We start from the raw sequence: 124739 nt of genomic DNA on the forward strand, positions 1-124739 counted from the left end.
TTCTGACAACATCTATTGTAATGATCTATAACAAATATGGATGCATAAACAAGAAGTACTCATGGATCATCACGAAGCGTTAGGATGCGTATGGTCTTCGAAGTCAAGCATCGTCGGCAATGGTTGATACTTGGATGGGTGACCGTTTTTTCGGGTACAGAGATTAAACATGCTTTAACAGGTACAACTGTCGCTGAAACATGTATAGTCTTCTTCCTCTTACAAAATTATCGTAGAAATAATTTGAACTTTTAATTTTTTGTTAAAGTTTTTTTTCAATTCTCAAAAACTGTTAAAAATACTTACAAGGGAACCTTGCGAACCCGAAAATTCAGATTTTAATAAAATTTGGCACAAATGTAAAGGGAGTAAATACATGAATTTAGAAATTATAAGTTGGTGCTTATAAACGGTTTAAAGGGTTGAAACCACCCTTCAAAAATTTAGAGTTTTTGCCTTTTCTCGATATATTTCGTAAACTAAACAAAATATTAAAAAATGTTTCATACAAAAGTTTTACAGTATGAGTACCTCTATTTAACTATGCTATTTATAATATTTAAAAAAAAATTTTTTTTTCAAATTGTTTTTCTTTGCAAAAAAATGTTTTTGGGAAAAAATAGACTAGTTAAATAGAAGTATTCATGCCGTAAAACTTTTGTATGAAACATTTTTTAATATTTTGTTTAATTTACGAAATATATCGAAAAAAACGCAAAAATGTCTCAACTTTGAAGCATGCTTTCACCCCTTCAAGCTGGTTTTGAACCAAAATAAAACATTTCTAAATTAATGTATTTACCCCCTCTACATTTATGCCACGTTTCATTAAAATCAGAAAATTTTCTGTTTGGGCTTTGGAGTGAAACGGTTTGGAGTGAAACTATCCTTCAAAGATTGAGATATTGATATATTTATTACTGTGTCCGTTTGGTCTGTGTCCGTTTGTTACTGTGTCCGTTTCACTCAGCCTGCTGTGACCGTTTATTACTGTGCGCATCTGGGACGCTCCCGATAATATTTGCTTCATAAGGAAAATCTACAGTTTATACAATAATCATGTCGCCCCCTAAAAAAAACTTTCAGGAATAACATCGTGCAATTACCCTTACGGAAAAAACACTCTAATTTTGAGAGTTTACACTCAAAATTGAGTGTTAATACTCGATTTTGGGAGTTTACTCCGAAATTTAAGTGTATACACTCAAATCTTGAGTATTTATACTAAAGATTTAGTGTTTATACTCGTACATTGAGTGTGTACACCCAATGATTGAGTGTTCATACCAAAGTTTGGATTTAAATACTGAATATTTGAAAGTATACTCTCAACATTTGAATATGACACTCAATAAATGAGTGTATACTTCCAACATAAAATGTGAACACTGAAACGTTGGGGATGTACATTCAACATCTATCGGTTGAAGGTATACACTTAATATTGAGTGTGCACTCTCAAACATTGGATTAGAAAATGTTAAATAACAACAAAAGCAAGAAAAGCAAGTTCAACCAAGATTAAAATTAATCTGCATTGGTAGAAATGGACATAAAACGAATATCTAAAATAAACATTCAACTATGAAGTGTTTAGCAGGCTTTGAGTATTAATTTGAGTATTACTTTCAACTTGGATGTTTGCCATCTAATTAAGTGTTAATTTCAGTGTTATTCTTAAATTTAGGATTAACATTGGAATTAACACTCTATTAGATGGCGAACATTCAAGTTGAGAGTAATAACATTCTAATTAAAAGTAAATTAAAGAGCGAACACTCAAGTTGAGTGTTTACACTAAATTGAGTGTTTACCCCTTGTCCCAAATTATACTCAACTTGAGTATTTTTTAAAGTGTTATTTTCAATGTTTTTTTCGTAAGAGTTTAAACCGTTTATAAGCACCAACTTGTAATTTCTAAATTCATGTATTTACCCCCTCTACATTTATGCCACGTTTCATTAAAATCAGAATTTTCGGGTTCGCGAGGTTCCCTTGTTAGAAATATTTAAAAATTTTCTAAATTAATCGGAATTTTTTATTTTTTAAATTTTTCTGAAAAACGTTTCGATTCTTATAAAAAATCGATACATTTATCAAAAATCCTTAAAAAAATCTAAAAAATCTGACAAAAAGTGGTCATTGTTCGCTATTCCTGAGGATGTTCTGAGGAAATCTTATGGTATCCTCAGGACGTCCGATGGACTGTCCTCAGGATGTCCGATGGACTGTCCTCAGAACGTCCTAAGAACTAAAAAGTGGCGCTTGTTTGCTATTTCTCAGGATGTCCTGAGGACGTCCCGGGATAAAATCAGGACGTCCTCAGGATATTCACGAACTCCGTCCTGGACGTCCGTGTGCTATCTGGGAAATTTAGGTGTATACGCTCAAATCTTGAGTATTTACACTAAAGATTGAGTGTTTATACTCGAACATTGAGTGTGTACACCCAATGATTGAGTGTTCATACTAAACTTTGGATTTAAATATTGAATATTTGAAAGTATACTCTCAACATTTGGATATGACACTCAATAAATGAGTGTATACTTCCAACATAAAGTGTGAACACTGAAACGTTGGGGATGTACACTCAACATCTATCGGTTGAAGGTATACTTAATATTGAGTGTGCACTCTCAAACATTGGATTAGAAAATGTTAAATAAAAACAAAAGCAAGAAAAGCAAGTTCAACCGAAACATTCAACTATAGTGTTCAGCTGGCTTTGAGTATTAATTTAAGTATTACTTTCAACTTGGATGTTTGCCATCTAATTGAGTGTTAATTTCAGTGTTATTCTTAAATTTAGGATTAACATTGAAATTAACACTCAATTAGATGGCGAACATTCAAGTTGAGAGTAATAACACTCTGATTAAAAATAAATTAAAGAGCGAACACTCAAGTTGAGTGTTTATACTCAATTGAGTGTTTACCCCTTGTCCCAAATTATACTCAACTTGAGTATTTTTTTAAGTGTTATTTTTAATGTTTTTTCCGTAAGAGCATCAAAGGCTTCGATCCTAGCTTGCTGGCGTAATATTTTTGCGTAAGCTACCTGCTGCGGGAAGGATTAAGGCGCGCCCGTCCCGCCCCAGCTTCATCGAACGCGCTTGGACCTTTCTCGCTATATCTCCGACAATTTTCAAGGAATCACTTTAAAACTTGTAGGGGATATTCTCGAGACCTTATATTTTACAAATATGCAAAAAACAAAAAATACTTTTTTTCAAAATTGCTAGGTGTATGTAGCCTCTTAATTACAAGGGAAACATCAAATTACAGTAAATAAAAACAGAATTAATATATATTTTTAAATAATTTATATTTATTTACTAAAATATATTTTATTTTTCAATCAAATTGTAACTTATAATTTAAACAAAAAGCGAATTATACATATATAAACTTTATAAAATAAAAATAAAAGCATTTACATGTTTTAAGCAGATTAAAACAAATTATAAAATTATTTAAATAAAATAAATTAAAATTTTTTTAAAAAACTTAACCTTATTTGCAGTTCTAAGAATTAATGTTTTTATAAACTTAGTATTATAAACACAATACGCACGCGCGCGCAAGTGTGTGTGTGTATGTGTAAGAAGAATGATTAAAAGTTTATATATGTATATAAAAGTTTTTAAAATTAGTTTTAATTTGTAGTCAACACAAACCACTTACTGATTTATTTGAGATGCTATCGTATTCTTTGCGCAACGTACACTCGCAAACAATAACATCTCTGGCTACACTAACTGCGCTAGTTCAGAGTGTCTTTTTTCCCCAATACGAAAACATATGAAAAGTGAAAGATACACTCAGAAATTTCTCGGAATTAGTGTAGTTAGTACAGCCAGGCATTTCTGTTCGCATATATGCAGCAAATAGTAATTTTTTCAACAAAAACAATTTTTCAAAAATAAATCCGGTTTTTTCTGGTTTTTTCCAGCAATTTGAAAAAAGCAATTTTTTTTTAACTATAATCATCAGTTAAAAATGTTCACTCACATCAATAATAAATGACTTTATCTGGAGGAGATATTTTATTTTTAAGATGTAAATGAGTATATTTCATTCTTTTCACTACCTACGCTGTGTGACGCTATGTGGGTTTTCTCGTGAACAAAATACACTTTCTTATGAATAAAAGGAACTCGCTTATGAATAAAGCGCTGAAGAAAGTAAGATTTCGCCATCGACATATAATACTAGACTGAAATATCCCAGTCTATAAAAAAGATTGAAATGAGATAAAAGGAATGTCTTTTCATTTGTCTTTTCACATTGAAAAGAAAAAAATACTCTGAACTAATGCAGTTTATTGCTAATCTACTGTAGTTTTTGCAGACAGCTCTACCTCATATATTTGTTGTCAATTTGCCGTCGTTTCTGCAGACAGATCTACTTCGGTTTTGTAAATTTATTGTAAATTCTGCACAGAGATCTCTTGAATATTTGGTGTAAATCTGTTATCGGCTGCAAGTGACAAACATGCTGTCAATTTGTTGTTTCAATCTGATATCTCACTGTTAATGGCAATTGTGTTGCAGTATTGCAATCAATTTTATCTTATAATATAATATCAACTTTTGGTTGCAATTGGAGGAGTAGGCCCTGGATTTGGTAACCTCACGCTGTAGAAAATTGTTTTCCTATTGTTAGCAATTTGGAAGCAAATTGATTAGTTGGATATGTAACAAGTAACCAGCTAACCAAACCTGCAAAAGCAGATTCCCACAGCAAATCCACAGCTTACTGTGTCCGCACCAAGCTCGCGTTCCGCAGACAGAGACCGCATTCGACAGATCTGTTGCTTTTCTGCCGCCAATATGCTGTCAAATTTTGTCCAGCAGATTCCGTCTACAAAACACAAGCCCAATGCGGACACAGTAGGCCATGGATCCGCTGTGTGGGACTCTGCTTTTGCAGATTTGGTTATCTGAGTACTTTTATGTACAGGGTGTACCCAGAATAACTGCATGTGAAGTGTACCAGAAGATTCTTGATGTTAAATGAAGCAACTTTTGTCTTTACTAGAACTTAAATGATAGTTTTTAAATGAGAACTGTTTCTACGCAGTTAACATATGAGTTTGGCTGCGAGCCAGGAGTGGTACGCTGCGCGCGCGCCCTGATGTGCAATATTATGCAAATCATATCGGTTAATTTTTTTCATCTCACTAAAAATTTTGTTACGCAACAATAAGTTAAATTAAAATAAATCATTATTTTGAATAAAACTATTATGTTATGAAATATTTTCTCATCGATGTTACTGAAAGAAAAATATGGTACAGCGTTTTATTTTTTAATATTACAGAAATGGAACATTCAGTTTATTGAAATTTTATTAAAATTTTATTAATCTTCTTTCTCTTAATATCATAGTTCTATCAAAGTATTTTATCAAGGAAATAGATGTATAAAATATATAAATATTATATTGTATGTATTATAGTATTATACAATAGTAATATCATAGTTTTACCTTAGCATAGATACTTATTATTTATATTTGACATATAATTCAACAATTTTTCTCCTATTATCTATAACATGTTTATACCTCCAGTCAAATGTACAATCCTATTTTTGTACTTCTTAGAAATATCTTGCTCTATCTGTAATTAGATACAATCAAAAAATAACAAAATTTATTATTTCAAAATATAGCATTGCAAAAACTAAATGATAATTGAATAAAAATGACGTACCTCTGCTTGCAATTCCTTAGTTCTCTGTATAATAAGTTTTAATAGTAGGCGCAACTTATCGGTTTGATTCTGTATGTCATCTTGTTTCTGTCGCATGAGTTCTTGTTGTGTTAACATTTTATTTATCAGATTTAATTTTTGTTTTAAAGCAGTAGCCACTACATCCACGTACCTGCAATAAAATTGTACATAAAATTTAAAAATCTATTTTAAAAATATACACTACTACTCAAAAGTATCAGCACTAGAAACTTTTTGCATGTCATGAAAAGTATCGCGATAAAAACAAATCGTAGAAAAATTTCAAAAATGTACTTAGAAAAAAAAACAGAGTTTAGAATCTGTCTTTTAATTTCATCTCACTATTACTTTATTCTTAAATTTTATTTTTAAAAATTGAAAATTAATATTTCTTCTATATTTTTTAACTTAGAAACGCTGTAACTTATTAAAACATTATTATCCACAAACCATGTAACATTACTGTAATATTGTAAATATCGAAAATGGTACAAAAATATTTTATTAACATTTTAATTTTAACTTTGCGTGAAATGAAACATTTCAAAAATGTACTTGCAATATTTTTTATAATATACGTTTCTAAAATTTTTTAGAAACAAAAAAGTTTGCTTTCATATTTGAATTTTCTGTAATATTACAATAAAAATGTAAAAAATATATTATTTTAGAAATACATTTAAAACATTATAAATAAAAGTAATATTACATTTACATTACACAAATAATATTTCTATAACATATTAAACGCAATAATATACCCACATGGCATGTAACATTGTTAAAATATTGCAACGTTCGGAAATGGTATAGAAATATTTCATTAACATTTTAATTGTAACTTTACATCCGAAATATTTCAAAAATGTATTCGCTCCATGTTTTTATAAAATTGCGAATACAATATTCTAAAATCCTTTAAAAACAAAAAATTTGCTTTCATATTTAGATGTATCTGTAATATTACAAAAGAAAAGTGGCAAATATAATATTTTAAAAGTATTTTTAAGACATTATAAAAGTAACATTATATTTACATTGCACAAATAATATTTCCATAAAATATTAAACGCAATATTGTATTTAAAATATTTCTAATGTATTTCTGAAAGATTGCATAAGTAATAAAAAATTAAATTACACTTAAAATAGATACCATACGAAATTTTATTGTATTTGATATTTTTTTTATCAACTAATATTTTTATAAGATGTTCTATACTTTTGTCAAAACATTACATATATATCTTCGATAGATATTAGTGACCTGTTTCGAAAATAATTGCAACGCGTTTTCCAACTTAAAACTTAATTTTTTGCGTCCCAATCAATTTTAACCAACTTCATCACAAAAAAGAGCAAAAATAGATATTATTATAAATTATTCTATTTATTATTTCGTGAAAATCAATAAAAAACTGTAAATTTATATTTATTTATAAATCTATTATTTAACTATACATGTTTCATCTTTCTGACATCTATTGAACTGATTTATAACAAATATATATCTGTAAACATAAAGTACTCATCATGGATCATCACAAATTGTTAGTTCGCGTACGATCTTCGAGGTCAAGCAACGACGGCTAACAATTGGATAGGTAACTATTTTTCCAATTGTAGAAATTAAGCTATAATAGATGCAACTATAGTTCGGGTGGTCACGATATGTGTAATACACCATTGCGATGAAAGATTTGTGCAATGTGGGTATAAGCTAGACGAGACATGTACCCAAAATATTTTCTAAAATGTTTCTGTAATATTTACATGAATATGTTTTAGAAATATTATTGAAATATTGCAGAAATCTTTTAGCAAGGTTGCATTTGAAATAATCATGGACATTAAAACATTGTAGAAATGTGTTACAGAAACAGTCATGAAATATTTCTGTGATATTGTTGTAGAAGTGTAATATTTCAAATAAAATGTTTTAGAAATATTACATGCCGAGTGGGATATTTAAAATATTTTTGAAAACTTTAAAAGATTGTATTTTTTTATAATTGCTTAGAAAAGAATAAACTTTAAGAATCTGATTTAATATTAGCAAGATTTTAACGAAAAACTTGTGCAAAATGATAACAAACTTTTACTTTTTTCAATTAAAAAACACATGTTTGGTTTTTATGCGATACAAAAGGTTCGCATTTAAGGGGATACTAAACTGCTCTGTTTTATCATTAATTTTCGGACACCGAAATCTTTTTATTGATTGCACGGAATTGAAAATCCTTCTCCAAAATTAAAGTACAGATAATAACGCGGTGCGCTGCGATCGATTTCATACGAAAAACGAAAGAAAGTTAGAAAATTATAGTTTTGTTATCGACTTCTGTAGTCGACTCGTGAAAACATTGGCTGCGTATAAAAGTTTTAGACTTTGTACGTATAAAATAAGCATGGAGCGCACTTGGCATTTCAGCAAAGAACAATACTGTGCTTTTAGAATGAGCCTAGAAACCTTAGAAAAAAAGTTTTCGGTGTTTAAGAGGATCCTATCTGTTTTATCGTCAGAATTGTACAATTTGTTCCAATGTACAACTTTTTATTGCACTTACAGAATTAAAAATTCTCTACAATTAATTCTGGAAAAGGATTTCTAAATCTATAAAAGAAATACATACAAAATTTTGTTAATAACGTGCCCAAATGACTCTACATTATTGACCTCGATCAAGTTTGACAAGCAGTTTAGCATCCTCTTAAGGCGATGCTGGACTGCCTCTCAAACTTGATCGAGGTCGATAAGTAGAGTCATTCATGCACATCATTAATAAGATTTCGTATATATCTCTTTTATAAATTTAGAAATTCTTTTCCAGAATTAAAGTACACATATTAATATCCATCTGTAAATTGGACTTTATATCGAAGACAAAAAATATTTTTTTTTATTGCTCTACTTATCGACTTTTTACGCGTATATAACCTAAATTTTCGTTTTACAATTTCGTCGCAATTAGGCACTAAAATCTAATTTTCGAAACTCGACACTGTTTGTTCTCGTCGTCTACTAGTCTGTGAATACGAATTTCGTAGGTACAAACTGTAGATCTTTTATATTAAGCAAACATTGTTATGTGACAGCAAATTAACAATTTTTTCTCGTTTTTGGAGGAAATTCCACTCCACAGACTGATAGCAATGCGTATTCTTTTATTCTGGAGAAGGATTTCCAAATCTATAAAAGAAATAAAAAAATATTGTTAAACAAAAATTACTATCTTTTTGTTAGTAAAACAGACAACTTCAGCATCCCCTTAACAAATCAAACTTTCGCGTAGAGATTCTCAAAGTAGAGTCTTTGCTCTTTAATTTAAAAAAAAGTACATGTAATTTGGATGATTTTTCGCAAAGTTGCATCACTTTGAAGATTGCCTAAAAATCGATCAAAAATTTTGTTTCGTTTTTTTTGCGCCAGTGTAGGTAATAAAAAATTGAATCGTAATAAAATAGCTACTGTATAAAACTTCATTATATTTGATATTTTTGTTATTAACTAATATTTTTAAATAATATTGTTACGCCCCTGCCTGTTTGATCGGTCAGCTGTTCTGACCGATCGATATATTGATTTTTCCAAGAGGAGCGTTGTCAACTGTTGTTGGCTTGACAACGCGAATTAAAACTACGACCCAGCTAGCCATTTGCTGCCAAATTGTCAGCAGACTGCTAAAAATTTCTTGCGGAATCAGGCTACCAAAACCATGGCCTACTGTGTCCTCGAGTGCGCTCTAATTGCAAGCAAAAATTATTATCAAATCCTGATATCAAATTGGGTGCAACACCAGAGCAGACCTGTCACTAACAATACAATGACAAATTACCGCAGCAAATTGAGAACAGATGTTGCAACGTAAACTCACAGCAGATTTGCGCCAAATATGCAACAGATCTGTATTCATAAATAACGACAGATTGGCGACAGATTTGTCAAATCTTTCCATTTCTTCTTTCATCACAGTTATAATTTTATTTGAGAATCGATGTAAGCAATCTCCTAGGAAGATTTATTAATTCAGGAGTAGGAACAGATTAAATACCCACCAAACACCAAGTTACATGTAACGTACTTGTTAGTTGTAATTTCCCACTAAACAATGTAATTGTAATATAACACGTCTGTTATATTGCAATTATATTATTGAGTGGGAAATTACAACTAACAAGCACGTTACATGTAACTTTGTGTTTGCTGGGTAATTTATCCAACTCTCTCCTTAGCATCTAATATTTCCTATAGGAGGGCCTCAATTGACCTATCTATTTTCTCCCTTTAATTATATCGTAGGTGTATCATCTATTCTAGGTGCAATTAATTTCATTAAATTTCTTTGTAGTTAAATCTCATTCCAAAAAAATGAAAATACTACCAATTCTGTATCATAAAAGTATAATGTGGCGGTCCTCCGCCACATCGGACTCTTCCGCAGGCGCAGCGAAGGAAGATAATTTTTGCTTACCTTCGCGCTGCGAGTGGTCTTTATGTAGCGAGTTGACTGCATTTTACTCCCGAGAAAATAAGCCGCCTATCGACGGTGCCGCACTTTTTATTGCCAATTTGACATTTCGACAGATCTGTTGCATTTCTAGTATCAATCTGTCGCGTATTTTGACACACAAATGTTGTTGCATTTCTACAGGCAATTTGCTGACATTGTTTGCACTTTGGTGTTTGTCGTCAATTTGTTATCAATACTTTCAATAAATCTGCTCGCAGTTCCCTATTATTTTGTCATGTATTCTGATGACAGACGTTGCTAAATATTTGCTGAATATCTGCTAATAGTGTTTGCAATGACAAGATATGTTTCTCATTTGTCGCCTTTTTGGCAACAGAATTTGTTGCCAACATTTGTCACAGCAGAAATGGTTATAGGGGGAGTTAAATCTCGGTCTCGCGCTCGAGCAGATGTATATTGCCTGTCTCAGAATAGAACCGCTTGTTTACTAAGAGAGAGAGTGCTTCATTCATTTCCACGCTCGCGCGTAACAATGTTTTATAAGATTTTCAACATTTTTGTCTATACAAATGTATCTTTGACAGATTTAACAGGTGTGGTGACCTTGAAAATAAATGTAACGTGTTTTTTTTAAACTGTTGTGAGTGCATCACACTCACATATGGCATGTCGCAAGCGATAGAAGGTGTCGCATGACACCTCGCGCGCGGCCATCACCCGGCCTACATACCGGGCGTCGCGCCGGGAAATACACCCGGTTGCCCAAGACATAACACCCAAAATCATCTGATTTTGGGGTGGAATCCGCGTAGCCAGCAATTGCTGGCTAAGGAAGTACCCTGTCCAAAGGCCTGTGACCGCGGAAGTACCTTCCCCGGTCATACGCCCAAAAACGGTGTATATATACACCGAGTGACAGACAACGAGCGGGCTTTGCTACACATCATACAGCGACGAGCGTATGCCGCTCCGTCCTCTATATTTCATAAGTCACTGGTTAATGTATCAAGTGTAACCGAGACAGTAAATATATATATATATATATATATATTGTCACGACTTTTCCTGACCGGGAAAGCCGCGAGCAAAAAGCAGCGAGACCGATAGGGTAACCGGTACCCCCGATGCCGTGCTTGTCGCGCTCGGATCTCGGCCACGCGTTATCACGAAAAATTGTTGGGCGCCAGACGCGCTCGACGACGCGTCAATTCGCGAAAATCGTTACGCCAAGGTGTCCTCGATCCTCGCGCGACAATCTCGACCAGCTCTGCCTAACGGTAGAGGGGCGGGGTGAATCGTAAGGGAGCAGGCGAATGCGGTAACACGAAGTGGCGGACGACACACCAGAAAATTAGGCTCTGAATTTAACAAATAACGATCTTTATTAAAAATTAATAATCGGACGAAAACAATAATATCGCGGGACGCGGCATGCGGCGCTCCGACAATGCGGCGCCCCGGCGCGAGGCAAACCAAACAGAAACGCGAACGATACGCGGGAAGCTCCCGCGGTAGGCACGCGGCCGACAAGGACAGACGATGGAATCTCCCGCGCACAATGAATTTCGGACGTTCGAACGTGCCGACACTCCCGGCAACTAGAGAACGCGACCACGTGTCTCGCGGGGGTCACACAATAATCGCCGGCCGCTACCGCACTACACACCGTCGCGAAACCGGAAGTCCCGTCCACCCGCTACTCGCGACGCGATACTCGCTCGCGCGAGGGCTTTGCGGCGCGCCCGGTCGAGGGGAATCTCCGACGGAACCCACGCGTCTTCACGATCGTCCTCCCCGTGGCTCGGCGCCTCGGCGTCCCGCCCGCTTGCATCCGATATATTCCCAATCAATGACACGAACGTATGACCGCCCTGCGGTCCACGCGAGTCACGCACCAACACAAAAGCGGATGCAGAACGGGCCCGGGAACACCTCGCCGGCCGGCAACCGCTTACAGTAACTTCTCTGGACAGGCCACCTCACCGATAATGTCCTGGCGACGTCCTCCCTCGTCTCCAGGCTCGTCCCTTTCGTTTGGTTGCAGCCTCGCACTAGCCACACCGATAATTTCGATAAGGGACACGACACGCAACTTCACGGTAGGGCCGCTCGCACGCAAAAGCGGGGTGGATCGCGGTCGATCCCGGATCGACGCCGCGACCCCCCGTCCAGTCATGCGCATTGTTTCCGCGCCGCGACCCAATTGCTGCAAGGCACGCAGTCCTGCGTACGCAGGGACGTGCGCGCCGTAATCCTTCCGGGGGCCTCGCAGGCCCCCGCGAAATTCTCTTTCTCCCGCTGGGCCACTTCCCGAGCCGGGGCAGCGCACGCGGGGACCCCCGTTCCTCGTGAGAGGGCTCGACGCCTTCCTCGATGCGTTTTATCCCATCCGGGCTCCTCCACAGCCCTTCGGGACGTTCCGTCGTGGTGTTGGCGGGCACCGCCGCTCTAGGCTCCGGCCGTGGCCCCCCCAGGGCCACGCCGAATCCCCGTGCGGGCCGCGTGCTCGTCTCTCCCGGGCACCGGTGGCGTCCTTCCTCCTTCCCCGCATCGTCGTCGCTCTCTCTCCTCCTCTCTCTCGCTCTCTCTCGTCGCATTCCATCGGAAGACGGCCGCCGCGCAAAGAAATCAAAAATATAAGAAATTAATGCTACGCTCGCTAGGTCTGTCGCGGTTCCCCATGGAGATCCCCTCTCGCCTCTCGCCTATTTTCCCCGTACGGCGCGAAATCGCAGCCTGTGACGGGGGAGGAACGCTGCTACTCGTGGCAGCTGAGCTACCACGTCACAATATATATATATATATATATATATATATATATATATATATATATATATACTGTGATATTACAACTGGCTACAATCTCTCCAAGACCTGACCCGAGGAGTCACGACAGCGATCCCAAATTACCTGTGACCCCTTTATCTAAGAAGGGCCACAACAAAACTTAATTTTTTCGTGTTTTCATCATGTGACATAATTTTAATTAGCTTTGTGACAAAAACAAAGCAAAAACAGATGTTTTTATAAATGTCGTGTGGGATAGATAATTACTCTTATTAGAAACATTTGAATATAAGACAAAAGATAAAAAAACATTTTAATTATAAAAGAAGAAACAAAAAACATTTGTTTCTTCCAACAAAAAGAGCTTCCGGAAATGTAACCGTCCTTATATACCCCTAGTTCTGGTGATAGGGATGGGAGTGAGAGGAGGGGACGGTTATTCGTCCAATAGTAACACAGTTCATTGGTCTACTATTGGCCAACAGTTGACCAGAGAAGAACGGTTACAATCCAAGAGAGCTCAGTATCGGAGTTCCTAGCCCTGATGATGCAAACTGCAACGTTTGCGAAACGTCGGCGCAACGCTATATCAGGATGCGGCATGTATCCGGAAGCTCTTTCTATTGGAAGCAACGTCAATGGCCGTGAAAGCTTTAAGTCTAAAACATTTATGTTTGTTTTTGTAAAATTATATCTAAATTAATTATATAGTTTAAAACATTTTTTTTTAAGAAGATCAAAAATATTTAATAAATGGGCAACATGTGTATAATAGTATTGTATGATTATTAATTACTTATTAAATTTAAAATGCTTATAATTTTAATATATCTTTGGGCGTTTTCCAACAAGTAATACAGAAGGACACAATGTAACACAGTGAATAATTTCCTTGTTTAATATTGACAAACAATATATGTGATACTGTGTGCTCTGTGTTGCTTGCTGAAAAAAAGCTCATTATTTTTTATAAAAAAAAAATTTTTCAAAGTAATTGGATTGACAATCAGTTTATGTATATAAATATACAGAAAATACATTATTTGTTTATTTATATATTGTTATATGCAGTATTTTGAAAATAAAGACATAATATAATATATAATCTGAAAAAACTAATGGCATTTTGTGATCGGAACTGGGTTAAGCCATCTTAAGTTCTTTTCCAGTTTTCCTTTAGAACTGGCCAATCACAGTTACACAGTTATTTAATATAGCATAATGTGATTGGTCAATCCTTGAAAAAAAGGGAACCCTGAGATGGGTTAACCCAGCTGCGGTCAAAAACAAAATAATTCATTTTTTCTTTTTTAACATTATATGCGCGTATGCACTGTAACTTTTAAATAATAAAATATTTCCAAATTTAACACAAAAGCGATATAAATTTGATATAAATATAAATATAATAAACTTATGTAAACGAGTGAGGCCCGATTGCGCACATAAGCGATTGGACACAGATCCGATTGCACACGACCCGTTTGCACACGGACTCGATTGGACACAGACTCGATTGCACACCGACCCGATTGCACACGGACCCGATTGCGCACTGACCTGTTTGCACACGGAAGTGATTGCGCACCGACCCGTTTGCACACGGACCCGATTGCGCACCAACCCGATTGCACACGACCTGATTGCACACGGACCCGATTGGACACGGACTCGATTGGACACAGACCCGATTGGACACGGACTCGATTGCACACAGTCTCGATTGCACACCGTCTTGATCGGACACAGTCCCGATTGAACACGAACTCGATTGGACACAGATCCGATTGCACACGACCTGTTTGCACACGGACCCGATTGCACACGGACCCGATTGCACAGGGACCCGATTGCACACCGACCCGATTGCGCACCGACCCGATTGCACACAGACCCAATTGCACACGATACGATTCCGCATCGCAGAATAATGCAAAAAAACAACTTGTGTGGATAGCACAGCATAAAATTTTTATATTTTACAAATTTATTTTTTAAAAACATTTTTTAAATTATATAATTGTTTTCATAAATGATTTAGAAATTATTATTAACAATATATAAAATATATTTTTAAAATGTACTAAAAAATATTCATGGTATATAAGCCCAAAATATTTTTGTATTTTTGTATAATAGCATAAATATTTATTTTTAATATTTTCATAAATATTTATCATAATTATTTTATACTTGGCAAACTCAGACATAAAAATACGTACAAAATATTTATTATAATATTTTTCTTTCTTATACATATTTTATAGTCGCAAACCTATGTGGTGCAAAAAACGCTTTGTGCAGACACATACGCACGCACGCACACACACACACGGGAGGGGTGCAAGGGGGGCTTCGCCCCCCTCCCACACCCACTCCGTCCAAGTCGCTAACCCATGTACTATCTGAAATGCAGAATCGTATCGTGTGCAATCGGGTTCGTGTGCAAACGGGTCGGTGCGCAATCGGGTCCGTGTGCAATCGGGTCCGTGTGCAATCAGGTCCGTGTGCAATCGGGTCGGTGCGCAATCGGGTCATGTGCAATCGAGTCGATACGCAATCGGGTCGGTGCGCAATCGGGTCCGTGTGCAATTGAGACCATGTCCAATCGAGTCCGTGTCTAATCGGGACTGTGTCTGATCGGGACAGTGTGCAATCGAGACTGTGTCCAATCAAGTCCGTGTCCAATCGGGTCTGTGTCCAATCGAGTCCGTGTGCAAACGGGTCGTGTGCAATCGGATCGTGTGCGATCGGGTCGGTGCGCAATCGGGTTTGTGTGCAATCGGGTCCGTGTGCAAACGGGTCGGTGCGCAATCGGGTCCGTGTGCAATCGGGTCGGTGTGTAATCGGGTCCGTGTGCAATCGGGTCTGTGTCCAATCGGGTCTGTGTCCAATCGGGAAATACTACTGTGTCCAATCACTTATGTGCGCAATCGGGACAGTCCCTATGTTATGTAAACAGTTTACGAGGAATCGGCTTCGCTTGACTATGTATTTGGTGAGAAACCGTGTTTTCCTCGCATTACCTGTCTATTGCACTTGTTATTGTTCGTTATATTTGCCTATTGTACCTATTGTGAATTTGTCTCGTGAGGGGCTGAGTCACCGTGAGCGGAATTTCTGTCCCGCTACGAGAATTAAGACAAGTTCGAAGAAGACGTTTCGATTCTCGGGATTGGTCCGTGTCGAATAATCGGGAATCCCGGAAAGCTATATAACTGGAAATGCGAGCGAAGACTGTGTACGATTGAAAAATAGAAACGAGTACGACAATTAGTGTAACATTGATCGCTCTAGGGGCGGATTTTTCTCTTGTCTTTCTATTGAACTTTCCCGTTAACACTTATGATAAAAAATGTTAATTTGTATATTTTTTATTCATATTATTTCTCATTTATTATATATTTTTTAAGATATAATAGTAAATAAATGTTCATATTTCATTATTTACTACTAATACTTCAAATAAATATCTTATAATTTTTAATTTGTCATTTCTTATATTAAATATTTTATTACATAAATATTTAATAACAAAAATAATAATTATCTATAGTAAAATTAGATACTAATAATGTTTTTATTACTTTAAGGATCATTTTACATAATTTTAAAAATAAACTATTTATTAATTAGAAAACTTCATTAATTAATTATACCTTGGATAATGTTTGATGTTATGCAAGTGCTGGACATCGCTATGCAATATGTCAGAGAGAATAACTTGAACGTTATCCAACATACTTTGAGTGGTCTCTATAGTAGAAAGTTGTAAAATAGACGAAGCATCCTGCATCTGGCTAAAGCTAAGTAGATTGTTCTTATCATCGCCTTTAAATTCGTATAGACGTAATTTCATAAATGCCTCTAGCTAAAAAAAAATATATATTTAAATGAAAATGTAAAGTAACAAGTTTCTCACAAAAGTATATATAAAGTGTTCCGCGAGGAAATCAACAAACTTTTCTTTTATATTATTTCATAATAATTTATTTTATTAAGTGAATGTTGTTCTCCTAATTATATTTGTTTAAAATGTTCTTCTTTTCTATTTGCAAACTACTCGTACTGTAGAACGTCATTAATTAATTTATCTATGTTCAATGAAATTTTTAACAAATAATACAATTCAGAAAATAATAATCACCTAATAAAATTATAAAATAAATTAGATATTAAACTATGTAAATAACACGAGAAGTAAGAAAAAGTGTTATTTCTAGATCGAAGTGGAGAAATCTTGTAAAATTTTCAGATAAATTTTATATTTTGTTTATTTTTTAAACTGTATTCCTATGTGGTTATGAGACAATCATAAACTGAAATATCTCAGATTAAATTAATCATCAAAAACAATATTATAAACATTTCAAAAAATTGTAAAGAACTTATTGCAAAAAGTATTACCCCAAGATTCAAATCTGGAATTCCTTTATTGTTCTTTAATGGATGTCATATCAATTCATCTACCGGAGATGCACATACTTACACACGCGATAATAATATAATAAAATTCATTATTAAAAATTTTAAATATCTATTATTTTTTGTCCTTATTACAATTTCAGGTATGTAAATATGAAACCGGAATTTTTGTATAGAAAATATACATTTATTGTATGAAAATGATAAAAAAATATTTTATTCGAAGTATTGCCCATCGCTAGGTATACATTTTTCCTATCTCTCTGACAATTTGTAGATGCCACGCCAAAAAAACCGTTTCTCTTTTGAGGCAAACTAGTCATCGAGCCATTTTCGTACATTTTCGTAAAATGTGAAGCGCTGCTCAGCAGGTGCGTGTCCCATCGATGCAAATAATATACAATAAGTAATAATCAGATGGAGCCAAGTCTAGTAAGTAAGCCGCATACAAAAGTATTTCCCAACCAAACGCCTCGATCGTTTCCTTGACTGGTTTTGCTATATGTGATGGTGCATTATCATGAAGCAAAATCACTTTGTGTTGTCTTTTTTAATATTCTGGTTGTTTTTCACGCAAAGCTTGATTCAAATCAATCATTTGTTGTCGATAGCGTTCAGTATTAACGATTTCGCCAGGTTTTAGCAGCTCATAATAGAACACATCCAATAAACACAGAACATTAATTGTCTTCCGTCCATAGCGATTTGGCCTTGCAGTCGATGTGGATGGTTTGCCTGGAGTTACCCATGATCTTTTACGCTTAAAATATATCCGGCGACTTTTCATCACCAGTCACAATTTGATGAAGAAATGACTTTCTTTTGTAGCTGGCGAGCAGCATTTCGCAAGTGGTTTTTCGGTTTTTCTGCTGTCTTTCATTTAGTTCATGTGGAACCCATTTCTCCATCTTTTGGATCTTTTCCATGGCTTTCAAACGTATGGAAACGGCTTCTCGTGTCACATTTAATTGATCCGCGAGTTGTTGCGTTTGAGCGTTATCCTCATCCAACAATGCTTGCAATTCGCCGTCTTCAAACTTTTTCGGTGGTCTTCCACTTTCTTCGTTTCTCACGTCAATAATGATAGTTCAAGAAAATTATTTACGTAACATTTATTTAATGTCTATTTTTAATATTTATTTTATATTAAAAAAGTATTTAAAATAATATTTTAAAAAATATATATTTAATATTGATTTAATATTTATGTTTCAATCATTAATTAATTAAAATAATGATTTAGTACAAATATTTATATAACATTTAATGCGGGGGAGTCCCACTTGCCTGCAATTCCAATTGCCTACAGCTTCATTTGCATACAAATTTAGCAGAGCTGCTCAATTGCTTACATTCCCAATTGCCTACAATCTCAATTGCCTACAGCTTCGTTTGCAGACACGAAAATAATTAAGGTACAAGAGTAGGATTGCACACATGACATTATTGCGCATGTGCACATCGCACACATGACATTATTACGCTTATACACATTGCACGCATGATACTAATACGCTCATACACATTGCACACATGACATTATTGCGCACATACACATTCACACATGACAATTACCACATGGGTTTGCGACTTTCCAGGCATCCCTACCGACAAGGTGGGTGCGGGAGGAGAAGGGCGATGCCTCTCTCCTCCCCCCTTGCACTCCCCGTGTGCGTGCGTGCGTGCGCGTGTGTGTGTGTGTGTGTGTGTGTCCACGCTTCGTACTGTTCCACATGGGTTTTCCACATGGCGACTTTCCATGCAAAGCAAGGTCTACCTATTTTCCTTTTTATTTTTAATCTACTTTTATTTTTATTTTTAATATGATATATCTCAAACTAAAGCAGTTAGCTCTATAATAAGATCTATACAATTTTTTGTTGAGCATAAAAAATATTATCAAAAACCATTGTCAAATCAAGGCACCCAAGTTATTAGAATCGTCCCTTCAGAGTGTATGAGCGCAATGATATCATGTGTGCAATGTGTATGAGCATAATAAGGTCATGTGTGCAATGTGCATATGCGCAATAATGTCATGTGTGCAATGTGTATGAACGCAATAATATCATGTGTGCAATGTGTATGAACGTTTTATTATAATATCATGTGTGTAATGCGTTTAATATTGTTTCTGTAACTTATGTGTGCAATGCGTATGAGCATAATAATATCATGTTTGCAATGTGTATGAGCGTAATATTATCGTGTGTGTAATGTGTATGTGCGAAATAATGTCATGTATGCAATGTGTACGAGCGAAATAATGTAATGTGTGCAATCCTACTCTTGTACCTTAATTATTTTCGTGTGTGCAAACAAAGCTGTGGGCAATTGAGATTGTAGGCAAGTGAAGTCCTCTCCGAGAACCCAATCAACAATATTTTTTAAATGTTTTTTAAATATTTATTTTTAATTATTTTTACATTATTAGGGTTTACTTTACAAAATGTTTATTAAATATTTAACAGAGCAAAAATATTTTTTCATATGTTATTCCACATATATTCTATTTCGCATATGTAAAAGTGAGTAAAAAAACTGTAAAACTTTATATTTATTTATAAAAATATAAGTTAACTATATATGTTTCAGCTTTCTAACAACATCTATTGAAATGATTTATAACAAATATGTATGCATAAACACGAAGTATTCATGGATCATTACAAAGTGTTATGTTGCATACGATCCTCGAAGTTAAGCAACGTCGACGATGGCCAACAGTTGGATGGATGATCGTTTTTTCGGGCGCAAAAATTAAACATGTTCTAACAGATACGACTGTGACTTGACTGAAACATGTAGTCTTCTCTTCCTTACAAAATTATCGTAGAAATTAAACGATGCTATTATAGATTAGTGAAATTAGGTTGAATTTATCAAAATTATTTATAATATAATTAATTTTTTGCTTTTGTTGCAATAAAAATTTAATAAGAATATTCGGATGAGTCAAAATGGACACCCTTACATGCGCCGCGAATGTTGTGGCACGGCATAAAATTAACACAGAGAGAAACCGGAATTATTCGAGATAAATGTTTAAAAAATAGTTTTTAAAACGTTAAAACAGACATTTATTAAATGTTAAAAAAACTTTTTTAATTTTAAAGCAAATGTGTATTAAACATTAAAAAAAAGAGAATTTATTTCATTATTTTTAACGTTTTTAAAAATGTTTTTTCAAATAATTTTTAAATATTATTGAAAATATTTTTTTTTATTTTGCTGATTGGGGAGCATGCTCACCTAAGCTTCGACAAGCATTCGATGCAATTCTGCAGCAGTTTTCTTCAAATGGTAACAGAAAATCAATGCTGTCCAAATCGTATAGTTTCCAGGCACAAAATTCGACATGTTCAACGCTATTAAAAACTATGCTGTTGTGTGAAACTTGTATTGTTGTGAGTTGAAAATCTTTATCAGATGTCAAAACAAGAAAATGGCGCCAATGACGCGGTTTGACGGTAACTACATTGACAGCTAGCGCCATCTATGGACAAGTTCCAGTTTTATATTTACAGACCTGATATTTAAAAAATTATCTTTAAATATTAAAAAATTGTCTTTATTCAATTGACCTATAGTAGTGTATCTGAGTTTTTTAATTTAGAATTACTTCTGAAACAAAAAGTTTATCAGTTTTCTCGCGGAAAATCTTATATTTATTTATCATACTTCAAACAGCTGATTGATAAATTCGGATCTTGTTGTTGGATTATCTAATATTGTGTACGCTTCGGATCCTGTAGCCATGCCGCCTTCGTGATCCGCCGCTTCTACAACTATACCTGATTCCTCCAGAGAGATATTATAATCTATTTCTTTCGCAGTAGATTGTTCCGTACCTTCATCTCCCCAATCAATATCACCTTCTGCATCCAAATTAACTTCCTCGCCAAAATCAATCTTTCCGTCTAGATCCAAATTACCGAAATCAATGGCCTATAGAGAATGCTTAGAATAATAACTCAATCAAACCTTCACTTTTGTTATAAATATTGCAAAAAGTACTCATACATCGGCGTCCACATTAAGCCTCCCATTATTTTCATCTTCATCTGTTTTAATATTTAATGGCGGCTCAATTATCGATGTGGGTATTTCTCCGTAAGTGTATTCAAAGATCGTCGTGTTTCCTTTTTCTGTAAATATCAATATGACAGTATATCGTGTTTTTTATTCAAATATTATATTATAAAACATTCTTAAATAGGCATTCTCGCTTTTTTATCTTCTTCTATTGTATTTCAATAAATAAATTTTTTTTAATTTTTTAATAATTTAAATCAAGAAAAAAAAGAAAGAACAGATCTAAGTAATCAAGTTGCAATTTTTTAAATAACATTTTAATTAATTAATTGCAAAATTTTATATAAGTTTTTTTTAATAAGATTTTTTTTAACAGTTGTTACACGATTCATCTAGTTTTAGTTCGATTAACTCAAAATTTTTAGAAGATTTTTACAACATATTTTTCTCTTGTACACAACTTACAATCAAAGATTTTAATTTTTCAATTTTTTAGGTAAGAAAAGAGAAAAAATCCAAAATTTTTTCAAAATTTTATCAATTACAACCTTATACATATATAACAATTTGTTAACTTATAATTAGTTAAAGATCGGGCGAGAACCTTTATATAGATAAAGACTTTCTTTTAATTTTTCTTTCAAATTTAGACATCTTCATGGTAACGATGATTTTTTCTTGACATATTCGTATAAATTTGCAAATAATTATTAAAAATTATTTACCAATGTTTGAAAAAATTTGTAAAAAGCATTCAAATATTAAAAATAAATATACCACACACAAATAGTTTATAATTTAATAACTGCATTTTCAAAATAAATTCCAAAAAAGTTACAAAATACTGCTGAAAGCAAGAGAATCCCTTTAAAATAATAATTTTACAAATGTACCAATAACGTATTTAATCATCGGCACGCAATCACTATTATATTGCTGGCAGAAAGTAAATTCAACAAACGCGCTGTAGAAGTCCACAACCTTGTCCAAGCTTTTCGTCTTCTCCGCTATTTTCTGATAAATTTCCGACAATTCTTTCACCTTGTCCATTAACTCATATCTAACTGTATTATAACCAGTTATACCTAATTGTTTGCATAGTGCATTGTACTCTGTATGTGCAATATTTTCTGATTTTTTATATTCTGCTTCTTTCCTTTCAAATTCCTGCCAACATAATTTTATATGCACTTACGCAAGGACAAAATAAATAAATATTATAATAACATTACATATATATTACTGTTTAAAAGCTTCAATACGCTTGAGACATTTCACGAAAATTTAAGCATAACAAAATTCCTAAAATTAACAAAAAATTGTAATTAAATACATTCTAATATTTTCCCTCTTTATTTCTTTTTCTGTAAATTCTTTTAAAAGTTAAAAACATTTTCTATCAAAAACGAATTTTTTGATATAATAAATTCGATATTATTACGAGAAAATTATTACATTAATTTAAAAAAGACATTTTAAATCTTAAAAAGATTTCTTTAAAATAACTTTTGTTAATTAAAAAAAATTTTTCTTAATTTTTGTTTGATAAAGTTTTATCAAGCACTTTAAAGTAAAAAAATTTGAAAAAAGATTTCAAATTAATCTTTAATTCAATTATCAATTTTTAATTTTGTATAAAAAAACAAAATAATAATAAAACTAAAATCAGTATATTCATAATCGAATTTTTTCCAGACTGTCTTAAGTAATGTCTTAAGGTGTTATCAGCTTTGGATTTTACTGATAACATTTTAAGATAATACTTAAAATAATTTTAAATATAAGAGTTGAATATAAAAGTTGAAATTATGAATACCTCATGGAAGAAAAGTAAGATGTATTTATACCGAGAGCGTGTTTGCATTCATTCTATCACATTATATCAGTTGTTTTCATTTTTTAATTCTTGAATAACATATTGAATTTATCTACAATATAGCAAAACGTTATTAGAACAAAATCTTAATTATTAACTGTTCAGAAATGTGTGCAATAGTATTCTTTATTTTCTTTACATGAGTAACCTAAAAGATTTAAAGTTCTACATTTCCTCTTTAAAATACTTTTAATACTCTTGTCGTCGATACTTTTCATTATGTCTTTGTAAGAAAAGTGTGCTAAAACTTTTAAACAGTAATATATAATTAAATCAATATATAATGCAACATTGGGCAAAATTTAATCAATTTATCAATTAATAATTACGATTAAAAGTTTAGTTCTTGATTATAACAAATAACATTTTTTAGTTGGTTTGAATAAATCTTAAGCGTTAATTCAATTTTTAATCAACAAAACTAATTTTAAAAAGTATTATACATAAATGATTAATTTAATCGATTGACGATATATAATTACTGCCGATTAAAAAAAAATTGTTAGTTTAGTCACTCACGTGTAGAATTGATTAATATAAAAAATATAAAAGTTATTGAGTAATACCGATTTGAAAATCTTTCCGTTATAACAATTCCTTAAATTTGTAATTGTTAATCAAAATTATAAATATAATACATAAAATATAATTAAAAATTAAAACTTAATCATTTTTTAATCAACAGTGTTTGATTTATTTCAATAATTAATTAAATCAATCGCGATTATGTTACTTATTAAATTTTAGTCAATTAGTTTTAAGCGAAAAGGACCCTGTACAATTTATATGAAAAAAAAGCTAGGTCAATTTCCTTGAATTTTTTATATATTGTAGATCTTAAAGCCCTAATGAAAAATTACAATTTGTGCGACCTTTTTATGTCTAGTTTCGAAGATAAAAATTTTTGAATATTATTGTTATTTTAAGGTTTACTGCGTGAGTTTGCACTTGTCAACTTGCTCGCATATGTATATATACACATATATTTGCATGTATAAATGTCGTGACACTCTGTGTGTGTGGGGGGGGGCGTACGTGTGTGGGTGGGTGCGCGCGCGCGCGCGTGTGTAAATCCTGCTCTTGACGTTACTCAGAATCAACGGCGTAGACGTGGCAGAAATCTGATCCAGTGTGTGTGTGTGTGTGTGTGTTTGTGTGTGTGTTGTGTGTGTTACAGCAGAGATAAGCAAAATCCAAATGATCTAATACTCATTAATGAATAATAACGATATAATATTAACACCCCCCTTCACACACACACACACACACACACACACACACACACACACACACACACACACACACACACACACACACACACACACACACACACACACACACACACACACACACACACACACACACACACAGTGTCACAAACAGTTATACATGCAGATATATGTGTATACCCAGATAGCCAGTATGATATAATAAAGATATTAGCATCTTGCTACGCATTTATGTCGTCCTTTGTGCTGTTGTTTGCTAGCATTCGATGTCGGAAATAAAATTCTTTGCACGTTTCGAACATTATGCTAGCATTACTTAAGATCAGTGTCGAATGCTAGCAAATAACAGCACAAGGGACGACGTAAATGTGTAGCAAGATGCTAACATCTTTATTAGCAATATGAGAACAATTTGTGCTCATACATACATTTGTGGCTATCTGGTATATGTATATACATATGCGAGCAAGTTGACAAGTGCAAATTCCCCAGGCAACCAGCTGACGTCGAAATGACGTAAATTTACGTGATTTTTGTCACTAATTGGTGACTATGACCTAAAATTGACGTTATTTTAAACGTCATAACAATCACATCAGTATATACGTCATAAGTATACGTTATATATGACGTAACTATTGGTCTTTGGAGTGACGTCAGTTGGAAAAAGTAAATAAGACGTCATAATGACGTTATTTAAATGACGTCCCTGATGGAAATATTATATTAGTAAAATTTTTACTGAAAATTTCTCTCAATTGACCCCTTTTCACTAAGATTCAGTAAGATTCGTTAAATTTAATTAAAATTTATTAAGGTTTCTTTAAGATTCATTAAAATTCATATAATTTATTTTTTTGTTAAATAACATTAAAGTAAATTTAATAAATTTTATAAAATTTTAATGAATTAAATAAGTTTTAATAAATTTTAACAAATTTTATACATGAGTTTTAATAAATTTTAATGAATTTAATAAATTCCAATGAAATAGGTCAATTGAAAAAAATTTTCAATAAAATATTTGACCCGTTCGACGACTCATCAGAGGTTATTTAAATAACACGGTTTTGTTAAAAAATTGTGTATATTTATGTATTATGCGTAAATATTTCGTACATTCAAACGTCAAGTTACTACAAGTTTCATGTTTCTGACATCTATTGATGAACTGATCTATAATAAATATGTATTCATGAGCATCAAGTGTTCATGGATCATCACAAAGTGCTAGGTTGCGTACGATCTTCGAAGTCAAGCAACGTCGACGGCGGTTCAGAGTTGGATGGGTGACTGCGGAAGTTAACGATGCTTGTTGAGAAACAACGTAAATTTTTTTTTTTACATTATAATTATGTTATTTCGATATTATCACAATGCAAGTATACTGCATATATAGGACATGTGCCCAAAATATTTTCTAAAATGTCAAAATAACGGCGACTTTTACTACCTGGGATAGTCATAAAAATGGCGTAAGTAAACGTCATTAACCTGACGTCATTTTTGACGAGACAAACTCACGTCGTCATTACGTCAATTTGACGTCATAAACTGACGTCGAACGGGTCAAAAACTGACGTTATATTCACGTCATTTCGACGTCAGCTAGTTGCCTGGGTCATGCAGTAAACTTTAAAATAGCAATTTTCAAAAATTTTTATCTCCGAAACTAGACATAGAAAGGTCGCACAAATTGTAATTTTTCATTAGGGCTATAAGTACTACAATATATTAAAAATTCAAAGAAATTAACCGAGCTTTTTTTTCATATAAATTGTGCGAGATTCTTTAATTAAAAACACAATTAAAAATTTAAAAATGACGTTATAAAAGTATCGGCATCTTACTTCGTGTACAATTTATTGGTACATTGGTTAAATATTATTAAAAATAAACATATTAACTTAAAATAACATAAAACTTAAATAACACACTTTTAATTTTTTTTAAATTTTATTTAAAGAGATATATATACACACAGTGTTTGGACGTTTCAGCTGCAGTTTCAGCTTCTTTAATAAATATTTATTAAATTCAATGCTCTTGAATGAAGATTCCATAAGAACATTCTAAATGCTATTTTCGATTTTTAATTGTGTTTTCAAAAGTCTTCTGTTTTTTTGTGTTTTCAAAATTAAACTGTTTTAATCGATTAATTATACAAAATTGTTCGACAATTTCATTAACTGATTACATTCATGAACATATTTTAAAATTTTGTCGATTATTTTAATAAACAAATAAATTAATCGATTAATACTCAACACGGATATAATCAAATCATTACAAAAATTAATTTACAATTAATGATTGTTCCAATTTTTGTATCTGTTTCTTAATACTGGGAACCTCATAATTCACATTTCTCATAAGCATTTGTGCAGCTTCGGCAAGATATACATGATCTTTTTCATACAATCGTAAGATTTCCTGCCAATCCTTCATTCTCTGTGAGCCATAACGTCCAAATAAATTTTTTGTGTCTGCTTCCGTTTCTTTCAAGATTTCTATAATTTTCACGCAATGAAAATAATTTATATCTGTAAAAGAAGCAAAATGATAATTCTATAATACTTATAAACATCAATAAGGATAGAACTGTACAAAAAATGGCATCAAAACTAATGTGTTCTATTTAAGAGGATGCTAAAGTCGTGTTTTATCGACATTCTGTTCAACCATTTAGTTTCGAATTGAATTTACAGAATTGATAATCCTTTTACACTTTTAAAGTACGTACACAAATAAACCCAGGGACGATTAGATAAAGACCAAAAATGCAAAAAATTTTTTAAAGTTTATTTGTTTATAAAAATATTTGCTTCAAAATACAAGTTATGTAGCTTATACGTACAAATAAATGGTGTTCCTGAATTCGGAATAGATTGAGGAATAAAATTATAATCGTCAAATTACGATTACAAAAAAAGTATAAAAAAGATATTTTGATCACATAAATACGTTTTTTACGACTTGTAATCGTAATTTGACAAATATAGTCTTATTCCTTTTATTCCAAACCGCGAGACACCATTTATTTGTAAGTATAAGCTATATAATTGTATTTTAAAGCAAATTTTTTCAGGAACAAGGATAAATAATCACTCTGCATTATCGACCTCAATCAAGTTCAATGGGCAGTTTAGCATTCTCTTAAGGGGATACTAAACTGCTCTGTTTTATCATTAATTTTCGAACACCGAAATCTTTTTATTGATTGCATGGAATGGAAAATCCTTCTCCAAAATTAAAATACAGATAATAACGCGGTGCGCTGCGATCAATTTCATACGAAAAACGGAAGAAAGTTAGAAAATTATAGTTTTGTTATCGACTTCTGTAGTCGACTCGTGAAAACATTGGCTGCGTATAAAAGTTTTAGACTTTGTACGTATAAAATAAGCATGGAGCGCACTTGGCATTTCAGCAAAGAACAATACTGTGCTTTTAGAATGAGCCTAGGAACCTTAGAAAAAAAGTTTTCGGTGTTTAAGAGGATCCTATCTGTTTTATCGTCAGAATTGTACAATTTGTTCCAATGTACAACTTTTTATTGCATTTACAGAATTAAAAATTCTCCACAATTAATTCTGGAAAAGGATTTCTAAATCTATAAAAGAAATACATACAAAATTTTGTTAATAACGTGCCCAAATGACTCTACATTATCGACCTCAATCAAGTTTGACGAGCAGTTTAGCATCCTCTTAAGAGGATCCGGGAGTGACAGAGTTACCGACATTTTTGGGAGAACTTGGATTTTCAAATTGAAATAAGAGAATGCAAAATTCTTTTACAGGATTAAAGTATGCACAAAAATAAAAGGGACGACGTACGATTTGTTCTGATAAATACAAAAAATTGTTATTCATTAGTCATCACCTAATAACAATATTTGTTTTATAGGAAAAATCTACAGTTTATATGTATAAAATAATCACGTCGCCCCCTAGAAAAAACTCTCAAAAATAATATCGTGCAATTAAAAATAAGATTAGAAACCTAGAAAAAAAGATTCGCATTCCGCAAATTGGAAAATAAAAAAACGAAAATTTAGGTTATCTACGCGTAAAAAATAGATAAGTAGAACAATATGAGAAAATAATTTTTCGTTCTCAATATAAAATTCAATTCCCCAATCAGCAAACAATGTTTTAAAAATATTTTTTGAATATTTTTCTTTATTAAATATTTATTAAAAATAATAATTTTTTAAAAACCTTTTTTAAACGTTTTTTAAAAATTTTTAGAATATTTGTTTTTTATTAATTATTAATTTGAGAAAATGATTTCAGTAAACATTTTCTAAACATTTCTTTAATATTTTTTAAATATCTATTTGCCATTATTTATTTATTTGAGAAAATGATTTCACTAAATATTTTTTTCAACATTTCTTTAATATTTTATAAATATTTATTTTTTATTAATTATACTAGAAGAAAAAAAGCGCGCACTATTTTCAATTTCAGCAATAATATACGTATACACTCATATAAATATATAGCATATATATATATATATATATATATATATATATATATATATATACATAATCATTAATAGTTATATTATTAATATTTAAAAAAGGTTGATTCTTTCTCTCTAATCGATATCGAGATTGATATTCTGCTAGTTTTCGTTTCACTAATGACATATTTTCTGTTACTATGTCTGACAGATTATTATTAGAAATATTGTTAGCTATTTCTTTTGCAGCTTGTCGTTGACAACGCCGATTCTCTGCTCGTTTTTTACGACATCGTCGTTCAAACTTTATTTTTTCTTCTAAAGTACGGTTTATCTTATGTCTTGGCATATTTTATAATGATATATTCAAGATCTTATTTATAAAAAAATATTTATTATTGCAATAAGATAATATTATTTTATTTTTTTTTAAATAATATAATAAAGTTACAACGTCTGCAAATTCTGAAAAGAGTGTATATGTGTAATGTAGTTCTAAATAATTAAAAAATATAATACAATTTTAAAATAAATATCATAAAATTGTTCAACAAAGAATTTTTTTTCATCATCATTATCACCATTATCATCATCATCATCTTTATTAGCATCATCATAATGATTAACTATTATTAATAATTTAAAATAATTTACATTTATTAATAACTATGTTATACAATAATAAATAATTTAAGAGAAAAGAGGTAGAGAGTTTGCAGGAAGGTACTTGAGATGGATGTTAGGAATAGAGAAAAGTGTACCAGGTTATATAATAAGAGAAGAATTGCTGAGGGATAGACTAGAGAGAAGAGCGGGAATGAGAGCATGAGGGTATGAAAAGAAGTTAGAGGAAGGTGGAGGGGGAGAGTTAGCTAGGAGATGCTGGGAGAAGATAAAAAAGAGAGCAAGGGAAGGTAAGTCAAGGACAGGATGGGAAGAAGAAAGAAGGAATTTTTATGAGGAGAGGAGGTGGAGAGTGGAGGAGGTGAAGAAGCTGAGGGAGGAAGATAAATTAAGAGAAGAGGTTTTGGTAAAGAGAGAGAGGGATAAGCAAAGGAAGGAAAGAGGGGAGGGGATTGAAGAGTCAAAATACAATAGGTGGTACTGGAGAGTGAAAGGGGAAAGAATTCCGGGATATTTAAAGAAGAATTGGAAAAAGAAAAGATGGCAGAGGGTGGCAAGGTATGGGTTGGGAGGCAATAAGAGGGGGTAGATACTGGGAGGAGGAGGATAAGAAGAGTTGTAGGTTATGTGGGTGGAGAAGGAGACGTGGGAGCATGTTTGGGAGAAATGTGTAGATTGGGGGAGTGCAAAATGGTTGGCAAAAGATGATGGAGGAAATATTAGGGGAGGAGGGGGAAGGAGAATGGTGGATAGAAAAATTATTAAAAAAGAGGTAAAAATTATATATTTATATATAAATTAATATATATATATAATAAATATAAATATATATATATAATTATATATAAATAAAAGGGAGAAAGAATGAAAGAAAATTTTAATAAAATTATCTTTTTCCCCCAAAAAAGAACAAAAAGTTTATTTTCTGTACAAAAATTATGATATGAAGAAAATACGCCAACTATGAAACTGGATGTGTATACGAACTAAAACATCTACTTTTACAAATAATTATTTGTACAAATATTACAAATAAATATTTTATTACAAATTTTACTACAAAAACTTGGCGCCGCTAAACCGAATAAGTTGCCAGCTCTTTCTTTTTCTTTTGTGCGTGCATCGGAATGTATGAGTGCGTGCGTGCGTGCGTGCATGCGCGCGTGTGCATGTATGTGTGTATGTGTGTTAGTACATAATTTTGTTTATAAGGAAGCGATTTTTAATATCTCAGTTTCTTATGCGTATGTATGTACATTCGAATATGTCTCTCTCTCTCTCTCTCTCTCTCTCTCTCTCTCTCTCTCTCTCTCTCTCTCTCTCTCTCTCTCTTTCATCTTCCAAGTTTCATCTCATCATCACCTGTTCTTTTACTTTACATTTCTACTTAGCCTCAACTACAAATTTTACACTTAGCGCTGTTAGTTCTTCTATCAACCCTGTGCTGATCTTTCATGTCTCTCGCCCTCCACGATGTCATGTCCCTCTATTCTCACCTCATCTATCTCATTATCCACCATTTAAGCTTAGGTTCATGTATACTTTAATGTTTATCTTTCTGCGAATCTTGTATATAAATCTAGCAACTTACGCTTCCTTTTATATTTGCTCTACTTTTACTTAAATACTGTTACAATTCTTAATAGCTCTGCTCCCTAGCTTATACTATGCTTGTGCTGATTCGCGCTTCAACTTATTCTCTTGTATTCTTAGCATCTTTATACCGTTGTTGTTCTCTAATTATTATAACTCACGTCTGTACTTATTTTATCTTTTGCCCTTCAGCTTATGCTTGGGCATAATAAAGTGTATCATCATTATCTCTCACGCGTATAATGTTACACGTACCCAGCTAACCATTTGCTACTAAATTGTCAGCAGACTGCTAAAAATTTCTTGCGGAATCAGGCTGCCAAAACCATGGCCTACTGTGTCCTCGAGTGTGTCCCAATTGCAAGCAAAAATTGTTATCAAATCCTGATATCAAATTGGGTGCAACACCAAAACAGACCTGTCACTAGCAATACAATGACAAATTCACGCAGCAAATTGAGAACAGATGTTGCAACGTAAACTCACAGCAGATTTGCGCCAAATATGCAACAGATCTGTATTCATAAATGATGACAGATTGACGACAGATTTGTCGAATCTTTTCATTTCTTCTTTCATCACAGTTATAATTTTATTTGAGAATCGATGTAAGCAATCTCCTGGGAAGATTTATTAATTCAGGAGTAGAAACAGATTAAATAATTTACCCAACCCTCTCCTTAGCATCTAATATTTCCTATAGGGGGGATCAATTGACCTATCTATTTTCTCCATTTATATCGCAGGTATATCATCTATTCTAGGTGCAATTAATTTCATTAAATTTCTTTGTAGTTAAATCTCATTCCAAAAAAATGAAAATACTACCAATTCTGTATCATAAAAGTATAATGTGGCGGTCCTCCGCCACATCGGACTCTTCCGCAGGCGCAGCGAAGGAAGATAATTTTTGCTTACCTTCGCGCTGCGAGTGGTCTTTATGTAGCGAGTTGACTGCATTTTACTCCCGAGAAAATAAGCCGCCTATCGACGGTGCCGCACTTTTTATTGCCAATTTGACATTTCGACAGATCTGCTGCATTTCTGGTATCAATCTGTCGCGTACTTTGACACACAAATGTTGTTGCATTTTTACAGGCAATTTGCTGACATTGTTTGCACTTTGGTGTTTGTCGTCAATCTGTTATCAATACTTTCAATAAATCTGCTCGCAGTTCACTATTATTTTGTCATGTATTCTGATGACAGACGTTGCTAAATATTTGCTGAATATCTGCTAATAGTGTTTGCAATGACAAGATATGTTTCTCATTTGTCGCCTTTTTGGCAACAGAATCTGTTGCCAACATTTGTCACAGCAGAAATGGTTATAGGGGTATATAATGCCATTACGATTTCTATTGTAAAAACTTGTTATTTTAAGTACTTATTATTTTATTATACAAGGATAATTATGAAAAAGCGATTTTGTATTAAATCAAATTATTTAGTTTAGAGGCGCCAAGTTTTTGTAGTAAAATTTGTATTAAAATATTTATTTGTAATATTTGTACAAATAATTATTTGTAAAAGTGGATGTTTTAGTTCGTATACACATGCATTTTCATAGTTGGCGTATTTTCTTCATATCTTAATTTTTGTACAGAAAATAAACTTTTTGTTCTTTTTGGGGGAGGAAAAGATAATTTTATTAAAATTTCCTTTGTAGTGCACATTTGTAATGCCAAATAAAAATTATTTGTACAAAAATAGATTTTTGAAGGCGTTTCATGCGCGCGTATACTTGGCGCTTTTAATATTCCCAGGTAGCAAGCCCACGTCATTTTGACGTCCCAAAATGGTCATATCTGGTCATATGTCGTCAAAATGACCATTTTTTTACATGACCTAAAATTGACGTCATGATAACGTCATTTCGAAGTCATATTTCAGTCATGATCTGACGATTATTTTCCCAGACAGCACACATCCAAAATCGGGACATAAAGACGTCATTAAGACGTATTTTAGATTCGGTCTAAAGCGGTGTCTATAAATGAGATTTAAGGCTTAAGGCATATTTAAGCATATTATATAAGCATATTATATTCAACTTTAAGAGAACTTTTTAAAGAAAACATTTAGATATCTTAAAAATAATTTCAAAATGGTCAAATTAACCATTTGAACGCTTCAAAGTCTTAATGCTAAACAGATCGCAATTTCCATCAAATTATAAAGGTTATGGAAAAAGTTAAATTTAACAATAAAATTAATAAGTAAATAAGTTAATGCTATTTATTTTTAATGTTTTGCAAAATTTAATGGCTTTTATAAAAAATAGTATAATTGCAACAGTTTATAACATATAGGTATATGTAGACAATAACAAGTACCCATATCGATGATTCAAACTGGCGTAGCAGATAGAATACAAGGTTTGTAATTCTAAGGTCCCGGGTTTGCCCTACCAGCGGCAAGTAAGAATAAAATAAAATAATATAATTTAAATTTAATTAATTAATAAAAATTTGTCCCAAATTTAGTACGTACTGTTGATAAGAATAATAAAAAAAAATGAAATTTTTATTTTATTTTTTTATCTCTAGTTGCATTTTAAAAATATCCGATTTAAGAAATCTTTTAGATGTTAGTTTCATGATATCTTTCTGTTCTCAAAAAACGACGCATTGGTTAACATTTTGACATTATATGTTATCTTTTAAAAGTCTCTTTATGTTATCATTTTCAGAAACAGGATATTTTTTAGAGATCTTTTTGACAACATATTGTTCACGTCATTCTATGACGTCAAAATATGGTACATTTCATAACGTCAGGAATTTGTGACATTCGACCGTCATTTTAACGTCATAAAGGCGTCATTTCGTGACGTCAAGAATAGTCAGTAAATGACCATTTTGGGACGTCAAAATGACGTGAGCTTGCTACCTGGGTTATTACTCAATATTATATTTAGTTTCTCCTTCTCTAACTTATTTTTCTTTTATGCTAATCTCTCTCTTCTCTCTCTCTCCTCTTTTTTTCATTCTTTCTCCCTTTTATTTAATTTTTACCTCTTTTTTTAACTCTAAAATAAATGTGTATATATTAATAATTATATATCCTATTAGAGCAATACAACTTTGAATACCATTTTAAATAAACATAATATTTAATATATAATATATATATTTAAATATAATATATATTATATGTCATACCTATGTCTATTCCTTTCCCCTTTTATCTTTTAATAACGTTCCTTCTTTATTTCCTCTCTTTCTCTCCGTCTCTCTCTTTCCTTTCTGCTTAATCTTTATTTCTTCTTTAACTTTTAATTAAAAAAGTATATGTGTTAATAATTACGCACGCACGCACGCACGCACGCACGCACGCACACGTGCACACACACGCAAATATATATATACATATATAGACATTACTGTACATTATTATTATTACCTAATACTTTTTTATTTCTTCTTTCTTTCCTCTTATTTCTGTTCTTCTTTCTATATTCCTTCTTATTTCTATATTTTTCAGTATTTCTTCTTTTTTTCTATTTAATCTTTAATTCTTCTTTAACTTTAATTAAAAAAAATATTTGTATTAATAATTATACATTCTTATAATTTAGTATTCCTTTTTTTTCTATTTAATCTTTATTTCTTCTTTAACTTTAATTTAAAAAAGTATTTGTATTAATAATCATCCTGCAATCACACACACACACACACACACACACACACGCGCGCACGCACGCACACGCGTGCGTATACGCAAATACATATTTACATACATAGACATTACTGTACTTATTATTATCACCTAAATACTTTTTAATCTCTTCTTTCTTTCTTCTTATTTCTGTGCCTCTTTCTCTTTCTCTATATTCCCCTCCTTATCTGTGTATTTTTCAGTATTCTTTCTTTTTTTCTATTTAATCTTTATTTCTTCTTTAACTTTAATTTAAAAAAGTATTTGTATTAATAATTGTATGTCTTGTAAACACACACACACGCGCGCGCGCACACACACACACACACACACACACACACATTATACATATTTTATTTTCTATTAATCTATCTATTACCGTTTCGTAATTTCTATTACCGTTTTGTAATTTTCTCCTGCCCATTACACACATCTGCCTTGCTTTATAATTAAGGGTGAGGTCCCATATGGAGCTCATTACGCGGAAGCGGAACGAGCGGATCACCAATCATGGAATCGTTCTGATAGAACCCTTTTAATAATTCCGTCAAAACGATTCCGTGATCCGCTCGTTCCGCTTCCGCGTAATCCGTTCCATGGGACCTCACCCTAAATCGCTTACAACAACCTCATATAATATGCTATTAAATTATAATCTGTTGTTCATAATCTTTTTCTTTTTTACTTATGTGACAGCAATTGTGACAGCTGTCAAAATTCAATCGCAATGACAGTTATTCTCGCAACACGAACTAAGCGCAGCGAGAAAACCAATTAGCATCGCGGAAAAGAGACTTTATTACATGCTTTTTTTAAGATCGGATTTATTTGACAAAATAATTTCAGTAAACATTTTTTTAACGTTTATTTAACCACAAAAATTACCTTTTTTAAAAAAGGTTAAAATAAACGCCAAGTATACGCGCGCAAAAAACTCCCTCAAAAATGTATTTTTATACAAAACGTTCCCAAAAATGTATTCTTGTAAAAGAACAAAAAATATATTTTCTCTACAAAAGTATCCACCAAACACCAAGTTACATGTAACGTGCCTGTTAGTTGTAATTTCCCACACGTGTGTTATATTACAATTATATTATTGAGTGGAAAATTACAACTAACAAGCACGTTACATGTAACTTTGTGTTTGCTGGATAATAAAGAAAATGCGCCAACTATGAAAATAGATGTTCATACAAATTAGAACATCTACTTTTACAAATACTTACTTTAATACAACTTAATGATACAAATATTATAAATAAGTATTTTAATACAAATAAATATTTTACTACAAAAACTTGGCGCCGCTAAACTGAATAATTTACTAGCTCTCTTTCTATTTCTTTTGTGCGTGCATCTGAATGTGTGTGTGCACGTGTGTGTGTGTGTGTGTGTGTGTGTGTGTGTGTGTGTGTGTTTAGTATATGTTTAGTATATAACTTCGTTTACCCTTACGGAAAAAACACTCTAATTTTGAGAGTTTACACTCAAAATTGAGTGTTAATACTCGATTTTGGGAGTTTACTCCCAAATTTAGGTGTATACGCTCAAATCTTGAGTATTTACACTAAAGATTGAGTGTTTATACTCGAACATTAAGTGTGTTTACACCCAATAATTGAGTGTTTATACCAAAGTTTGGATTTAAATATTGAATATTTGAAAGTATACTCTCAACATTTAGATATGACACTCAATAAATGAGTGTATACTTCCAACATAAAGTTTGAACACTGAAACGTTGGGGATGTACACGCACCGACAGAAATAGTATCCCTTGGAGTCCAGCGCGGCGATCACCCACATACACGAAGCGCCGTACGTGTTACTAGGCGCGCGGTGAAGTGGAGACGCGAAGGAGCAAAAAAAGTGGGGATCGCGCCGCTGTTACATCCTCCGAGAAGACGTGATACCGATTCGCTGGTGTCCATATCTGTTTCACTCGCACTCAATTCTAATGACATATTTCGCTTGAGTGCGAGTGAAACGGATATTGGACACCAGCGAATCGGTAACACGTCTTCTTACTCATCATAACTCTATCCTTCTTGAGCGTGTGACGTTGATGAAGGATGCAACACCGGCGCAATCCCCAATTTTTACACCAAGGGACACCATTTCTGCCGATGCGTGTACACTCAATATCTATCGGTTAAAGGTATACACTTAATATTGAGTGTGCACTCTTAAACATTGGATTAGAAAATGTTAAATAAAAACAAAAACAAGAAAAGCAAATTCAATCGAAACATTTAACTATAGTGTTCAGCTGGCTTTGAGTATTAATTTGAGTATTACTTTCAACTTGGATGTTTGCCACCTAATTGAGTGTTAATTTCAGTGTTATTCTTAAATTTAGGATTGAAATTAATACTTAGTTAGATAGCGAACATTCAAGTTAAGAGTAATAACACTCTAATTACAAGTAAATTAAAGAGCGAACACTCAAGTTGAATGTTTACCCCTTGTCCCAAATTATACTCAACTTGAGTATTTTTTTAAGTGTTATTTTTAGTGTTTTTTTCCGTAAGGGTATAAAAAAGCAATTTTTAATATCTCAATCTCTTATGCGTGCGTGCATACATTCTCTCTCTCTCTCTCTCTCTCTCTCTCCCTCTCTCACGTGTGTGTATAATGTTATACGTGTGACGATTGTCACTAAGTCCCGGAGCCGACCATCCGCCCCACTATACGAGACTCGGCGTCCACGGACGCCCCTCACGAAAGGCTAATATCCCTGTCGGGAACCGATCCCACCACGCTGCTGGGAGACGGGTATAAAAGCCGAGCTCGATCCGGATCAAGCACCATTCCTCGTCGACAGGACTGGTCATCAGACCGCTCTGCCGCCTGGCGCATGCCGGCTTTCGACTTCCTGGTTCCCGCCGACGAGACCGGTCATTAGACCGTCTCGCCGCCTGGCGCACGCCGGCTTTCGGCTTCCTCGATTCCGTCGACGGAGCAGGTCATCAGACCGTTCCGCCGCCTGGCGCACGCCGACTTTCGGCTTCCTGCAATCCGCAAACCTCGCGACCGCGACCGCGTACTACGGTGCTGCGCATAAGCGTGCTCCCGTCCGAATACCGTTAGACTAGCCTGTATATATCTTGTAAATATCTCTCCGTAGGTTAAGGCCTAACATAAGATTACCCGTAGGCTAAGTATGTACATAACATAAGCTTTATAATAAAGAACTGTTAATTTGATATCGATATACACAAGTTGGTTTCCCCCTTCTCCCGAATCCTGGCATCCGGCAAGCCTGTCCGAGGCGATCGGGAAAGGTGAACCGTTACATACCCAGCTAGCCAGGCCTGTTAAAATCACATATCGTGAAAGCTTTACAGCAAGGATTGTTTCAATTTTGACAACAATTTTATAACAAGTAATTGTCTGTTGCTTTGTTTTCTAAAAATTTTGAGCAAATTTACGGCAAAAGTTTTCATCACACGATGCTGCAAATAACAGAGAAAGACTTGTACATAAATATTACGTATAGAAATTACAAGATTTGTTCCGACACAATAAAATGCAAAATTTAAGCAAATAACAGAGCAAACCTTGCTACACGACATGACAATAAATTTATGGCAAAAACAGGAAATCTTGTTAAGCACAGAATAACGGCAAATTAGTAGCAAGAACAAAATAAAACTTGCCGAGCATACTTTCGCAACAAAATTGCGACAAGGTGTGTCCGTAAACAGCTTAGTTTTTGTTGGCAAGGCTTGTCGCAAATAGTATGACGCACATTTTATGTAAATAATAGGGTTGCATTATCGGGTTTTAAACTTTATTTCTGACTTTACTATCTATCTCGAGATGGCGCATTTCTCGTGAAAAAGATTTACCTACTGGATTAATAAAAGGGGCTCGTCGAGAACAGAGAACCAAGTACGATTGCACCATTCACATTTAATATTGGACTAATCAGTCTAATATTTCAGTCTAATAATCATTTTTGTTGATCTAAATTTCGAAAATATTTGTCCTGTTCTTGCCACAAATTTGCTATCATATTGTGCATAACAAGGTTTGCCTTGTTTTTGCCACAAATTTGCTATCATGCTATGTTCAGCAAGGTTTGCTCTATTCTTGCCACAAATTTGCTATCATATTGTGTACAGCAAGGTTTGCCTTGTTCTTGCTGCAAATTTGTTGTTATGCTTTACTAGTAAATTTTACCCTGTTATTTGCATAAAATATGCGTCATACTATTTACAACAAGCCTTGCCAGCAAAAGCTAAGCTTAATGCTGACACACCTTGTCGTAATTTTGTTGCAAAGGTTTGCTCGAGTTTGCGGCAAACTTCGCGCAAAGTTTGCGTCATTTTGCTAGCTGGGTACGTATATAACGCCAATTGTAATTTTTAATTATTATTATTTCAGTCTATTAGTTAAATTGTAAAAAAGCGATTTTGTGTTAAAGCAAATTATTCGGTTTAGCGGCGCCAAGTTTTTGTAGTAAAATATTTATTTATATTAAAATATTTATTTGTAATATTTGTACAAGTAAGTATTTGTAAAAGTAGATGTTCTAATTCGTATGAACATCTATTTTCATAGTTGGCGCATTTTCTTTATATCTAATTACTTTTGTAGAGTTTTATACCTCTGCTCAAGAAAAAAGATACAACTATATAAAACATTATTCAAAATCAATGATAACTTATGTAGCTGTATCCAGTGCTATCAAGAGCTTTTCGAGCAATGATAGAAATTCTATTATGTTCAATCATGTTTGACCAGTTTTGTAATTCTATTATAATTATCTAATTGTTTATCACGATTATATCATACACAACCTATCAGGTTGCATTCGGGATTTATAATAAAAGAAATTTCGTACTCGTAATTAAGGTTAATGTGAAAAAGCATAATTTACTGTATACATCATATATTGTATATAAAAATCTACTTTGAAAATTACATAATAGTTTATGGGGACTATGTCATACAAATCCTATTAAGTTTTATCTGTCTCTTACGATAAAGGCGAGTTTGGCCTCAATAATAAAGGTTGTGACGTAACAGCCGCAGGCTGCTGTCCGTCAAGGCCCTTACGCGTTAACATCACGCAGGTCCTGCGTCCTCCCGCTCGGGAGCGGACGCGAAAGCGTGTTATGTTATATTTTCTGTGTGTGTCGTCCCGTGTGCTGTTCGTTCACTAATTGTTAAGATTTTTGCGAGCGCTACTTCGCGAGTGTGGCGGAAGTCGGTGGCCAAAACAAACCTATTTTGTATAATCTGGCATCTCGTCTTAATGGAGGACATCCTGGAAGAGAGAACTAACAACGAGGGATTTGCAGAAGACCCGTTTCGAGCGGGGGTCCGCAGGTAATACTGCCCTTATTTTGCCTACAATTGTCTACCATTTTATCGTGAGAGAATTCCTATACTGCTGCCGAATCGCGCTTTCAGGGCCGGCGTTCCGACGGGGCGACTTCAAATCCAATCCCGCACGAGTTCCGGTAAAGATGGCGACAGCTGCAATCAATAATGCACTCTCGTCAAGGAGAAAATAACGTCCCGATGGCGGAGGATGCGTCCGGTAAGGAGTTAGAAAATTGCCACAGAGGAGAGCGCAAAAATTCCTGTGCACGGGGCCCAAAAATATCGATCACCGCGCTTGAATCAGTGAGCAAGTAGCGGCATGCACTTGCGCGTCGCGCGCAAAGCGAATTTGGAAAATTGCGGCCAATAAGGTCCCGGCTTATCGAAAGCAAAGTGGGACGCGTCGCCGAGCGGCCCTCGCAGGATCTAGAATCAATCACTCGAGCTGCAGACATGGTAGCGTGTACTGTGTGTGATCCAAATCCCGAGCTGCGATTTTGTATGTAAGAGTACGCAGGAGTCGGAAAGCATCCCGGAAGCGACCCGGAAGAGACATACGAGAAGAAAGCGACTTGGTGAGACGAGCGTCACTTTGAATCTGTAAAGCCATCGATTTCGTGGTTGGGCGAGCCGCGAGAAAATTAACCGCGTTTGTCGCGGTACCTTTTCAGCATTCCAGTAGAGTCACAAGCTCACGAATTTATTAACGTATCGTTGCCTCGCCCGATCGCGCCCGCCTACGCGAATTCGCTGCGTGCTGTTCCTTTCGTTATAATTACGTGCGTGTGTGTCCCGATCCGCAGCCGAGTCACTTGTATTTTCGTATTGTAGTCGCATCGCGAGTCATTATCGTTAATTGTACTGGGAATCTTCGCGCACTTATATTTTTATCAAAGTTAATAGATTCTCGTCGTCTGCGTATTGTATATCCCCATGTAATCGCGTTTTCGTCAAAATAAATGTAGTCGCCTTGTGCCGCATCGTTGGCGAGCTAGTAATTATCGCATATGTGGTTCGCGGGATCTTATAACGTGCAGAAGAACACGAGTCCGTCGCGTGTTGTGCGGGCTCGAGTTAGTGTTCGTCCCGATCGCCCTTGGCGAAATCGTTATCCTACCGGGAGTTTGGCGTCCACTAACGACGCAGGATAAAGCATAGACAAGTCGAAGAATTTCCGCGTACGTAAAATAGCTCTTTCGATAATTATCTCGTGTTCGCGAACTTTAATTTCGAGCGCTTATCAGCTTGTAAAGGTGCAATTTCATGCGAGCGAAGCAAAGCTGGCTTTTATCCCTTCTCCATCGATTTTCGTTAAAATGGCTGTTTTAGCGCATCTCAGCGAAGGCACGCTCAAAGTTCGACAGTCGAACTTTACAGCGAAGCAACTGTAGCTGCCACTGTATGTCTGTAATATTCGACGTACGCGATGTACTGACTATAATACTGATTATAATCCATTTTTATACGCGATTAATTACAGGCAGAGTTGCAAAATAATTTAATTATTGATTAATAATTGAATAATTAAATAAAAAATTTTAATTAAATTTAGTTTAATTGAAAATTAAATTCCAATTTTTGATTAAATAAAATTTAATTGAGAATTAAATTTTAATTCTTAATTAAATTTTGTTGTAATTGAAAATTAAATTTTTTTTAATTAAGAAATAAATCTCAGGGAATAAAATTTTAATTTTCAATGTAATTAAATTAAATTAAGAATTAGATTATAATTCCTTTTTCCGTGTAGCCAATGACAATGTCGAAATAGGACACGACAGGCAGCGTTGCAAATAATTAATTAAATATTTCAATTAATTACATTGAAATTGAAGAATTAAAAATCAATTAATTTAATTTTAAATTAAATCTTATTTAATTAAAAATTAAAATGTAATTCACAATTACAACAAAATTTAATTGAGAACTAAATTTTAATTCTTAATTAAACTTTATTTAATTGGTAATTAAAATTTAATTTTTAATTACAACAAAATTTAATTAAAAATTAAAATTTAATTCTCAATTAAATTTTGTTGTAATTGTAAATTACATTTTAATTTTTAATTTAATAAGATTTAATTTAAAATTGACTTTTAATTCTTCAATTTCAATGTAATTAATTGAAATATTTAATTAATTATTTGCAACTCTGATTACAGGTTCGGAACAAGAACAAGTTCTTGTTGATTGCAATGCTGATTGATACAAATATACAGTAAATAAACAGAAAGCCAGCGAAGACATACTCCATAAAAAGATAGGAGTGGGAATAAAAAGCCAGCTTTTCTTCGCTCCATGAAAAGGAAGGAGGCGAATAGCGATAGCTAAGCGACGCTGCTTTTTATTGGATGGAGAGTGGGTAAAAGCCAGCTTTGCTTCGCTTGCATGAAATTGCACCTTAACACGCGCGAATTACCGTCGCTGCTCAACAGCATCTTATAATTCTGTATCGTTCATTGTTAAATAAATTCGTTGATTTCATTGTTAAATTTACGTTGTCTTGATAATTCTCCCGCCTTCTCGATTCCATCCGCCCGCACCGAACCTCCCCCTCTACCATTTTAGGGCTGAGTAGCTAGCTATCGGAGCCGCCGAGACCCCGGTCATCTAAAGAGCGCCCGTCTTTTCCACGATTGTATCGGCGTAACGTTGATTCACTGTTCAGCATAGAAAGAGTGGTACGCTCAACGTACCTGGCGCCCAAGTTCGAGTTTTAGCGAGAATATCGGAGTTCGGTCGCCCCGACACCCGGGCGGCGCAGAACCGTGACCAGGGACAAATGCGAAGTTGGCCGTTGCTCGCGAGCGCGGTTACAAAGTTTATATAAAAAACGTGTCTGTGACGTATACTGTCCATTAGAGTGGATATAATTTGCCCACGTTCGAAATGGCCACGATCGAAACGGCCACGTCCGAAATGGCCACGTTCGGAACGGCCACGTTCGGAACGACTACGAAAATGGCGATTTTCTTGATCTGTTGACTTTGCAAAAATCCAATTTTCGCACGTCTCTCGCAAAAAATACGGTGTGCGCCTTGCGCAAAATGGTTTTTTCGCTCGTGTGATTACCGTACTCGCCTTCGGCTCATCCAGTAAACCTCACACGAGCGGAAAAGCCAAATCTTGCGCGCGACGCACAATGTACTATTTTAACATTTGGAAAACATTTTCTTCAAATCTAAAAAAAAACGTTTTTATAACGTTTAAAAAACAATTTTCTTAATATTAAAATAAACATTTTTTTAATAAGAAAAAAGGGACTTACCCCATTATTTTTAATATTTTCAAAAATATTTTTAAAAAATTTTAAATAATTTTGAAAATGTTTTTAAAAATATTTTTAAATGATTTATAAATCATTTTTTGAAACATTAAAATACATATTTTTTGCGTTTAATAAATATTTTCTGCAAACCTTAAAAAGAAGTTTTTATAACGTTTAAAAATTATTTTCTGCAAATTTTAATAAAACGTTTCTTTAACGTTTAAAAAACATTTTCTTTAAGTCTTGAAAAGAACGTCTTTATAACATTTAAAAAACATTAATTTTAACGTTAAAATAAACAGTTTTTTTTTTTACAAAAAAGGGACTTATCCCATTATTTTTAAAGTTTTTGAAAACATTTTTAAAAACATTTTAAAATATTTTAGAAACATTTTTTAAACATTTTATTGCTGATTGGGATCATAGATTGATATTAATATGTGTACTTTAATTCTGGAAAAAAATTTCTCAATCTATACAAGAAATTCATATGAAATCTCATTAAGGGGATGCTGAACCTGTCCTGTTTTACCGATTATTTTGAATATTTCCAATTCACTAATCTTTTAATTGTATTTACAAAATTAAAAATTCTTTTCCACAATTAAAGTACAGCTGGTAACATAATACGCACGTAAGAATTTTATACAAAAAAAAGATTTAATTAAATTTACAAATTAAAAATTTTTTTCGTTTTTCATATAAAACCTTACGTATTATGTTACCGTCTGTACTTTAATTGTGGAAAAGAATTTTTAATTCTGTAAATACAAATTAAAAGATTAGTGAACTGAAAATACTCAAAATAATCGGTAAAACAGAACAGGTTCAGCATCTCCTTAAGAGGATCCGGGAGTGACAGAGTTACCGACATTTTTGGGGGAACTTAGATTTTCGAAATGGAATAACAAAATGCAAAATTCTTTTACAGGATTAAAGTACGCACAAAAATGAAGGGGACAACGTACGCGTACGTTGCCCCCTTTATTTTTGTACATACTTTAATCCTGTAAAAGGATTTTTGCTATGACAATATGAGTGAGATCCCAGATGCGCACAGTAATAAACGGACACAGCAGGCTGAATGAAACGGACACAGTAACAAACGGACACAAACCAAACGGACACAGTAACAAACGGACACAGTAATAAACGGACGCAGTAACAAACGGACACAGACCAAATGCGCACACTGCACATGCGCACGGACCAAATGCATACACGGAAAGTCGCAAACCCATGTGATGCAGTGAATGCTTCGTACGCACGCGCACACACACACACACACACACACACACGAGGGGGGATGCAAGGGAGGCCTTCGGCTCCCCTCCCGCACCCACCCCGTCCAAGTCGGTAACCTATGTGGATTTTACTCTGCTTGCAATGTACATGGATTGCATTTGGTCCGTGCGCATGTGCAGTGTGCGCATTTGGTCGGTGTCCGTTTGTTCCTGCGTCCGTTTATTACTGTGTCCGTTTGTTACTGTGTCCGTTTGTTACTGTGTCCGTTTATTACTGTGTCCGTTTGTTACTGTGTCCGTTTCGCACTGTGTCCGTTTGTTACTGTGTCCGTTTATTACTGTGTCCGTTTGGTCTGTGTCCGTTTGTTACTGTGTCCGTTTCACTCAGCCTGCTGTGACCGTTTATTACTGTGCGCATCTGGGACGCTCCCGATAATATTTGCTTCATATGGAAAATCTACAGTTTATACAATAATCATGTCGCCCCCTAAAAAAAACTTTCAGGAATAACATCGTGCAATTACCCTTACGAAAAAAACACTCTAATTTTGAGAGTTTACACTCAAAATTGAGTGTTAATACTCGATTTTGAGAGTTTACTCCGAAATTTAAGTGTATACGCTCAAATCTTGAGTATTTATACTAAAGATTTAGTGTTTATACTCGTACATTGAGTGTGTACACCCAATGATTGAGTGTTCATACCAAAGTTTGGATTTAAATACTGAATATTTGAAAGTATACTCTCAACATTTGGATATGACACTCAATAAATGAGTGTATACTTCCAACATAAAATGTGAACACTGAAACGTTGGGGATGTACATTCAACATCTATCGGTTGAAGGTATACACTTAATATTGAGTGTGCACTCTCAAACATTGGATTAGAAAATGTTAAATAACAACAAAAGCAAGAAAAGCAAGTTCAGCCAAGATTAAAATTAATCTGCATTGGTAGAAATGGACATAAAACGAATATCTAAAATAAACATTCAACTATAAAGTGTTTAGCAGGCTTTGAGTATTAATTTGAGTATTACTTTCAACTTGGATGTTTGCCATCTAATTAAGTGTTAATTTCAGTGTTATTCTTAAATTTAGGATTAACATTGAAATTAACACTCAATTAGATGGCGAACATTCAAGTTGAGAGTAACAACACTCTAATTAAAAATAAATTAAAAAGCGAACACTCAAATTGAGTGTTTACACTGAATTGAGTGTTTACCCCTTGTCCCAAATTATACTCAACTTGAGTATTTTTTTAAGTGTTATTTTCAGTGTTTTTTTCGTAAGGGTAGAAATAAAATTAGAAACCTAGAAAAAAAAATTCGCATTCTGCAAATTGAAAAATAAAAAAACAAAAATTTAGGTTATGTACACATAAAAAGTCGATAAGTAGAGCAATATGAGAAAAACTTTTTTCGTTCTCAATATAAAATTTAATTCATAGATTGATATTAATATGTGTACTTTAATTCTCAAAAAGAATTTTTTAATCTACACAAGAAATATGAAATCTCATAAATGATGTGCATGAATGACTCTACATTATGACTCGATCAAATTTCAAAGGCACTCCAGGATTCCCTTAACAATAATTTGTAACAAAATTTTGCATTAAGCAAAAGATTATATCCTTGCTTATATATAAAACAATGACAATCTTGCTTATATGTATATAATTCAAAATCTTTAAAGAATTTAATAATCTTAAATTTTAATAAAATAATATTATTTTAATAATTTAATTTAAAAAGCATAACAAGATTGTTTTGATATTTCTTTCAAAATAAGAATATTCTTACAAGTGCCGGACAGTAATGAAACAACGTCGTCATGAGCAGGCATATTCTGTATCGCATTATTAATTTTTTGCCTGATAGTCAAAATGTTCGTGTGCCAGTCCTTTTTGCAGTGCCTCCGATTAATCAGCCAATCCAATAGCTTTCCAGCATTAATGTCGATCGGAATATCCTGCTCCTAAATAGATACTTTCAATGTAAAGATTTTATTTAAATACACAATAAAAAAAGAAAGAAAAAATAATGTAATTAACCCGCAAGTACTAACGCGGAGTTACTAGCAATCTCAATTGTTTTTATTTTAAACTGATAAAATAATTATCTATTTAATCAACTTGGAATTTTAGATGTCTTTTGCTCAAAATCCTCAAAACATAACCTGCTTTATGCCACAAAAATTTAATAAGTCGCTTTGTAAATATTATATGACAAAGATATGTGAGATTATTAGACAACATTAATCATCATTAATCTAATTTATTTTACATTTTGTAATTGTACAATTTGCATAATTTTTTATAACATAAAAATATAATATACAAATGCTTCTATAATATGAATTTAAGGTAGTTCATGCACATAAAAAAATATTGCAGATTTAGCTCTTACTTACAAGAATTATTACTTAAGTGTCAATACACATTATTGTGAAATATAAGGTAAGCTTGTTTGTACATATATGCTAAAAAATGTCTGTCAAAGTTGCGAAATTTTAGTACAGTTCACATATGGGAGTTGTTCAATTTTTCACCAAAAGTATTAGATGTACAACTTTGCTTCCGCCATTTTCCAATAGATGGCTGTAGCGGTAAGTGGTGATCGAAATAAATAGATCGTAGACATCATACAGCTCAGGCATTTGTAAACATAACGCCATCGAAATATTAGTCGATTTGTGTCTGCATCATAAAGTTATTCTCGGTTAAAAATGTCAGCTTACGAGCCAAATTCTCGTCATTTGCGGGAGGTTTTAATTTTTTACTTAAATATGAAGAAATCTGCGGCTGAAGATCAAATGCTCTCAAATACGTATAGTGAGGCTATTATTAGTGAAAGAACGTGCCGAGAGTGGTTTCAACGCTTCAAGAACGATGATTTTGACGTCGAAGACCAGCACGGCGGTGGAAGAGAGAAGGTTTTCGAAGATGCAGAATTGGAGGCATTACTTAATCAAGATTCATGTCAAACGCAAGAAGAATTGGCAGGATCATTGGGAGTGGCTCAACAAGCTATTTCAAAACGCCTAAAAGTCATGGAAATAATTCAGAAGCAAGGAAATTGGATGCCGTACGAGTTGAAGCCGAAAGATGTTGAACGGCGTTTGTCTGCTTGTGAACAGCTCTTTGCAAGGCAAAGACGGAAGGGATTTCTGCATCGTATTGTGACTGCGGACAAAAAATGGGTTCGTTACAATAACCCCAAGCGCAGAAAATCATAAGGACTTCCCGGCCATGCTCCCACGTCGAGTGGCATTCACTTAGACACAATACAATTGGACACAATGCAAATGGACACGGTGCAAATGGACACAAAATTATGTACACGTCGATGGCCAAACGAATATTCACGGCTCCAAGGCCATGTTGGCTCTGTGTTTGGTGGAACCAGGTTGGCGTAGTGTATTATGAGCTACTAAAACCGACTGAAACAATCACAGGCGATCGGTAAGCAATGTTTGAGCCGAGCACTGAAAGACAAACGGCCGCAATACAACGATAGACACGATAAAGTGATTTTGCATCATGACAATGCTCGACCACATGTCGCAAAGCCCGTCAAAACATACTTGGAAACGTTGAAATGGGAAGTCCTACCCCACCCGCCATATTCTCCGGACATTGCTCTCTCTAACTATCACTTGTTTCGATCAATGACACACGGCCTGGCTGACCAACACTTCCGTTCTTATAAAAAAGTGAAAAATTCGTGGATCGATTCGTGGATTGTTTCAAAAGATAACCAGTTTTTTCGACGCGGAATTCGTATGCTGCCAGAAAGATGGAAGAAAGTAGTGGCCAGCGATGGACAATACTTTGAATCGTAAATATCCCAGATAGCACAAAATATTATCATAAATATTTATAAATATTTTACAAATTTATTTTCAAAAAATATTTTTTAAAGATTATATAATTATTTTCCTAAACCATTTAAAAATAATACAAAAATTATTATCAACAATATATAAAATATATTTTTAAAATATACTGAAAAATATTTATGGTATATAAACTTGAAATATTTTTTATATTCTTTGATAATAATGGTATAAATATTTATTTTAAATATTTTCATAAATGTTTATCATAATTTTTTTTATACCTGACAAACTCGAACTTAAAAATATGTACAAAATATTTATCATAAATATTTTTCCTTCTTATAAATATTCTATAAATATTTTATAAATATTTTGCTATCTGAGATATAACCAGTTTTTCACAATAAAGCCTCGAATTTCAAAAAAAGAACGGCGGAAGCAAAGTTGTACACCTAATATAAACTTTTATTAGTAATTAGTAAGCATATAAACAAAAAACTAGATTATAAAAATCTGAATTACAAACTTTTTAATGACTACGAACAATATACAGGGTGAGTTTTAATGGCTGTTCCAACTTTTTACCATGAGAGATGGAATTACCGACTGCAATCTTAGTACACATATGTACGACATATGCATGTGCAAATGCCGTACATATGTGTACTAAGATTGTAGTCGGTAGTTCCATCTCTCATGGTAAAAAGTTGGGACAGCCATTAAAACTCACCCTGTATGTACCGATAATTTATTATTAATATTTCATCTTAAAAATTATAAAATACAAATGAAATTGCAGATCTTGTGGTTCATAATGTATGTATGTGTGTGTTTAATAAAAACCCTGATCTACAGATATTTTATACAATCTTTTTTCTTTTAAAAATCTTAAATCTCGTTCCTTGACTTATTAATTTGTATTATTCTGCCACTTTGTTTGGTAAATTTATATATCCCAGACAGCACCAGATATCGTACGAATATTATACTCTCATACGTAATGTACTGTGATCATACCGAATATACGTAAAACATTCATATAACGTCTCAGTAGAATGTCATTTTGATATATCCTCAAGATAAACTTAGAATATACCCAGACAGCACCAGATATCGTACGAATATTATACTCTCATACGTAATGTACTGTGATCATACCGAATATACGTAAAACATTCATATAACGTCTCAGTAGAATGTCATTTTGATATATCCTCAAGATAAACTTAGAATATAGCGACTGAACTTCGCAACTCCTACTGAATATACTGAGATTATATCTAATATACTCAAAACATCCGTAAAATATCCTATGATATATCTCATGTATATCTATCACATATTTCCAAAATATCCGCGTAATATCGAAAGTGAATCATGTCAACGCTATTTATGATCTGTAACGTTACGCATTTTCGTCTGCCGTGTGATGCAGACACGTGGTGAAGTGTAGGGTGTGAACGTGCGAACACGAACTCACGGACAACGTGGTTTTCTCAGGAATTACGCCCAGATAACTCTGGTATGTACATAAGATATAATATAGTAACGTAAAATATAATAATATATATATATATTGTATATATACATATATTATTTAGGTTATAACCTACAATTATCTGAGCATAATTTCCCAAAGCACCCCAGCGTATTCAACAGATATTACGCATCATTTTTTGCGATAGCTTCCTGATGTGCGAAATGATTAATTCCTCTTCTTATTTCTTCTTGCTAATTCTGTATGTTTAATTCCTTGTTCCTTATTCCTCTCATTATGCATGAGCCCATATAATGTGAACATACTGTAGACATATTGTGAATATACTGAAGATATACTTTAGACATACGTATAACATTCTTAAGATATATTCGGTATATTCTGATAAACTGCCAGCGAAATTCTATGGGATAAGGCAACGCGGACATAGTACGTTATGAGTATATACTCGCCATATCACAGACGTATCTCTAATATTATACGAATATTGCAATATACTTTCGCAATATCCTATTATCGTTCTCATAATCTACATGTGCTGTCTGGGATAAAACTAATCTAAACTCTTTTTTTCTTTAAAAATAAGTTAAATTGTCAAATCTAAATGATATTTACAGAACTCAAATCATATTTGTATTTAAAAACTACTTTAATTTAAAAGAAGCTTATTAAAACCTATTTAATTTATCTTAAAAATAATTTAGAAAATTCGTGTTCATTGACTAGAGAGAACTGTGCATAAACATCCTTAAAGCAATAAATTGTGCAATAAATAATGTATTGCAATCATTTATGATATTTACAGTGTTTATTTTTTATTAACTTTATTTTAACTAAACTACATTATTAACTAAACTACAGATTTTTATGTATTTCAAGAGAAAATTCATATTTTCCTTACTCTGTATCCTTTTACTCTATAAAGTTATTTTTAATACTGTTTCTTTTGACACGTATACAAGAACCATTTTGTATCCAATGCATTTTTTAATAAAAAGTTTTAAAAAATTGAAAAAAATTGGTATGCTTTTATTAATCTTTAGCATTCCATATTCGGTTACTTTTATAAAAATATAACAATCCTAAAGTCATTTATTTCCAAGAAATTGATACATGTATGGACACAATTACCTTTACATAGTAAAAGTTAATAATATTCAATATAACAACGCGATTAAACAATAAGAATTAAATATATAGACAATAACATTTATAAACATTTTGTGATAATAATATACGTCATTTAAAATAAATCACATATAAGACACTTGTTTAGTTAAAAAATACCAACACAGTACACATCTTTCAGAAAGCTTTCTAAAAGATATATGAAAGGTATCTTCTGTTAGATATCTTTCAGAAAGCTACTGAAAGATATGGTATATAGGTACTTTACTTTGATAGTGTACAAAATGTATACAAATTATTTTTAATAATTTTTTTATATTATTATATTGTTTGATGTTGATACATTATATTTAATTATAACATTAAAGTTAAAAAAGTGAATTTGTTTATTTATAACAATTTTTTTTAACCTATGCATTTTTACTGAAAAGACCCTGCATGAAACACGTGGAAAAGTGGCCCCAGATAGAATTGGCTAAAATTTAATGCTGACGATCCTAAAATTGTCTGATACATATAAAAAATACTTCAAACGTGTTATAAAGCTCTGAAAATATGTTTTTTTCATTCATGAGTCGTCATCATCAATTTCAACTTTAACACCAAATATTTTGAAAACTAAGCAATTTCGATTATTGCGACTTTCAATCAAGATAATCAAGACTTCATCATATTAAAATTTCAGCCAATTCTATCCGGGATTACTTTTCCACGTGTTTCGTGCGGGATCCTTTAGGCCTTTTAATTATCTTTTTCTTAATCTAAAAATATAATTGATTAAATTTTCTTTTATTAATTGTTAAAGAGTACAATTTATAGATAACGTATGTATATTTATTAAAAAATGTTAATTTTTGTACATATTATTGCAAAAACAATTTGAAGTCTGGAGTGACTTCGCTCGAGTACTTGTAATGTTACAAAAATCCGTGCAAGTACTTATTAATCAGTTTAGCAAATCGATGAAATTATCATTTGACAAGTTTTTGCACAAAACAAACAAATTCGGCAAAAAAAATCAAGAGGCACGGCAGTGCCCCGCGCCAAGTGTACGCGCGCGAGGCACTGCCGTGTCTCTATTTACGCAAGACGCCGTTTGCGAGATTCCGGAGATTATCGGATCTCAATAACGGCTGAATCGATTAATTTCTAGATAAACTTAATGGATAGCTTGCATTCGATTTATATAACAAAAGTGTTTTTATTTTTCCGCTACGTGACTTACGAGCGAAGATATCGCAATTTAAAGTTTCGCATGAAGAGTAAAAAATATAAAATATTTTTAAGAAACGTCGTAGTCATTTTAATTATCGTCGTCGTCGCCCGGGACAGATGGTGGGGATTTGTACTTTTGCTTTTCGCGCGATAGATGGTTACGAACGTGACAGGGACACGAGAATTGACAAAAAGTGCATGTTCGTGTCCGCGAAAGAACAGAACGAGAAATTACGTGTCTTGATTGGCGGTCGAATCCGCCTGTCGAGGTAATGGTTAATCCGCGGCGAATTTCACGGCGGTGATGTAACAGTTCGTGGTTAGTGACGTATTGACGTGCGTACAGTAAAAGGCATAATTATTACATTTTAGATGAAAGGAATGACTTATACGAATGCTTATAGAAAATCATTAAAGCTATTAAAACAACTTCATTTAAAGGATGTGAAGGATACGAAAGCGAAATCTTGTTCTTTTGATGCACAAAGAAGAATTTGTCTAGTACTGGCACTTATTGGTAACTCTAAGATGTATTATTTGATTTATAAATTTAACTATAATAAATTATATTATAAATCCAAGAATTAAATTTTATAAAATTAATAAAATTAAAGGTAATAGATAAATTAAAACAAAATTGCGTAGTTTAAAATAACTTATTAAATTATATATATATATGATTCTGAACACAAAAGGCAGATATGGGATTTACTTATGGTAACTGATTTTCTTTAAGTAGATAGTTTTAATATAAAATATGTAATAAAATATAATAAAGAAATGGTGTGAAATACGCAATATCGTTTTACAGGATATAAGAAAATATCCCCCTTCCTCTCTCCCTTTCTACGCGACAGTGTGGCTTGGGCTCACCGAGTAGAAGTCGAGGGTCTCGCTACTACAGCGAACATCTCCTTACTCAATCAGTAGACTTTTATTGCGCCTAAGTAGCATGTTTTTTGTATTACTACTTGTATTTTTGCTATTCTTGTTTCATATTATTTGTGTCATTCTTTCATTATTATTACTATTATTGTACTTTTACTTCCGCTACTATTCTTTTGTCGCTCTTTTTATAGCACAATAGATACACATTATGCTTTATCCTAGTATTTTTGCTACTACAATATCTCAATTTTGTTACTTATTTGCACTGTGTTACATAACTTTCTTGTATTCTTTTTTCCCTTTGTACTCATATTTTTCTTTACAACATTGTTTTCATCTTTGTTTTACTTATTATATATTATTCTGCTACGTATCGCTCTCTCTATCGATTTTTTTGTATCTTTCCTTTTTGTACCATTATATTTTATGTTTGTTACTATGTACATATTACTTTTCGGAGCCGTATAGGCTTATACCCTCCGGCTAAAATATATTTTGTAATCAATCAATCAATCTCTTATTAATATAAAATGAATTATAAATATGTAAAATAAAATCAATTTATTAAAGTAGACAGTTTAAAGACATAAATTAGTTTAATTTTTTGGTTTTGTTGTTTAAACTCTTCCAAAATTAATTTAAAAAGATAAAAATTATTTATTATATTACTTGCGTTAAAACTTATAAATTTAGAATGCAAATACTTTTTTATTATTAAATAATTTTTACTTTTACTTAAAATCTCAATATCTATATATTGTAAAAAGAAATAAGATACCTGTCACTACAAAATAAGTAAAATCCCCACAAAAATTACCTTTTTAAAAAAAGGTGAAAAAAACGCCAAGTATACGCGCGCAAAAAACCCCCTCAAAAATGTATTCTTGTAAAAGAATAAAAAATATATTTTCTCTACAAAAGTAATGATATGAAGAAAATGCGCCAACTATGAAAATGGATGTTCATACGAATTAGAACATCTACTTTTACAAATACTTATTTGTACAAATATTACAAATAAATATTTTAATACAAATAAATATTTTACTACAAAAACTTGGCGCCGCTAAATCAAATAATTTGCTTTAACACAAAATCGCTTTTTTACAATTTAACTTATAGACTGAAATAATAACAATTAAGAATTACAATTTTTTGCAATCGAAATTGTAATGGCGTTATATACATATAACCCAGCTAACCAAACCTGCAAAAGCAGAATCCCACAGCAAATCCACAGTCTATTGTGTCCGCACCAAGCTCGCGTTCCGCAGACAGAGACCGCATTCGACAGATCTGCTTTTTTGCCGCCAATATGCTGTCAAATTTTATCCAGCAGATTCTGTCTACAAAACACGCCCAATGCGGACACAGTAGGCCATGGATTCGCTGTGTGGGATTCTGCTTTTGCAGATTTAGTTATCTAGGTAATATTATACACGCACAAAGAGAGAGGCAGAGAGAAAGAGAGAGCATGTACGCACGCACGCATAAGAGATTGAGATATTAAAAATTGCTTTTTTATAAACAAAGTTATATACTAAACACACACACACATTCAGATGCACGCACAAAAGAAATAGAAAGAGAGCTAGTAAATTATTCGGTTTAGCGGAGCTAAGTTTTTGTAGTAAAATATTTATTTATATTAAAATATTTATTTGTAATATTTTTACAAATAAGTATTTGTAAAAGTACATGTTTTAATTCGTATGAACATCCATTTTCATAGTTGGCGTATTTTATTCATATCATTACTTTTGTAGAGAAAGTATTTTTTTTATTCTTTTACAAGAATACATTTTTGAGAACGTTTTGTATAAAAATACATTTTTGAGGGGGTTTTTTGCGCGCGTATACTTGGCGCTTTTTTTATCTTTTTTTAAAAAGGTAATTTTTGGGGGGATTTAGGAATACGACAGGCGAAAGGCGCGATTCGCGGGAGAAATGATGTCGAAAGGACCTTATGTACACGGAAAAAAGTTTGGCGCTACAGAAGCACTAACTAGTGCAACAGCTGTACGGAATGAGAGGGCGCTGTTGCACTCTCCTTTGGCACGGCAGCTTTCTTAGTTTGGGAGCTCTGGTGCCCCAATTTCGCACCGCAGCAGTCCCAACCTTAAAGTGCAATGGCTCTCTCTGCACTGGGGACTGTAGCAGTACATGTGTTGTAGCAGACAGGACCTCTCTAATGATTGCAATGTATAATAGCAACACGAATAATTCGATTTGTGGTAGTGTAACTTTTTACTTAAGTTTTAAATCAGCCATAGTAATAAAAGACTTTTAATAGTAAAATCCTTCTCAAAGTCAGTATTTTATAATATTGTATTTGTACTAACCTACAATTTATACTGCAATAGTAAACTGGCAATATATTGAATAATTGTTTTATAATAAACTACAATATTTTTATAAGTATCTATATTTTTATAAGTATCTAGTTACACAAAGGTATTTATATTATTTTTGTTTACGAAGTATGGAAAATTAAGTATATAAATACTAAAACAAAAAATTTTACTTGTTTTAATAAATAACTTATTGAATTATAATGTTAAAGTCAATTCTCAATTAATGAAAACTAATTTTTTTAATCTGTAATTCTACATGTGATCTCAAATACTTATTTACACTCGCGGAGTAGCAGTTGTCTGTCTTTGGGGCAGCAGCGCTCCCGCAAGTCAGGGACAACAGTTCTCCCGGCGCTTAGTGCTACCAACTACCTAAAAGTGGCAGTACTGTAGTCCTAAACACGAAGTGGCGCTGCACTCCCACCTATAATGCAGCTGTAGTGCCAAACTTTTTTCCGTGTAATAAAAGAGCAGCCGTCGAGGGACAGGAGAATGACAGGAGCGGCTGAGCGGCGGAATTCCGGACCATCGAAAAGCAGTGCGAGTATACGATCAAAGTTATGATAGGGGAGTGAAGGATCGTGAGGCGGTCGCTACCGCATATCGTCTTCTTTCAGGAATCGGGGAAACGAGAGCGAGCTGAAAGGAGCTGGATGCTCCCGAGGACGAGGGGGAAAATAGCATGCGCCTTGCACTCCGAGTGAAGCCGAGTGGAGGACCCCCAGAAAGAGCGGTCAAAGATGGTTGAGGCCGACACCGGGACTTGATCAACCCCGAGCCAACCACGCCGGAGATACAAATCTGGCAGCAGACCAGCGGCCTTCAAATTGCGCGGTGTCGCGACCAGAAATGCCCTTGGCCCGCAGGAGCGGAAGGAAAGTAGCGACACCCTATCGACAGCAAGATCCCTGTGCGCAAGTCAATGCGCGGATTGATGCGCAAGAACAATGCGCAGATCCTAATCGATGCCCGCGATGTCCCCGCTCGCTCACGCCGTCTCACTGTTCGGCGAGACGACATCCAGAGCGGTTCCACGATCACCGACGGCGTCGCAAAGACTGTAAGGCCACTACTTCGATCACGCGGTAAGGACGGAGGCGGCGGGCCCTGCATTTCGCGAGAGATTATCAAATAATTACTCTACCGTGCGTTCGGTGGGAGAGTAAAGAGTAATCGCGGGTAAAAATTGCCGAGGTTAGAGTCACCGTACAGCAGGGTCGTGTCGATCTCCGTCTCCTAGATTTAATACTTTCGCCTACCGTTTCCTCCCTCGGGGAAAATGTCGAACCGACAGTCAGATTGTAAAAGATAGAGTGTGGCGACGGGATAGTGCGTTAAGGTGGAATTGTCGAAATTCACTCACCATTTAAATATACCGAGAGTGCCCGAGTTAAATGTATCGTACCGAGGCGAGATCCCGTAGACGAGAAACCTTGAGATACGCGTAATGAGTCGAAAATCTATCTTGCCGTTAGAACCAGACGTGTTGTATTGTTAATACCGAGTCATAGTTAGACTTAAAGTAATGACTAGGGGGCGGGGATGGCGTCGGGTGGTGTGGTCGGATTTCTGTGTGCTCCGGAGTGAAGGGTCAAGTCTACGCGGAGATAAAGTGTGAGAGGACTGATTGGTGAAGGATTAGAAAGAGGATGTGGAAAAGACAATGTGGAAATGGAAGAAAGTGAATGGAGCAAAGTGATGAAAAGATATGAGAAAAAGAAAAGTGAAATTTGCAGAATGAGGAAGGAATAAAAAGAGGAGTGCATGGAAAAAGACAGAGAGAGGGCGCCGGAGCAAAAGGACATAGGAGCTGAATTCAGTAAGCGGAAAATGGAGTGGCAGCGGTTACGAGGAGATGAGATTAGTAGTATTGGGCCGGAAGGGAGCAGAGATTGGTGGAAAGATGTGGTGACGCAGGAGGACGGTAGATGGCGCTAGTGCTACTTTCAAACGCACCTAGAACGATGGACCGATGTATCGGAAAATCGAGACATCAAGGGCAGAACGGACCAATAGGAGAGGTGGTAGAATACATGTCGAAGTAGTAAGAAGCGACACAAGAGAACAGTAGAAGGCGGTGATAGCAGAGACAGGTAATAGAGAGAATCGATGGACCAATTATCGGAAGATTGAAAGATCGAGTGTGTCTCAGATGCGCACAGTAATAAACGGACACAGCAGGCTGAGTGAAACGGACACAGACCAAATGCGCACAGACCAAATGCGCACGGACCAAATGCGCACGGACCAAGTGCGCACGGACCAAATGCGCACAGTCGCAAACCCAGTAGTGCAGAAAATGCTTTTGACACACGCACACACACGGGGGATGCAAGGGGGGCTTCGCTCCCCCTCCCGCACCCGCCCCGTCAGTAGAGGTGCCCGAAAAGTCGCAACCCATGTGGTAAGTCTGTTGGTTACTGTGTCCGTTTGGTCTGTGCGCATTTGGTCCGTGCGCATTTGGTCCGTGCGCATTTGGTCTGTGCGCATTTGGTCTGTGTCTGTTTCACTCAGCCTGCTGTGTCCGTTTATTACTGTGCGCATCTGGAACGCTCCCGAGAGATCAAAGGCAGAGCGGACCAATGAGAGGTGATGGAGCATATGTCGAGGTGGTAAGAAGTAAGATATAACGATCAACCGGGACAAAGTACAAAGCAGTAAATAAGAGGTTAGATATTGAACAAAAAGAGAAGAGCAAGAAAAAAGAAATAGAAGACATGGAGGAGATATTGGAAGAGATGAAGTTGATGAGGAGGACCTGGAGGAGCTAGTGGAGGTTTTGAAAGGAAAATGCGAGATAATGAGAGGAGATGGGGACGGTGGAGGGAGAGTAGAAAAAGTTAGGAGAGGAGATGTGGAAGACGAGGAAAAAGAAGGAAAAATCGACAAGGACAAGCAGGAGGAGACAAAAGGTGGAGAAGGAAGAGGAGAGAGAAAGAAGAGAGAGCAAAAAGGAGAGGAGGAGAGAAGGATTGCGGCAGAAAGAACGGACGGCAAGGAAGAAAATAAAAAGGAGAAACGGGAGGATTATGGAGAACAAGGTAAGACCGGGAAGAAGAAGAAAGGAGCACATAGGAAGAACAAGCAAAGGAAGAGGGAGACGGCGGGAGAGAAGATAGCAGCAAAAAGTATGGAGAGGAAAAGGAAAGCGGAGAAAGGAAGAAACAGCGGAGAGAAGACGGAGAGCAGAGAAGAGAGTGGTGAAAAACAAGAAGAGAAAAGGAGAGAAGTAGAGGAGGAGAATGAAAAGATGGAGGAAAAGATGAAGAAGAGAGAGACAAAGAAGGCAGATAAAAGAGAAAAAGGCGAGGTGACTGAAGAGGATATTAGGAGTCATAGAAAGAAGACAGGAGAAAGGCAAGAGAAGATAAAAGGGGAGGGAGGGGAGGAGTAATGGAGATTGGAGAAAGAAGCGGAGGAAAAAAAACGGAGAAGCAGGAAAAAGGAAGAGACGAAGATTGAAGAGTGGCAAAGGAAAAAGCCAGGAAAAGGCTAGAAGAAAGAAAGGCAAGGATGCGAGAGAGGAGAGAAGAAGAGGGGAGAAGGAGAAGAGAGAAGAGGATAATATGGAAAGGAGTGGATGGTGAGAACGCAGAAGAGAGAAGAGACTTAGTGGAAATGATCATAAAAGGTACGTTGGGTAGGATAGTTGGAATAAGAGAAATCGAGAAGAGAAGAGGGGAAGACGGAAGACAGGTTGTGATCATGGAATTAAAGGATGGAGAGGACAAGGAGATACTGAGGAAAAGTATAGAGATACGGGGAGAGTGAGGGAGGAGTGGACGAGGATTTGTCGATGGAGGAGAGGAGAGCAAGATAGAGGATGGTGGAACAGGCAAAAAGGAAAGAGCAAAGAGGAAACAGGTGTTACTGACTAATAGGAAATTATGGGTAGAGGGGGTAAAATGGACATGCGATGAAGGAGAAAAAAATCTAGAAAAAAGGGAAGAAAGAATAAGGGAAGAATGGAGGAGGACAGGAAGGAAGAAAAGGGGAAAATGGAGTGAGGAAAGTTGCAAGTGGTAGCGGCGCGGGGAGGGGAGGGAGGAGCAGAATGTAATGGTCGCAAATGGCCAGGCCGGTTATTAGTAAAAGAAGAGATCCCATACAGCACAAAGCTTCGATTAAACTCCCAGGGAGTTCATTTTGCTGAGCTCCCGGGGAGCTTACAAAATTCGACAAAACAAGCTCCCAGGGAGTTTATTTTGCTGAGCTCCCGAGAAGCTTACAAAATTCGACAAAACAAGCTCCCAGGGAGTTCGTTTTGCTGAGTTTCCGAGAACCTTACAAAATTCGACAAAACAAGCTCCCAGGGAGTTCATTTTACTGAGCTCCCGAGAAGCTTACAAAATTCGACAAAACAAGCTCCCAGGGAGTTCGTTTTGCTGAGTTTTCAAGAAGTTTACAAAATTCGACAAAACAAACTCCCAGAGATTGAACATATCGGGTAAATTAATGTACTGTATGTATAGTCATATAGCCACGAGTAGTTCGCAAGATCGCCACTAGGCGAAGGCACGGCGCTCCTCCTTCTCGTGAGAAAATTTACTCCAAAAGAAAACCATCACTCACGGCTTACCTAGCAGTTAGTACTTCACTAGCAGCAAAGTGTAATATATATTGTTTTTGTTACACGAAGAGAGTTCGTGGGCCTTCACAACTCAAAGAGAGCTTCCGAAAATTTAGAAAATATAAAAATAAAATTTTTTCGGCAGCTCCTATGTCCGCTTTTGAGAACTCCCTGAGAGCTTTATTTAAGCTCGCAAGGAGTTCAGAAATAATGTTTTAAGAACTCCCTGCAAGCTTCAAAATAATTCCCGTGAAGCTTCTATATAAGTTCCCTGATAGCTTCATCTAAGCTCTCAGGGAGCTTCCAAAAGCGGACATAAGAGCTCCCGGGAAGCTTATATAGAAATTTCCCGATAATTATTTTGAAGCTCGCAGGGAGCTCTTAAAACATAATTTTTGAACTCCTTGCGAGCTTAGATGAAGCTCTCAGGAAGCTTGTATAAAAGCTTCCCAGGAATTACTTTGAAGCTCGCAGGAAGCTCTTAAAACATGATTTATAAACTCTCTGCGAGCTCAAATGAAGCTCTCAAGGAGCTCTCAAAAGCGGACATAGCAGCTCCCAGAGAACTCCGTGCAAATTTTTTGAAAGCTTAAATGAAGCTTATGAAAAATTTTGTGAGCTCCTCAGGAGCTCCCCGTGCTGTGTGGGATAACTGTTTAAGAGATTGTTAAATGTCAAATGTATATGTATTTTTCTGTATATATATATATATATATATATATATATATATATATATATATACAGAATATATACATATATACATATATATGTTTATGGAGTGTGGAAAAAAGGCGGTTTTTGTAAAGGGTTTGGTGGCCCCTGTAAAACACCCCGGCAACCCTAAAGGGAGTCCGGAATAAAGACTGTTACATTATTAAAGTAATGACTGTTTAATACCGAGACATCTCCTCTCCTGTTCCACGAAACGAAAGAACCTCGCCCCTCTACCACTTCATGTAGAAGCGAGCTATCGGGTAATTAGCCGTCATGTACCGAGTGCGTTTTGAGTTTTGTGCGGTCCGGATTTCCGCACCTGGCGCCCAACTAAGAATTTGAGAAGATTGAGAGCACGACAAAGTTGCAGACGCGATCGGAATTCACATCGCAATATATATATATTATATATTATTATGACATCTCTAAAAGTATTTACAAAACATTGATGAATATCATTTGTATAAATAACAAATATTTACGTTACAAATTTACGTTACAGAGGGGAGATTAGGACCCCGTGATTCGTCACTTCCACAATATTTAAAGACTCCAAACCCTATCTCCTGTGTAACATAGGCAAAGAATTGCCCTCTTTCGTTTTACTCTTTAATTTTTACACGCGCGCGCGTGTACGCACGCACGCACGCATGCACACACATGCTCGCACATGCAAACACACACACAAAGGGATAAAATCCCTATCTTCCACGTCATTAATCCTGGGTAACACCGAGAATGGAAATTCAAAAATAAATGCCATACATGTATACACTAATTCATACTTACACTATTACGTACAGTCATATAATACACGTAATGACTCACACATGTATTGATATTCATATTTGCGAAGCATACCTAGAAGCATCCATACGTAGAAGCATCCGACAAAAAATGCTGGAAGTTGTATAGTTGTATATGTAATTTGAGCCATAGACGCGATTAAGAAGACGTTCACCATATGCATATTCTGTTTGAAATTTTCTCCTAAACTTTAAAACTGAATAGCTCCACCAAAAATGGCCGAATCTTAAAAAACCAAACTGGATTTTAAAGAGCACATTTCCAACTTTTATTCTTAAACTGAGGCAACCAAGAGAATGACTTTTCAATAATGCGCAGTCACCTTTATGTATATTAATATGGCCTCTTAAAGTTTAAGAACTCTTTTTTTGTTCAAAGTGTATGCCAATAACTTAACAAGAAAAAATCTTACAAACAAAAATAAAAAAAGAATTTACAGTCAAAGAAACAACTTTTCATTTAAATTTGGTTGGATAAATAAAAAAAATCACCTTTCCAGTGCAATGTGTTAAAGTTGAGATTTTTATTTCCTTATTTGCCTCATTTCGCTTCAAAGTCGCATAACTTCAAAACTAATAAATGCATCGTTATGAGTCTAAGAGTATTTTAAAGTAGACATTTTAAACTTTAATGTGCGTTTTTATTCGTTTTAATAGCACAGTTTTTTGCAAAGTTGCAGCGTTTCAAAGTTTAACCATTTTTTTGTGAAAAATATATTGCCCTTATTTCTTTTAAGAAGTGTATAACGAAAAAGATTTAGTACTTATTTATGCAATAAAAATTGTAAAAAACCAGAATTTTAATTCAGCGTATCAAACATTAACTACATTTTTCAAAAATATTACATATATATTTTATTGGACTGTCCCGATTGCGCACATAAGCGATTGGACACAGTAGTATTTCCCAATTGGACACAGACCCGATTGGAAACGGACTCGATTGAACACAGATCCGATTGGACACGAAATCGATTGGATACAGTCTTGATTGCACACCGTCCCGATCGGACACAGTCCCAATTGGACACGGACTCGATTGGACACAGACTCGATTGGACACGGATCCGATTGGACACGGACCCGATTGCACACGGACCCGATTGCACACGGACCCGATTGCACACGGACCCGATTGCGCACCGACCCAATTGCACACGACCGGATTGCGCACCGACCCGATTGCACACGGACCCGATTGCACACGGATCCGATTGCGCACCGACCCGTTTGTTGTATGTAGTATTTACTTATTATTCGTTTATTATCAAACATTTTAGCTCAAAAAAATTTTGTAACATTCTTCACACTTTTAAAACTAATGTCCAAAAGTTATTTTGAACCAATTTAAATTTTAAAGTAGTGAAAAAATTCATGAAACTAAGCAAATGCAAAAAATTACTTTTTTCATTTAAAAATTCATAACTTTTTTAAATTTTAATATTTTTTAATAATTTTCTTTCAAAAATCTTTTCTAAAAATGTGATACTCTGATGTAAAAATAAGCCCAATAGTGGCCGTTGCAAAAAAGGTATTTATTTTGCAGTATAAATGTGTCAATGTTAGAAAATAAAATTACACGTACATTTAGCACTAATCTTCGTTTATTTTGATAAATTACAGTTCTAAATGGCTTTATAATGTTATTTTTTATTAAGAAAATAAAAAATAGACAAAATGACGACTATATATATAAAAAATTGTAAGCCACCTATATGTACAAAACATTCACATATGTGAGTGCGAATGTAAAAAGAGTATTACCCCGATAGGAAAAGATTTATAAAATTGTATAACAAAATATTGTAAAAGATTTTATAATCCGTCATTATGAGGGCATAGTTGAGAAAATAGATGTAGAAACATCAACCTTTTATAAAACATTAATAAATGTTTGCGCAATTAAATTTTAAAATGATATAATAATATCATGCAGCAATAAATGTTAGCATAACAAAAGCGATATGGCGAATTATCTTAACAGCACATTTGCAAAATTAATTTTAGACATAATTTGTGCAATAATTGAGAAAAATATTTCAGTCGTAACATGTTTAAAACATTTAGAAATATAATTGTGCACAAAAGACTCAAATTATTCCCTAATTATTCCTAAATTATGATGCACAAATATTAAAACATGAAATGTGTAATATTGCATGTTTCAATATTTGTGCATTATAATGTAAGAATGATTTAAGAGTTTCTGACCGCTATTACTATCAATGAGGTACTTAACTCTCAAACGGACACAACTAATGATCTGTCAGACAAAGTACCTCTTTTAATCTTTATTAAATGTCTAGTGAATAAGCGATATTTGTTACTCATTGTAATACCTTTTGATATTAATTTTGAATTAAATATTGAAGATTAAATGCTGTAACTATTGCACATTATTATTGCTGCATTATATTGTGAAAATATTGAACATTATAATGTGATAATTTTAAATGCTGAAATAATTGCAAAATATTTATGTTTCAATATTTGTCTAATCTTTAACAAATATTATTTAAGAATTATATTCTGAGAAAACTGTTGCGTTATGGAGCATCATCTTAGCACAATCTTTAATGCCATTATTGTGCAATGTTTGCAAAATCTTCCTATCGGGTAGTGACTAAAAACAACTTTACGAGAAAAACGTTTTTAAAGTTTTTGAACACAAGCATGCACCTTCACATAGAACCTGTAAAAATCAATTTTGTCAAAACGAATAACATACTCCACTTTGACAATTTATAAAGACCTAACAAAACCAGATAAAACTCCGCGGATGGTTTTATCGATTCCTTCAGACATTTTTACATAAAAATCCGTCAAAAACCGAAAACTGATTTTTTGATCACTGAGAGTGAGGTCCCATGGAGCGGATTACGCGGAAACAGAACGAGCGGATCACCAATTACGGAATCGTTTTGACGGAAATATTAAAAGGGTTCTATCAGAACGATCCCATGATTGGTGATCCGCTCGTTCCGCTTCTGCGTAATCCGCTCCATGGGGCCTCAGGGTGACGTCCCATGGCGATATTGCGATACGCGCTTATTGGGCGTATAGAGCTCTGCAACCAATCACAGATATTCCGCTGCTTTTATTACGCCGAAATATGTCTCTTATGTCCCATGAAGCGGATTACGCGGAAGCGGAACAAGCGGATCACCAATCATGGGACTGTTTCAACGGAATTTTTGAAAAGGTTCTATTAGAACGATCCCGTGATTAGTGATCTGCTGATTCTACTTCCGCGTAATCCGCTCCATGGGACATAAGAGTTACATTTCGGCATATCGAACACACACACACAAGCATGCGTGGCCATTTCTAACCTTTTCGTGCCCATAAGAAGTACACAAGAAGTGACAAGAAGGAGTAGCACGCGTAGTACTCATGAATCCGAAGAGGTTATAGTAAAAAGAAGTAAATATGTATATACACCGCCCAGTGCACACACCATGTAACATTATACGACTGTGCATATGTATGTGTGCGATCCGCTCGATTATGAATTTCCGCGGATCGTCAACATATCAAAAACGGCGGATCGTCTGTCATTGGTCGAAATTTAATACGCCCGACACGCGCGTATCGCAATACGCGCCATGAGACGTCACACTCTACTTCTTATAGGCACGAAAAGGTTAGAAATGGTCACGCATGCTTGTGTGTGTGTGTGTGTGTGTGTGTGTGTGTGTGTGTGTGTGTGTGTGTGTGTGTTCGATATGCCGAAATGTGGCTCTTATGTCCCACGGAACGGATTACGCGGAAGCGGAATCAGCGGATCACTAATCACAGGATCGTTCTAATAGTACCTTTTCAAAAATTCCGTCGAAACAGTCCCGTGATTGATGATCCGCTCGTTCCGCTTTCGCGTAATCCGCTCCATGAGACATTAAGGCTGCTTTCACATGGGGCGTAATTTGCGTAATGCGTAACTTGCGTCGACCAATCAGGGCACGTTAAAGACGCTTTAAAGTGACCTACGACAATGTGATTGGTCGACGCAAGTTACGCATTACGCAAGTTACGCCCCATGAAAGCAGCCTAAAGGGCCATCTACAATGGAGTGTTTTAGCCGTAACAGCACTAAAACTACGGCAATGCTGTCTAGAATAAAAACGACGTAGCAATAACATACAAGCCGGCCATCAAAGAAAGGCGACCAAAAACTAATCCCGAATGCCCCAACGCTCATCGTAAGCACGCAATGAATTGGCTCAATGTCTGCTGTAGGCTGTAAACAGTAAAACAATACGAAGTGGAGACATTTTCTACGACTACTGCTACGGCCTACGACTCTCCATTGTAGATGGCCCTTAACCCATTACTTCCCAAGCGGACATTTTATAGTCAATTGGTTTTCGGCTCAGAAAAGTGATGAGATCACATGAAAACTTAAAACAAAATATGCTCTTCTACGTAAAAAGAGTTGCTCTTTCAGATTCCGGGGTCAAAATTTTAAAATTTTTTATTGGAAATTAAATATGGCGGCTCAAAGTTGATATAAATTTTTTCATCGACTATTGACTTTTTATAGTAGAAAACTTTGAAAAATTTTGTCCATACTGTTGTAAACGATTGAAGTGACGACGTTTGCCTCTTTAAAGTATAAACTATGATTATTAATTGATTTTTTTAAGTAGTTCAAGTAGTTCAAGATGGTGGATGCAGTATAGCGTCCAAATACATGGAAATCATATTTTATTACGATATATGTGTGTGAATAGCCATTTCTCACATTTTCGAGGTCGCTGAGTACGAATCTTTAGTCAATTACTCATTTTTCAAAATGGCGGATACAATATGTCATAAAAATTATACTTTATTAAAAACTATGCCTCCGAGTACTTATTTTATGTATTTGTGAGATTGCTGAGAACAAATTTTGGGTCTGTTTTTTATTTTCCAAAATAGCGGATACAATATGGCGTCAGAATACACAAAAATCATATTTTACTGTGAACTATGTGCGTGGGTACTAATTGTATATGTTTTTGAGGTCGCTGAATACGAATCTTGAGTTTGATTTATATCTTTCAAAAGGCGGATGTAATATGATACACATAGTTCGCAACAAAATCTAATTTTCGTGTATTCTGACGCTATATTGTATCCGCCATTTTAAAAAATAACTAATTGACCAAAGATTCGTACTCAGCGACCTCGAAAATGTGAGAAATGACTATTCACACACATATATCGCAATAAAATATGATTTCCATGTATTTGGACGCCATACTGCATCCACCATCTTGAACTACTTAAACTACTTAAAAAAATCAATTAATAATCATAGTTTATATTTTAAAGAGGCAAACTCCGTCACTTCAATCGTTTACAACAGTCATGGACAAAATTTTTCGAAGTTTTCTACTATAAAAAGTCAATAGTCGATGAAAAAATTTATATCAACTTTGAGCCGCCATATTTAATTTCCAATAGAAAATTTTGAAATTTTGACCCCGGAATCTGAAAGAGCAACTCTTTTTACGTAGAAGGGCATATTTTGTTTTAAGTTTTCATGTGATCTTATCACTTTTCTGAGCCGAAAACCAATCGACTATAAAATGTCCGCTTGGGAAGTAATGGGTTAAGGGCCATATTTCGGCGTAATAAAAGCAGCGGAATATCTGTGATTGGTTGCAGAGTTCGATACGTCCGATATGCGCGTATCGCAAAACGCGCCATGGGACGTCACCCTAATGGTATATCCACACAAACTTGCATAAGGGCATAAGCATATACGTAAGAAAATAGACCAATCGAATTCCTTATGCATATGCTTATGCGTTTATGCAAGTTTGTGTGGATATACCATACCACTTTTTTCAAATTTTTTTCATAGACCTCACATATGAGTCGTAAAAAAAATTATTATATATACACAAACATGTATACTATTTGTAGTAATATTGTAGAAAAAAAATTAATAAAAAATAAAGAAATTTCACTATATTTATGTACCCTATATATGGGGTTGTAGCAAGCCTTCGAACCGTCCGCTTCGATCAAATATCCTGAACCAACTGACACCGCGTAAGTAACGGTCACTGCGTGATCGATATTTAAAAGGATGTTTCAAAGTACTGGTAAATGTCGATACGAAGTATCATCTTCAATTTACTTAGCTAAAATTAATAAAGGAAGTGTCACGGGAATTTGACGCCAATTTGATTCTCCATAAAAGATGTTGTAAAACGCAAAAATAAAAAAAACACGTATTTTTTTATGTGCGGAATTTCATGTTTAGAAGGTAAAACACTCCTTCGGAAAAATCTATTTTTTTCCTTTCAGAGCGAATACCGTCGGAAGTATAAAAGATAGAAAAAATTTCTTTAAATAAAAGTTGTACGGTTTCAAGAGTACTTTGAAGTTATAAAGAAAATAATTTTTAAATTTTTTGGTTAACAAAATATCCCACTTTCAAAGGGGTATTTTTCTCAACATAAAATTTTGCACATAAAAAAAAATACGCGTCTCTTTGATTTTTGTATTTAACAATATATTTGATGGAGAATCAAATTGACGTCGGACGCCCGTGACACTTTCCTTGTAAATCTAAAAGTGCCCGTAGGGTTTATTCTACCCCAGGTGTAAGGGTTAAAATATAGAATAAATATTTTGTACAACATTTATGGTAAGCAAAAAAAATATTTATAAAAATATTTACAAAATATTATAAATATTATTTTGTTAACAATATTGTACAAAATATTTATTCTATAATATTTTGAATAAAGATTTAAATATTTCTTTCTTTCATGTACTTAAAATATGTATAAAATATTTATATGTTTAAAAAAAAAAAATATTAACCCCTGGATTGTGTATGACATGCATACACGTCATGGATAAAAAAATTAGAAAATTAGTAACAGTAAAGAAAAAGATTTAATTTTTATTGTAACAGTTATTATTGGGCTTTTAAGGTCTCTAATTCATATATGTATCTGTTCAATTCTTTATGTGCCTTGAAGAGTTAAAAAATCGATAACTATAATATGCTTTTTACATAAAATTTTGAATCGCATTGTTGAGTTTGTTAAATATAAAATTTTTGATCTTTGACCTCGAATTTGTGTTCAGCAACACAGAAAACTTCTTTCTACCCAAATTTAAAATATTTTGGTAAATTTTTGTTTTTCAAAATTTTGAGTTGCCATATTGCGTAAACCATTTTGAATTTGTAAATTTTAACTTTAAATTTGTACTCAGCGACCTTAAACACGGATATATTCGCATTTTGATATAAATCCAACCACCAAAACTTTCTCCATATTTTGAACCCGCTTTTGGAATTTGCGTCCACACAAGCAAGAGGTTAATAAATATTTATGAACATTTATCATAAATGTATGCTATCCGGGATCAGAAGAACTTCGTATTTTACTTTAAAATCGTATGCTTAAAATGTAGTATTAATATTTTATGGAAAAAAAATTTTTGACATTTTTAAAGATTCTAAAGGTATTTCCCCCCTTAAAATGATCTTGAAATAAGATTCGACTATGAATACTGGCCATAGATTTTCAGTACTGGCAGTGAATTACCGAATATCAAATTAACCACGTTGCAATTTCAAATTTGAAACAAATTGTGGTCAAATTGCGACTAAAATCGGGTTGGGTTAAGTTAGGTAAAATTCGAGTGCAGCCTAGAGTAATCAACTCTTGATTATTTCATTTTGGTATATCAACTTTAAAAAATTAAGATGTTTAAAACTTAAACAACCCATACAGCACAAAGCATTCCAACAACATTGCAGCAACGTTGCTAATTTTCAATAGCAATGTTACAGTAAATGTTGCAAAAATATTGTAATGCTATATTTTCTAATTATTATTAATTTATTATTATTATTATAAGAGTTTTATCATATATGCATATACTTACATAATATTTAATATAAAATTAAATAATACAAAATTTTATAAAAGAAATATTCCAAATATTTCAAATAAACTATAATTATATATTATTTGTACACGTATGTTACACATGCACACATATACACCGAATCATTAACTATACTGTATGTTAACTTTTTTTTATTCTATAAACGTTCTTTTATAGCTATCAAAAAATAATTTGCTTTTTTGTCCAATAAAGTAATTATATTTATATTGTTCATTAAATTTGTATTTATCTTATTTTATGCCCAATAAAATATGTATAATATATTTTAAATTTGTGCTACATAATATTAAGCAATAATAAAAAAACCTTTTTTATTCATTATTGTAAATACATTGCACTGCAACATTGCTACGATACAAAATTATAACGCAATATTGCCAGACAGCCAAGTTTGTCGAAAACAAATCTTGTAAAATTTTGCTACAAATTTTATTGACAAGAAAACACCAAACTTGATGCAAATTTATTATTATATTCAATAAATTAATGACAAATATACAAAATAATTTGCTGACATAATCTGACGACAAATTCATAGCAAAGTCCATGCAAAATTTACAAAAAACTCGACAACCAATTATCTGCAAACTTTGTTGATAAAATTCAACAACAAATTGTCAATAAAAACCGAAAAGGTTGACATCACCCAAATTTTGTTTGATTTTTTGGCGACAATTTGCTGTCTGCAAGTTTTATTCGTTTTTTACTGATAATATGCTGTCAAGTTATATCAACAAGTTTTGTCGCCAAAATATAACCCAACTAGCCAGGCCTGTTAAAATCATATATCGTGAAAGCTTTACAGCAAGGATTGTTTCAATTTTGACAACAATTTTATGACAAGTAATTGTCTGTTGCTTTGTCTTCTAAAAGTTTCGAGCAAATTTACGGCAAAAGTTTTCGTCACACGATGCTGCAAATAACAGACAAAGACTTGTAGATAAATATTACGTAGAGAAATTACAAGATTTGCTCTGACACGATAAAATGCAAAATTTAAGCAAATAACAGAGCAGACCTTGCTACACGACATAATAAATTTATGGCAGAAACAGAAAATCTTGTTAAGCACAGAATAACGGCAAATTAGTAGCAAGAACAAAATAAAACTTGCCAAGCACATTTTTGCAACAAAATTGCGACAAGGTGTGTACGTAAACAGCTTAGTTTTTGCTGGCAAGGCTTGTCGCAAGTAGTATGACGCATATTTTATGCAAACAGGGTTGGATTATCGGATTTTAAACTTTATTTCTGGGTGACTTTACTATCTATCTCGAGATGGCGCATTTCTCGTGAAAAAGATTTACCTACTGGATTAACAAAAGAGACTCGTCGAGAACAGAGAATCAAGTACGATTGCACCATTCACATATGATATTGGACTAATCAGGCCAATATTTCATTTTTGTTGTTCTTAATTTCGAAAAGATTTGTCCTGTTCTTGGCACAAATTTGCTATCATATTGTGCATGGCAAGGGTTGTCTTGTTTTTGCCACAAATTTGCTATCATGCTATGTACAGCAAGGTTTGCTCTATTCTTGCCACAAATTTGCTATCATATTGTGTACAGCAAGGTTTGCCTTGTTCTTGCTGCAAATTTGTTGTTATGCTTTACTAGCAAATTTTACCCTGTTTTTGCATAAAATATGCGTCATACTATTTACAACAAGCCTTGCCAGCAAAAGCTAAGCTTAATGCGGACACCTTGTCATAATTTTGCTGTAAAGGTTTGCTCGAGTTTGCGGCAAACTTCGTGCAAAGTTTGCGTCATTTTGCTAGGTGGATAAGCTTAATGCAAATACAGTTGATGCCAATTTGTTAGATATTTTTGATCGTATTTGACATCAATTTGTGTGCAAATTGCTAACATTTTGCTGTCTGGACTGCTAACGGTGGACGTACATTTGAACGTTGTTATAACATTGCATCTACATTATGCAACTAATATACAGTATAGCAATGTTGCAATAAAATATTTCTGCAATCTTTACACAATCTTTCAGTGCTGTATAGAAATTTTAATAAAAAAAGTTAAAATTTTGGAAATAAATAGAAATTAAAAATAATTATCTTTTTAATTAAAGTAAGTAATTAAAATTGTGTACTTTTCAAAGCTTGAAATTATATTCCATTTGTGACTTCGCACCATCAAGCATATCTTTATTTTTTTAGACGTATTGATGAATTCTCCACAAGTAAATGAATAATTTACCCTAATTTGTAGTTCTGCCTTTACATTTTCTTTTAGTAGTGTATTTCTATTCTTGCTCCAGGTAGTATTATAAAGCAAAAATATACACTCCAGTCATATTTAACGCAGTTATAGAGCGTATGTTTTAGACGTGACAATTTGATTTATGCCTAACATATAATATATTACAATACATCGGAACAAATCCCACCTAAAGTTTTTTTTGGATGATTCTAATCAAGAAAAAAAATCAGGAATCGCACAAAATTCGAAACAATTGGTCACCCTAGAGGCAGAACTTTTCATCGGCCGTATATACCTTGCAACACGAACCAATTAAGGTCAGCCTTTTTCGTCTAATTATGATTTAATTGTAGTATTTTATATTTTAAATTTAAATTCCACAATTTCTAGTCAAAAGATAACTAAACGCATGCGCATGTGGCCATGCAGCATACTCGTGCAGCTGCACTTCGTCGATGACAGATTTCCTAACCTGAGTAATCATCAAACTTTAACTATTAATATCTCGCTTCACGGACTTTTTCTACTAGATTCGTTTGTTTCGTATAAAAACACGTCGAATGAGCATAATTTCATCGATTTTGGTTTAAATTTAACTATCTATATATCTATAAATCTAACAAGATGTTTATTTTATATATGTTTATAAAATTGTCTATATGTAATTTCATATATGTTCTAACTTAACATTAATGCAAAAATAATTACGTATATTCGGACAATATGTCCACTTACCTGCATATTATTAATAAGTTCAATAAATTTCTCAGCAAAAATCTCTTGCAACAATCCACCACTCCACGAGCTACCACTGGTAGAAGGATGAGAGCGGCCACGGCGGCGATAGTGATTCCGAAAATCGTGCTGATTCACAGCGCCATCCCATCCACTTTTGTGGATGTAGGAACTACGTAGCTAGCCACATCCACTTTTCCAGAGGATAAAACGCTATTTTTTGTTAAAATTCGTGCTACATCCACAATTGATTTAGTTGAATCCGTGCTACACCCACAATCATGAATATGTTCTGTATTTCAAGTTTATATTTACACGGATATTTACTTATTGTTTAAATAATATATATTATTTTAAACATATGTTCACACGAATTTTCTAAAAATAGACAGTACAAACATTTAAATTATTGCAAATTGGATAATACACACGAAAAACAATACAGAGAAATATAATTAGTTATAATTTAAAAAAATTAAAGATAAAAAATTAAATTAATTACACACACACACACACACACACACACACACACACACACACACACACACACACATAGGATTATGAGTTTACGCATAAAATATAAATACCCAGGTAGCAAAGGGTGCTTTCCAGCTATGAAACATTGTGTCGTCACTGTGTGACACTGTGTTACACAAGTCGAGTTGTAGCTGGAACGCTGTTTTTACTGCCAAAAAGCAGACCAGTAACAAAAAGTTTGTGATGTAAGTTAAAAAACTTTTTTTATAAATTGAGCATTTTCTAATAAGTCTTATTAAATAAGAGATACAGTGCTTTACTAAATTATTTTATTTGTTTAACATTTAGTTAATAATGGAAGCTGAAAAAATATATGTACTGCAGTGTTTGCAAATAAATTTCACTACTGTAATTGGAAAATTATATAATTATTAATTGTTAATTTATGTAAATTCTTAATTGTAATAGAATGTAATATTTAATATTAATAGTTAACACGATTAACATGTGTGAAAGATAGTAATAATTAATAGTAATTTATCAATATATATTAATTATTGTATTATGTACATTTGTAATTGTAATAAATAATAAAATAAAATACGCATTAAATATCTTCCATTATTTAGAAATCAATCTTTAATAAAATCGTGTTATTTATCTTTTTAATTTTTATTTTTTATTAACAAAAAAATTTTATAAAAACACTTCGGAATTATAATTATTCGAAATTATATTTTTCAGAAATATTTAATGCGAATAATCTAACCATTTAACTGAAATTAGAAATTTCTATCATTACATATTTTTCTATCTACAGAAAAATAAGTGATACCAAATGTAAAAACGTAAAAATGTTGATATTCGTGGAGTGACGACACAGTCGAATTTAGCTTCTTAACTGCATACGATTGTGTCGACTTAATTGTGTTGTAGTTAGAAAACACCATTTCATACACTGTGTTACACAGTGTCGTCTGTACATTGCTGGAAAGCACCCAAGGTATTGTATAATTGACGTCATTTTTTGGTCATTTTATAACGAAGCAGACGTAAGATGACGTCTAAATGTCGTAAAACGTAAAATGACGTACATTTGTCTCATCTTAACGACGTCATATATTGACATAAAAAATACGTCATTATTTTCATATTATTAACGTCAATAATGACGTCAAACGTATTTTTGACATCAATATATATATGACATCGTTAAGATAAGACAAATGTACGTCAGTTTTACGACATTTAGACGTCGATCATCTTATGATGTCTGCTTCATCATAAAAATGACCAAAAAATGCCGTCAATTATACACCTTGCTACTGGGTGATGGGTCCATAGCCACATCTGGCATTGCCTAACTTCTACGATCATCTATCCAACTCTGAACCACTGCGCCGTCGACGTTGCTCGACTTTGAAGATCGTACGTAACCTAGCACTTCGTGATGATACATAAACACTTGATGCTCATGAATACATATTTGTTATAAATCAGTTCAATAGATGTCAGAAACATAAAACGTGTAGTAAAATAATATTTTTATATATGCGAAATAACATGTAGAATAACTTATAAAAATATGTTTTTGCTCTGTTCTTTTGGTAAAGCTAAATAATATCCCAGACAGAACACAAATATTTATAAAATATTTATAAAATATTTATCCAAATATTTTATAAATATTTTTGTGGTCTTAGATTTAACAGATCATAAAGATTTATAATATTTATAAATATTTCATAAATATTATAAAAATATATATGAAATATTTATAAATATTTAAAAAATATTACTTATTTTTATTTACCATAAATATTGTATAAAATATTTAGTCTATATTTTAATATGTTGAATAAAGATTTTTTTCATGTATATAAAATATGTATAAAATGTTTATATAATATTTTTAAAAAATAAATATTAATAAATATTTATGAATACTTATCATGAATATTATGTGCTGTCTGGGATAATTTTGAAATATTGATATTATTAATTATATAAAATATTATATTAATTATTAATAATATTGTTTATTAGTCAATCTTTAAATAATGATTAATAGTTTTTTGAGGTTTTTGTTTATATATGTTTTGTTTTGATTATGTTAATATAAATTAAGAAATAAAAACGTAAAATCAAAAATTTTTTTTTTTAACCAAGAAACAGGATCAAATTATTATGTCATAATAACGTCACGGATTGACAGCGAAAAATAGGACCAAAATATTACGTCATAAAGACCTCATTGAATAACGTCATTATACCGTCATTTTCCAGGTAGCAAGATATCGTCCACTGGACGTCAATAATTCGTAATTTGAGGTGAACGTCATGTTACTAAATTAAGACGTAATAGTAATGTCATTTTTTGATCTATTAATTACGTCAGTCATTTATCCATCCGTCAGTAATTAGTCACTAATAAAACCTTATTAATACACGTCATGAAATGATCAATTAACTGACGTTACTAATTAGTCAGAAATATGACGTCGGAAATACGTTGTAGGATGTATATAATGACTGACGTATTTCATAGTCAAAAAATGACGTTATTATTTGGTATGACGTCTTAATTTGGTAACATGACGTTCACGACCTCAAATAATGAATTATCCAGGTCCAATGGACGTTATCTTGCTACCTGGGTAATCTAAATTACGTGTAAAAATACAAACTATATATGCATAAAATTTTCTATATCAGAGGTTGGAAATATTAACAAATAAAAAAAGTTAAAAGTTAATAACTGTTAATTTCAATTTTTAGAAACTCAAATAATTTATTATAAAAATTATATTTTAATTTAATTGTATGATATTCACGTATGTTCTGTATATATATATATATATATATATACAGAACATACGTGAATATCATACATATATATATATAAAATATATATCACATATATATATATATATATATATATATATAATATTGTGTGTGTGATAATTTAATAGAATTAATTTTTAAGTTAAAAATGATTTTAAAAAACATAATCACGTTATGCAAGCTAATTGTCAATAAGAGTGAGCAAGGCAGTAGTAGAAGTGAGCGAGAGATCAATAAGAGAGAGAGCGAAACAATAATAGCTTGAGCGATATGTCAATAAGACCGAGCGAGACAGTAACAGGAGAAAGCGAGATGAGATTAAAAACATGCAAAAGGCTCGAAGACTGAGGATCGGCTCGAGTCTTCCTTGCATGCCGTTATTTTTATTTTGCTCGCTCTTACTGCGATTATTTCAAGAGACCGATACGCTTTTAACTCATATGCTAGAAGTTTATGCCATTGAGTTATCACATAAACATTTAAAATTGTTTATACATATATACAGAATATTTTAAAAAATATATATATGTACATATTGAACATATGTCTTTTTATTAAAATATATTTAAACGTAAAATAAAATATAAACATTAGAATTTAAGAACATTATGAATTAAATATGATAAAAATTATATGCTGTTTCTCTGTAATTTAAATCTCATGCGTGTAAATGCGTATGTGTACGCATATAAATACATGTGTTACCCTGCTCTTGGCGTTACCTAGGATCAATCATGGTGTTACACCATGGAATCAACGGCGTGGACGTGGCAGAAATCTGGTCTCGTGTGTCTATGTGTATGTGTGCTCGCACGCGCGTGCGTGCGCGCTACACACATACACACACAAACACGCATACACACACACACGCACAACAATATATCAATATTGAAAGTATTGCAAAAGCAGCAATTTTATAATATACCAAGAGGGTGCCGTTAGTATTGCACGGTGCGATAGCGCACATCCCGATAGCACACAAAGATTTAGTAAATTCCCGGTAACGCACATCTCGATAGCACACATAAAGATTTAGTAAATTCCCCATAGCGCACATCACGATAGCGCACATTCCGATAGCACACAACCCGATAGCGCAAATCCCGATAGCGCACATCCCAATAGCGCGAGAGTCCCAGATGCACACAGATCAAAATGAACATAGTAGGCTGAATAAGACGGACACAGTAACAAACGGACAATTAATGTCAATCAGAAAAAAATTAATCGTGCAAAATTTTCAATGAAATTTTATAGATATGTAGTGTTTACTAAATGTAGTCGAATGTAAACAGAGAAGAGGTGGGAGTGTGGGTGGACCTTGCTACGCGTAGAAAGTCGCAAACACATGTAGTAAGTCCGTTTGTTACTGTGTCCGTTTCACTCAGCCTGTTGTGTCTATTTTGATTTGCGCTATCGAGAATTTACTAAATCTTTATGTGTGCGATCGGGATGTGCGCTATCGCACCATGCGTTAACGGGATGTATGGTATTGTATAATACCCAATATATGGTATTGTATAATACTTGTATGAAATTTGTATTTATTTTTAAAAAGTCGAATATTTTTGACGTAAAACACATTTCTAACAAAAATTCCGTTACTTTTATGATTTAAAAATGTAGATACTCGATTGTTGACACAAATAATGATACGTAAAGATCGCAATCGCAATTGAAATAAGTTTTAGAATAACAATTTCATCACTGAAACCTCACTTATTTGTAAATAGGTTTTTTAATATTATTGACAATGTCAGTTTTTTTTTGTAATAATTTATATAAATGTATTATGTATTTCCGTTCCGGTATTGCCATTTTCTTCGTTCTATAATTGTGCAATACCATATGCCAACATTTAAGTCCACATTAGTATTTACATTAATATACTTCTTTGAAGCATTTCCACATAGAAATTGGCATCCAGTCGATGTCCAATGGACGTCCATTAAACCTCCATAGATCCATCTATAGGGACGTCTATGTCCATGGTCAGTGATGGGAACTCGCGAGATATTTCTCGCGCACGCGCATCTAAGCAACAGCGGCGCAGCGCATTAACGTATATATTTAGTGGTACTGTAAAGGTCCTAATATTCATCGATAAAAGAATGTGAAGAATATTGTAAAAAGAAAAGTTTTTATTAATATTTTATATTAAAACAAAATCCTACTTATGAGCAATAATAAATTTTATTTATTTAATATATATTTTTGTAACAATTATAGCCGATTTATTACATAAATATCAACATTTATTATAAGAAACTTGTAAAAATCTTATTAGCATTTTTGCACTAAAATTGAACATAATAAATATGGCGCATTAAAACAACATATAATAAAAATAAAATATAGCCACTTATACGCATGTTTGGACCCTTGTAGACACCCGATATAGTACCTACAACCGTCACTGAAAAAGTACTGATACGTCACCTCACGCATGCGCACGAACGCGCCTGCCGCGCGGAATATCTCGCGAGTTCCCATCACTGGCTTAGTTTACATCGTCAAAACCTTAGTACGCGTATTAAGTTTGGTGCGCACCAAAGCCTTAGTACGGGCGCGTTTACATCGAATGTACTAAGCATGTACTGTGAAAAATATAATACAAATTTAATTCATGTTGATGTCTCCTATTAAGACATTTTCACACCGGTTTTTAGATTTTAGCACTGAGGTTATGCTCAATTGCTAAATTCTCTCTAAAATGCGTTTTATGCGTTTACATCGACATTTGTATCATTTGATACGCGTATCAGTTTAGTACGATACTCCTACTTGATACGCTCGTACCAAATTGATCCGGCAGCGTTTACATCGTGCGTACTAAATATTTAGTACGAATTTGATACAAATATGGTACCTGATACGCGTATCAAATGCACGATGTAAACTAAGCCACTGTCCATGGTGGAAGTCAGATGGACGTCCATTAGAGGTCTAGTAAACTTCCTTAACTCCATTGGAGATTTACCTCCATGGCGGAAGTTAGGTAGACGTCCATTAGGGATCTAGTAAACTTCCATGGCTCCATTGAAGATTTACCTCTATGGCGGAAGTTAGACAGACGTCCATTAAAGATCCAGTAAACGTCCATGGCTCCATTGGAGGTTTACCTCCATGGTGGAAGTTAGATAGACATCCATTAGGGATCCATTAAACATTCATAGCTCCATTGGATGTTTTCTTCCACAGTGGAAGTTAGATGGACGTCTATTAGGGATCCACTAAACTTCCATAGCTCTATGGAACATTATTTCCATGATGGAAGTTAAACAGACGTCCATTAAGGATCCATTAAACTTCCATAGCTCTATGGAACATTTACTTCCATGAGCCCTCGTCTACAATAAAGATTTAAGCTTTAAGCCGCAAGAAATTAACCAATCACAATCGAGTATTCTTATAAAAATCTACTGTGATTGGCCAGTTTCTTACGGCTTAAAGCTTAAATCCTTCATTGTAGACTAGGGCTGATGGAAGTTAGATAGACGTCCATTAGGTATCCATTAAACTTCCATAGCTGTATGGAACATTTATTTTCATGGTAGAAGTTACCCAGACAACACGCTTATCAGAATGAAAACTTTAAGAGAACTTTTTTAATAAAACATTTAGATATCTTGGAAATGATGTCCAAATGGTAACATTTATCAGAGACGTCTACTAAGAGAGGTCTTTGAGATATCTCATAGAAGAGTTTCATTTAAGTTTCTTGAAAATGTTATCCTTATGATATCACAGCTAAATGATATCAGCTTAATATCTCATAAAAGATATCACAATGCTGTCCGATTTTTGAGCCGTCCATGCGCGTCGTAGTTGACTCAGAAATCAGACAACATTATAGCATTCTGAATGAGAGATCCATTTGATATTAAAAAAAATTATCATAAAGATGTTTTCAAAAATAACGGCTTGTCTACAATTACTGCGCACAAAAAAATGCACAAAATCTAAATTTATCATGTACTGAATACAAAAACAGAATAATAAATGTACTATTCAATTTTTCTTAGAATATATGTGATCTATGTAGTTAAAATTATCTAATTAACCATTTAAACGCTTCAAAGTATTAATGCTAAATAGATTGCAATCAAATTATTAAGGTTATGGAAAAAGATAAATTTAACAATGAAATTAATAAGTAAATAAATTAATGCTATTTATTTTTAATGTTTTGCAAAATTTAATTGCTTTTATAAAAAATAATATAATTGCGTCAGTTTATAACATATATGTATATGTAGACAATAACAAGTACCCATATCGATGAGTCAAATTAGCATAGCAGATAGAGTACAAGGTTTGTAATCCTAAGGTCCCGGGTTCAAAACCAGAGGCAAGTAAGAATAAAATAAAATAATATAATTTAAATTTAATTAATTAATAAAAATTTGTCCTAAATTTAGTATGTACTGTTGATAAAAATAATTTAAAAATAAAATTTTTATTTTAAATTTTTATTTTGTCAATCATCCATCGAGGCTCCGTGAAGCCTCTATTAATGATCCACGAAAGTCCGTAAGTCATCCATCGAGGCTCCGTGAAGACTGTTAATGATCCACACAACGTCTAATAGACCTCTTTGACGACCTCTATTGAAGGTCTAATAGACGTCCACAGTGCGGAACTGTGGATTTCTAATGGCTCTATATTGGACGTCTAATGGATGTCCACTGGAAGTTTAAACTTCCATGGCAGACGTCCATTAGACGTCTACTGGAGGTTTCATTTCTATGTGGGTTCTTATTGCTTATTTCTCTTGTATTATTTTTAATGAGAAACTGCATGAATTGATAATTTCTAAGCATTACAGTAACATATTTTTAATTTACCTTTGCTACCATGATAAAATTGCTAGTTTATAACTTATGCAATTATTTCAACTACAATTGCGATCTCTTAGAATTATAAAATTTATGCTCATTTTTCTTATTATTACAATTATAATCATGATATAGGAGTCATCATATATCATTTCCTTAAAAAATTTATTACTACTTGTGTATGCTGTTACATTTCATTAAAAAATTTCTCTATACATAAACAATAACAAAAAGTAAGCAAGTGTAATAAATCAAGGAAGTTTATTACTATTTTACTATTTTAATAGCAATTACTGTTTTATGTAATTTTACTATTTTTTTAAATATTACTTTTATGCATTTTTCAATGCATGTTATTACTTTTTGACAAATCTTTATTCATTATAAATATTATTTTGTAGATGTTATATAAAAAAAGTTTCTTTTTTTACTATTTAAATAAATGGCTATATTTGTTCTTTCTTTCTTCACGATTATATCTTATACGAGCATATATTTTAACAGTGATCATGTACTACAATGCTTTAATTCGATGTTTATAGCACGATTCATTTTTATTCAGCCATCCAGAATGCATCTTATTGGTTTCATTAACATATTTATTGACAATTTTATCTAGAATTCCTGTAGATGACCAGTGATAGCGCCATGTACAATTAAACATCATTAATTGTATTTTGACAATATTAATAAAGAAAGTTGTTGGTCGTACTAATTTTGTCACTGTTGAAGCATCTTCATCCATATTTTCGTATTCGCGAAATTCGATGTATTTTTCATTCGTCGTTGATTCGTCCATTGGTGTCTTCATCATAATATCGCGACAGTTGTCGCAATGACTCTTGCTAACACTATGTCGTGCCACAAATCCAGCGAAATATGCGATTGCATTTTCATCATAGTCGCTAAGTGAATTTGTATTTTCAATATCTTCAGTATTATATTCTTCAATCATTTCAATATTTTCTCGAAGCAAGTTATTTTCAAAATCTATATCGTATTCTACAGTGTCATTGCTTGCATTTATATGTACATTTTTCGGGACAATAATAAAGTTAAGAGTAACAATTTTCAAAATTTGACGTTACCGTTGTATTCAGCGACCCTTATATAAGCTTTATTTGCCAAATTAAAATTTTTTCCTTACTCTAATGGGCTGGAAAGCTGATATATCAGCTCAATTCATGATCGAAACTTTGTATATAATAAACCCATGATATAAGACACAAGTTTGGGTTATTTTCAAAGGAAGTTCTAAGACTTCAAATGGTCCTTTAAAGTTAAAGACAATTACAATTATTACAAAAGGTATAACACAAATTTTGTAGACCTGTTATATATTCTACATATATTCTACAAAAATATAATTTTTGTAATATTTTTTGTCTAAATAAAAAAATTGGTTGCAATTATATGATACGATAATGAAACAATATTACAATAATGAGCTATAATTAGTATAGGCGGCAGGCAACTGAATTTCCAAAGTAATTAAAAAACATGATTGTACAGGCAGAAAATTAATGATCTTATTTATTCTATTTTTCACTCGCGTATGCATTTATCAAATAACGCACATGCAGCAGAAACCATTATATACACCTGCCACGTATGAAATGAGAACACAAACTTATAATTGTTGTAATATAACGTGACATTTCTTCTCATTTGTATCATTTCGAATAACTAACATTGTTCAAAATTGTATTAAAAATTAAGGGAAAAAAAGTACATAATCAACTGCATTTATTTAAGTAACTTCTTAACCGAGATACATAAAATAAATAATGGAAGGCGCGATAAGTAATGGATAGAAATGGGAATTAATCAGATTACTAGATAATATAAGTAAATGTACACACAAGTATCTCTATTTATTATGTTACACATTCACAGTAAGAAAAAACAGTGTCCTTTTCAGTGTCCATTATACTGTTCCTATGCCAGTATAAGTACAACTTGAGAGTATCCATTGAAAAGGAAAGTTTTATCGCTTACATTCATCCTTCTGATTGCTCCATGTTGCATCTCAGCACCCGTGTTCGAATTTCGGTATAAATTAATATTAACGTATGATACACGTGTTTGTAACGCGTGTGAGAATTCGGATCACTTTGCGCTTCTTACCGGCTCTTTGGATTCTAATCGCGGAATCTCCTCAACGGAATTCTGTCTCAATTATCGAGAAGACGAGTTTGCGACTGAGTTTCGCCGGAACAAAACATTAGCAGTGAACATTACAATGGCACTTTGACCAGTAATGAAAAAAATCATCGTAAAGACGATATGACCGGTAATCATGTAAACCTTGAGCGCAAACAAGTTTATGTTACTTCGCTATCACACTAATAACTTTGGGAGGGACTTCGATCCGTAAAGAAGTTCTTTAGGATAAAAACCTGTCCTACAGCAATGAGCAAAATGCAGACAGTTTCCATTACTGACCACCAAAGCACTCGCTCGTTGAGTTCCTCTGCGCGTTTGCGACCCTGAGCTTCACGCAGACGATGATGCGTCTGGTAGTCCAAGATACTGATTAGATTCTTGTGCACCTCCTGTGCGGAAGACTCCATCTACAAAAATACTCACACATCAGATATTATTTCAGTTTTCATTTATGTGTATTTATCTGTATAACTTCGACAACTTCAAAGATTCGAAACTTTGAATATATTTACATGCAAATGGCTCAAAAAATGTGGACATATTCATAAATTACAATTTTAAAGTATAAGATATTACAAATTTTATAAGTTTTAAATTAAAAGATATCATTAAATAAACATAAAATAAATTTTCAGAATAAGGTTTCAAACAGATAAGCAACTTTATCACTGCACAAGTGCTAATTCACAGAAAATCACTTTGTGACATGATAGTTTATTTCATATTCAAATTTCATGCCGCTGTCATGCTATGAAGTGGCTGATCTTAACAAATCTGCAATTGTAGTTCCAAAGTTATCTTTGCTTCAATTCTTTAATAAATGAGATTCGATACTTGCACATATAAGAAAAAATAATAGTCAATAATATGCACGCATACAAGTGCACACACATAATCAAAAAAAAAAAATTTATTCTTAGACAAGAATAAAATATAGTATAAAGTTAACCCGTTGACTGTGGATAAGGAGTAAATTTTGGATTTTTTCATATATTTTTATAAATATATCTTGGTACCATATTAGTATATTAAATTAATTGTATAATTTTGGTTCTCTCTTTTCTCTCAAAACTTCAGAGATTGAAATATAAAAGTTTTGAAGTCTTAGAACAACATTAAAATTAAAAAATTTAAATTTGAAAGCCTTTGAACCATTTACAACAGTGCATGCTGTAAAAAAAATTTTGTTGTAACACATCACCTGAGTCATAACTGTAACGTGTTCTCCAAGACCAGGAAGAGGCAATTCATCACCAACTTGAAAATCCATGTATACAAGCTTGTGGGAGTATGTAGAGAACTCATTACTGAAGCAAGCTTTGTATACTCCCGACATAGTTGGTATAAAGGAGTGTGAATCAAATTGTGTTTTTACTTGGCTATAGATAATCTCTTTATTTGGAGCTTCTAAAGTTACATCTACATCATATTGGCCACCTGTAACCACCTAAAAACATAAAAATCACTAATTATTGCAGAAAATGCAAAGTACTTTCTTTATAAAATACCTACAAATCAGTAGAATAACTTATAAATTGTATTTTAAAAATGGATAAAATTTTATTTAATTGATAAATTTTTTGACCTTGGTATTTTATTTTCTCTGTCCATTTTCTACAAATGTATTTTAAATTAATAATACTTTATTATTAAATGGTAAGAGATTTTTAGTGTGTCTCTATATCTTGATAAATTGTTAATAGCAATATTTCAACAATATTACATTTTATTAAATAGTTGACAATTTATGCTTGTATAAATTTAATTAGTTGATTTTATATATTTATACATTAATCATGGATGGTAAAATTGATCTTAAGTTATATTTGTATTTTTGTATCTACATCTTATAGTGAGAAAAAAAAGAGGAGATATCATTTAAAACAAATATCTCGCACTCAAATGATTATTTCTAGAAAAATTTTGTTACTTTAGTATTTTAAAAAATACTAATAGAAATATTTAAAATATAATTTAATTAAAAGTATTATTTATTGAATAATACTTTTAATTAAATTATATTTTTGATGTTTCTATTAGTATTTTGTTAAATATTAAAGTAACAAAATTTTTTAAGAAATAATCATTTGGGTAAGAAATATTTGTTTTAAATGATATCTTCTCTCTTTTCTTGTAACTATGAGATGTGGATACAAAAATACAAGTAACTAAAAATCAATTTTATCATCCCTAACTAATATATAAATATATAAGATCAAATAAATAAATTTATGACAAATATAAATTGTCAACTATAAAACTTAAAACTATTCATCCGTAATTTTATTTCTTTCATTAATTTAAATAAATAAAATATAATATTTTTTCAAAACATTACTATTAACAATTTATTAAGATATAGAGACACATTGAAAATCTCTTACCATTTTTTAGCAAAATATTAATAGAAACATCCAAAATATAATTTAATTAATAATATCATTTAATTATTAATTAAAATTATTATACTTTATATTAAATATATTTGTAGAAAATAGACAGGAAAAAACAAAATACTAGGGTCAGAGAGAGAGAGAGAGAGAGAGGATTTATCAATCAAATAAAATTTTATCCATTCCTTAAATTCAATTTTAAATTAAATTATCTACATTATGTTTTATTAATGTTACTCATTATTCATGCTGTTCTTTCTTAGGGTAAAACATTTTTTTCACAATACTTTACATAAATGTCATGGTACATTATGTAAGTAAATTTTGTGTAAACTGTAAAGTATTATTCTGTGTAAATTAAGTACATTTTTGGTAATACTAAAGGAAAAAGACCATCTCATCGATTTGCTTGAAGCTTTACAATATGTATTTTTATATAAATTATGTATTTTTGTGTGTAGAACATAAATATGTAAATAAAAAATTTACTCGCGTTATTTGTTATTCACTCATTCAGTTTAAAACTATACGAGTATACAAATGTGCGGCAATACTAGACCGAAAGCTCCAGCCTCGGATATGCCACGACTACCATGAGCGATAATAGCAACGTGTCAGCACAACGCGAATATATGTAGCATTATTGGGGATTGAAATTTATAATGTTACGCACCTGAAACTCCAATGTAGACGAAACGTTCTTGCCGATTTCCTGGTAAAAACACTCTTTGGCATTGTCAGCCAATTCGAAGGTTAGTTCAACGCCATCCGTGAGAAATAGTGTGCCGAACAGCAAGACAAATAATAACCAGACCGACCAACAAGCCATTCTTGCTGTTTTTTGTTTATTTGTCGACACACTTGTGCGTGGCTGCCGCGTTACTGATCCGAACACATTTAAAATCCTCTTAAAATTTGAGAAAATTCGGGCAAGAGTGTGCACAACTATCTATTGCTTTTTCCGGTGGTTTGACCACCCCAACGGGCCCAACGCGATATCTCACATATAAGCTAGGCAAAGCTATGTATTTTAACGTGGCCGGATGTCACATGCGCGCAAGACGTAATTGGTCTGTTCTTTTTAGCTGCATTGCTGCACTGATGCAGACTGGGTTTGGGAAAACTCTATTAGGCCGAAATCACATGGTGCGAAATAGAACTGCGGAATAGAACGTGCGTCATAGAAGCAGCCAATCAGGGGCTCGATTCTTGAATTCATTCGCAAGAAAACGTATGCGCAAATACCCGCTCTAATAGAAAAGTTGCAAGTTTATTGGTTGAAAGCCATACAATAGCCAATAAATTTTCAACTTTTCTGTAAGATCAGAATTTGCGAATACGTTTCTCTTGCAAATGAATTCAAGAATCGAGCCCCAGAGCTTTGCCGCATCAACGCATTCTAATGCGGCAAAGCTCTGATTGGCTGCTTTTATGACGCACGTTCTATTCCGCAGCTCTATTCTGCACCATGTGATTTCGGCCTTAGGCCAAAATCACATGGTACGGAATAGAGCTGCGGAATAGAACGTGCGTCATAGAAGCAGCCAATCAGAGCTTTGCAGCATCAACGCATTCTGAAACGGCAAAGCTCTGATTGGCTACTTCTATGACGCACGTTCTATTCCGCAGCTCTATTCCCCACCATGTGATTTCGGCCTTAGGTCGGTTTCACAAATTGCGGTTAAATTAAACGGTTATTCTATTAAAATTGACAAATTGCATTTGTTAATTTTGCTTAACGACAAATACGATTGGTCAATTCCAATAAAATAATCGATCGGTTAAGGTATCCAAAGATTGTAAAACCGGCCCTTAAGCCCGGTTTCACAACTCACGGTTAAATTAACTGGCCGATTATTCCATTGGAATTGACTAATCGTATTTGTCGTTAAGCAAAATTAACAAATACGATTGGTCAATTCCAATGGAATAATCGGCCAGTTGATTTAACCGTGAGTTGTGGAACCGGGCCTTATTAGAGTATATCCACACAACTTGCATAAGCGCATAAACATATACATAAGAAAATTGATTGGTCTACAAGCATTTAAATAAGAGGAGACCAATCACAGTATAAGAGCCGCCGCCTTTCTGCATAACACAAAATGCATAATGCATAAGAGAATTAACCAATTAGAGGTCTTTATTTCTATCTTGGGGAGGGAAATAGACGACTCTGATTGAGGCTGCTTTTCTTTTAGGGAACAGAATCGACACAAGCATCGTTCTATCATTTTTATGTTCAATGAGTAACAAAGATAGAACAATACTTGTGTCGATTGTGTTCCCTAAAAGGAAAGCAGCCTGATTAATTTTCTCTATGATACCCGGCTTGTATGTTACCATATATGACTATATAATAAGTAATAAGACTATATTACTAAGGGCTATCATACACAATGGTTGCGTTCGGGGAGACGCTATTAGCGCTACCAGCATTAGTCCATCTTTATTACTCATTAAAAGTAGAACAAGGATAAACTGATGCTGATAGCGCTAATAGCGTCTCCCTAAACGCACCCAATGACATAAGTTGCAAAAGCATAGCATAAGATCGTTGAACCAATCAGTTTCCAGCATAAAGTCGCCATATTGATATACATAAAATGCTTATTGGCCTAGAACTCTTATGCTATTGTAAGACGCGAAAATATACCCAGATCTCGCGACACTAGGAGCGCAGGTTGGTCACGCGGGGTTGACGCGCGTGCTGGAAGCAGATGGCGTGCGGGTACTGGACGTGCGCTGACAGCCGGATGTGACGTTCGAGTGAGATCAGAGCACGTCGCTGACTCCGAGGCGAGGGAGAACGCTCGCACTCTCGTTCGGGAAGTCTCGTGGGCCTGACCTCCGCTCTAGTCGCTTTTGTGTAACGTATCTGAAAATAACGTATCAGAAATATACTTACCTAGTTTTAATCACGGCTAGTTATTTCTCGATTTCCCGATCACCTCACGAATTCCTGATTCTCGATCCGAACTCGGAAAAAGAAAGACAAGGTTTACAACGTCAGAAGTGGGATAGTGCCCCGGCTTACCCGTCTCGTGCCCAGTGGGAAAAAGTGCCTGACTTATCGTATTAGGTCTCGCGGAATTGTGCTCCGGTCTTCTCGTCTTGTGGCTCCGTGAATTGCGTCCCGGCTTTCTCGTCTAGTGTCTCGACACGCAGTTCATTGACCACCGACTCGTTTCTCGACTGTACAGGAGCACGTGCGCGATTCAACCTCGGCTCAGCTCCTACAAGTGAAAAATCTCTCGAATCATACTTGAATTAGAATAGTTAATAAGCCTCCGGTCCACGCGTCGCGACGGCTCCAAAATTCTCGTACCTACGTACTCGTAGGGAGCATTCCAGATGCGCACAGTAATAAACGGACACAGCAGGCTGAGTGATTTATGTCCGCACTTGGATCTTATTTTTATATAATTTATCTTTATTTTTATTAAATAATCTAAAAGAAATATTGTAAATTATATATATTGTGACGTGGCGCGTCCGGCCGCGCTCGTCACAAGGGCGTAAGTCCAACCGAGGGGGTCGGTTTGGGGCTCTTCATCGCCGAGCCGAGGGGGGACGCGACTCTGTTTCATTTATTTTCTTCTTCTTGTTTTCGTAGTACCGCATTAGAATATTTAGGATTTAAGGCGCCGAGTGAGGGCTCATTTTTTATTGTATAAAGAACGGAGGAGGAGCAGCCGTCGGAGGAATAGGATCGCGAGCGATCGACAGTGGGCGAGGTGCCCCGCCAAGAGTTTCCCCGCCGAGCCGTGCGTCGGGCCCCGCTCGCCCTGCGCCGCAAGGATACCGTGGCAGCAAGGATACCGCATGGCGACATAAAAGATTCCCAGGTAGCAAGGTGACGTCTAATTGACGGCATTTTTTGGTCATTTTATGACGAACCAGACGTCATAATGTCGAGATAAAATGACGTCTAAATGTCGTAAAATTGACGTACATTTGTCTCATCTTAACGACGTCATATATTGACGTCAAAAATACGTCATTATTTTCATATTATTGACGTCATTTTCAAGAAGCTAGTATCGTACATTTGACGGTATTTTATTGTTATTTTTATGACAAAACATAGGTTTTTAGATTACATTTAATAAAGACGACATTTTAACATCATTTTTATGACTATCCCAGGTAGTAAAAGCCGTTATTTTGACGTTTTAGAAAATATTTCGAGTACATGTCCTATATATGCAGTACTTGCATTATGAAAATATCGAAATAACATAATTATAATGTAAAAATAAATCTACGTTGTTTCTCAACAAGCATCACGACCCACCACACCATAGTCACATTTGGAATTGCCTAACTTCCGCGGTCACCCATCCAACTCTGAACCGCCGTCGACGTTGCTTGACTTCGAAGATCATACGCTACCTAGCTCTTTGTGATGATCCATGAACACTTGATGATCATGAATACATATTTGTTATAAATCAGTTCAATAGATGCGAGAAACATGAAACTTGTAGTTAACTAATATTTTTATAAATAAATATAAATTTACAGTTTTTTTCCTGATTTTTACATATGCAAAATAACATGTGGAATAACTTATAGAAATATGTTTTTGCTCTGTTTTTTTGATAAAGCTAAATTATACCTCAGACAAAACGCAATATTTATAAAATATTTATAAAATATTTATAATATTTATTTAAATATTTTATAAATATTTATCCAAATATTTTATAAATATTTTTGTGGTCTTAGATTTGACAAATAATAAAGATTTATCATAAATATTATAAAAATATTTATGAAATATTTATAAATATTTACAAAATATTACTTATACAAATCTTTATCTTTTATTTACCATAAATATTATATAAAATATTTAATCTATATTTTAATATGTTGAATAAAGATTTTTTTCTTCGTATATATAAAATATGTGTAAAATATTTATATAATATTAAAAAAAAATAAATATTAATAAATATTAATAAATATTTATCATAAATATTATGTGCTGCCAGGGGATGATTCTAAAATATTGATAGTATTAATTATATAAAATATTATATTAATTTTAATAATGTTATTTATTAACCAATCTTTAAATAATGATAGTTATAGGTAGCAAGGTGTCGTCCACTAGACCTCAATAATTTGTCATTTGAGGTCAAATCGTCAATTATTACAAAAAATTATAGTTAACGTCAGTAATTAGTCACTAGTAAAATCTTATTAATACGTCGTAAAATGATCAATTAACTGACGTTATTAATTAGTCAAGAATATGACGTCGGAAATACGTTGTAGGATGGATAAATGACTGACGTAATTAATAGGTCAAAAAATGACGTTACTATTACGTCTTAATTTGGTAACATGACGTCTGCGACCTTAAATGACGAATTATTGACGTCGTATTAACGTCACCTTGCTACCTGGGTTCTTGGGAGGAATCACGCCAAGGGCACGCCACCGAGCTGCAGACCGGAGACCGGGAAGCGACCGTCAAAATGTCAACCGTCCGCCACCCAGATCGGTTCGGTCACGGCATGGCCAGCCGGACCAGCCGAAAATGGCAGAGCCAGAGCGCTCTCACGGCTCTCATCGGCAGAAGTCGTCACGCGCGGACCACGAGGCATTTGGAGAGGCGATGCGGCGCAGCATGGGATCGAGGCGTGCGGATCGACCGAAAATCGAGGCACACGCAGGGAGTATCCCGTTTGGACACGTAACGATTGGACACTGCTCGATTGGACACGCACGATTGGACACGCACGATTGGACACCGCACGATTGGACACCGCACGATTGGACACCGCACGATTGGACACCGCATTATTGGACACTGCACGATTGGACACCGCACGATTGGACACCGCATTATTGGACACCGCATTATTGGACACCGCACGATTGGACACCGCATTATTGGACACCGCATTATTGGACACCGCATTATTGGACACCGCATTATTGGACACCGCATTATTGGACACCGTACAATTGGACACACACACACATTTACGTGTGTGTATGCAGATTTCTAATACAGTTTGCATGGGTTAGCGACTTGGACGGGGTGGGTGCGGGAGGGGGGGCCGAAGGCCCCCCTTGCACCCCCCCGTGTGTGTGTGTGTGTGTGTGTGTGCGTGCGAGCATTTTCTGCACCACATAGGTTTGAAACTTTCCACGCAAAACGAGATGCTCCTAAAAATACGTATATAGATATTTAAAATTCAATTTTTTTTCTGGCAAATCGAAGCTTTTTTCTGCCAGATATTTCTAAGCTTAGATAATCTGTCATATGATATATAAATGTTATTCACTAGAAGACTGCGGTGTCCAATAATGCGGTGTCCAATCGTGCTGTGTCCAATCGTGCGGTGTCCAATAATGCGGTGTCCAATAATGCGGTGTCCAATCGTGCGGTGTCCAATAATGCGGTGTCCAATCGTGCGGTGTCCAATCGTGCGGTGTCCAATAATGCGGTGTCCAATCGTGCGGTGTCCAATCGTGCGGTGTCCAATCGTGTGGTGTCCAATCGTGCGTGTCCAATCGTGCGTGTCCAATCGAGCGGTGTCCAATCGTTACGTGTCCAAAAGGAGGTCACCCCACACGCATGCGCGGCGGCTCGAGCCGGCTGGCACGGAACCGGGGCTCCTCACTGTTCGGCAAGCCGTGTCAGCGTGCGTTTTGACTAGGACGAGCTCCCAAGTTACCGCCATAGTTACCGCTACGGACTTTGGAGACCAGGACACCGTTTATTTTGTAAGGCCATCACTCGGCAGCCATCGATACGTAAGGTTCGGATAAGGCGGTCAACCCTCGTGCGGAACCGGATACAGGATGCCGGATGCCGTTCTAATTGTGATATTGGTCATCCGGAATCCGGTGCCGTTAGTGCTATTGTTGTGTAAACCCAGAGAACATTATGACGTCTTAAAGACGTCTAAAAGACGTCTTATATTTCTATAAGACGTCTTATAAAACTATCAGAAAGACGTCTTTTAGACGACTTTAAGACGTCTTATGACCCGATTTAAGACGTTTTTAAGACGTCTAAAAGACGTCTAATTTTTTTTATTTATGACGTTTTTGAGACGTCTTATATAAAAATTATTTTAGACATCCCTGGCGAAAAAATTTCTACAAAATTCTAAAAAACTACAAAAATTTACAAAAGTATTCCAATTCTGGCATTTTTTTGTAGTTTTTACAGAAAAATGCTAAATTTGAAACACACTTTTGTAAATTTTTGTAGTTTTTTAGAATTTTGTAGAAAATTTTTCCACCAAGGATTCCAAAAGCTAGGTTTATTATTATTTATTTTTTATTATTTTAAACAAAATACTTTATATTTATATTTCATTATTTTTATTTTATTATTAAAATAAGTTTTTTTATAAATAAAAAATTTTATATTATATATTTGAATTTTATTTCATGTTTTCGTGATTGGAAATTACAGAATTTTACAGAGATACTGGATTCAGTCACATATTTTACAGCAACTTAAGCGCAACACTATTATCGTCCGGTTTATTAATTGTCAAAAACTGTTGTCAGAAAGGTTAATTATTTCCAATAACAGCCTACACACGCGATACGTACGAGAGTTAAAAAGTTGTGTTGTATTAACGTATCCACACTCGGCTGCGTTACACAGCAAACCGGGACAAAACGTCCCAACACACACGCGATACGTGCAAGAGTTCAAAAATTGATACGGGATAAGCACGTCGATCGACTTGATCGCATCACACGGCAGATTTGGTTATGTGCGTCATTCGACGTCTTAAAAACGTCTTTCTCAGACGTCGTAAAGACGTCTAAATGGCGTCTCAAAGAATATGTCTTAAAAAGACGTATTTTAGACGTCTTAAGAGAGACGTCTAAAATAAGACGATTTTAAGACGTCATAAAGACGTCTTTTAATAAAGTCTCAAAGACGTCTCTTTTAAGACGTCTTAAAGATGTCTTTTAGACATGCATGTTGTCTGGGAAGTAACTCGAAGCAAAGAGTAGAGTTTTGTAGCCGCACGAGGGCTTGGACTGACCGGCCCCAAATATTTGATAACGTGAGTGCGTCCCTCTCGGACTACGCCGGTGCCGATAGTCATAGTTATATTAGAATCCATTGTTACCGCGAATTGTTTCCGCAATTATTAATTTTGTCTCTGTTTGAGCGGAGAGCCTCGTCGGCCTCCCGCCTCGTATTATCAATTTTATAGTTTCCGCATCTTTGTATCTCTAATTCGTTTCTGTCTCTATCAAAGTTATATCCGTGGATTAATGGTGTGTAGACACTTTGAGTAGAGCTCATTGTTTCATTGTTACCGTTTTTACTATCACTACCAAAATATAATATGACTCTTTAATTGTTTAACAAGTTGAGTACCGAATCTTTCTACGACCTGCCTCGATCCGACATCTCCACACTTTCTGTCTCAATAAGAATCACGCCACTCTACCGTCTAGAGTAAAAGAGCTACCGGCACTTGTAACGCTTTCTAGTTGGTTACCGCATTATCGCTAATTATTGTGTGGCGCGAGAAGTCGCGCCTAGCGCCCAAAAATTTAGAGTATTGGGAAGTTACCGTTTCTGCAAGTTACCGCTATCGTGTCGAGAGCAATCTCGCCCGATATATTTGGGGGATACCGTATACAAGTTACCGCTATCGTATCGAGAGCAATCTCAATCGATATATTGGGGGATACCGTATGTAAGTTACCGTTATCGCTTCGAGAGCAATCTTGATCGATATTGGGGGATACCGTATGCAAGTTACCGATACCGTATCGAGAGCATTCTCGAGGAATATTGCAGATACCGTTCTCGTAAACTATCGAATCTAACTAAGAAAGCGTTACTCATTACCGTCTATAAAGATTACCGTTTAATTGGGCGTAGCCCCCTCGGATCTGGCGATTCCCGGGGGAAAGCAACATCGCAATATATTATTTACAATAGTTTTAATTAACATTAATTTATAAATAATAATAAATTATATTTTTAATTTTCAAAAGGTTTCTTTAATTGTTCTACTTTTAGATATAATATAAAATAATATGAAATAATACGTATTATTTTTTTATTTATTATTAACACTATTAATTATTGGTATTTTTTTAAATGTTTGTTATAATACATTATTGTTTCTTTTTCGTTTTTTATCGTTTTGTTTTTTTTATTTTTGTTTCTTTTTCTTTTTTATTATTGTTTTTTTTTCATTTTTTTGTTTCTTTTTCCGACCAAAAGAGGGACACAGCAATTGGTCTGGGTCAAGCGCTGTCTCTGTCTAACCAGTAGCATAATGGGCGCTAGACAAAGAAAGAAATTGACCTGGAGGTCTATTACGGTTCTTAGGTGAGTTCACTCACTTTTCACATTTCCAGCACTGTCTCCACTGATTGGTGTATACTTTTAGAACTAACAATATACACCAATCACTGTAGCTCACTTTTCACATTTTCACAGTGAGTGATCTCACCTAAAAACTGTAATAGACTCCCTGGACCATGTCTCCTCTTTGTCTTTCTGCCGGACACTTTTCAAGAGCTTTTTGCAGGAAATGCGCAGTCCATGCTTTATGTCAATGATTTATACAAAATGTGGATTAACCCACTATTGCAGCAAGCCCTTTAATTGAAAAAGGCCCCCAAAAAATAATCAAATTATAATAGGTCCAAAATTTGGTTTATTTCGGACTTTCTATGAATGTCCGAAATTGTGACAAACATATATTTCATGGATGACCATTAAAGGACTTTCTATGAACGTACAAAGTTGTGCCAAACGTATATCCTATGGACGTCTATCGAATGTCCGACGGACCTTATTTGGACTCTTAATGGACGTCCGAATGTCCAGAAGCGGATATCCATTGGACATACAATGGATGTCCTTGTGCTATCTGGGGTATAAGCAGGCCTGCTCGGTTAAGGAGTGGGGGTATAGGGATACGTAAAAAAGGACAAACGTAGACGTTGAAAAGAGACGGACGATGTACCAGGTATTTTCTTCTCACACGCAGGCGTGTGTAAGAGAGGAGGAAATACCTGTTATATTGTACGTAAGCCTTACCCCCACCCCTAAAATTTGGGATAATCCTTGGTCTAGATATAACCAGATAGCCACAAATGTATGTATGAGCACAAATTGTTCTCATGTTGCTAATAAAAATGTTAGCATCTTGCTACGCATTTACGTCATCCCTTGTGCTGTTATTTGCTAGCATTTGACACTAATCTTAAGTAATGCTAGCATAATGTTTGAAACGTGCAAAAAATTTTATTTTCGACATCGAATGCTAGCAAACAACAGCACAAGGGACGACATAAATGCGTAGCAAGATGCTACCCTTACGGAAAAAACACTAAAAATAACACTTAAAAAAATACTCAAGTTGAGTGTAATTTGGGACAAGGGGTAAACACTCAATTCAGTGTAAACACTCAACTTGAGTGTTTGCTCTTTAATTTACTTTTAATTAGAGTGTTATTACTCTTAACTTGAATGTGTGCCATCTAATTAAGTGTTAATTTCAATGTTAATCCTAAATTTAAGCATAACACTAAAATTAACACTTAATTAGATGGCAAACATCCAAGTTGAAAGTAATACTCAAATTAATACTCAAAGCCAGCTGAACACTCTAATTGAATGTTTATTTTAGATATTCGTTTTATGTCCATTTCTACCAATGCAGATTAATTTTAATCTCGGTTGAACGTTGAACTTTTTTTGCTTTTGTTTTTATTTAATATTTTCTAATCCAATGTTTGAGAGTACACATTCAATATTAAGTGTATACCTTCAACCGATAGATGTTGAGTGTACATCTCCAACGTTTCAGTGTTCACACTTTATGTTGGAAGTATACACTCATTTATTGTGTGTTATATCCAAATGTTGAGAGTATACTTTTAAATATTCAGTATTTAAATCCAAACTTTAGTATGAACACTCAATCATTGGGTGTACACAGTCAATGTTTGAGTATAAACACTCAATCTTTAGTGTAAATACTCAAGATTTGAGCGTATACACCTAAATTTGAGAGTAAACTCCCAAAATCGAGAATTAACACTCAATTTTGAGTGTAAACTCTCAAAATTAGAGTGTTTTTTTCGTAAGGGTAATATCTTTATTATATCAACTGGCTATCTCGGTACTATGTCTAGATGAACCAATCAGTTCTCAGCATAAAGTCGTCATATTGATATACATAACCCAGACAGCACACGGATATCCATGTACGACATCCATAAGACGTCCTTAACGGATATTGAGGATATCCACAGGACATCCGTTTTACGTCCTTTGGACATGCTATGAACGTCCATGGGATATTGGTTTATGAAACTGGTGGACATGCTATATCCGTAAAATATGTCCGATGGACGTCCTATGGACGTTCTATGGACGTCCTATGGACGTGATAAAAAGCGGTATTCAAAATTAAATTTTACATTAAATAAAAGGGTAAAAACAGAATAAAATATATAAATATAAATATTTATTTTAAAAATTATATTATTCTTTCGATAGATTATACATTAAACAATTTTAATTAAATAAGTATCATACGTATAATATTAATTAAACAATCAGCTTAAAGTATTTTGTAATTATCACACACACATATATATATATAGTGTGTATCTATTGTTTAACGATTACAGTGGAACAAATATTCTTTATATTGCAGACAATGACTGCAGCATGCGAGTGATCTCGTCTAGGCAACAAATGACTGTGACTCGTCAACTATAACAGAAATTAAATTTTATGTTTATACACACACATACACACACACACACATATATTATATATACATATATACATAGGCTACAGAGTAGACTGTATAAAATCTTATTGTGTGCCATTGGCTTTGCCTCTACCTGGTTAATCAATTAGCCAATATATTCCATCACAAACTCGTCTTTAACGAAAATGATGGTGCTCGGCCGACGTTTGCTTGCTCGTAGGCTCTGATTGTTCCCGTTGCTGCAATCTCTAATCTCGTTGCTGTTCTTTATCGAGACCTTCGTCGTAATCCGCGTACACTTCGCCGTCGTCTATTACCATCTGTAATTATACGTCTAGAATTCGTCGCTGCTACCGTGTACACGTAACCGTTCTGTTTACATACGTAGGTCAGAGCCTACGAGCAAGCGAGCTTCGGCCGAGCATCTATCATCATTCTCGTTAAAGGAGAATTTGTGGTGGAATATATTAGCGAATTGATCAATCAGGCAGAGATAAAGCTAACGGCACACAATGAGATTCTTTGCTGCTCTCGTAACTTATAATTTCTGAAAATTTTTAGGATTCTTACCTGACAGTGTAAAACATGCCGATAACCAACGAAAACCTAACCACTACTACGGCCATATTGCTTTTTAGTTCACTTGTGCATGCAGATGGTGTTGGCGAAGCGAATACAAATAAGGATAGCATATGGACATACAAAGTGGTCCATTTTAGGATATCCCTTCAATGTCCACAAATGTATATTTTATGGGACTGTCCCGATTGCGCACATAAGCAATTGGACACAGTAGTATTTCCCGATTGGACACAGACCCGATTGGACACGGACCCGATTGGACACGGACTCAATTGGACACAAACCCGATTGGACACAGACCCGATTGCATACGGACCCGATTGCACACCGACCCGATTGCACACGGACCCGATTGCGCACCGACCCGTTTGCACACGGAAGCGATTGCGCACCGACCCGATTGCATACGACCCGTTTGCACACACCCCCGATTGCACACGGACCCGATTGCGCACCGACCCGATTGCACACAGACTCGATTGCGCACCGACTCGTTTGCACACGGACCCGATTGCACACGACCCGATCGCACACGACCCGTTTGCACACGGACCCGATTGGACACGGACTTGATTGGACACAGTCTTGATTGGACACAGACCCGATTGGACACGGACTTGATTGGACACAGTCTCGATTGCACACCGTCCCGATCGGACACAGTCCCGATTGGACACGGACTCGATTGGATACAGACCTGATTGGACACGACCCGATTGGACACGGACCCGATTGCACACGGACCCGATTGCGCACCGACCCGATTGCACACCGACCCGATTGCACACGACCCGATTGCGCACCGACCCGATTGCGCACCAACTCGATTGCACACGATACGATTCCGCATTTCAGGGGTCCGATTCTTGAAGTCATTCGCAAGAGAAACGTATACGCAAATACTCGCTCTAACAGAAAGTTGTAAGTTTATTGGTTAATAGCCATACGATAGCCAATAAATTTCTAACTTTTCTGTAAGAACAGAATTTGCGAATACGTTTCTCTTGCGAATAAATTCAAGAATCGAGTCCCTGATAGTACATGGGTTAGCGACTTGGACGGGGTGGGTGCGGGAGGGGGGCGAAGCCCCCCTTGCACCCCCCCTCCGTGTGTGTGTGTGTGTGTGTGTGTGTGTGTGTGTGTGTGTGTGTGTGTGTGTGTGTGTGTGTGTGTGTGTGTGTGTGTGTGCACAAAGCGTTTTCTGCACCACATAGGTTTGCGACTATAAAACATGTATAAGAAAGAAAAATATAATAATAAATATTTTGTACGTATTTTTATGTCTGAGTTTGCCAAGTATAAAATAATTATAATAAATATTTATGAAAATATTAAAAATAAATATTTATGTTATTATACAAAAATACAAAAATATTTCGAGCTTATATACCATGAATATTTTTTAGTACATTTTAAAAATATATTTTATATATTGTTAATAATAATTTCTAAATAATTTATGAAAACGATTATATAATTAAAAAAATGATTTTTTAAAATAAATTCGTAAAATATTTATAAAAATTTATTCTAAATTTTCTGTGCTATCCAGGTTGTTTTTGCATTATTCTGCGATGCGGAATCGTATCGTATGCAATCGGGTCCGTGTGCAAACGGGTCGTGTGCAATCGGGTCGTGTGCAATCGGGTCGGTGCGCAATCGGGTCCGTATGCAAACGGGTCGGTGCGCAATCGGGTCCGTGTGCAATCGGGTCGGTGTGCAAACGGGTCGGTGCGCAATCGGATCCGTGTGCAATCGGGTCTGTGTGCAAACGGGTCGTGTGCAATCGGGTCGGTGCGCAATCGCTTCCGTGTGCAAACGGGTCGGTGCGCAATCGGGTCCGTGTGCAATCGGGTCCGTGTGCAATCGGGTCTGTGTCCAATCGGGTCCGTGTCCAATCGGGTCTGTGTCCAATCGGGAAATACTACTGTGTCCAATCGCTTATGTGCGCAATCGGACCTCACTCATATCTTATGGATATCCTTATAAAGTCAGTAGTTAAGGCTAGGCCGGTTTTAACTCGGGAGCTCCGAGAGGGGATCGGGTGTGCGGGGGGAACTCGTAGGCGCGCGGGGGCATGACGTCACGCGGATCGGGGATCTCGCGGCGCGGAATTGCTGACGCGGTATTTTCGGGTCCGCGGCCGCGGTGCGGGAATTGCAGACGCGGGATTTTCGGGTCCGCGACCGGTAGAGGGAGAATCGGGGTCCGCGACCGCCGCCGCCCGCCGCCGCCGCCGCCCGCCGCGGTACTCGCGCTCTCCCTCTGTTGCGAATCTCTCTCACCCGCGATCTCTTTCAGCAGCCATCGCCGCGGTGCTCTTACCACCGGGATCATGTTTCACAGACACGTTCCACAGCTGTGGCCGTCACCGTGGAACGGTTGAGCGAAAGAGCACATACGAATATGAGAGAAAGAGAGTGAGAACAGTATGTGTGGGAGTTAGAGCGAGAGCATGCAAAGTGTGAAAGAGAACAATGAGTATAATAAAATAATAAAATAATCACTCACCAGGGAAGCAGTCCCATGCCTCAGTTCATACAATCTAGTTTATAAAACTACACTAGACTACACTACACTAACTATAACTATACTAAAACTATAACTACACTAAAAACTACTTGTTATTCTTCTCCCTTCTCGGAGGAGTCACTATCCCCCTCAAAATCGGATACCCCCATGTGGTCCATATTGGGGACCACAAGGGGTTGGAGAACTTCGCGGGGATTAAACTCATCCCCGCTGGAATCATCATTGTCATTATTGCTGTCGTCACCGTCACCGTCACCGTCACCCGTCACCGTCACCCCGTCACCGTCACCGTCACCGTCACCGTCACCGTCACCGTCACCGTCACCGTCACCGTCACCGTCACCGTCACCGTCACCGTCACCGTCACCGTCACCGTCACCGTCACCGTCACCGTCACCGTCACCGTCACCGTCACCGTCACCGTCACCGTCACCGTCACCGTCACCGTCACCGTCACCGTCACCGTCACCGTCACCGTCACCGTCACCGTCACCGTCACCGTCACCGTCACCGTCACCGTCACCGTCACCGTCACCGTCACCGTCACCGTCACCGTCACCGTCACCGTCACCGTCACCGTCACCGTCACCGTCACCGTCACCGTCACCGTCACCGTCACCGTCACCGTCACCGTCACCGTCACCGTCACCGTCACCGTCACCGTCACCGTCACCGTCACCGTCACCGTCACCGTCACCGTCACCGTCACCGTCACCGTCACCGTCACCGTCACCGTCACCGTCACCGTCACCGTCACCGTCACCGTCACCGTCACCGTCACCGTCACCGTCACCGTCACCGTCACCGTCACCGTCACCGTCACCGTCCACCGTCACCCTCCGTCACCGTCACGTCACCGTTCACCTGTCCCTTCCCGTACACCGTCCACCGTCACCCGTCCCACGTCACCGTCACCGTCACCGTCACCGTCACCGTCACAGTCAACCGTCCCTCCCGTCACCGTCACCGTCACCGTCACGTCACCGTCACGTCCACGTCACCGTCACCGTCACCGTCCACCGTCACCGTCACCGTCACCGTCACCCGTCACCCGTCACCGTCACGTCACCGTCCACCCCGTCACGTCACCGTCACCGTCACCGTCAACCGTCCACGTCACCGTCACCGTCACCGTCACCGTCACCGTCACCGTCACCGTCACCGTCACCGTACCCGTCACGTCACCGTCACCGTCACCGTCACCGTCACCGTCACCGTCACCGTCACCGTCACCGTCACCGTCACCGTCACCGTCACCGTCACCGTCACCGTCACCGTCACCGTCACCGTCACCGTCACCGTCACATCCGTCACCGTCACCGTCACCGTCACCGTCACCGTCACCGTCACCGTCACCGTCACCGTCACCGTCACCGTCCCGTCACCGTCAGCCGTCACCGTCACCGTCACCGTCACCGTCACCGTCACCGTCACCGTCACCGTCACCGTCACCGTCACCGTCACCGTCACCGTCACCGTCCACCGTCACCGTCACCGTCACCGTCCCGTCACCGTCACCGTCACCGTCACCGTCACCGTCACCGTCAACCGTCACCGTCACCGTCACCGTCACCGTCACCGTCACCGTCACCGTCACCGTCAACCGTCACGTCACGTCCCCGTCACCGTCACCGTCACGTCACCGTCACCGTCACCGTCACCGTCACCACGTGTCACCGTCCCGTCACCGCACAGTCACCGTCACCGTCACAGTCACCGCACCGTCACGTCACCGTCACTCACCGTCACCGTACCGTCACCGTCACCGCGTCACCGTCACCGTCACCGTCACCGTCACCGTCAACGTCACCGTCCCGTCACCGGCCCACCGTCACCGTCACCGTCACCGTCCACCGCACCGTCACCGTCACCGTCACCGTCACCGTCCCGTCACCGTCACCTTCACAGTCACCGTCACCGTCACGTCACCTTCTACCGTCACCGTCACCGTCACCGTCACGGCACAGTCACCGGTCACGCGTCACCGTCACCGTCACCGTCACCGTCACCGTCACCGTCACCGTCACCTCACCTCACCGTCACCGTCACCGTCACCGTCACCCGTCACCGTCACCGTCACCGTCACCGTCACCGTCACCGTCACCGTCACCGTCACCGTCACCGTCACCGTCACCGTCACCGTCACCGTCACCGTCACCGTCACCGTCACCGTCACCGTCACCGTCACCGTCACCGTCACCGTCACCGTCACCGTCACCGTCACCGTCACCGTCACCGTCACCGTCACCGTCACCGTCACCGTCACCGTCACCGTCACCGTCACCGTCACCGTCACCGTCACCGTCACCGTCACCGTCACCGTCACCGTCACCGTCACCGTCACCGTCACCGTCACCGTCACCGTCACCGTCACCGTCACCGTCACCGTCACCGTCACCGTCACCGTCACCGTCACCGTCACCGTCACCGTCACCGTCACCGTCACCGTCACCGTCACCGTCACCGTCACCGTCACCGTCACCGTCACCGTCACCGTCACCGTCACCGTCACCGTCACCGTCACCGTCACCGTCACCGTCACCGTCACCGTCACCGTCACCGTCACCGTCACCGTCACCGTCACCGTCACCGTCACCGTCACCGTCACCGTCACCGTCACCGTCACCGTCACCGTCACCGTCACCGTCACCGTCACCGTCACCGTCACCGTCACCGTCACCGTCACCGTCACCGTCACCGTCACCGTCACCGTCACCGTCACCGTCACCGTCACCGTCACCGTCACCGTCACCGTCACCGTCACCGTCACCGTCACCGTCACCGTCACCGTCACCGTCACCGTCACCGTCACCGTCACCGTCACCGTCACCGTCACCGTCACCGTCACCGTCACCGTCACCGTCACCGTCACCGTCACCGTCACCGTCACCGTCACCGTCACCGTCACCGTCACCGTCACCGTCACCGTCACCGTCACCGTCACCGTCACCGTCACCGTCACCGTCACCGTCACCGTCACCGTCACCGTCACCGTCACCGTCACCGTCACCGTCACCGTCACCGTCACCGTCACCGTCACCGTCACCGTCACCGTCACCGTCACCGTCACCGTCACCGTCACCGTCACCGTCACCGTCACCGTCACCGTCACCGTCACCGTCACCGTCACCGTCACCGTCACCGTCACCGTCACCGTCACCGTCACCGTCACCGTCACCGTCACCGTCACCGTCACCGTCACCGTCACCGTCACCGTCACCGTCACCGTCACCGTCACCGTCACCGTCACCGTCACCGTCACCGTCACCGTCACCGTCACCGTCACCGTCACCGTCACCGTCACCGTCACCGTCACCGTCACCGTCACCGTCACCGTCACCGTCACCGTCACCGTCACCGTCACCGTCACCGTCACCGTCACCGTCACCGTCACCGTCACCGTCACCGTCACCGTCACCGTCACCGTCACCGTCACCGTCACCGTCACCGTCACCGTCACCGTCACCGTCACCGTCACCGTCACCGTCACCGTCACCGTCACCGTCACCGTCACCGTCACCGTCACCGTCACCGTCACCGTCACCGTCACCGTCACCGTCACCGTCACCGTCACCGTCACCGTCACCGTCACCGTCACCGTCACCGTCACCGTCACCGTCACCGTCACCGTCACCGTCACCGTCACCGTCACCGTCACCGTCACCGTCACCGTCACCGTCACCGTCACCGTCACCGTCACCGTCACCGTCACCGTCACCGTCACCGTCACCGTCACCGTCACCGTCACCGTCACCGTCACCGTCACCGTCACCGTCACCGTCACCGTCACCGTCACCGTCACCGTCACCGTCACCGTCACCGTCACCGTCACCGTCACCGTCACCGTCACCGTCACCGTCACCGTCACCGTCACCGTCACCGTCACCGTCACCGTCACCGTCACCGTCACCGTCACCGTCACCGTCACCGTCACCGTCACCGTCACCGTCACCGTCACCGTCACCGTCACCGTCACCGTCACCGTCACCGTCACCGTCACCGTCACCGTCACCGTCACCGTCACCGTCACCGTCACCGTCACCGTCACCGTCACCGTCACCGTCACCGTCACCGTCACCGTCACCGTCACCGTCACCGTCACCGTCACCGTCACCGTCACCGTCACCGTCACCGTCACCGTCACCGTCACCGTCACCGTCACCGTCACCGTCACCGTCACCGTCACCGTCACCGTCACCGTCACCGTCACCGTCACCGTCACCGTCACCGTCACCGTCACCGTCACCGTCACCGTCACCGTCACCGTCACCGTCACCGTCACCGTCACCGTCACCGTCACCGTCACCGTCACCGTCACCGTCACCGTCACCGTCACCGTCACCGTCACCGTCACCGTCACCGTCACCGTCACCGTCACCGTCACCGTCACCGTCACCGTCACCGTCACCGTCACCGTCACCGTCACCGTCACCGTCACCGTCACCGTCACCGTCACCGTCACCGTCACCGTCACCGTCACCGTCACCGTCACCGTCACCGTCACCGTCACCGTCACCGTCACCGTCACCGTCACCGTCACCGTCACCGTCACCGTCACCGTCACCGTCACCGTCACCGTCACCGTCACCGTCACCGTCACCGTCACCGTCACCGTCACCGTCACCGTCACCGTCACCGTCACCGTCACCGTCACCGTCACCGTCACCGTCACCGTCACCGTCACCGTCACCGTCACCGTCACCGTCACCGTCACCGTCACCGTCACCGTCACCGTCACCGTCACCGTCACCGTCACCGTCACCGTCACCGTCACCGTCACCGTCACCGTCACCGTCACCGTCACCGTCACCGTCACCGTCACCGTCACCGTCACCGTCACCGTCACCGTCACCGTCACCGTCACCGTCACCGTCACCGTCACCGTCACCGTCACCGTCACCGTCACCGTCACCGTCACCGTCACCGTCACCGTCACCGTCACCGTCACCGTCACCGTCACCGTCACCGTCACCGTCACCGTCACCGTCACCGTCACCGTCACCGTCACCGTCACCGTCACCGTCACCGTCACCGTCACCGTCACCGTCACCGTCACCGTCACCGTCACCGTCACCGTCACCGTCACCGTCACCGTCACCGTCACCGTCACCGTCACCGTCACCGTCACCGTCACCGTCACCGTCACCGTCACCGTCACCGTCACCGTCACCGTCACCGTCACCGTCACCGTCACCGTCACCGTCACCGTCACCGTCACCGTCACCGTCACCGTCACCGTCACCGTCACCGTCACCGTCACCGTCACCGTCACCGTCACCGTCACCGTCACCGTCACCGTCACCGTCACCGTCACCGTCACCGTCACCGTCACCGTCACCGTCACCGTCACCGTCACCGTCACCGTCACCGTCACCGTCACCGTCACCGTCACCGTCACCGTCACCGTCACCGTCACCGTCACCGTCACCGTCACCGTCACCGTCACCGTCACCGTCACCGTCACCGTCACCGTCACCGTCACCGTCACCGTCACCGTCACCGTCACCGTCACCGTCACCGTCACCGTCACCGTCACCGTCACCGTCACCGTCACCGTCACCGTCACCGTCACCGTCACGTCACCGTCACCGTCACCGTCACCGTCACCGTCACCGTCACCGTCACCGTCACCGTCACCGTCACCGTCACCGTCACCGTCACCGTCACCGTCACCGTCACCGTCACCGTCACCGTCACCGTCACCGTCACCGTCACCGTCACCGTCACCGTCACCGTCACCGTCACCGTCACCGTCACCGTCACCGTCACCGTCACCGTCACCGTCACCGTCACCGTCACCGTCACCGTCACCGTCACCGTCACCGTCACCGTCACCGTCACCGTCACCGTCACCGTCACCGTCACCGTCACCGTCACCGTCACCGTCACCGTTATTATGTTGTTCCCGATCGGGGATTTCGCGGAGGTCTACCAGTTCGACGACCACTTCCCCCGCATCTTCACCAGCGTCTACTATCGCCAAAATTCCCGGAATGGGCGATGCGGGGGGCGATGGAACATATAAATGCATGATGCACAACGTGATGCACAACGTGATGCACACCATAAAAAACCGTGGGCGACTAATATAAAGAACTGAGAAGACAGCATGACAGTCGCGAGAGAGCTTAAAAGAGCTGACATATTAAAATGATAGAGTTTGCTTCAGAGAAAGCAGAGACCACATATCTCAATCATGACACGATAGCTCGCCCTAATCACCTCTTATACCTGCATACACCTTAACGAAGGACTATGTTTACGAATATGTTTATGAAATTACATTGCATGTCATGGTATTGAACTGATATCAAACCGCATCATGCAGCAGTGTATTATTTTCTTCCACCATCGCCGCGATGCTCGCTCTCTTCCTCTATTGTAAATTTGTCTCTCTCGCCCGTACACGATATCTCCATGCAGCCTTATCTCTTTCTTTTTCATCCGTTCATTCATACGCGACCACATACGCTCCCACCCATCGCACCTTTTCGGTTCGTTTATCAACTACTTAAAGAAAGTGAACAATATGATAACATTTGCAAATTTAACTGTAATTATCCGTTCGTACACATGATTATTATAATATTTATTTTAATAAAATGTTTTATATATATAAAATAATTTATTTAATAAAATAGTAAATATAAATTAATTTAAAAAATTTTAGTTTGGCAAACTTTAATATTTAAAACTTTAATTATTTAAAAAATTAGGTTATTAAACGATGTGATAAAAATTAAATGAAATTTAATGTACAATAAGATTGTAGAACAGAGAGTGATGGAGAGGGACTGTAATATTTTAAGGAAACAAGAGGGAAAATAAACAATTTTAAATCATTATATATATGTATATTAATTTATTATATAAAAATTATTAAAAGTATAAAAGTATTAAAAGTAAAAAAAAAGGATAAAAAAGTATAAAAAGTATATAAAAGTATAAAAGTATATAAAAAGAGTATAAAAGTATATAAAAAGTATATAAAAGTATAAAAGTATAAAAGAAGAGGAACATATAAAAAAGTAATAAAAGAAATAATTAAAGTAATAATTAAAATAACACGTAAAATCACTCCCAGATTTCACCATCTTCGGACGGTGGTTCCATATTAAACAATCTCCTAAGATCCCACACATCGGCATTAAAATTGTATTGTCCGTATGCATTTTCTCGATTTTGCTCGTTTCTCCATTGGTTCCCTTGACGGAAATACCGCCTCCACCGAGCTGCGGCGATATTGATGAACCCCGATATGCGGATTTCATCAAATCCAAAATATGGCTGTAAAAAATATTTTTATTTAATCATGCTGCATGTATCCAAAAACAAATTTTGTAGTTGCAAAACAAATACTATATTACATACCTGCTCACCAACGGGCCCACGTATGGACACTACATTATTTAGCCAAATAATCGAAGTGTGGCTTTGCGGCACTCTTACAAGTGTTCGGCCGTGAACGGCCATGGTCGGTCCATGTGGGACGTCACCAACGTACACGTACTGAAAATTAAAAAAAAATCATATATTAAATTTATTTAAAAATTTTATATAAAAAAGTTTAATCAAGAAAATTATACTTTATTATTTAATTTTCTTAAACAAAAAAGGAAAAAGTGTCGAATAGAAAAAATAATAGAAAATAATACACTAGCAGTATTGAAATAAAACTATAATATTTTTAATTTAAAAAGAATATATTGCTATAATTTGAATATATTTCAATTTGAGAGTGATTTTTTGTACTTACCCCCACAACCGGATACTCAATGTGTAATCTATGGCCAACAAAGTTTGACATGTTCACTTTGACACAAGACACGAGCGATCCAAACTAGCGTTGAGGAGCAGACCCCCATCATTATATAGTGAAGATGTACGTGACTTTTACTTGAGAAACAAATTTGAAAAAGATTCTCAACCATGTCAGCTTCGTAGAATTTTTTATCTGCGCTTACCATTGTCTAACAAGAACTAAAACGTATGCGATTTATCAGCAAGATTATCTTATATGATGCTGTCTCGGTCAACGTCTCTGTCGAAGTAAAGCAGTGTTTAAAACAACTCCATAAAGAGCATATTAAATGTATTATATTGAATCATATACATCAAACTGCACCATCGAACCACATTGTACATCTGTTGAACCAGAATTGAACCGCTATCAAACCGTATTATACGTCTATAGAACAGCATTATACAGCAATCAAACTGCATCACTAGAATTGAACCGTTATCAAATCACATCGTACAGCAACCAAACACATCTATCAAATCACAATTAAACCATCGCTTGAGAAATAAAATTTGAAAAGCATATTCTCAGCCACGTCAGCTTTCATAAAATTTTTTATCTGCGCTTGCCATTGTCTAACAAAACGTACGTGATTTATCAACAAGACCGTTTTATATCATGTCTCGGTCAACGCCTCGGTCAACGCCTCGGCCAACGCCTCGGTCAACGTCTCGATCGAAATAAAGAACTGCTATCAAACCACATCGTACAGATAAAGAACCGTTATCAAACTGCTTCATACAGCTGCCGAATCATAGTTGAACCGCTATCGAACCACATCATACAGCTGTCGAACCACTATTGAACCGTTATCAAACCATATCATACAGCTATCGATCCGCTATGTAATCACTATCAACTGCATCATACAGCTATCAAACTGCATTGTACAGCTATCAAACTGCATTGTACAGCTATCAAACTGCATTGTACAGCTATTTAACCGTTATCAAACTGCATCAAACTGTTATCAAACTGCAGCATACAGATAAAGAACTGCTATCAAACTGTATTATACAGCTATCGATCCACTATTAAACCGCTATTGAACTGCATTGTACAGCTATTGAACCGCATCGTACAGCTATCAAACTGCATCATACAGCTATTGAACCGCATCGTACAGCTATCAAACTGCATCATACAGCTATTGAACCGCATCGTACAGCTATCGAACCGTTATCAAACTGCATCATACATCTATATATCTTATATGTACAGGAAAAAGTAAAAATAAACATTTTATTGCGTTTTATTTTTCTTTATTTTGAAAAAATTTCGCAATTATTTTGGTGTTGCGACCACCAGTTATATATTTTAAATACATTTTGTAAAGCACAATTCTTAACATGTTTTTCACATCGTATAGTATTACTAACATCTAGATTATTTAAAGATTCAATGTTGTCGTAATCCGCATCCAATGTCTTGATATATATCCCATCATCGGTATCGAGTATGTTTATCAACCATTCTCGTTTCTGAAGTCCCTTAACGTATACGATAGTTTTTCTGTCATCATCATCTTCCGTATTACACACTGCAGATGTAATCAGACGTTTCGCCATGCTGTACGGTATCATCCCGTCTTTCCATTGCAATCCATGATGATATGCAATCAACCAAGAAGCGCAAGACTTATCGGATTTTGTAAGAACACGCCATGGCATGGGGCTAGCAAAAATGTAATGCGTGAGAACGAATCCTTTTCTCAGTACCGCCACTTCCTTTACGATAAATTTTTTATCGACAATGAATCCTTGCAGATCCACAAATGTCGGTACAATCATTATGAGTAACTCTTCAAGACTGTACTTTAATACCAAATATCTCAGTTTTTATCAGTTTGATGTTACATGATTTTGCGCACTACGTTGGACAACGGACAATATTCAATTACACGATCATGTAAAATGAGACAATAAGCAGTAGTATTCGCGGGAACATTTTCTTTGCAATCAAATTCTATGCGCACATCTACGGTAGCACTCTTGACGGATTCGTTTTGTCGCGAACAGTCAATGACCGCAAAAGGTCCTTTTTCCAGGAATGTGATTACGTTGAGCAGCGTTTCACACTCATATCCATAATAAGATTTACCAAAACGTCGATACATGTCATACAGAATTGCATATCTAGATTTACGAAAGTCTAAATTCATATCGTCATACGGATAAAATTCGGAGTTTAGATAAAGTTTTACGTTGATCAAATTACAGTCGTCAAAGATTGTAACATCTTGTGACATGATATTTTTTCGACCAGTCTGCAGTGCGAAGATAACGAAGCGCGGTTTCTCGAGCTGAATTGCAGTTTTAACAGCCCATGAATGTTTCGTCGTACTCTGCAGCAAAGGGTACTCATACAGATTCCAGGAGCGAAAACTCATACTTAGACATTGTCCACTCTCCAAAGCTCGCAGCAATGATAATTTGTTGACTTCGTTTAACGTAACATGCGGCATTCGCCACTGCACTTTAAATAATTCAATTTCCGGTTGAGCCGTAGAATTTCCGACGATAGAATTGTTATCGTTGCGCGCTCGTATCAAGATCAATTCGTGACGAGCGTTAACAATCACGCGTTTGTAATCTTCGCAAAAGCCCAATAATACACTAAGCGGTACGCAAAAGTTGAAGTATCCTTCCGGTAGGTTATACGAAAATTCCCATCCTGCATTCTGCATAATTACTGCTTTGTCATATGACAACGATACATAGTTCTTGAGAGTGCTGGTTATTCCAACGTTTCTGTTGCGATCAATTTCCATGCCGTTGAGTTCATATCGAATTTCATCAAACATAAACGCCACGCAATTATTTCCGAGATTTATCTCATCTTTATCCTTATCGTCTTTCTTCTTCATCACCAATCTTCCTTCGACGTAGAGAAAACTTTCACATGGTAACGTGTATAAATCCTGCTGTTGTATGCTGTTGTTATCCTTATTTCATCGCTGTATCCAAAAGTGGTGTTGGCGTACGGATTGTACGTATGAGTCTCAATCTTGACGATGCTGTCGTCAAAGATCGGCTTGCCTCCAATGTTCAAGATGTTAGACATCTTAGATATTTCGTACGACGAATCCCAATGATTTTAAAAATTCAACGTTTGACGCGGAGAGTTTCTTTTTATCAGACGATCGAATATTTTTAACTGTCGTACAATTTATGTCACACGGTCGAATATTCTTGATTGGTGTAAAAATTGTGTCCTTCACTTGCTCATTCAACACGAGCATCTCACGTTATCGTCTTCGTACGTGTAATCTAACGGTAATCTCCTCTCCGCGAAAATCGAGTAATTGACCGTTCTGATCCACAATGCGAATCGTCAAATCAGTAATGCTCCGTGCGACGATTGGAAGGTAAATGATCTGTGCAGGTGTTTCCGATATCTTATATCCTGGTGGCACCCTCGGTGAAAATTCGTGTATCGTGTGTACTGTAAGGGTGTTAGAATGAACAGAACTCGGGTTAACCTCTTATTATTGCTTATTATTGACTATCGTGCGTGTCAGGTCGCTTTTTGCGTGCAGACTGACTCTTTGCGGGGCTCCCCCTTGCGGCGTCTGCACGTCGGTGCCGCCGCGCCATCTAGTCTCGCTCTCGGTGTGATCGGTTGTGCTAACACGACTGACTGGTCTTACAGCTCGGCCGTCCTGTTAGGAGTGAGTCCTCTCACTCCGGAGTGGATGTATGATTTGTTTGCATTTAATTCTGACCATAGTATTTGCTTGAGGTATCGATCAATGTTATAATTCACAGGTTTCTTAAAGTAACAATACAGAGTTACAATATAATCGCAGTCTTATGTAATCTATCGTAATCTGTAATTATCTGTGCCTCTCGTTTTGCACTGATTACTTACGACTTTCGCGTCTGTACAATGTGCAAATTACATTACTATATTACGTGTTCATATCTAAAACTTGTAATTCTGTGTAGTCTGTTGCGATCTGTGGTCATCCGTACTATACCCTTTATGGTTGCACTGACCACTCACAACCTACATTCGTAGTTAAAGTTATACATCATGCTGTCTATCTTCGTGTAGTCTGTCGTGATCTGCGACCATCTGTGCAATTTTTATTGGCGTTAATCGCGATTTGCACTGATCGCTCACGACCTACATTCGTAGTTAAAGTTATATATTATGCCGTGTGTCTTCGCGTAGTCTGTCATGATCTGCGACCATCTGTGCAATCTCTATTAGCGTTAATTGTGATTTGCACTAATCGCTCACGACCTACGCATTTACATATGGTACGATTTGTAATAGTTTTTCACGTGATCTGTTATGATCTGCGATCATCTGTGCGATATCTATTGATGTTATTCGTGGTCTGCACTAATCGCTCATAACTCGCATGTTTCGGTTACTTTGTAAGATCTTTCTCGGTTTCAATTAACATTTGTACGTTATTTTCGATTTCTTTTAATCGCTGTCCTTTTCGTTTCTTAGATCATAATCTTTATCACTATCGTCGCTAGTCGGAGCATTAAAATTAAGCCATGGATGTAACTTATCGATTGCTATAACGTTCTCATATCGTCTATTGCCTTTACGTGTTATGGGCGTATCTCTGACTAAAAATCTGTCATTCGGTAAAATTTTTGTAATACGATATGGGCCATGAAACTTTGCTATTAATTTCTTAGGTTTACCTAGCATTGTTTTATCTGTTAGTGTTCTCTCGATTCTTACTAAATCTCCGACTTTATATTGAGTAGGTAACTTCCTACGTTTATCGAAATTCTTTTTCGCGGAGTCTTGTTGTTTCCGCATTTTCTCATTTGCTTCGGATCGCATGTTTATCAGATCATTGCCGCCAATACGGTCGCTCGTTGGATAAATTACATCGCTAATTATGTTCTCGGACGTGTTTATTAATCTACATCCGAATAATAATTCGGAAGGGCTTTTTCCCGTTGATTTATTTGCGGTAGTGTTTATGCCTAACTGGATTTCGCCTATGTACTCGTCCCACGTATTATCCTTTTCACCGTGGCATCGGGCGCCTAGGGCGTCCGTTATGGTTCGATTAAAACGCTCCACTTGACCGTTAGCTCTAGGAGTGGCTACTGCGTTTAATACATGTTTTATTCCGGACTTTTGAGTAAAGGATGTAAATTTTGAACTTGTAAAGCATGAACCTCGGTCCGTAATAAGGCGATTTGGCGTTCCGAAATAGCCGAAATGCTCTTTAAAGATTCTAATAGTTGTCGCGGTTTTTGTGTCTCTGACGGCATTGATATTAATATATTTTGTAAACGCATCGATTATTATTAACAGGTATGTGTTGCCTCGCCTGCTGCGAATAAACGGACCTAAATGATCGGCGTGTATGGTGTGGAAGGGTATTTCGACTTTAGTTATTGGATGTAATAAACCTTCTTTGAGACCTCCGGGTGCCTTATGGTGTGCGCACTCTAAACACGCGGATACGTACTTCTTTACGAATCGACGCATTCTTGGGAACCAGAATAACTCCTTAACGCGACTTAGCGTTTTTTCGAATCCGAAATGCCCCGCGTTGTCGTGGTTCATTCGGAGTACCTGCCACTTAACTCCCCTCGGTACTACCCATTTAATTCCGTTGTCGACTATTCGATATACGTGACCTCCTTTTAATTTGTAATTCTTATGTACGTCTGCCACGTACTCGGTTTCACTATCCGCCAGTATTCCTTTAATTTTATTTATTTCATCGTCAGCGCTCTGAACTGTGGCTATCCAGTCTTTTACGTCAATTTGCAATACATCGAAAACACATCTTCCCTCATTTACATCGACCTCCACTGGATTGCGACTTAGCGCGTCCACATGCGCCATACGCGAGCCCTGTCTGTATTCGACTTCGCAATCGTATTCTTGGAATTGAATCCACCATCGCGCAATACGCGGCACGAGATCGCGTTTGGTTAGCGTAGTTCGTAATGCATTACAATCCGTGATTATTTTAAATTTCGCGCCTAATAAATAAACGCGGAAGCGATGCAAAGAAGCAATTACCGCCAAGGTTTCGAGATCGTAAGAATGAAGTTTTTGTTCGTCGTTAGTCGTTTTTCGGCTATAGTACGCGACAGGTTTGAGTATCCCCTCAACATTTCGTTGCATAAGGATGCCCGCGATCCCGAATTTTGATGCATCCGTGTGTAATTCCGTGTCTAGTTTAACGTCGTATAGCGCCAGCACGGGTCGTTCTATAAGTCTTTCTTTTAGGGTATCGAAAGCTTTAGTCTGTTCGTCTGTCCATTTCCATCCGGATCCCGTTTTTAAAAGATCAGTAAGCGGTCGCGCAATGAAAGCGAAATTTTTGACAAATCTTCGAAAGAAGCTTGCAAGTCCGATAAACTGTCGAACCTCGTGTACATTCTTGGGGGCTGGAAAGTTTAAGACGGCGGTGGTCTTTCGCGAACCCGGTCGGATTCCATTTTCGCTAACTTCAAATCCTAGGAAATCGATTTGTTCATAAAAAAAGTTGCATTTACTTAGCTTCAATGTCAATCCGCTCTCGCCTATTAATTTCAGAACCTCCTCCAATCGTTCGAGGCCTTCCGCGAACGAGCGCGCCGGTATCAGTACATCGTCCATGTAAACTAGAGCGAATTTGTTTTTTGCCTTAGCTAAAATTTTATTCATGGTTCGCTGAAAAATAGACGGCGCGTTTGCCAGTCCAAACGGCATTCGTTTGTATTGGTACTGGCCGTCCGGAGTAACGAACGCGGTCTTGTCTTGCGATTCTTCCGCTATGGGGATTTGGTAATAGCCCGTGGCCAGATCTAGCGTGGTAAACAAGGAATTTCCCGCTAATAGATCCAGCTGGTCGTCGATTAATGGCAGAGGGTAATGTTCTTTGCGAGTCTTGTGATTCAGTGCGCGATAATCCACGCACAGCCTTTTCTCACCCGTTTTCTTTTTTACAAGCAAAATTGGACTGGCGTAAGGGGAATTAGATTCTTTTATTATGTCGGCGTCGATCATTTCCTGCACCATTTCTCGCACCGTTTGTCGTTCCGGAAGCGAAAGTCGGTACGGGCGATATACGATGGGTTTTGCATCGGTCAACTCTATTTCCATTTGCGCGACGTTTGTAAATCCTAGATCCTTCAAATTACGCGAAAAACATGTTTTGTACTTTATTAGGATTTCTTTTAGCTTAGTCAATTCTTTTTTGGTTAATTGATTGCCGTAATTTAAGGTTGAATCACACTCCAAATCTGTCAATTCTAAACTCCCTATTTCTTCGCATTTGCCGATCGGTAGGGCGCGCGTAATCAATAACGATTTCTGTAATTCGAAAATTTTCCTTGAAACGTTTTGTACTAATAGCCTTCCTTTACCGTTTAGTATTCCGTACTCGCCCGGTGTTAGATAATATTCGCTACCTGGTTTACCACGCAACGATCCTCTTACATATACGTTTCCTGAATATTCGTTGTCGCAATAAACCGATATAGGAATCAATTTTTCGCATTGTAGTACCACGTCATCCCGTAGTCTCAAAGCAAGTTTATTCGGCGGGTTCCGTGAAAACATTAGTGAATCGGTCGTCTTAGTTATAACAATTCCCGGTTTTTCAGTAAAACTATGCCCTATCAATATGCCGTACTTGATCACGTTATCATTTACCACGTAAACATCAACGGTCTCAGTAATGCTGCTAATTTCAATATTGACTGTGGCGACGCCGATGGGTATGACAATATTGCCACCAATGCCTCGCATAACGGGTAAGTCGTCATTCGTCCACGTGATTCCTAGATCGATCGCTTCGCTGTATCTCAACAATGAGCACTGACTTCCCAGGTCGACGTAACCCACAATGGGTCGGTTGTTTATTTTTAAGTTTAATACGTATTTATTGTCGCTCGCGTTATCTACCTTAACTAACATTACGTCCTTTTCCTTGGGTACTTCGCTTTCATCGTTGGATGGCTGTTTCGGGCAGTCCGTAGCTTGATGGCCCAATTTACGACATACCGTACATTTCGTGATCTTTTTAGTACATTTAAAGCTGTAGTGTCCTTGCTCGTTGCAATTGTAACAAGTAACCGCTGGTCGCGGTTTGGATTCCGCGGCGCTAACGTTATGATTATTTGTCGTGGAATTAAGTTTTTTATCCGAAATGCTTTTAATTTTCTCCGGTTCGCGCTGTCGTTGCTTAACTGATTGAAAGTATTTCAAAACTTGTTCGGGTTCCTCGCATTTCGCGGCCTTGGCACCTAGACGCACAGTACGATCGTCTACGCCGTGCAACAAACAATCAACCGCGCGCTTACCTTTTATTTCTACGCGATTTAACAAATTTATCTTATCGTAGAAGTAGAGCTCTAATGACTCGCCGAACCGAGCCCTTCGCGACAACATCTCACTCAACAGTTCGGCATAATCGTCACTGCTAGGAAACGACTCTATCAATTTACTCTTCCATTCTGCCCACGAAAACGACATCGTTGGCAAGGACTGATACCAAGTCTTAGCGACGCCCGAAAGTCTGGGTATGGCATAGTGTATTGTTTGATCGCTGTCCCATTTGTACATTTTGGCGCATTCCTCGACTTTCGTCAACCAATTCTGAATCGTTTGATGTTTGTTCATCGGATCAAATTCTGGTATAACGTTACCTAACGTAGGGAATTTATTTCCCTCTACTCGCGTGCCGGCTAACGTTCTGATTAATTCGGTAAAAAAAAGTCGCGTATCGCTATCGTTCGTTTGTCTTACGCGTTCCCTTGGCGACGAATCATTGCTTCTGCTTGTGTCACGTCGTTGTCCTTGGTCGCGAGTACTGCTTCGGCTACGGTTGCTGTCGCTGCGTCGTCGGCGACGATCGCGTTGTTGATGAGAACCGCGAGGCGACTCCTCATCGTATCGCTCGTCTCGATTCTTTCGACGGCTATGGCGTCGGTCCCGTTCAGACGGACGGCCTTCATTATGCTTCTTACTTTCGCTTCTATGCCTTCCCATGGCACTTGGCGATCGTACGTATATATCTTTGGCTTCAACGGGGGTTATCCCACTTCTGAGATGTAAGGGTGTTAGAATGAACAGAACTCGGGTTAACCTCTTATTATTGCTTATTATTGACTATCGTGCGTGTCAGGTCGCTTTTTGCGTGCAGACTGACTCTTTGCGGGGCTCCCCCTTGCGGCGTCTGCACGTCGGTGCCGCCGCGCCATCTAGTCTCGCTCTCGGTGTGATCGGTTGTGCTAACACGACTGACTGGTCTTACAGTACACACTTGTCGTTGCTGTACGCACCTGCAGTCACGTTACATTCTATGCGAATAATATTTACGTTTATAATATTTATAGGTGCATCCGATTCATGCCACAATCGCGATTGAAGAATACGACGCGATGAAAATCCCAACAGCGATCCGATGTTGTTAGGTTTAATGAAATTTATCCGATAAGCACACATAATCTCGCTCTTCATTGTATTATTGTTAGCACGAATCACCAGCGGATATTCGCTCTCGTCTTCATTTTCTTTGCGAAACGTCCTCTTTCCCGCAACATCGGGATGAGATTGTAAAATTGCGCGTTTCAAATATCTATCTATATCACGCAATTCATACGATCCTTCCGGAATCATAATTTCCTTGTCGTCTTTGTCATAGTAAAATTTGGTATTCGATGAATTTACATTAGGTATGGTATAATATGTTTCAAAATCTGTGAGGCCGAGCTCGTAATCGCCATCGCTCAAATCTACGGCTGGAAAATAGCTTACCGCGAGGATGCTACTCTTGCCGGTTAGCGTAAACGTCAGTGACATATTGAAACGAATACTGAGTTAAATTGCACAATGTTAGCCTTTAAATTGATTATTATCTGTTTGGAGAAAACGCAAACACAGTTGACCGCAGTTGCTTTGATCGTAACGTTGGTATGGCGTGTGATTGTACTCGATCCGCTTTACATCTAAATATTGCACCAGTTCTTTCGGCGGTCTAAGATTGCCGAAACTATCAAAGTATATAGCGCAATCTCCCCTCTTTGCGTATGCCACCCAGTGTGTACCCGATCCTTCAGCATTATCTAAATTTACAATACCACTCTCGTTTCGATATGCTCCAGCCGTTGGTAATGCCGTACGCATAAAAATTCCTCTAAAGTATGGAATGCGCATACGTTTTGCTAGCTGTAATAATTGTATGTTGGTAGTTACACCTTTCGGCATTTTTAACGTCTTTTTGACGTTTTTTTTTTCTTTTCATCAAAACTCCTTGTCCACGTTTGTATGGAGCGAGATAAACTCCATGACCTTCCATGACGTGATTATGACGATTCAATGCTTTCAGCTGACGCTGCGCTGCCTTGTTATCATTCACAACTTTCGCAACTTCCGCCGCTCCGCCGACCAACGACCCGAGAACTCCCAATAGCGATAGAATGGGTAAAACACCTCCGCGTTTCGCTACCGGAAGTATTCGTTTACTCGTTCTTTTCTTCTTATCTCTTTTTTTTTCTCTTTTTTTCTTTTTCAAGCCCATATCGATTTTCATCTTAGTCTTCATAGCTGCCCAAACGGTTGCTGCAGCAGCTCTTTCTCCAAAAGTCGAATCGTTCGCTGTAATGCGTTTTCGCGCTTCTGCAGCGAGTATATTGTCAGCTGCGTGTCTGTCGGTGAGTTCGTTGCTCCGGGAGTACGCAATGTCGTGTTCGCGACACGCCACGTCCAACGGATTAATACCCCGATCGCCTCTGGCCAATCGCTTTTTCAGCCTAGTACCCGGACCGCAAAATTGATATCCAGGTATATGCAGTTCAAAAGGAAGCGCATTTATCGCACGATTTAACAAGCCGCGACCTACCGCTGGCATTCGCGACAATTCTTTATCAACGGTGCGGGGCCGTCGACGTGCGTCTGCTGCCACGATTGATTATAATGCTCGTAACAACGACGATAGCTTTGAACCTCTGGATCAGTCTTTATATGTTCCGGAAGCCTATCCCACACATGTTCGATATAGTTGCCACACACGCGTAGCAAAATAGGCTTCGATACGAATTCTAACTGTTCGGCGCTCAAATCGAGTATATCAGAGGGATGTGACAATATGAGAAACATTTTACATACTGAGCAATTTTGCTCGGCGCGTCTCTATAAATAGATCGGTCTTAATATAATTTTTATCAGTTCTTATGAGAGGGGAAAAATATGCGGTTCGTACAACATTCACCAGCGATTAAAATAACAAATTTCGATGACAGGATAATGTCCGAACGAAAGATACGGAGACATGGAAACATGTTGCCGAGTTCTATACGCGGTATAATTTGCGGTCCGTCAAATTGTGGCAAGACAAACGTATTAACAAGCTTGTTGGAAAGTCCGCATGGAGTACGTTTTGAGAATGTGTATGTGTACTCGAAATCATTACAACAACCAAAATATCGATATTTGGAAAATTTATTGACACCGATTGAAGAAGTTAGTTATTTTGCATTCTCCAATAACTGTGATGTCATTCAGCCGAGTGAAGCGCTTCCGAATTCCATTTTTATCTTTGATGACGTGGCGTGTGATAAGCAAGATACGATAAGAGACTACTTTGCAATGGGGCGACACGTGGACGTCGACTGCTTCTATCTCTGTCAGACGTATGCAAAGATACCGAAACATCTTATACGCGACAATGCGAATTTGCTAATTTTATTCAAGCAGGATGGTACTAATCTAAAACATGCGTACAACGATCATGTAAATACCGATATGTCTTACGAGGATTTTAGCAATTTATGTCATACTTGTTGGCAACAAAAGTATGGATTTTTAGTGATAGATAAGGATAGTGCGCTCGCTAATGGACGGTATCGAAAAGGATTTAATGACTTCGCAATACCATAAAGCAGTTAGTTGTTTTCGATACGTTGACCAAGTAGCGTTTCTCAACATGGATAACACAGATAACAGTATGAATCGTGAGAAGATTGTGAAAGAGATTGCGAAAACGAGTGATTCAATTCGCAAAAAATATCGCGCTTTGAAAGCGGGTAAAGTGCAAGAAGAGATGGCGTTGGAGAGACACTTTAAGCCCATTGTCGAACCATTAAAACAGATTGTTGAAAACACCGTTGGTGATGTATCAGATCCGATTAAGAATGAATCGTTCTTTTCGGGGGAAGACGAATACTCAGAACCAAAACCGAAACGAAAGCGATTAAACGCTTCGCTTAACAATTCTATAATGACCTCTACTCCTGTTAAAAAAATGAGACGATCAAAAACTGTACCAACTAATTTGAATGAAACATCGCAAATATTACATGATAGCGATTTATCGTACAGTCATGTACCTTCTGTCGAAGACGTTTTTGAAGTCGCAGCCAATGAATCGCTTGTGACGTCTATTCGACAACAGTTGGAAACGCGAGAAGGACGTGAAAAGTTGCACGCACACTATGGTCCATTAGGTCAAAAATATATGGAAGCTGTTCTGAGTGGTAAAAAACCAGTCATAATAGATACTGTTTATGGAGTTTATTTCACCGACTTTGGAACGATGCTCGGCGATAAACGCATCGACATACATAAGAATGACAGCATAGTCATAGATGGTAAAATATATGTGGGAACACCTGGTCTGTACGAATTAATTTTCATGAAAATGCCCAACATGTACACGAATAATGACCTGCAGAATTATAAAAACATTCTATTGGCAACAAATGCATATAGGCGCGGGCATATTGCACATAATCAAGTAATGGGCAACAAAGGGTCTAAATATAAAAATATAATTGCGCCTTTAGTAACAGACGTAAAAGTTGGACAAGGTATACCGAGCGCTATTACATTAAATGATAACAAAATCGATTATGTTCATTGCGATGATCCCAACGAGCTTGTGGATCGCCTTCGATTGCTCGAGGCCTCACACCAGGCAGGGCACAATGCTCACGACAACGAGATTCTATCAATTATTGAAGAACTTCGCGAGGTTGGTCTTATTATAAATTAAAACTGCATGAAACAAACCATTTAGTCAACATCGAAATGTCAATCAACAAGTTTGGAACATCGCTTGGAAGAGATGGTGCGGAACCATACTATCAATGGAGTGGATTAGTCAGAAATTACGTGCGCGATAACGCATTGCATGATTGCCACTGATTTTGATGCAAAGTCGCGCAAAATTCGACGTGTAGCGCTGCCTGTAGACGATACTGATGCAGCCAATAAACGATACGTGCAGCAGACCGTGAAAATTTTAAAGGATCGACAGGATGAAATCGAGAGGAAGATTGAGACACTTCAAAGTAGAGTGGAAATTACAGCTCATATGTTAAACGAGTTTCAAAGACAGCTCGACGCGGTGACTCATCGTGCAGAGTAAAAAAGTCGATACATCGAATATATGTGTCATTTACATATTATACTCCAAACATGTCTGAGAAACAATTGCTGGTTGAGGAGTTGCATGCTCCGGCGAGAAGAAATTTTCCTCGAAGACATGTCATAGTTCGCGGATATGATGACCTGTGGCAGGCGGACGTGGTTGAGATGCGTCCTTACACGCGATTTAACCGAGATTATCACTACATACTCACCGTTATCGACGTGCTGAGCAAGCATGCATGGGCTGTGCCGCTTAAGACCAAGAGTGGTAGCGAAGTTGCTATTGCGATTGCAAAGATAATTCGGAAATATGAAAGATGTCCGAAAAATTTGCAAACAGACAAAGGAAAGGAATTTTATAACGCAAACGTGCAGAAACTATTAAAAAAACATGATATTAATCATTATTCTACGTACTCCATAATGAAAGCATCAGTTGTCGAACGCTTTAACCGCACATTAAAGAACGTTATGTGGAAACAATTTACACTCAATGGAAATTATAGATGGCTCGATCTGCTGCCACGTCTCGTGTCAGATTACAATGTACGAAAGCATCGAACTATCGGCATGCGACCCATCGATGTTACGCCTGCAATCGCTAAAAAACTCTTAACCACTGTGTACAGTCACATAAAAATTGCAGCACCCGCGCGATTTAAAGTAGGTGACTCGGTGCGCGTCAGCAAATTCAAAACTGTTTTTGAGAAGGGCTATACACCAAATTGGACTACGGAAATATTTAAAATTATCAAAGTACAGCGTACCAATCCTGCGACATATGTACTGGAAGATTCCTGTGGAAAACCTGTCGCTGGAGGATTCTACGAATATGAGCTGCAGCGTGCTGCAAATCCTGACGTGTATCTTGTTGAAAAAATATTACGCAGAAAAGGAGATGAGGTTTATGTCAAGTGGTTGGGATTCGATGGAGCGCATAATTCATGGATACATAAAAGCAATGTTATTTAATCCATATAAAAATTGTTTTTATTATATTTACATAAAAGTACAATGTAACCGTATAAACATAAAATACATTATTAATTTTATATTATGCGAGATTTCTTTATCATTCTTCCATTATCCTTAATACATTCTTATTATTAATACTTGTACTTTATTAATACTTTTACATAAAAATATGAATGAAATTATAATGTAAAATTATAAAATGTGTATATAAAATATAAAATGTTATAGCGGTATTCGATAATGTCCCCATGGTAACGTTTCAACTGAATCGGGTATAAGGTATCTCTTATCGTCGTACGGACTCAAAGCAATTTTCGTTTCGGACACCGTGTATACTTCATGCATCTTGGATCTTATGCATGATTGGCGACGCGTCATCTCGATCTCATCTCTCAAACACTGGGTGTAATCATCAAACGTTATGGTTCGCGCTACTACACTATTCTTGACACCTTTCGCCTTTTTCGTATCCTTCTTTCCATCCACCTTCAACGCATACATCTTTGCTCTAAGTCGTTTGCAACGAACTCGGTCATTATTATACCATTGTTCTCATCTTTCATTAGACCCGGAACTTTTTTATTCTCAAGAGGCATACCGTACGCGTTGTCGACTGGATAATCGCTCGTCTCAAACCTAGCGATATCGCGTTTCATCGTCTCGTAAATATCCTCACACTCGACGAGGTATATGAGACTGTCAGTGTCGGTGTACATGACTCTACATTTGTCACGATATAAAGGTAGCATGTATTCGTGATGAAATTCATATAGACACGTCTTAGAAATATCTAGGATACACATACCTACGTAAATCGGCTTATATAATTTTACCTCGAGTTTTTTAAGTTCAACGGCGATTAAATTTTCTGCAAAAATACTTCGACTATGAAAATTTGGTTTCGCGATCATTGTCTCTGCACCATACCGCCCCGCCCATGTCGTCAACAATTTAACGTCAACATGATTGCGCACATTCTCCATTGTTTTACCAAACACCGCGTTGTTCATGAGTTTATACAAATTTTTTTCGAAATTATTTTTAGCGATGGTTCGGAATCGTGTGTTTAACTCTATATATTTACAGAGCCATGGAGATTGTGCGAATTTTAACATACGGTGTATTTTCGCGATATGAAGACCGTGACGCGTGCACTGCTGCAGGTTGCGGTAGTGAATGACGTAACGTTTCTTATCATACAAGGTCGCTAAAAGTTTATATTCACGCTTGCCTGGCGGTTTATCGCGTGTCGGGCAGAAAGGTAGGTCAGTGTGCTCATCGTGAAGGTCTCGGGGATACTCGAGATCAACTTCGAGAATGTATCCCGTTGGTGAATCAGGAGCGATCGCACACACGTCAAAATTAGAGACATCTTCGACCCATTGAAATTCTCCATAGGGCAGTAGCTGACACATTGCCCATCCGTACAAATTATTGACGTCAAAGTACATAAGATATGAAGATGGTTTCAATGGGTCGTACGTCTGTATGTACTTGTTATTGGCTCGCGCATGTCTGCCTGAACATTGACTGAGGCCACCACGTATACCGCGTTCGATGAACATTACCATGTCAATGTCAGTAAGCAGTTCGAAAGTAATTTTTGTATATTTTAACATAGCGTCCCACGTGTATCCGGGAAGAGTGTAATAATGTGCTGGATCGAGACCGTAACTTTCTAAGCATTTATCGCGAAAATTTTCAAAAATGTCAGCTAACAATAACACATCCGTTTTCAAATATAGATCGCTGTATTCACCCACGTTCGAACGGAGAATCGCTCCCAGACATTCTCGGCGTGCGCGTAATCGCTCTCGGATACAGTATCACCGGTCAGGGAACTGAAAAATAATTCGCGCGGCGGTAAACATATGTCCTGCAGCTTGTCCACGCAATCTACGTACTCGTACGGAAATACACCTTTTCGTGTCAATAAATCGAAATCCTTGTCAGACAAGTGTAAAAATTTGGAACGTACAATTTTTAATTTTTTTTTACCTAGAAACGATGCCAATTTTTCGAGACTAGTATTTAAAAATTTATATGAATCTATAAACCGTAGTTTTATGTAATTGTGTGGATTTAATTTATCGGCTGTGTCTATGACATGTTTTGTGAAAGAAATGTACTTTTCTTTAGTGATGGGGAGTATGTCGGTCTTCCCTTTGAACGCAGTGGCTACTTCCTTAATAATGAAATGTGAATCGTATCGAGATAAATTATGAAAAATAATTGGTATATATGATATATTTCGATAATTTAGATTACAAAGAGAATGTGCTGGACCGCGGTAACGACCGGTCAGGTGACAATGATCGCGCACCCGCGTATCGTCTGGCGCAAACGGCTTATCGCAGATATGACACCGCGT

General features: G+C 36.7%; 4 protein-coding genes and 1 long non-coding RNA gene across 6 annotated transcripts; 2 read left to right on the forward strand and 3 right to left on the reverse strand.

Annotated features, from left to right (window-relative positions):
- Positions 1-5339: 5339 nt before the first annotated feature.
- On the reverse strand, positions 5340-72798 carry LOC105835033 (CDK5 regulatory subunit-associated protein 3). Of its 2 annotated transcripts, XM_036292615.1 has the most exons (9): positions 72658-72798; positions 46576-46750; positions 26869-27107; positions 22353-22626; positions 21448-21572; positions 21106-21372; positions 16659-16870; positions 5720-5891; positions 5340-5626 (listed from the first exon to the last, which is right to left on the reverse strand). In XM_036292615.1, the coding sequence occupies exons 1-9, from the start codon at positions 72661-72663 to the stop codon at positions 5555-5557; spliced, it is 1542 nt and encodes a 513-aa protein (XP_036148508.1). In that variant the 5' UTR covers positions 72664-72798; the 3' UTR covers positions 5340-5554. The 2 variants fall into 2 exon arrangements, with proteins under 2 accessions (XP_036148508.1, XP_036148509.1); XM_036292616.1 differs by lacking the exon at positions 46576-46750 and having other exon boundaries at positions 72658-72751.
- Positions 72799-73256: 458 nt separating this feature from the next.
- Positions 73257-73746, forward strand: LOC118647553. Its single transcript, XR_004964750.1, has 2 exons — positions 73257-73379; positions 73483-73746. It is a non-coding gene; the product is annotated as an uncharacterized LOC118647553 (long non-coding RNA).
- Positions 73747-82661: 8915 nt separating this feature from the next.
- LOC105840287 (transmembrane emp24 domain-containing protein 7) lies at positions 82662-86400 on the reverse strand. The gene is made up of 3 exons (XM_012687174.3): positions 86049-86400; positions 84184-84429; positions 82662-83389 (listed from the first exon to the last, which is right to left on the reverse strand). The coding sequence occupies exons 1-3, from the start codon at positions 86202-86204 to the stop codon at positions 83162-83164; spliced, it is 630 nt and encodes a 209-aa protein (XP_012542628.1). The 5' UTR covers positions 86205-86400; the 3' UTR covers positions 82662-83161.
- Positions 86401-109892: 23492 nt separating this feature from the next.
- Positions 109893-110906, reverse strand: LOC118647515. Its single transcript, XM_036292560.1, has one exon. The coding sequence runs from the start codon at positions 110904-110906 to the stop codon at positions 109893-109895; it is 1014 nt and encodes a 337-aa protein (XP_036148453.1).
- Positions 110907-121441: 10535 nt separating this feature from the next.
- Positions 121442-122365, forward strand: LOC118647516. Its single transcript, XM_036292562.1, has 2 exons — positions 121442-121725; positions 121900-122365. The coding sequence occupies exons 1-2, from the start codon at positions 121442-121444 to the stop codon at positions 122363-122365; spliced, it is 750 nt and encodes a 249-aa protein (XP_036148455.1).
- The last annotated feature ends 2374 nt before the right edge of the window (positions 122366-124739 follow it).

The sequence above is a fragment of the Monomorium pharaonis genome, chromosome 10 (assembly GCF_013373865.1).
Source record: "Monomorium pharaonis isolate MP-MQ-018 chromosome 10, ASM1337386v2, whole genome shotgun sequence".
NCBI lineage: Eukaryota > Metazoa > Arthropoda > Insecta > Hymenoptera > Formicidae > Monomorium > Monomorium pharaonis.

Bases quoted from the DNA above. Each gene is read 5' to 3' on its own strand.
- LOC118647515 (XM_036292560.1), bottom strand. From the start codon at position 110,906: ATGAAGAAGAAAGACGATAAGGATAAAGATGAGATAAATCTCGGAAAT.
- LOC105835033 (XM_036292615.1), bottom strand. The intron at 21,573-22,352 runs GTACATTTGTAA...TGATATTTACAG, and splicing joins GATGATTAAATACGTTATTG to AAAAAGGAAACACGACGATC. The intron at 5,892-16,658 runs GTATAATTAATT...ATTTTATTGCAG, and splicing joins AACATCAAACATTATCCAAG to GTACGTGGATGTAGTGGCTA.
- LOC118647516 (XM_036292562.1), top strand. From the start codon at position 121,442: ATGTCTGAGAAACAATTGCTGGTTGAGGAGTTGCATGCTCCGGCGAGA. The intron at 121,726-121,899 runs GCAAACAGACAA...TGGAAATTATAG, and splicing joins GAAAGATGTCCGAAAAATTT to ATGGCTCGATCTGCTGCCAC.
- LOC105840287 (XM_012687174.3), bottom strand. From the start codon at position 86,204: ATGGCTTGTTGGTCGGTCTGGTTATTATTTGTCTTGCTGTTCGGCACA. The intron at 84,430-86,048 runs GTGCGTAACATT...TTATGTTTTTAG, and splicing joins CGTCTACATTGGAGTTTCAG to GTGGTTACAGGTGGCCAATA. The intron at 83,390-84,183 runs GTGATGTGTTAC...GTATTTTTGTAG, and splicing joins ACGTTACAGTTATGACTCAG to ATGGAGTCTTCCGCACAGGA.